Genomic DNA, 144,179 nt, shown 5'->3' with positions numbered 1-144,179 from the left:
GTTCTGAGATTGGGCTTGGTAAGAGAGGGTGGGTGACTGGAGATGTGACCTGGACAGAGGTATCTTGTCCCAGCCTCCTTCCTCCTTTCTGTCTCCTGGCTGCTGTAATGTGAACAGCTTTCTCCCAGCACGCCCCTTCATTCCATAGTTTCTCCTTTGGAACTAGCCAATGATGGGCTAAATCCACCAAAACGATGAGCCAAGATAAACCTCTCCTCTTTTAAACTGTAGGATTGCAAACTGCTGTGTAGTAGTCTTATAGGTCTTTTGTCTTTTTCTCCCATATTTTATCTTTTACCCTGAAGTTGAAAGTCATTGGAATATTTTAAGCAAAAAGAGTGTCATGAGCATGCCTGTAATCCCAGCACTTGGAAAGTTCAAGGCAGAAAGATCACAACTTCAATCACATCCTGGGCAATTTAGTGACTTAACAAGACTTTGTATGACAAAGTCTTATTACTTACTGTATGCAGTAGGAAAAGAGCAGGGATGTAGCTCATTGCAAAGGTCCTGGGTTCAATCACTGATACTGCCAGCCAAAAGGTAGCGCCACAACCTGTTAGTTTGAGAAAACTTCCTCTCACTGATGGAGCTCAGATTGCAGGAACCTAACATAAGGGGTAGAGGGTGTGTCAGAACTCCTTCCCCTGAACTGCTTGGAGACCTGGCTCCCTATGCTTTAATCCCTTTATTCCACCAAGGTCGTCAGAGTTTGCTTAGACTCTCAGCTACCCCATACGAAGGAGAAGAAGCCCTGAAGGCCCCATCCTCCAGATCTGAGTTCTGTAATTCTTCACAGCACATGAGCTCTCTAATGCCTTAAGTAGACTTAGGAATATATATATATATATATATATATATATATATATCCTATTCTAGTTGCTTCAGAGGGAAAGTTTGTCCAGATTACATATTTGACCAATTACCAATTCCACCATAATGAAAACTAGAAGTTTCCTATATTTTTTTCTAATTAAAAAAGAGCTGGAAAAAATAGGCCAAAATGATAACATAGTACTCTGAGTAGTGGAATTCAGCTGATTTTTATTTTCTGTGTTTTCCAAATTGAGACAGAGACAGCACTGAGTGTGGCAGCACATGTCTGCAGTCCCAGCACTCTGGGAGGCTGAGGAAGGAGGACTTAGAGTTCAAGCCCAGTCTGGGTGATGCAGCAACTCGGTAAGACTCTGTGTCTAAATTTAAGTAAAGGGCTGGGGATGCAGCTCAGTGTGAAGGCTCTGGGTTCAACCCCCCAGTACCACATACAAACACACCTACATAAAAGGGACAGAGCTCTTGTGTGTTAGAGCTAAGTTCAAGGTGTTAGAAAATTTCATGCACTGTAAGCACATTTAACTACAAAATTTTTCAGTAATTTAAGCCATTAAATTGAAGTAATTTAACTTCAATTCTGTCTTAAATACTCCCATAAATAATATTATGACTTACTATTCCTTAAAATATTCTCCATACTTGATTACTCAGTAAGTAAAACATATATTTACCACTTACACAAAATTAAAACTGATTTAGGGCAAGCTTGTTAAGAATACTTTCATTTATTTTAAGATGAGAAAATTCTTTAGTTCATCTATGGCCTAAAGATCATAGCATTTAGATAATTATTAGAAAGTCATTATGTATAAAAGAAATTACATATAATTAAACTCATGCCTTTTTGTTTTTGTTTTTTTTTTTGAGACAGGGTCTTGTCATGTGGTTCAGGCTGGTTTGTACCTCACTATGTAGCCCAGGCTGGCCACAAACTTGCAGTAATCCTCCTGCCTCAGCCTACCAAATGCTAAGACTACAGATGTGCACCACCACACTTGGTCACAAATCCATTTTGAAACAGAAAATTTAAGTATTTACCTAAAACTGTATAAGTTTTAAGAATAGGTGAAAAATATACAAGGCAAAGTAATTAATGCAAAATCATTCACTGGTTTTATCATACCTGGAATAGTCATCTTGGTCACTTTCGTGTTACTAAGACACAATGCTTGACATTCACAATTTAAAAGAGGAAAGGTTACTTTGGCACACAGTTTGTAGAGGTTTCAGTGCATAGTCAGCAAGCTCCAAGGCAGGGTCAAGGTGGAGGAGAGCTGCTCAGAACATGCCCGGCAGAGAAGCAGACAGAGTGGAGAACTGGAGGGGAGGGGGAGAGGCCTTTTCCGGCCACACACTCAGTGACCACCTCCTCCGACATCACATTTAACTATCAGCTCCTCAGTGGACTAACCCACCAATGCTCATCACACCTCCATGATCCAGGCATCTACTATATTCCCAGCTCTGAGCTCAGGAGGCTTTGGAGAGACATCTGGGTATAAACCACAACAGTAGTCCAAGAAGCATTGATAATGAAAATGTCTTCAGGAAAAAAGAATCCTCCACTAGAAAGATGATAATGCACAAACTGCATTTCTGTGAGATAGAGGTGGCTGGGATCCTGCTTCTCTGTCACCCTACTCAGCTTCTCTTTGCTTTTGTTCCCAATGTACTGTGGCCTTGACTCTCCCTACAGGACAATCCCAGAGCACTCTCTCAAGTGGGCTTCACCAGAACTGACTGCACAATGATGTGGAAACCCGATCATCACCACCTCACCCCCGCACCCTGGCCTTGGGCTTACTTTGTAGCCCAGTCTGGCCTCAAACTCATAAGGATCCTCCTGCTTCAGTCTCCCGAGTGTGGGATTACAGGTGTGTGCCATCACACCCAATTTGGAAACCCAATCTTTAGATTCGAAGACATTTCTTAAATTGCAGTTTCCCAGTGGGATTGGCAGAAATGTCTCGTACAGAACATGGACTCAGTTTTCACTAACGTGGCTTCTCTTTCCGGGTCCTGATTTCCCCTCTCTTCTCAGTTTCCCCCAAGTACCTTGTGTGATGAACTGCTAGCACAGGGATCTCTGATTGGGAGTGTCTCAAAATATCTCTTTTCTAGGGGAAAATATTTGTATAAACATTTTCATTTTGTATAAATCATTTTCTAGGTCAAATTCAAATTATCTGGCTTTATTTTTCTATACAAATCAAATATGACATGCATCAAAATTAAATATATGTTTACATATTTTAAAACTTTGTTAGGTGTAGTGGTGCACACCTGGAATCCTAATGCTTAGGAGGCTGAGGCAGGAGGATTGGCACAAGTTTGAGGTTAGCCTGGGCTACATAGTGAGTTTGCAACCAGCTTGAACTATGTGTTGATACCCTGTCCCCTCTACCCCCCCTCAAAAAAAACTAAATTGTATCAGCTCACTAATCAGGATTTTGGGGGTTAATGGACACTAATGATAGTCAGAAGAGACCATTTTATTATTATGATACACAAACTGGTAGTCCTATGATCTGCAGAAAAATAGTTCTTCCAGACCCAGTTGGAAGGTCAAACGATTTAAGTAGTTACTTGGAGAAACCCAGAATTTGAGAGAAAGCGATAATTTCTTAAGTGAAATTCCATTCAAACTATCACAACCTTACAGATCCCATTTCTTCCATTAGAGAAGTAGTTTCTTCCTAAGAAGTCTGATTGAGACAATCAGGTGTTTAGAGCACTTTCTCTACTCAGGTAGGACTGGGAAAGTACTGATAATGCCTTGGTTCGTTGCATCTTGAAGCCATTTGTCTGGGACAATTCCTGCCAGAAAATGGCAGTATAAGAGTTTGAATTTAGGCCATCTGATGCCAGGATCCTTGGCTCTACTGCCTCACTGGGGTACAGCACCATCAACTCTTCTGTGTGAGTGCGGAGGCAGGCATGACAGAGTAAGACCTCCACAGTCAATAGAGTGAGGGCTCCAGGATTTCTTTTCTCATAAAACAAGATTATCTTGCTTCATGTGTGTTTAATTCTTTCTTTCTTATTACCCTCTATGTTCTACTAGAATTCTAGCAGTGCTCTTCAAGTGATCTCTCCTGTTCTAAACTACACTACAGGGTGTAAAAGGAGATCAGTGGGTAGAGTGGTGTTGCAGTCAGGGGTTGTGAGAACAATTAGAATCAGGACACAGAATTTATACTATTATTTTATAATGGTCACCCAGAGTTAACACAAGAAAGTGCAGGAAATCTATCCACAACACTAACAACACAGAATATTCAGCCACGGGCCTCAATCCCACAGCAATGTCCTGCATGAGTCCAGATGAAGACCCAGAGCTCATCACAAGGCCTCCCATGAGTCCAGCTGGAGGTCTAGAGCCCACAAGGATCTCTTTTACAGATCTGGGCTGGGAAGGCCAAAGGTCAACAGGGGAATCTAGGAAGTCTATGCCAGCAGGGTGAAGGAGCTGTGCTGTCAGGTTGAGGGTTCTTGCAAGGCAGGCACCTATGCCATTGAGCTAAATCCCCAGCCCCTGGATGGTTTTTTGAATTCTCCTTTCTGATAAGTGAAATTTCTAGCTTAGTTAATAATCAACCTCTGGTACCTAAATAGTATGTTTACACTGTCATAGAAAGTTTAGTGATTAAAGGATTGATAATTATGTTGCCCATTCATTATTGTTTCTAAACTAACTAGGACTGCCAAATAATGAACCTCTCTCTAAATGACAATGAGGTTTTCCAGCAAATGAGTTTGGATATTCATAGCATGCCAATTAAATTAAACGATTTAATCAATTTTGGAAGGGCAGGTTATCTTTTACCAGAATTCAAGATTGTGCTACAAAGTATGCGTGTCAGTTGCTTCATTCAAAAGCATTCTTCACTCAGAAGCTTCACTTAATAGACTTTTAAATGCTTTATGAGGTTAAAGGCACAAACCCACTATATCTTTGCAGCAGAGGGGTAGTTTTGTTTTCTTTAATTTTTTTTTTTTTTTTTGAGTAATCGGGAGTTAACCTGCAGCCTCACAGTGAGCTAAATCACCAGACTTTCTTTTCTTTCTTTCTTTTTTTTTAATTTTGAGACAGGGTCATACTAAGTCTTATGTCACTGGCCTTAACCTCCTAGGAGTGCTGGGACTACAAGTATGCACTGTCATGCTTGGCTAGAGCAGTTTTTTAAAAAATTATTTATTTATTTTTTGAGACAGGGTCTTGCTCTATAATTGAGGCTGATCTTGAACTAACAATGTAGCCCAAACTGGCCTTGAACTCTCTCGGCCTTGAATGTACCATCATCCGGCCTGAGCTTCTTGTGTGCTAGGATTATAAGAATGTACCACCACACCTCCTCCAAACATTCTTTATGGTAAAATCAGACTTTAAGATGCCTCACCTTTTTTAAACTAGTAAATGGTAAAGAAAAGGAGAGAAGAATTTGAAGGGTCTAATTTAGCACCATAGGGTAGAACTGTCTGTGGTGATCCAAATGTTTTCTATGCTGATATGGCAGCAAATGTGATCACTGAGTGCTTAAATATAGTATGACATAAGACTGACTTTTTAACTATTTAAATTTAAATAGTTACTAGTAGCTAGTGGCTATTGTATTGCACAGGTGAATCTAAAGTATTTTTCAATAAACATTTGTATGGAAGCAGCCATGTCATTTAGTAAAGTGGCAGTTGAACTAGTTGCATGGTTGTGTGTAGTTAACCATCGTTTGAGAAACAGACCAACTCAGTCTGGGGTTGAGTCATCTGTAGGGAATTTAAGGACAATAAAAACTGAGTAAAGGTACATTCGTTTTTATTAACATCCTACACTGGCGATTTTAAGCAACACTAGCATTAAAATGCTGCTTCTGCCAGTGTGGACACATTGATTTCTGTTCCTACTTTAGTAAACACATTACCTGTGTACGAAGAACCAAATGGATGAGTGTATGTCACAGTCATTAGAGCTGTTCACACACATTCCAGGCACTTGGTAAGACTTCTCTTCCCTAAGCTTTAAAGTAGATGTAGCTATGGGACTTGCTTTTTTTTTTTTTTTTTTTTTTTTTAATAGACAGGGTCTTGTGGTTCAGACTGGCCTAAAAGTCACAGTGATTCTCCTGTCTCAGCCTCTTGAGTGCTGGGTTACAGGTATGCGCCAGCAGTGACAAATTTCTGAGTGGAAGCTCTAAAAACCAGAGTATGTCACACCATCCTCTTCGTCCCTTGGCATGGACACATGACAAGATGGCAGTCAGTGTATCTAGATGTGGTGGTGCACACCTGTAATCCCAGCACCCAGGAGGCTGAAGTAAGAGGGTCAACCCAAATTGATCAACAAGGCTAGCCTGGGCTACACAGTGAGTTCAAGGGCAGCCTGGGCTATATGGCAAGACCCTGTCTCAAAAAACAAAAACAGAAAGACAGTTGCAGTCAGTAGAATTCCAAAAGCCTTGTGTCAGGACTGTGGGCCATAACCAGTACTCAATAAAAATGTAGTATGAAGCCGAGCTTGTTAGTGCATGCCTGTAATCCAAATTACTCTGGAGGCTGAAACAGGAGGAGTGCAAGTTTGAGGGTTTGAGGGCAGTCTGAACAATGTAGCAAGACCCTGAGGAGGTAGTTCAGTGGTACTGGTGTTATTAGGTGGCCTGCTTCTGAAAGTGGCTTGCCAACTAAATGTTACCAGTTTTTGGATTGCTCACCTTTTCTTCTGGAGTAAGATTCCAGGTTCTTCTTCTTTTTTCTTCTCCTTCTCCTTCTCCTTCCCCTTCTCCTCCTTCTTCTTTCTCTTCTTCTTCTCCTCTTCCTCCTCCTCCTGCTCTTCTTCCTCCTCCTACACCCTCCTCCTCCTTCTCCTTCGTCTTCTTTTTTTTAGGGGGGGAGGACAGGGTTTCACTGTGCAATTCAGGTTGGCCATGAACTTACTCTGTAGCCCAGGCTGGCCTCAAATTCACAGCAATCCTCTTGCCTCAGCCTCCTGACTACTGGGATTACAGGTGTACACTACCACACCACAAGGTTCCTCTTGTCTTAAACAAAAATTGGATGAAATGAGCAAAATACAGTGTCAAAGTTTGAGTAAGTAAAAGCGAAGAATGGGGAAGAAATTGGCTGTGCAGAGCAAGCTTGGACCACATAAAGAAATAAAGAGGGTAAATAAAAGCAAAAACAAACATACTCGCTGCATCTGGGAAACACAGCGGGGACTAGCATGGAAAAGTTGTGATAGCAACTTTGTGGTATCACTATGTCTTCTTACACTATCCAAATCTTTTTATTTTTTATTTTTTATTTCTTGGTACCAGCGATCAAACTCACGCCCTTCTCTTGCTAGTCAGGCAGTTATACCGTCAAGCTGAATTCCCAGCTGCTGTCCAAATCTTGAGGAAACTGCGAGAACTTCTATCCAGGGTCCTGAGAGGTGGTACTGGGACCCCACAGCTCAGGCTGACATCAGGTCCAGACAATCCTATTGAAAACATGCTCCAGTTCTTGTGAGAAGTACATGTGCAGGGTTTTGGAAACTGCCTGGACCTGTGTCCTAGACTTTGTGATTAGCCATGCAGGTCTACTAATTGAGATATTATTGGAGTCCCAGCCGGTCAATTCCAATCTACCACCACTAGTGCAATCCACAGCAAGAATAAAGACACCAAGACAAACCTAATCTCTTATCTCAGTGGGGGCTTGAGTTTGATTCCCCCATAGTGGGGTTAGTAGTGTGTGCAAGAAATAAACCTTTGTTTTAAACCACAGAGATATGTAAGTTGTAGTCTGATAGAACTTGTTTGACTGAAAGAATGTAAGTATTAACGTGGTTTTGGAATTTAGAGATGGAATCAGAGAATTAAAAGAATTAAACAAATTAGAACTAAAAGAATGAAATTAATGGTTGAAATTTGAAGAATTTATTCTATATAACATCACCCTTGAGCAGAAAAACAATAAAACAGGAGAAATGAACTATCAGCAACCCTTCAACAGATAATGCAATATGTTATCTATGGCAAAGAGGATTTTTTTGACAATAAAAAATGGACAAAGAACAATAATAAAAGGTTACTGTAAATGTTGAAGTTTTTGAGGCAGGGTCTCATTATGTAGTTCAGGCTAACTTTTAACTCACTATGTAGCCCAGGTTGGCCTCGGGCTCTGGACTGCTGGGATAACAGGTGTGTAGCACCGCATCTGGTTCTTCAAATTTTAAGTAGCCAGTTGAAGTCTCAGGAGATTGAGGTAGGAGAATCGGCACAAGTTGGAGGCTACTCTGGGCTACATATGAGTTCAAGCCCAGCCTGAACTATATACCAAAACCCTCTCTCAAAAAACTGATTAAAAAAAGAAAAGAAAAAGAAAAAAAAGTAGTTTAAAAAAATAGTAAATAATATAATTTATCATTTCTTTATAACAAGTTGCCAGAGATTCAAAAATCTGATAACCAAAATGTGTTCACAAGGTAGAAGCAAACAAGCCCTCTTACACATTGCATTGTGTGGGTGTAAACTGGTATAATCTCTTGCTATGACCCAATGTGGCTCTTGAGGTTCTTAAGGTTAAGGACCGGTGAGAGGATGAGAAAAACAAAGAAAAGACAAAGCTGGGGTCAGGTGGAGCCCTTATCCTCCTGATGGGAGGAAGGGAACTAGCACCTTTGTTTATATACTGGGAAAGATGATGTCGATTTCAGCCCTTCTGCCTAGCAACCATTGCTTGGCAGGCCTGGCCCTCACCTTCTTGTTGTGGGAACAACTTGTTTACATAGCTTGTTTTGGTCTCTCTGTTTTTTCTGGGCCAGCGCCATACATGTGATCAATCTCTAGCTTCAATGGCTCCTGATATTGTAAAGCCAAACATTGAGTTCAGTCACCCAAGTATTGTAATCTTGTTTCTAGTCTTCCTCACAATCCAAAAAAGTTATATTTGTAATCCCATTGAGACATTATTGGAGTCCCAGCCAGTCAATTCCAATCTACCACCACCAGTGCAATCCAGGCAAGAGTAAAGACACCAAGACATATTCCAAGTTAAGGGCAGCCAAGGGGACGCAAGTCCATTTCCTATGAGGACATGTGGACAAAGGCCTCCATCCTAGGCCTCTCCCAGCATTTATTATCTTGTGAAGAAAGGGAGGGGTCACTCAGGGATGAGTGATAGTCAGGATTTAGGGGATTACTGAGTAACTTGAGCTGCCTGGCCAGGTACAAGGATGGCATCTCTGTAATTTGCAGAGATAAAGATATGCAGAAGGGTCAATTTACGTAACTTGATGAAGGTAGCAATAGAACTGTTTTGGGGGGCTACTGCTTAGGTTTTGGATATGCAAACTCTTGTGCCCTGGGGAGTCATATCCTCTTATCTTGAGGCTCCTACCCAGTTGACATTCCCGGAGCAGCAAATTGCTCTGCGTATCGCCAGCTCAATCCTGTAATGTGGAGAGCACCACTCGAGGAAACAGGACTGTCTGATGGCCAGACTTTGCACACTAACACCTCAGCTAGCTTTATTTGCAATGCTTAGAGCCAATCGAAAACAGAAGGAAATATCCTAGCCAGACTTTCACATATCAGTATAAGGAAATGAGTCCCCGAGTAATTAAAATCACAGCAATTGTTTTGGATCCAAAGTGAGTCACTGGAGTTGTCTCTCACAACTGTGATGGCTGCTTATTAGCACCTGGGCTAGCCTTGTTTGTCATGCTCAGAATTAATTGGAGAGAAGGAAATACCCTAGCCACCTTTTTACATATCCGTATAAGGAAATGAGCCTCCAAATATTCAAAATCAGAGTAATTGTTTTGGATTCCAAGGGAGACACTGGAGTTGTCTTCCACACCCCACATATTGATATGGGTAGAAAAATGATGGACTCCAAAAAATTTTAAAAAGTGCTTTATTAGCTGAGCTCAGCAGCAACACTGTCCCCAGAGGCAGTCAGGAAAGTGTACAAGAGCCAGAGCCAGGGGCTGCAGGGAGTTATAAAGTAGCAAGCCACAAGGGGAGGGGTCAGGGTCTTAGGATCAGTTTATCTCCATAAAAGGAACCAGGGAAGTGGAACAAGCAGTTACAGGAACCAGGGAGGCAGGGAGGGGTTACATGGTGGGTATGCTACAAGGTTGCAACTCAACTGGCAATTACACAAGCTTTACAGGAAGAAAACAAGTTATAATAAGTACAGCACATTTTGGGTTTTTGAGCTTATAATACATAGCCCTCTTTTTTGTTTTGTTGTTGCACAGGAGGAGTGGTCAGTTGAAGCTGGAGGAGCTGTGTTGGAGAGCTCTGTAGATCTTTTTATTTTAAGTGCAGTCCAACGATTTTAAGTCCCTAAATTCTGCACTTGAAACCCTGTGTAGTCCATTAATCTGTGACAGTACTCAGCTACCAGTGTAGCTGGCAATTGCCAAAAGTTATTAATGATTTGAGTTTCTTTTGTAACACATTACTTTAGCATTGTGTTACATACTTTTAGTAGTTGTACATTTTCTGCAGGATGGTCAAGACCAAGTTAAGGTGAAACCTGTTTTAAACACAATCAATTTTTTTTTACCTATCAAGGTCATTTAAGTCTCCTCAGGAACCTTGGAACAAGCTATAGCACCTCTTAGTTCTTCTGTCAGTGTCAGCCATTCGGATGACTCACAGCCATTGCTTGACCAAGTTGTTTCTGTGAAAGCTTGGGAGATTTTTGTTCCTGATGACTCTCCTTAGGCACACCACACACCGATGATCACTATCCTCAGTGGTCTCATAGTCTTCTTGATCAGAAGATCGGGGACTCACTGAGTATAAGATTTTAACACACAGCAGAGGTTCTCTCATGTCCTGAGTCCTCACTGACTTTCAGGGCTAGGGTTAGAATTTCCTCTTTCATCTGTCTCTCTAATTGTTGGTCTCCAAACCTCAGTTGCTGAACATCCAGAAGAAAAGACTAATAACAGTACAATGTAGTTAGAGGCATTATTATCTTATCTAAATATCAAACATCTTCGAACATAAAATAGAACCATTATTTTTTAACAACCATGGATGTTTTAATATTTGAAAACCTGTAGATGTTAATAATTACATATTTTACATAGAAAATTAGAAATCAAAACCATACCTGATGTTATGAGAATCATGATGACTTTTTTTTTACAACACTTGAATTTGCATTTTTTTAAACAGAAGATACCCCTTTTCTGGTCAATCATCCCCATCTAATACATAAAAGCCTTTATCTAACTTGTTGACCTTTAGTATGATGTACATCTCAGAAGTATTTGTTAGAGACAGAGGTCTGAATCTGCCACAAAAGTTTGTCACCATAAACAGTGGTACATCTGGAGGCATGACTGTATGAATACACTACAAGGTGAACAACAATCATTTGTCACAACCATATGAAAACCTTTGTATGGGCACTTTTTAAAGTCAAAAACATTTTGTGTTATTTCTTTTAATGATGTTCACTGGGCCCCAGTGGACTAGTCTTCCCCGTTTGCGTGAGTCTCTAGCATTTTTCCGTCCCTAGGACAGCCCTGAGCAGATTTTTTTCTGGGCTAGCCTGTGTCCACACTAAAATTTCTCACGTTCTTTGGGTTTTGAAAGCCCAAAGCAGAAATTTTTGAACTGCCCACACTGAAAAAATACCTTGCTTTCATTAAAAGCCTTGCGCTTTCACTGGCAAAGCTGCTACTGACCTTCCACAAACTCCACTTGTACATTTCTCAGTGATGACTGGAATACGTGAGTTTTGAAACCTTAGCCTCACCACGTGGCGCCACAGGATCAGTGATGGCTTTTTCTTTGGGCCACCGGTTTTTTTGCTTGCCTTAATCAACAATGGGAAATTTACTTCCTACATCCAAAAAAACGCCATTACAATGCTTAATTTCCAATTTATGTACTTTAAAAATTAAAAGCACTATAAAAACTAAATTATTAACTTTTTACTGCCAGGAAGTTTGGCCTATGTACCCACTCCTTGGCAAGCGCTGGCCTCAAGAAGGAACGTTTGATGTTTCAATTCTAAAAACATTTCATGATTTCTGTCGGGCCAGTGACAGAGTCATAGAGCTCCCATACATCGAGAACATGACAGTCCCTCATTAAGTCTTGTGCTCCCGCTGAGATCCTTTTAGCTAACTCTACCTCGCCTCAAACTTTTCTGTCCTGCCCTCAGGATTCGCTTGAGGATGTTCCCCCGGTGTTTGCCGGGTTGCCGCCTGCCTACCCCCAAACTCATTGCCTGTCCTTACCTCCCACCAGATCGCTCTCCCCTCCCCCTATGCCTGATTCTCTCAGCAATCTTGGTCCCAATGCATCACAGGTACCTCCTGCTGTGCGATCGTCTCCCCCTCCGCCTTCCGCAGTACAGGCCTCTCCCGGGAGCTCTGCTCTGCCCTCTGATACCTTCTCACCGCCCACCTACCACACTAGGTCACATTCATTGTGCCCCTCCGGCACACAGCATGATTTTTCTAGCTTGCGCCGTAAACAGCCACCATGCTCCCCGTGTTCAGGCAGCTGTAGTGATAACGCAGCGCCGCCATACTCCGAAAGTTCAGACAGGTCACGTGGTGACAGAGCGCCACCATGTTCAGATAGTTGCCATAGCCACAGGGCGCTGCCATGCTCCGGAAGTTCAGATGGGCCACGTGGTGACGGAGCGCCACCATGTTCAGATAGTTGCTATGGCAATGGGCTGCCATCATGCTCAGAAGGGTCACGTAGTGCGCCGCCATGTTCGTTTGGTTACCATATTCGTTCTGATCTCACAGTCATTGGGCGCCCTCTTGTGGCTCCTCTTGGGAACAGCAACAGCCGCCTTGTCACAGTCCGTATGACTGCGGTGAAGGCCCACACCGATCCTCTCCTTTCAAGGCACACAGCACAATGCCATCTGCCTGTATTTCCTCCTCACAGGGTGAGCGGCAGCCACTCTGTAGCCACTCTTCAGATAATTACTCACACGCATCTACGGGGTGGATAGCTGCCCAATGACACTCTCCTCCACATTCTTCTCCTCAGGCTCTGCTGCCACTTCGGGGGCAAGCTGGCCCCGAAGGCCTTGTTAATACTCATGTGCCATTTTCTCTTTCTGATCTGTCTCAGATTACCCATAACCACCCAAATTAGGCAGCTTTTCTGTTGACCCACAGAATCATATCAGGCAATTTGAATTTATCACCAATTGTTATGATTTGCATTTTAAAGATGTTTATGTGATTTTAAATACCACTCTTAGCTCGCAAGAGCAAAATCAGCTGTGGCAAGCAGCTCGAGAGGAGGCTGACTGCAGGCACAAGGCAAATACTACTGACAATGACCCTGAGCCTGTAGCTGTGCCAGACCAAGACCCTAACTGGAACTATCAAAATGGTCAAGGTGCAACAAAATTACATAAGATGACTGAGTGTCTGATTGTGGGCCTTAATAAGATTGCTCACAAACACACTATTATAACAAGCTTTTAGAACAGGTCTAGGAGGCTAATGAAAACCCGGCTGTGTTTCTAAATGGGCTTCGGGAAACCTTAATTAAATATACCAATGTAAACCCAGACTCTCATGAAGGGATAATTGTTGTTAACTCCTATTTTATTTCACAGTCTGCTCCTGATATTCGTGCAAAATTACAAAAGGTTGAACATGGCCTTCAAACTTCACAAGGAGATCTACTTAAATTAGTCTTCCGTATCTTCAACAATAGAGAAAAGCTTCAGAAAGAGGAAAAGCAAGCTCAAAAGTTAAAGTTTGCTAAATATCAGTCTGACTTCTTAGCAGTGGCACTCGGGGCTCCCAAAACAAAAAATCCACAACAAGGTGTGACTGCCCGAGTCTCACCCAGACCATGCTTCAAATGCAACAAACAAGGACATTGGGCACAAGACTGCCCCAACCCTGGCATTCCTCCTGGGCCCTGCTCATACTGCAAAGATGAAGGGCATTGGAAGAGCGATTAAGCGCCAGCGAGCAACTAGGCCATCCTCTAATCCCCCGCCCTCACAGGAGACTTTGTCAATGCCAGATTCATCACTGACTGACCTGCTTGGACTTGCTGCAGAAGATTGATGGGGCTCGGGGCTCACAGCCCCCACTCCAGTCACCTTGACAGAGCCCCAAGTCTCACTGGAGGTCTCAGGCAAAATAATATCTCTACTTGTGGATATGGGGGCGACCTATAGTGTACTTCCTGAATTTTGAGGACCCTGTACTAAGTCTCTGATTTCTGTTGTGGGTGTTGATGGCCAGCCAAATCAACCTTTGCACACTGGGCCTATCCCATGTAGATTCCAGACTCTTTTCTTTACCCAGAGCTTCCTAGTAATTCCAACATGTCCCACACCCCTTTTAGGTAGAGACCTTCTTCAAAAGCTCAATTTTTCCTTTACTTTCTCTCTCCCCACAGCCCTAATCCTCCAAACTGCCTCACAATGCATTGCAAAGCCATCCCCCCCTCTTCCTCCTTCTCTGGTTGACCCCATGGTTTGGGACACATCCAATCCCACTCTGGCTACACATGCCATGCCTGTTTTAATCTGTCTCAAGGATCCTTCAATTTTTCCCTGCGTTCCCCAATATCCCACAGTCCCCCCAACATTTAAGGGGACTTAAACCCATCATTAAGTGGCTTTTAGACAATCGTTTTCTTAAACCTACCCACTCACCCCACAATACTCCCATTCTCCCGGTACTCAAGACTGATGGGTCCTATCGCCTGGTACAGGACCTTAGGGTAATTAACAGTGCTATTACCCCAACTTACCCAGTGGTACCAAATCCTTATACTATGCTCTCTCATATCCCTCCATCCACTACTCACTTTACAGTTATAGATCTTAAAGATGCCTTCTTCACTATCCCCCTACACCCTGATTGCCAGAACCTCTTTGCGTTTACATGGACTGACCCAGACACTCTCAGGTCTCAACAACTTACTTGGACAGTACTCCCCAAGGGTTCAGAGATAGTCCCCACTTCTTTAGTCAGGCTCTTGCTACTGACCTCACAGAACTCAATCTCAAACCTAGTGTTCTTCTTCAATACATAGACGACCTCCTATTATGTTCTCCATCCCATATGTTAGCCATACGCCACTCAGCCAGTCTTCTTAACTTCCTTGCTAGCCGTGGATACAGGGTGTCTCCCACCAAAGCCCAGATAGCCTCCCCAAAAGTCAAATATCTAGGTCTTGCTCTCACCCCTGCCACTCGTTCCATCACCTCAGATCATAAGGCAATTCTTCGTGATCTCCAGGTGCCCACAACTAAACGGCAGGTTACATCTTTCCTAGGTTTAGCTAATTTCTTTCATCTCTGGATTCCTAACTTTGCAGCCCTAGCTCAACCCCTCTACAAGGCTGCTAAGGGTCCCTTATCAGAATCCCTGGACCCTACTAGGCCCATACATGCCTCCTTTCATAAATTAAAAGAGGCTCTCCTAAAAGCTCCAGCTCTTACCCTTCCTGATCCCACCCAATCTTTCATCCTATACATTACTTTTTAGGGCCACAATGCTATAGGTGTACTAGGACACAAAAAGGGACCTTCTTTTCAAGCAGTAGCTTACCTATCAAAACAGTTAGACCACACAGTAAAAGGATGGGCTCCTTGTCTCCAAGCTCTTGCAGCTGCAGCCCTCCTGACACAGGAAGCTAAAAAGCTTACATTAGGACAATCTATTACAGTACACTCACCTCATCACCTATATGACCTTATCTCACATAAGGTGCTCCCTGCCCTAATGACCCCTTCTCGCCTTCAACAGGTACACTTAGCTCTCTCTCAAGACCCTTGCATCTCTATTGCAACTAGTGGTCCTTTTAATATAGCCACCTTACTTCCCACCTCAGAAGCCATCTTCACCATGACTGTATAGAGTTTTTACAGATGACTCCCACCCCTTCCCCTCACATCAGTAGCACACCTCTCTCCTTGGCCTTTGACACATGGTTCATAGATGGCAGTTCAACAAACACAGACAACCAAAAGAAGGCAGGATATGCAATAGTTAACCAGTCAAAAGTTATAGAGGCAAATCCACTGCCACCTGGCACCTCATCGCAGAGGGCAGAACTTATTGCCCTTACAAGGGCCCTTACACTAGCAAAAGACAAGATTATAAATATATACACTGACTCAAAGTATACACTTAGCATTTTCTACTCTCATGCCTCTATCTGGCAAGAACAGGGTTTTATTTCCACTCAGGGAACCCCCATTATTAATGCTCCCCTTATCCTTAAGCTTCTAGAGGCAGCCCAACTTTCAAAGCAAGCAGCAGTTATTCATTGTAGAGGACACCAAAACTCTACAGATCCTATTGCTCAAGGCAATGCCTTTGCAGATTCACAAGCCAAGTTAGCTGCACAAAGGCCCTGCCCTTCTCATCTTCTCCCGTTAGTCCCAAACAGTCTACCTCAGCCCAATTATTCACCAGAGCAGTTACAGTTACTTCATAAACCAGGTTACACATAAAACACTCAGGGATGGATTTTTCAGGGATCTAAACTTGTTCTCCCACATCAACAGGCCTCAGACATCATCACTGACTTACACAACTGTTTTCATATAGGATCACAGGCCCTATACAAACTCTTAGCCCCAATAGTCACACACCCTTCTCTAAAAGCTATCATTCTTAAGATTACTCACACCTGTGATCTCTGTGCCAGGATGTCTCCTCAGGTATGTATGGCACCCCCTTCCTTTCCTACCCATCAATTTCAGGGACACACCCCTGTTCAGGACTGGCAGACAGATTTTACACACATGCCCTGCCACAAGACTCTCAAATATCTTCTCACCTTTGTTTGTACCTTTTCAGGATGGATAGAAGCCTTTCCCACAACCAGGGAAACTGCTGATGTAGTTACCAAAACCATATTACAAGAAATCATTCCGAGGTTTGGTCTACCTCAGAGTATTCAGTCAGATAATGAGCCCGCCTTTATTTCTCAGATCACTCAACAGGTATCCTCAAGCTTACACATCACCTGGCACCTACACATCCCATACCATCCACAGTCGTCAGGAAAAGTAGAAAAGGCAAATGGCCTCACAAAGACACACCTTACAAAACTCACTTTAGAACTATACCAACCTTGGCCTCAACTTTTGCCCTTAGCCTTAGCCAAGCTCAGGGTACTTCCCCAGGCTCCTACTTTCTTAAGTCCTTTTAAACTTATGTATGGCAGGCCATTCTTACTCCACAATCTTCCTGCTTCCCAAAATCTCCCTCCCCTGGCTATGTCCCAGTCCTCTCCTTCCTCCGACACCTGTTTGGACAACATGCTGATCTCTGCCTTTCACAACCCTCTGGAGAGGCCAAACCAGATCCTCCCATATCCCCAGGAGATCTAATTTATCTCAAATGTTCTAAATCCACAGGACTACACCCAAGGTGGAGTGGCCCTTACCTGGTCTACTCGGTTACCCCTACAGTGGTCAAAGTTGCTGGACTCCCATCCTGGTTTCACATCACTCAGGCTAAGAGGTGCCCTCCCAGCCCCAAATCTGATCATTCTGAGAGGTCATCTCATCTTCTGTCACCCACCCGTCTCCGTTTCACGAAGGCCTCACAGCTGCAGTTAACAGACTGTCATGTTTTGTTATCCAATTTGGTTCCTAATCTCTTACACTCTATTAATGATCATTTTTACGGCAGGACTCTTGACAGTCTTTTCTAGAGACTCCCACATCATGAGTAAGATCATCTTTATAATGTTCTATGTGATAACTGTCATGGTTCCTTCTACCCTCAGCTGTCTGGTTAAACGTGACATCCCTGAAAGCCTAAACCCTTACCTTCTCTATACTGGTACAGCCACCGTCTCCCCTACTCCCCCTATTTTTTCCAGCTCAACTCCTAGACCGGAGACAAGTTTTACATACCTACCCTCCTAACTTTTATGCCTTCCGAAGGGGGAGTAATCACCTCTCATAATTTCATTCCTTCTAATCTCACACTTATTTTTCAGAATTCTACCTCACCGTGATAATGATCCTACCTCAATGTCATCCTGATAAAATACCATGTCTAAATCAAAGGCACCTTCCTCTCTACCTCACCTGGGTCCTTAAATATGACAGTGCCATTTCTCCTAATAACATCATGTCTCTTTGTTTTTCCAGTCTGACATATGTACATTCACCAGTAAAGTTGTCCTGGCTAAAACACCTGGCGTCAGCGTCTACCTAGGCATCAACCGTCATCCCGTTGACTCCCCTAGGCTCCAGTACAGCGCCCCTGCCAGCAGGAATTAGTTAAAGAGAGAAATCTTCGCCCCCTTTCCTAATAATCATAAGACGGGATATGAAAGGGTTGTTGACCCAGACTGGACACTGTAGCCAGAAAAAGCCTCAGCAGGAATTAGGGAGCTCCTGTCTCCCCCACCCCTAGAGATTTACCTGTAACCCTATACCCCCCCACACACACTTTGGAATCTGCCCTGGTGCCAAACGTATGCCAATGAAATACCTGTGCATCTCTAATGGCCTTAGGGCACTGCCCTAAGCTTAGGCTATTTATATTCCCCACGCCAGGTATCCGCGTGAGAGAGATCGCCAGATTCCAGCCACCAGAGCGCCAGTCCTCTCTCTCTCCGTGTTCTCAGAATAAAGGCCTCTTTCGTTTTATACTCCACATCTTCTGGGAATATTTTTCATCTTCTGGAAATAATCCTATCAATATTACAATAATATTTATATAAGTTTAATTGGGGACGTCTCCCATAAGGCTATGGAGATCACTGGGGCCTCCAATCAATGAGCAAGAGCTGGTAAATGTAACCAGGTGGCCATTTTCTTATTCATCAAACGAAGTCCTGTCCAACAATCCCAACTCCAAGGGATTGTTGTTTAATCATTTTTATAATAACTTTTCCTTAAGACAACTCCAATCATAACATTTAACATATTATTTTTGGACAACAAGAGACAACTTATGATAAGCAACAATGTAATCACATTTACACAACTGAGTTTAGCATCATTTTGACTAACTAGCAACCCAGGTGGAAGCATGTTTTGTAATTCTATAACCCAAATAAACCTTGATTAAATGATCTATAAATGCAAAAGAAAAAGGAAAATTGTTGAGCTCAAAATAAAAAGAATACCTGTTTACAGACAGACAAATGGACAAACATAGATAGACGATCTGTACAGATTCAAACAGACGTAGAAACAAACAGTTGTTGGTGTCCACAAGAACTCTCCAAGTTTCTGGGGGCTACTTCACGTCCCTTTGCTGAACTACCTCACTTCTTACATCCCATCGTGTCTTTGGGGCTGAAACACCTCCAGCACCCCATACCCTCAGGGTGTTTCTCCAGTGCTCCATGCCACTTGCGCACTCCTATATGGGTACTTGTGCTATTGGCTCCACATGGGTAAGTGATCACTAGCTCAATGACTTTGAACAACAGCTTAACAGACTGGACAGACAGATTCCCAGGCAGACTGACAAACATCTTACACAATCAGTGTGTACTCAAATATATTTTAGCCAAATTGAGTTACACAAATATTTTTTTACAATTGTAGAATTTGTAATTTTAAGTAGACTACTCAGATTTGTTGTAGCTCCATTAGCAGAGATCTCTTATCAGAGAATTTGAAAAAGATAAAATCTTATCTATAATTAGCATATTTTTGTCATAAGACTTAGCCATGCACTTCTATCATCTATTTGGACCTTTTTTATTTTTGGTTACCGTCTCATGGGCATCTTGGGTCAATAAAGGTTGATTCTAGCTTCATCCTTTTCTACGGGTTGTGGCATGTAGAAAGGCATCACTGTCATAAGACAGAGCATCAGCTTCTTGAGAGGTAGAAGCAACTCCTTTCCTGGGTTTGGGTCCATGGTATAGCTGGACAGCACACACTGGCACCCAGATAGGCCATTTACCTTTTCCTGGAAAAACACAAGCAAACCCTCGAGCCCACATTAGAGCTTGACTGGGTGCTTTTATTGTCCAGTATGAAGATCATCCCAACGGACTCTTTTTAGCCTTTATTTGATTGCAGTACCTGTCTGCTGCAGTAGTTATGTCTTTATTAGAATTTAAATATTTTAAATGGTATATATACAGTCAAGTGAAATCTATTATGAGGTGACTCCATTTTGTTTCTTTTTTAAATTTAAATTGTGAGCACATTTAGCTTACTTTTAGACCTGAAGACTATAAAGAATTTTTGTGGGGCTGGGGGTTTAGCTCAGTGGCGTAAGCACCTGCCTTGCAAGCAGGCAGTCGTGAGTTCGATCCCTGGTACCGATAAAAAGGAAAAAGACAAAAAAAAAAAAAAAAAAAGAATTTTTGTGGTAAGGTATAGAGAAAATGGAAACTGCGTTTTATTTTTAGGTACCTTGGGCTCTCCTATGCCATGCAGGTGGTGCTCCTGCTCTGGGCTGGAAGCCTCACTATTATTGGGGATCTGAGTGCCAGTGCAGTGTAAACTTTTGATTCATAAAGAATGTGCACAGGTGATAGGAAAAACCGGAGTGGCTCAGGCAGGCCAGAGCTGTGTCTCACCTCTCTAATAAATATCAGAAGATCCAAAATCCTTAGGTACCCTTTCTTTATTTATAGATTTTCCAATTTTTGTCAAGGGAAGAATAACCAATTGAGCAATACAATAATCTAGGGACATTTAGAGTAGATTGAATCATAACCCTGATTTTGCCTTGTAGCTGAAACAAGCAACATTGTCTCTTTACCTTCCTGGTCCGGCCAAACTGTAGGCTCAATGGAGGCTTTGGTGCCTCCCCTCCCCCCCCCCCGCCTGGGGGCCTGTGAGAAGTAGTGAGAGGAGCAGAAAGCAGCAGTTTCTATAAAATAACCTTTTAAAATCTGTAGAGGTCCAGATAGATTTGTCCTGGTTTTTGTTTCCCCTAATCTTGCTCTAAAGTGTTTTTCAGTTTCCTCCCAAGTATGTAAATTTACAATTTCTTCTTCTGGAGACAAACTCAGGAAATTTAGCAAGCTGTGTAGTGAAAGTCTGTTGACAACTAAAATTGATTTAAGAAAGCAGAAAGGACCTAATAAACGTAGAGTTACATTAAGTGCAAATTTGAAACAAGTACCTATGTAGTACACAATTTTGAAAAATAGAGTTTGAAAATTTACATTATCAGATATCAAGATCCACTACAAAGCCAGTGAGAATGATATGCTGGAGCCAGCCTGGTATCAGCTAGTGAAAGCCAAATGCTGAAAGTTTTTAAAAAAGGTTTTAAAGTTTAGCTGTTATCATATTGGTTATTTGAAATTGTCTTTTGTGAGAGCATTTTGTAAACAGAAATCAGCAAAACCCGAATAGGGACCATATTATCCCCCAAGCATTAGGAGCCTACTGCGCCCTTGCCGTCTTGAGGAGTTGTCACACCTCTACTTTTTGGCAGGGATGCCGCAGGTCCTGCTGAAAGTTTTTCTTTTGTAACAGTTTTGAATTAACATTGAGTGGCCCAATAACACCGTTGTCTACACTTTGGACAGAGAGTTGAAGGTTTTGTTGAATGGACAGTTAATGGCTCAGTTAAGGTTATCAGGGCGGTGGTCATGCTGCCATCTTTACCTTACTTGAGACTTGATTCTGAAACAGTGCCTGGAGCCAGTTCCATTATGGTTGTTTCAAGAAGCTTAAGGTTATTAAGACCCTGTCTAATCCAGATCCACAGAAGGAATGTAAATACTGGAATCAAGCATACAACAAATAGGTCCTTTGTGAATCTTTTGGTTAAGTTTGTCCTATAGTTAGACAGTTGATAAAATCAATATACCTTTTTATTTCTTTTCAGGGGAAGGGGTTTTTCTCAGGCCTGTTTACAACTGGCCCTAGAGAATAAGGGGATTTTAATGCCCCACTCTTTACACCTGATGAAGCCAGTATCAGTACACTCTAGTGATGACTATTGACCTATACCAATGCACTTTTCCCCCTAGTTGCACACCTGTACATGAGAAGTGTCCCCTTGCTGTCAATCTCTTACTCCATCCCTGTTTGGGCACCATATGCTGTGACCCAATGAGAAGTGTCCCCTTGCTGTCAATCTCTTACTCCATCCCTGTTTGGGCACCATATGCTGTGACCCAATGCAGCTTCTGAGGTTCTTGAGATTAAGGACCGGTGAGAGGATGAGAAAAACAAAGAAAAGACAAAGCTGGGGTCAGGTGGAGCCCTTATCCTCCTGATGGGAGGAAAGGAACTGCTCAACCACTGTAGCACCTTTATTTATATACTGGGAAAAATGATGTCAATTTCAGCCCCTTTTCCTAGCAACGCATTGCTTGGCAGGCCTGGACCCCTTGCCTTCTTGGTGTGGCAACAATTTGTTTGCATAGCTTGTTTTGGTCAGATTTTTCTGGGCTGGCCTTGTTTTAGCCCCACACACGTGATCAATCTCCAGCTTCAATGGCTCCCTACAATCTCTATGGAATATGGTAATGTCTATCAAAATTCAAATACTTGTACATCTAGTTTTTAACTGTGCCATTCTATTAGACATCTTATGTATAAGCACATTTTTTCCTTTTATCTGAGACAAGGTCTCACTATGTATTCCAGGCTGGCTGGTGTTGAACTCAAGGTGTTTCTCTTGCCTCAGCTGCCTGAGTGCTGGGATTACAGGCAGATACCATTATGCCTTGCACTTTATTTTTCCTTTATAATAACACTACCGTTTCATAAAACCTTAAAATTTTCCAGAGGGGCCATGTCAGACAATTGTTACTTACACCCATGCAAGAATGAAGAAATCGTATGAAAATAGGATAAACTTTGAGACACATACTTACTTGGAAAAATCAACAATATGTATATCCTACTACTTGGCTAAAAAAATACATTTATACTGCTCATATATTCATAAAAGTATCTACTAAAAACCCAAGAAATTGGTCACATCAATTGCCTCCAGGGAGGGGAAATGGGAGGCAAGAATATTTACTATACAACTTATGTCTCCTGAACATTACCAGAACTTAATGTTGATAGCATTTGACTTCATATTATTGTGCAACCCTGAACAAGTTGCTTGATCTGTTCCTCACTAATGAAAAAAAAAATTACTACTTGCGCATGTAGGGTTGTGAGAAACCAAATATCCCATCTCTAAAAATTTGGTTTTGTTAGAATTACACGCTAATACAAGAAACATTAAGGTAAATGGAAAGTTTGTGGGGTGGGTAGGGAGTGTCTTAGTGACACTTATTACTACCTTGGTTTTCTCTTTAGAAAGGGAAAGTGACACTAATCTACCTGGAACCCAAGGACACTTACCACTCAGCTATATCCCACTTTTTCTTTTTGACAGGTCTTGCTAATTTACCGAGGAACTCTAATTTGCAACCCCCCACATCCTGGGATTTAGACAAGTATAAACGCACCCAGCTTTTAATTTTTTTGGATACAAGGTTTTGGTCTGTAGTTCAGGCTGGCCTAACTTGCAGTGATCTGCTGGCTCAGCCGCCCAAGCAGTAGAATCAGTCGTGGGCCACTACACCTAGCAATGTTGGTACTTTTCAGGCTGGCCTTGGGCTCACTTTGTAAGTCCAGGCTGCTCTCAAACTCCCTCAATCTCCTAGAAGCCAGGATTACAGGTGTAGGCTACCATACCCAGCTAATGTTGGTACTCCTACCATTATTAAGTTTGCTTTGAAGCACACTATTAGGACTAAAAAATGACAAGATTAACAGAAGGCCCACTAGTTTTAGGTTAGTAAACATTTATTCCTTTACTTGAAGTTCTACACACAGTGGACATGTATGGGCCCTTTGTTCATTAAAGCTCAGGTCTCAAGGTTTTGTCTGTTAAAAACGTTTCCTGAAAAATCAACTGACCCTTTTGAAGCCCCCATAGAAAAAAAAAGTACAGGGAAAGCATCAATTGTATTTTGAAGGAAGACAACCCCCTCCCCCATATTTTTAAGTTAACAAAACCAGAATTTTAAAGTTAAAAGGGAAATTTCTTCTGTACTTCTTCCATACTCGAATTTTACCTGTGAAATAGTACACATCTACTGGAAAACAAAACAAAATTGAAAGGTGGTCTTCTGGGGCTGGGGATTTAGCTCGGCGGCATAAGCACCTGCCTTGCAAGCAGGCGGTCGTGAGTTCAATCCCCAGTACCGATAAAAATGAAAAAAAAAAAAGAAAAAAAAAAAGAAAGGTGGTCTTCTGTAAGAGTAAACTCTTGAAAAGTACAGGAGTTTGATTAGGGCTGCGAAAATTAAGAGATTAAAACACATGAACTTGCAGTGACACCCAACTGACTTAATGGCCAATATTTTCTCCCATGTGAATATATAGGATTCAAAATACTCTAAGGTATTTATTGAACGGCCAGTTGAATTTCCCAAGGTAGCATTTATCACAAGTTTGTAAGTCTTAGGTAAATTTATTTACCTAATAGTTCATAGCCATGAGCTTCAAGACATACCAGTGTAACCATTACTAATGACTACTATCCATCAAATCTGCAATTTCACAAAGTCAAATTATCAAAAGTTTTAACACTTCATGTGAACTTACTTGGTACTGTGGAGACTTTGGGAAATTTTGTTGAGGCTAAGATGAATTCATTTCCAAGAGAAACCTCTTACAACACAATTTTCTTTTGAGAATGTTGTTTCCAAATATTCTTTCAAAAGTATCAGTTGTACAAATGGGAACTGCAGATTCAACCTGAAAAGTTCTAGTTGAGCTCCCATTTTTTGTACATATAGTCAGGATACAGGGGTATCTGATTTTAAGTTTGTATTTGTCAAATTCCAAAAAAACCCAGCCACTTCAAACCAGCAGAGTACTGCATTATCCCAATATAGCTGTAGCTTTCATTACATGCACCTAACAGATTTACAGGGTTAGTTTTAGAACTTCTCTTTTAAAGAATTTATTTTATACCTATTATACCACAGCATGTTTCAAACACTGACATATAACTCCCTAATCTAATAAGATAAAGACAAAAAAAGCTTATCTTATTAGAAACGATACACCATTACTTAGTCTTCAAACATTATTGCACTTTAACTTCCATTTGACAAAACATTCATGAAATAATCAGTAGACTACTTAACAGACAACACCTTTAAGCACACAGGACTGACCTAAATTATTTATTAGGTTATGAGTTTTACAAACATCACTTATATTAGCGGTAACGGTGGAGCTGAAGAGTATTGCGCCTTCTCCAAGCCGCACGGCGAGAACCACCAATAGTGTGGTGGAACTTGTGGCCCTTTCCAAGGCCACGACTCTTGCGACCTGCAGATGTCAGCCCACGCATCTCCCTGTGCTTATGGACTGGTTTGGTGATCCACTGGGTATCAGGATTTCTTCTAATGGCTTTGTGGAACGGATCAATGAGGATAACCTCAAAGAATTTGTATGTGGAATCTTCACCAACCCAATAGGAATTGAGAACTCTTAAAGCCCCACAGTGGCGTCCAGCTCGCTCCTAGAACAAGAAGAAAGGCCCAAGATCAGCCTCAAATATTGTTTATAATAGTGAATTAGAATCCTAACTAACTCACACGAAGATAGAGGCTTTACACTTAACTCATGAAATTAAGTAAGGAACTTCCCCCTCAGGGAAGTCTCCTATATGCATTCTGTAAAGCACTCTTATCACTGTACCTACATCTGCAATCCTGTCTTCTAATAAAACAGACATCAGTACAACCTTCAAGTGCTAGTACACATTTTAAATTCTGGAGTGAGAAGCTGAAACAACATGTTTATGTGTACATATATTAAAAAAAATAGTTACTACTGATTTCTTTGAAGACAAAGATTTATGCCAGTATTGTTTGGACAAATGAATGCATATGTCTTATGCTCTGGAAGAATGACTTGGGGATGACAATGCATGATGTATGTACCATTGTTGCCACCTGATTGACATGTTTTAAAATTTTTATTTTTTCTATTTGACCTTGAAATAAAATAGATTAGAAAACAAAAATTCTGTAAGCACATCTGGTCTCTTCCAAGTAGTTTGCTAACTAACCTATCAGCAGATCACAGCTTATGAACCCAAGAGCTAACCTGCCAACTGACCACTGAGATTAGTAACACAAACGTAGAATCTAAGTGTGCTAAGATCGTGTTACTACCCTTCAAAGTGTGGATTCCACAAATTCACAAATCATAAAAACTCTCTACATAAATATGGATCAGTAACAAAGACTAACAGTTAATTGGGGCCAGGGTTTTGGTTCAGTCAGTGTCTGCCAAAAAAAAAAAAGGCTGACAGTCCTAACAGCAACCACTCTTTGGCCAAGATTACAGTTAAACCTGGTGTTATAAACTCTAAGCTTCCATAAATAAATTAGAAAAGTCGTTCAAATCCTACTCCTAACAAGTGATCAATACAGTTGCTACTCAAAACTATTTACCTCAGCAACAGACTGAAGGCTGCGTGCGAACTTTAGCTGGTTAACACCATGATGGACAGGCTTGCCATAAGTTGCTCCCTTAGGAACTGGACGTTTGCGACCACCCCGGCGCACACGAATCCTGTATATGACATAACCTACACACACAAAAACACCATTGAGACTTGCTTTTTAAAAATCGGAGGTTTACAAAGGAGGTAGACTATTTTGCACATTTGGAATCTACACACTTGCCCCCTCAGACGACAGTACATAACCTAAGTCGTCTCTGCGCATGCATTACTAGTAACACTGTCCTGTCAAAACATTATGCCAAGGAAGACGCTGGGACCAATGCAGCCCTAATCACCGGTTTCTAGCCTTTCTCGACATATACACAATCATTTAACCCCTAATTCCACGAAGTGAGATTCGCACCTTGTTTGGCCTTGTATCCCAGCCTGCGAGCTTTATCCGGCCGGGTGGGGCGGGGAGCCCTGTGGAGCGCAGAGAGCTGGCGGTACTGCCAGCAGCGGACCCTCAGAAGAAACCGCATCACATCGGACTGCTTCTTCCTCCAGAGCTCTTGGATGTACTTGTACGCACCCATCTTGGCTTACCTTCGAGACAAAGCCGCGTATGAAAAAACAGCCCTCGCCTTAAGTACACTGACACTATATCCATCTTAGCTCCTACTATCCGAAGAAAAACGCTGGGAATAAAAATGGCTTTGCATATGAAGTGCAGGGCGCAGGACCTCAACCCCCATCTCCGCGCCCAAGGACAGCCACCCAGCACGGAGCAGCCGTAAGCACTAGGCACGTTTCTGGTCGAACTGAACAGAACTAGAGCTGTGCACTAACAGGGAGAGTGGCCAAGGCCAGCGGCTCGTCACCAAAGGCCCAGCTCGCAAAGCGACGTCGCAGACACCACAGGAAAAGATAGCATTACTGTCACACACGAGGGTAACCTCTCTAGGAAAGCTGACTTACTCCTCCCCAGCGAGCCAGCCTCGCTTTTGGTCGCCCGAGGCCTAGCCTCCCATCCTTCCGCCCCATGCCTCCTTCAGGCTTTGCGGCCCAACTAGAATTCGAGCCGCCATCGCATCTTCCCAACCCGCCCCGGGGGACGCCTCTCCATGTTCTTGAGGCCCCGCATCTTGACTATACTCTGGCCGCACAGGAGGCAGGAGGAGTGCCCAAAACACAGTGTCTTCAAGTTCGGATGGCTAAGACAGAGAGCGATTACAAACGGATGGAAGAGCGACGATTCAGGACCAAGCTTACCAGATGGCTGCCGCCAGACGAAAAGGAAGAAACCTTTCTCCCACAATCCCTTTTGGGCTCCTCCCCCACTCTAGAGAGCCCTTTTCCGGTGGAACGCCGCAGCCGCCCAGGGCCTCATGGGATATGTAGTTTGGGCCTCAAATCCGGTGGGCGGAGTTTGACAGGGATTGGGCGAAATCCCTTGTTTCCCGCCCCTTGCTCTTCTGGATTCGCGCCTGAGAGGCGGGGCGGCCCGCGGGTGTGCGTAGCCAGGTCGACAGGGTGAGCTAGCGGTCTCCTCCAGCTACCCTGAGCCGGCAGGTTGGGGGCGGGGCTTTAAAGCCTGTGGCGGCGGATCGTGGGGGAGCCGCGCACCCTGCGCGCTGTTATCTGCGGGCTGGGCTGCAGCGTACAGGTTCGTTCACTCCGCACCAGGCAGGTCGTCGCAGGTTTCCCTGAGCGGCACTCGCTCCCTCCCTCCTCGGTCGGGAAGGTTCCCGAGCCCGGGGCTAGGCCTTCGTGGTGGAGCGTCGCGGGCGGGGCCGTCCCTGCGTCGCCTCGCGGGCGGGCTCCGAGGGAAAGGGTGGGTGCTGGCGGCTTTAGTGTCACTGCTTTTCTGTAAATGCGGTTCATCCCAGCTTTGCTAACGTCGGGCCAGCCTTTTTTTTCCTTTGAAAAGCAAAATTATTTATTTGCCAGAGCTGTTTTGGCAGGCGCGAATGCTTTGGGAAGAAGTGCCAAGAAAATGCTGGCATTTTGCGTTGCATTCTAGGCTGAAAAATAGTTCCCTGGCTTTTTTGTATTTTCAGAATATTTTTAATACAGTCGTGTGGTTTTAATTCCCTTCCTAATTCTACTGTCACGTGTGCCCGAGGCTTAAGAGAATCATATTTACCGTGTAAATCAGTTGGTGAATTTTGGGCTCCCCGCTTTCATGTTTTCCATAAAACAAACCAACGGCAGCTTTGCCATCGTAAGACTTCTCCCCTAGTTCATTTATTCTCCCAAGTATGCAGTACATTAACTGGCTGATACTGCCAGGCACTGTCCTAGTTGGGGATGTCGCACCAAATGCAGAAATCAAAGCTTTCTCGGAAACTATAAACTTAAGAATCCCAGGTGTTCTGTTTGTGGTACACGCTCAAGGCAGTTGTCGATGAGAGCAAAGGGTGGAGGGCGCTGGGAAGAGGGCTGCTGCATGGAGCGCTGGGACTGCCTCGGCTTTGGTCCGCACCGCGCACCGCCTGCCGCTGCACCTTGCCCACGTAGCTGGCTGCTGGGTCTGGGGGGTTTTTGCCTGGGACACGCAGGAGGGCAATTGACCGCCAGTTCGGGGCCTCACCTGTTTATCCTTGAGCAAGCCTGGTGGCAGTTGCAATTGTGACTGTTCAGTGTCAGTGGTGACATTTGGAGAAAACCTCAAGCCTGGAGTGTGGGGTAGAGTGCATTTTAACCTCTTCAGAGCTTGAGGCCAACCCTAGCACCAAATAGCAAATAACCCCCTCAAGAAGTGAGCAGGCCTGGATGAAAGGTGGTGAATGCATTCGGGCCAAGGGAAAAGTGACAACGCTGAAGTATGTTAGGACTTATAAAGAAACACAAGGAACCCTGTGGGAAAGCAGGATTGGATGTGAGAGAGGTAAAGGTTATATATGGACTTTAGATTTCAAACTGCCTAAGATCGGAAACCACTGGGAATTTATATTTATAAACCTATGGCTTAGATTTTAAAAGGGTAACCTGGGTTGCTGCTTGTAAGCTAAAAGGAAAAAGATGGAGCAGAGAGACTAGGTTAAAAGCAAGTTGCCTCTAGGCCTGTGTTCCTTCTGAATGTAGTAGGGACACAGCTTCCTGCCTCATTCCTCTACTTCCCATTCACTTCCTCCCTGTACTATCTGTCTGACCGTAGTGACTGTGTTGCCCCGTGCACTCCATAATGTAAGGATAGTCTCTTTATCGAAAGATTACTTAATTCAGTTACATATGTCAAATTTCTTTACCATGAGAAGAAACTACTAATAGATCTGGGGGGTTAGAATAAGGACATCTTTGGAAGACCAGACCAGATGAGAGAAGATAGGTGTCTCAGGCCATTTGAGTAGTGGTGAAGACAGGAATCCATGAGGCCTGGGTATATCTCAGAGATATACCCAGATTCACTGAGGGATCAAGATGTGGCGTTTAACACAAAATGAAGTTAGGGTGACTGCCTATTTGGGTGAATCGTGGAAAGATGATGTGGGCAATGTGAATAATTGCTGTTAATGTATTAGTTGGTTTTGCAGTTTTGTTTTTCAACTTGCAGTTTCTCAGCAGCTTAGCGGGATTTGTATTTGTATTTCCATGTGATTGTGAATTCTTGAAGGCAAGGACCATTTCTGGTTTCTCCCTTTCAGGAGTTTGGTAGGCCCTCGCTATGAAGTAAAAGAATGGTAAGCTGGAATTGTGTATTATGCTTTACTACTTGAAGTACTTGTACTTGCAAGACCCTTTAATATGTTTATCACTGTAAAGATATTTACATATGAACAAGTTGAAGTATTACCTGCCATAATGTTTATGTAAGTAAACGTACAATGTAGAAGTTTCATTCACCTGATGCTATCCTTTTCAGAAATTTGTAACATCTGTCCTGTGATATTTTTTCTTTTCTTTTTTTTTTGTCTTTTTGAGACAGCATCCACTATGCAGTTGACAGTGGCCTTGGGCACACTTTGTAGCCCAGATTGGTCTTTTTGTTTTTTAGTTTTCTGTTTTACTTTTTCTTCTCATTGTGACTAGCTGCTGCTTCCCTTTAGATACAGTATAATTCCACCCTTTTAAGATGCTTGAGTTTTTAATTAATTATTTATTTATTTAATTTATTTCTGGGAGAAAAAATAAAACAAAAACAAAATTTCAAAACACATCAATTGGGGCAACAATTGCCTCTTGCCTTAGCCTCTGGAGTGCTGGGATTATAGGAGTGCTGCCACCACGCCCAGCATCTGTGATGTGCTTCTCTTGTGTTTCAATATTATTATTTTTTGGGGCTGGGGATTTAGCTCAGCGGCATAAGCGCCTGCCTTGTAAGCAGGCAGTCGTGAGTTCAATCCCTGGTACCGATAAAAACGAAAAGGACCAAAAAAAAAAAAAAAAGAAAAAAAATTATTTTTTGTTTTTGCTTTTTTTGAGACAAGGTTTCACTATGCAGTTCAGGCTGGCCTTGAACTCACTTTGTAGCTGAGGCTGGCCTCAAAGTGGCTGCAATCCTCCTGCCTCAGCCTTTCTCATGCTGAGATTATAGGCGTGCACTACTGTGTTTAGCTCTGATGAACTGAGAAGAATATTGATAAGGTTCAGTATTTTTCATGAGACTGGACCAAGAAATGTGTTTATTTTCTAGCAGTATTGTTGATTATCCTATAAAGCAGATAGCTTCAGATCTTGCCTATTAAAGATGTTCTCTTAGTTGTTTATGTCAGATGAAGTTTAATGGGTCACAGGTGGAATTTTATTGTCCAGCAATCTCTTACTTAGGGGAAAGAACTATAATGAGAAACTGTGAGTACTGCATTTTGTTTTAGCCTCAGTGTTGGTACATGTTCTGGATAAGCAGTTTCCCCTTTCATGGTATGACAGATTCTTTTTATTGCTGTTGTTTGCTTTGATTTTGTTTTGCTTTTTGAGACAACTCACTAGGTAGTCCAGGCTAGCCTTGAACTCAGTGATTCTCCTGCCTCAGCCTGCTGAGCTGTGGGTTACAGTTGTGCACCACTACCTTCAGCTAGTATGGCAGTCATGAAAGGAACCTAAAGGTCAACTGTTGACTCTGTGCCTTTCCAAACTCTTGACACTGGATTTAAGAGGCTTGGGCATGTCCAGGAGCTCTTCATGTGATTCATTGCTTTTCCAGGGGGCTTTTCCTGCAGTCACAGGTGAACTTTTGTACATTTGTGGTATTTATATTATGTTATAATGCTTATGGTATTTATAATCACTTCAGTACTGTATTATGAAATGTAATGCTTGTAGAACTAAGCTTATACTGGGAATTAAAATCAGGGCCTTTGCACTGAGCTACATCCCTAACCCTTTCTGAATTTTTTTACTTTGAGACAAGGTCTCTCTACATTGTCCATGCTGAGTCTGAACTCGTCTTCCTACCTCAGCCTTCAGGAGCACTGGATTATAGCTATGTGCCACTATGCTCAGCTGGTAGTTTTTATTGGTAAATAATTGATGTTAGCTGGTAAGTAATCTGCTTTCCCTTTTGGAAAACAACTAGGAACCTAGAATATATGAACCATGCTTTGATTAATCACTTATGTTTTCATATTTGTTTTCCTTTTGATAGTGTGAAATATTTATTGAGGTCTATTCTATCCTTTTCCTTCTTAAATAAAAATCTTAAATTTCTTAATGAGTGTGATTTGTATTTGTGGACGTTGTTTGTTTTAAGATGGAGTTTCGCTGTGTTGTTCAGGCTGGTGTGAACTCAAGTGATCCTCCAGTCTCAGCCTCCCATCTAGCTGAGACTACAGGTGTGCACTGCCATGCCTGGTTCTTGGCTGGTGTTTTGAGCTACCTTTACTCAGTTGCCTTTAGTATTTGCCCTTGATGAGATCCTTTTCTGGTAGTCTCAAAGTGAACTCCCCTTTTATTTGTGTATATCTACACACAAATACAAAATAATAATACATTCTTGACTAACTTTTATCTGTCAGTCGTGGCATCAGTAAACCATCAAAGTACAACCAAAGGCTACCTTTTAAGCAGATATTTTAAGATGACTTCCAGCGTCTTTGGAGTACAACATTTGATTTCTTAGTTTCTCAGGATTCTTTTGGCATCCAATTTTCCTGGTTTGCTGCAGTCCCTTACACCAATGCTTGCTTCCTTTTACAGAGGGCTTACTGTTGTGAATCACTGGGTTTTGTTTTTTAGTTTTCTGTTTTACTTTTTCTTCTCATTGTGACTAGCTGCTGCTTCCCTTTAGATACAGTATAATTCCACCCTTTTAAGATGCTTGAGTTTTTAATTAATTAATTATTTATTTAATTTATTTCTGGGAGAAAAAATAAAACAAAAACAAAATTTCAAAACACATCAATTGGGGCAACAATGGTAAATAATTGTGCATTATAATCCTCAAATTATTCACCCAGAGCACAAGACATCTGTATTCAATTGTCCCAACAATACCAGCACAGATCTTTCTCTTTAGTGAACTCAGAGAAATAGGAATATAACTATCTTAGTTTTTTGTATATATACACATATGTTGTTTCATTCAGCTTCTCACACTAGTGAGACAGTACCATGTTTACACATGAGAGTAAGATTTATTTCATTTATGAGTATGGTTTCTAGTTGTATCCATTTACCTATAAAAGTCTTCAGTTTATCCTTTGTGGCTGAGCGGTACTCCATTGTATAAAAATATCACATTGTTTTTATCCATTCCTCAGTGGATGGGCATTTAGATTGTTTCTTAAGATCTGGTTATGAAAACTGTGCTGCTAAAAACATGGACGCATATATATCACTGTGGTATTATGTTTTTAATTCTTTTCTGAAGATATCCAAAAAGGATATAGCTAGGTCCAATGGGACTTCTAATCCTAGTTTTTTGAGGAATTTCCACCCTGATATCCACCTTGTCTTTATTCCCACCAACAGTGGAAAAGGGTTTCTTTTTCTCCACAGGCCTTCCACCATTTGTTATTGGTTGATTTCTTGATAATAGCTCTTCTTTTAAGGCTAAAGTGTAATCTTTTGTTTTGTTTTGTTTTTGTTCCAAGGATCGAACTCACAACCTCATGCTTGACAGCCAAGTGCTTGTGCCGCTGAGCTATGCACCCAGAGCAAGCAGACACTTAGTGTTGTTTTAATTTGCATTTCTCCAGTGACCAGTGACATTGAACATTTTTTCACATATTTATTTGCTGTTTGTATTTCTTCATTTGAGAAGTGTATATTCATCTCAGATGCCCATTTTTGGATTGGATCTTTAAATCTGGGAGGACTGATTTTTTTCAGTTCTTTCTATATTTTCGATAGTAATCCTTTGTCTGAGGAGTAGCTGGCAAACATTTTCTCCCACATTGTGGGTTGTCTCTTCCCTCTGTTGGTAATTTCTCTTGAATTTTCAGTAGGGCGAGATCCTAGTACTTCATTCTTTGTGTAGTTCCTGTGCAAAATTGGGGTTTAAAGTCTGCACCAGTGTTTTCAAGAGTTTTACCTACTCTATCTTCCAATAGATTTAATGTGTCTGCTTTAATATTAAGATCTTTGATTCATTCTGATTTTAGCTTAGTGCATGGTGAGAAATATGGGTCCAGCTTTAAACCTCAACATGTGTAGAGCCAGTTTGTCCAGCACCATTTTTTTTTTTTTTTTTTTTTGTACTGGGACTTGAACTCACGGCCTTCCAAGCGCAGGCTTGCCAGGCAGGTGCTTAAGCCACTGAGCTAAATCTCTGGCCTCTTCCACCATCATTTGTTAAAGAAGCTGTCCTTCTTCCAGTGATAAGATGGCTTTCTGTGTCTGCAGTTGCTTCTGTATCTTCTAATCTGTTACGTTGATTTTCAGGTCTGTTTTTTGCCAGTATCATACCATTTTTATCACAGTAGTTTTATAATATAATTCCAGGTCAGGAATTGTGATGCCGCCTGTCTTGTCTTTGTTTCCCAGATTGGTCTCTTCTGGTTCCAGATGAATTTTAGGATTGTTTTCTCTAATTCTGTGAGATATGCTATTGGAATTCTGATTGGGAGTATATTGAATGTGTATAACAGTTTTGGAAGTATGGCCAGTTTCGCTATATTGGTTCTTCCTACCCAAGAACATGAGATATTTCTTCATTTTCTCATATCTTCTTCATTCTTCCTTTTTCAGAGTCCTGTAGTTTTCAATGTAGAGGTCTGGTACATCCTTTGTTAAATTGATTCCTAGGTACTTCATATTTTTGAATGCTATTGTGAAAGGTTGTTTCCCTGATTTCCCTCTCAGTGAGTTTGTTATTTATGTACAGGAAGGCTATTGATTTTTGAGTGTAAACCATTTTGGATTTCTGCAGGGTGATTTTACCCTGTCATTTCTATTTGCCTGGACTTGAGTCTTTCCTTTACTTTTTTTGATAAGATTGGCTAAGAGTTTGTCAATTTTTGTTTTTTTTAATCAGTACTGGGGATTGAACTCACAACTGCCTGCTTGCAAGGCAGGTGCTTATGCCGCTGAGCTAAATCCCCAGCCCCTTGTCAATTTTATTTAATCTTTCAAAGAACCAACTCTTAGCTTCATTGATTCTTTGTATTGTTTTTTTTTTGTTTTTTTTTTTTTAGTCTCCAGTGTGTTAATTTCTGCTCTGGTCTTCATGATTTCCTCCCTTGTAGCTTTTGACTGACCCTGCTCTTCTTTCTAGAAATTTGAGATTCAACATTAAGTTGTTTATATGCACTTGGTCTGTTTTCCTGATATAGGTATTTACTGCTATGAATTTCCCTCTTAAGACTGCTTTCATTGTGCCTCTCAATTCCAAAGTGTTGTACTATCGTTATCATTTAACTGTCTAATTTCGTCTTTTAATTTCATCTGTGACCCATTGGTTGTTCAGTAGGGTGCTATCTAATTTCCATGTGTTGGTGAAGTTCTTGTGGTTTCCTTTGGCATGGATTTCCAGTTTCATTGCACTATGGTATGGTAGTGTACATGAAATAATTTCTGTTCCTATTTACTTAAGCATTTTCTATGAGTCAGTATATGGTCTATAGTGAATAACATCCCGTGTGCTGCTGAGAAGAATGTGTATTCTGATGTTGTAGGGGGGTGGAACAGTATAGATATCTGCTAAGTCCATTTGGGCAAAAATTTTATTTAGTTCTAATATTTCATTATTTATTTTTTTGCCTAGTTGAACTGTCTTTTTGTGACAATAGGGTATTGAGGTCTTCCAATACAATTGTATTAGGGCTTGATTTTTCGTGTGTGTTAGTAATTCTTTATATAGTTGAGTGCATTGGTATTTGTTACTTATATATTTAAGATTGTTATCTCTTCCTCTTGGATTATTCCCTTTATGAGGATGTAGTGACCTTCTTTATCTCTCTTAATCAGTCTTGGCTCGAAATTCACTTTGTCTGCAAATAGAATAGCCACCCCTGCTTTTTTCTGGGTTCCTGTTGCATGGAGTATTGTTTTCCATCCTTTGATTTTCAGTCTGTGAATTTCTTTTTGAATTAAATGTGTTTCTTATGTGCAGCATATTGTTGGGTCTTGGTTCTTGATCCATTCAGCCAGTCTGTGTCTTCTCTTGAGTGGTGAATAGAGACCATTAACATTGATGGTTATAATTATATGTATTGACTTATCTTTGTCATGTTACTTTGCTGTTGTTGGCTCCCCCAACCCATGCTTTTTTTTTTTTTTTTTTTTTTTTCCTTCTCTCTAATTGTTTGTCTTCCCTGGTGGATTCCTTCTGTTGGGGTTTTTATGGAGCTATAGTCATTATTTCTTTCTAGAATGTCCTTCAGAACATTTTGGAGTTCTGGTTTTGTGGTCAAAAATTTCCTCAGATGTTCTTCGTCATGGAAATATCTTACTGCTCCATCGATTTTGAAAGATAGTTTTGTAGGATACATCAATGTGGAATGAAAGTTGTTTTCCTTTAGAATTTGGAGTATTTCACTCCAAGCTGTCCTTGACATGAGAGTTTGTGCTGAGAAGTCAGCTGTGATTCTATTCTGATGGGCTTTCCTTATGGGTGATTTGTTTCTTTTCCTTAACAGCTTTTAAGATTCTATTCTTTTCTGGGTTGAATTTCTGGAATCTTGACTATGATATCCTGGTTTTAGCTTTTTTTTTTTTTTTTTTTGATTATTGCTGATTAGAGTTCTATATGCCTTGTTTTTTTTTGAATGTCAAATTCTTTTTTCTACCAGGAAAATTTTCTGTCATGATGTCTGTGAACATATTTTAATATCATTTGTGGTATCTCTTGCTTGTTTGACTCCAGTTAATCTCAAGTTATTCTTCATTGTCTCATCTAGCAGCTGCTGGATTGATTTCTCATGGTCCCTTGCTAGTTTTGAGAAATCTTTGTTTTCCTGGTCATTGACTGTAAGCCTGTCTTCAGTATCTGAGATCCTGTCCTCCTGCTGATCTAATCTACTTGGAATGCTTTCAGTGGAGTTTTTATTCTGCTTGAGTCTGCTTTATGAATTCCATTTGTTTCCTGTGCTGAGCTTCCATAATTCACTTGAGCTAGTCTATTTCTTATTTGTTTTTTGTCTGTGTGTGCTCTAAGGTTGCTAAGAATGGTGTATATTTTGGTAATCTCTGTAGTTATTTGAGAGATTATTTCTGATTTCATTTTTTCCAAAGTCTCATTCAATTGCTTTGTTGTTTCTACTTCAGAAGACCTGGTGGGGGGCTTGTGGACTGTATCCTCATTACCCCTAGGATTTGCCTTTGGTGAACTGAATGTTGCATTGCATTTTGCTTAACTGTCTTCTCATTTTCTTGTCTCTTTTTTTTTTTAGTTTAATTCCCGGGGTGATGCTTGTAAATTGCCTTAGGTGGGTTGCTTTATTGGTACTATTTATGACCCTTAGGTAATGCCTACTTCTCTGAGGTGTGTTCCAGGTGTAGTTGATTTTTGGGTTTTATGTCTTTTGGAAGATTTTACCTCTTCAGTTTGTTGGAGGTGAGAAGTTGTTGCTCATTTGGCCTAGTGTTTGTTTCTTAGGCTCTGTGCCACAGTATTTTCTGTGACCCTAGGTTAATCTCAGTCATGGAACACCAGGACCAACAGCTGTTTAGAACAGTTGTGTCAATTGTGGCTCTAGTGGTACCAGTAACATCAAACACAGCCTGTAAAAACGGAGCTAACCCTTAATTTGCAACTTTTAACTATATGAACTAGATTTGTGATTATATAACAAAATACAAAACAAACCAGATAATTATATGAGGTATATAAGTCCTCATATATAAGTGTATGTAAGTGTCAGTTTTTCCCTCTAGGGCTAAAATTTAAAATGGATTAAGGAGAAAATAGAGAAGTGGAAGAAGAGAAAGATGAGAAGGCTGGACGACAAAGGGAGATCACACCAGTTTTGGGAAACTGGTGCAGAAGACTGAAGGAAGAGGGGTGGAAGAGATAAAAAGAAGATCACTTTTTCTGTCAGCTGACAAGTTGTGGGTGATTTGGGTCTTGAAAAATTACAGGCTTTGAGAAAATGAAGGAAACTTAAGGAAACTTCATTTGTTCATTTGTTGCAGAGTTAGTAAAATTAATAGTGCTGGAGAACACACATCTACAAAGATAGCTAATGTTCTGGTACCAGTAAAATATATTCTGGATTGGATTTTTACTTGTTGCAGTTGAGTGACCACAAAGATACTCAGTATTTACTTTATTGTAGTTGTTTCTAGATAGAAATACATTGTGTCATCTTTTTTAGTCAGATTTATGGTATGGCCATCTGTAGGAGAGAGAATTGGAAAGAAGCTTAGTGGGAGACTGCAAAAAGTAATGTAAAAGTTTGGATTTATTTCATTAAATTATTCTGTTGTGTTTAATGAGTCTTTTTCTTCTGTCTGACTTAACTTCTTGTACTTTGCTTCTAGAAAACAAATGCCTTGAGAGAATTAAAAAAAAAAAGTTACCTGAACTTTTGTTTCTTGGATATAAATTGGAAAGTTTAGAAAAACGAAGTTTCTTTTTTCTAGTTAAAAGTGATTGGGTAATTTTTCTACCATTGTCCATGCTTCCTTAAAAAGAAGTATGACCAAAAGAGACTGTGTGACTCCCAAAATTCAATTTTTCACACTCCTGAGAATAGATTGACAGTAGTATTAATATTACTAATATTCCTTTTTTAAAACCTAGGTCAAAAATTTATCTCCAGAGGCTGGGGATTTAGCTCAGTGGTATAAGCTCCTGCCTGGCAAGTGTAAGGTCATGAGTTCAATTCTGGTACAAAAAAAAAAATTTTATCTCCTTGCTTTTTAAAAGTTTTACTTAAATTAAGTTTATTTTCCCAGGTAAATAGTGGTGAACAGGCAGTCTCTTTTGAGGATTAAAGATTTTATTGGATTCTTACAGATTTATCAAAACTGAAATAATTCTTCATGTAAAATGCTTTTTTTAAAAAAAAGCAATTATGTGCATGTATATTGCCATCTTATAGTAAGTCTAGATTCTCTCTGAAGATAAGAATTGGTATCCGTGATTACCCCTAAGGGAGCGAGTGAGAGACTGGGGAATAGAGTTTGGAAAGATTCTTATTCTTTGTGACTATTTTTATATTTGAAATTTATCCTATGTATATATTACTGATTAAATTTAAAATTCAAAAGAAAGGAAAGAAATATGTTTCAATAGTAAAAACCTTCTATTAAAAACCTTCTATTCTCTTCACAGTGATATCCTGAGAGAAGATGGGAAAGGGATGCAAGGTTGTGGTTTGTGGATTATTATCTGTGGGGAAAACTGCAATTCTGGAGCAGCTTCTCTATGGAAATCACACTATTGGTAAGATTGTTTTGCATTAATTTCTTCCAGGATGCTGGAAACTGGTGAATAGCTTTCATTGGTCATCTGAACTAAGGAGAGTTGATGGTATAAAACAGTGAAGTGTAAAAGGAGAAAAGATAGTGGAGAGGAAAAATCTTGCCTTTATTGAAATTCACTTGCTGTAGATTATGGCAGATAAGAAAAGGCTGGTATATAGAAATTAATATACCTGGGTGCATGTGTGGCCTCCTGTGTATTTACATGCAGATAAATTGGCATAGTCATCGCTGACTTCAGAATAAACTGAGTGAGCTCTCATTCACAAATGTAACTTTCCAATACAGCACTGCTTTGTAGGTTTTAAAAATGAAAGAAATAGCTGTTTGCTGCATTTGTGACCTAATTTTGTGAAGTGAATTAACTCATTTATTCATTGAGTCAAATAATTATTAAGCAATTGCTGTGTGATACAAGGTGTGATGATTTCTCATAGAGTTACAGAGGTAAAGGAAGACAGCATTAAAAAATATTTCTGTCTTTAAGGTGGTCCTTGTTTAGTAAGACATTGTAGGCTAGGATGAAATGGGGTTTATGTGAGAGATAGATAAATATAGATCTTTAAAGCATTTCTTTTTTAACAAGTGGCTTAGAGCATATTTTTATCTTTTACTACCCATTTTATTAGAAATCTTATTTATTTAAGCTTTGCAAAGTAATATTTGCAATTTTTGTTAAATTTTTACTTAGTGGTTATTACATCTAAATTTTATTTGGCAGTTCTCAAACATTTTGATTTTAGAATCCATTTATCCCCTTAAAATTGACCTGGGGGTATATATAATAGGTGTCTTGGTTTCTTTCCTGTTTGCTGAGACAAAATACCCAATGCCAATAGGTAACGGAGGAAAAATTTATTTTACTCACAGTTTTTGGAGGTTTCAGTCCATTATTGATGAGCTCCAAGGCAGGCTGGCATGATAAACTATTGTAGGGGAGAAACTGAACATAGCAGGGAGAAGATATCAAATTAGGCAAGGGACCATAGCAGCTTTTTTCTGCCTATTTTATACTCCAAGCAGTGAACTGGTTTAATAATCACACATTCTTTTTTTTTTTTTTATCGGTACCAGGGATTACACTCACGACTGCTTGCTTGCAAGGCAGGCACTTATGCTGCTGAGCTAAATCCCCAGCCCCAGTTCACAAATACTTAATCTCCACATTGCACCATGAGATAGTCACACAGTAGATTCAGGCACCTCTAAAAAAACCCAACCTGTGACACCATGAGGCTTTGGGGTGACACATCTAAACACAGGCCATAACATTGCAGCTCTGACTGCCCCAAAGACTCTTGCACTTTGCTGTATGCAAAGGCATTTAGTCCATCTCCAAGAGTTGTCAAGGTCCTATCACTTTCAGCCCAAGTACAAAATTTCCTCTGAGATTTAAGGCAAACTCATAGCTTTGAGCCCCTGTACAAATGAAGAGGTTAAACACTTCCAACATTAAATGGGGCAATACAGACATTTCCATTCCAAAAGTTACAAATGGGGATACAAAGGAATGGCACCAAAGCAGGTGAAAAATCCATCAGGGCAAACATTAACTCCTGTAGTTCTATGTGCAGCTTCTGAAGCAATCTGGGGCAAGATGTGAACTCCAGAGGGCTGGAGTGGCTCCTCCCCTAAGGCACTGCCTGCATTTGTAGCTCTCATGCTTCTCTTGGGCCTGCTCTGCTCCCCCTATAGCTTTTATTGAGTGACCCACGTACTTGCTTCTCCAAACTTCTGGGGTCTCCCCTGTACCTTCAGCTTCACACTCACAGCTTCCCACACTGCCCTCAGGAACACACTACCTGGCCTCTCAGGAACTTCTTCTGAAATCTGGCTGGAAGCCTTCTTGACCCCACAACTCTTCATTCTGCATGCACCTAAAACTGGCAGCATATGGATGATGCCAGGGTCTGCCACCAGCTGGAGCTAAGCTTCCTTCTTGGTTATAGGGAGTGAGTGCCACTCTGAATCCAGTTACAAGGAACAGACTCTCTAGGCCATTCTGGAATGCGGTGCTCTAGGGGCTTTCTTCTCAAAGCAAAATCTCTCACTGTTGCAATTTTGAGGCTGTAAAGGGTGGAGTCCTGCTGCTTCTTGTGGTGTCCTCAGGCCACTGTCTAGTCGCCTGTTCCTTCTCAACAATCAAGGTCTCCTCTGCTCTATATTTGCAGCCCAGTTTTACTAGAGCTTCCTTTCTGGCCAAACTCACAATGTTTCAAATCATTCTGCTGCGCTGTTAGCTCCATTCTCTACATAGGCGTGGCTAAAATCCCCCAACAGCAGCCAGTCTACCACCTCAACACTGAACTGCCTTGAAATTTCTTCTGCCAGATGAGTCTGCCACCCTTTATCTCAGAGTGAGGCAAAGTTTCTGAACATGAGCAAAATGCGGACAGACTTTCTACCAAGGCATTGAACACACATCATCAGGAGTCTGCAGCTAATGTAGTCCTTCTATCCAGCAGAAACCTTTCCAAGCCTGGTCTTTCTATGAGCCTTCTGGTCTTCTGAGCTCTGAGCAGAATCTCCCAGACAGTACAGTCAAAGGCATTTCAGCACTACTTTTTCAGCTGAGATCTCTGAACCTTTCCAGACTCTTCTCAAAGGCACTGCCAAAGGCTCCTGAACCACATGGTCAGTTATAGTCACAACACTTCTTTGGTACCAAATTCGTCTTAGTTTTTTCTCTTGTTGCTTTTGCTGTCTTCTACCACTATGAATTGTTCTGTGCCATGGGCCACCCAGCCTTGGGGCCAACTAATCACCGACTGACACCTCTAGAAATTGCAAGCTAAATAAACCTTTCTTTCCTTAAGTTTGAGTCTCAGATATTTTGTCTCAGCAATGAGAAATGTAACTAAAGACAGTCACCTACAATGGAGATGTGTGCATCTTTTCTTTCTGTCCCACTGTGGACTACAGGAGGAATCAGGCAGAGTTGTGGAGTAATTATTTGCAAGAAACACATGCTGAAAGCTACCACTTTTATGACTGCTCAGAGCCAGAACTTGAAGATACAGCAAGGCAGTGGTGTGGCATGCAATGATGACTGCCACAGTGACCACCATGATGACTTCTAAACCCTGCAGTATTTTCATCCCAAGTTCTAAGACACCTCTCAAACCCCTTCCTCAACCAGAATGCCAGCTACCTGGAGAAACCCACCACATCTCTGAAGACTCACCATGAAGCTGTTGCACCAGAATATCTAGGCTGGCAAAGCCCAGACATTACTCCACAGAAGATCCCTAAGCCACCATGGCTGAAGTTGAGAAGGAATAGCACCTGGCCCAGAATCCCCCCAAAACTAGGAGCTTTTGTGGGGAAGAGGCAGTGCCTAAGAGAAATGGCAATGGGCCAACACATGGTTTGAGCATACCTGCGGAGGCTAAAATTATTAGAGCAAGGCTCAACCCCAAGTTAACAGTCACTGTAATTTCAGCTCAGCCATTATATTCCATCTCCAGAATACACCAGTAGCTGTTCCATGGAAGAGGAAGCCTTCCTGTCAGAAACCAACCCTAGACTGTTTACCTGGTAAATGGTGCTTAGCATGAGAACTAGGGTACACTGTACAGCCCAGGGGCAAGACATACTGAAAAATGTAGTTTTCTACACTGCCCTATCAATAGAGTGGCCATATCTTCTGGGGGCAGAAGGAGCTACACTACCCAGTCTATGCTCAAGCAATCCTCCTTCCTGAGCCTCCACAGCAGCTGGAAATACAGATGCACACTACCATGCCCATTATGTTTTATCTTATGCCTTTAGTTCTCAAATAATTAACATCTTTTCACTTCCAAAAATGTTTCAGAGGGACGGGGATGCAGGTCAGAGTTGAGCACCTGCCTAGCATGCATTAGACCTTGGGTTTAATTTTCAGAGAAATACGGACACAGACACACAGACACACACAGATACACACACAGACACACACACCCACACACCCTCACCCTCTCTATGGAAGATCCCCAGGCCACCATGGTTGAAGTTGAGAGGGAATAGCACCTGGCTCAGAATTTCCCAAGAACTGTTAACTCTTAGAAAAATTTCTGTGTTTAGCACTTCCTTTTAGTGACTCTTTGGGAGGGAATCCTATAGAATCTAAGATTCCAAAGTTAGACTTAAGACAGTGAATAGTGGGACCACAGTTGGGAAGGTTACTCATGAATGAAAGGAGGGTGAGGGACTCATTGTCTACCAAGTACCACTGCCCATATGTGGGTTGCAGGAAACCCTACAGCAGATGTGACCCTGGACACTGTACCAGAGGCCTCCTGGGTGAGCCCCACTAGAAACAGAAGCATCTGGAAGCAGATGCAGGAATCAGGGCCTCCAGACAGTAGCCTCCATGGAGCCTCCAGACAGTAGGCGTGCAGGATGGCTCATACTAGGACTGGAGCATGCAGCCACGGCATATAAATTGGATGTATCTTTAATGAGTTATGACAAGCCAGACTAATAATCTCAGTGCAAGTAAAAAAGTTTGACACCATTTTTTTCCCTTATTGATGTGATACGGATAGCATTTCTTTTGCTACCTATGGGTATATGTCACTGATGTAGTTCATTTTTGTCTGTTACTGACTATATGAATGGAATCATATAATATAAATTCTTCAGTGTTTGGCTTCTTTCCTTCTTGGCTCAGCATTGTAAGATCTATCCATTTCATTGTACAAGTGATTTGTTAATTTTCCTTGCTGTATAGTATTCTGTAATATGAAGATACCTATATTTATTTATTGCTTCTATGTTAATAAATATTTGGTTTTCTAGTTTGGTCTTACTAGAAATAATCTGACTGTGAACAAACTTGTATCTATACGTATTCTGGCAATTCTGACTCTGGAGCATCTATTTAGAATTGAACTCACTGGTTTGAGAGTATATTTTAAGCTTTGTCAGATTCTGTGATCTTCCTGCTTCCTGTGCTGCTTTTGAGAATCTTGGAGGCGTGATACTTGATGCTTTGTATGCCTGTTGAAGGCTCTCTTCTTTGTTCTTAGTTGCTATTCTTTGAATGACGGTGTTCACTTCAAAATTCATGTTGAAGCTTAGTCTGTATTGCAGCAGTGTTAACAAGTGTAGCTTTCAAGAAGTGATCAAGTCACAAGTGCTCTGCCTTCATGAATGGAATTAGCATTATCATACAAGACTTGAAGAAAGTGCTCTGTTCTCTATTCCTTCTACCATGTAAGGACCTAGCATTTGATGCCTTAGCAAGACAGTGGCATGAAATCATATTAGAAGTGGGGAATATGCCATTCCTAGGCACTAGATGCCTTGATCTTGGATGTTCCAGCCTCCCTTGTGAAATCTGTTTATAAATTACTCAGTTTGTGTGGTATCTTGTTATAATGCAAACACAAATGAACCAAGACACTGCTGTTGTGAAATTTTACAATGATCTGTTATAGATCTTGTTTTATACAGTGTCCTAAGCGCTCAGTTTTTTTTGTTTTTGTTTTTGTTTTGTTTTTTTGAGACAAGCTAGTCTTGAACCATGTAGTTCAGGGTGGCCTTGAACTCACTAGGTATCCCTGGGCTGGCCTTGAACTTACAATGTTCCTCCTGTATCAACATTCCAAGTGCTGGAATTACAAGTGTATGCTACTATGCCTGGCTTTCAGTGGGTCTTTTCAACATTGAAATGTCTGTTCTTCAGTTCCCAATTACTTTGTTGATGCTGTCCCTCCTCTGTATTCTGTGTTCTCCCTTTCTGTAATTTGTACATTGATCCTCTAATTTTCTAAGTTTCTCTTAATGTTTTTTCTCTACTTTTTGGAAGATTTCTTCATACATTCTCCTTCCATTGAGTTTTTGTTAGTATGCTATTCTTTCATGGATGCACTGTCTTGTCTCTTTGACATAGTATTAGGTAGTTTGTTTTTCTTTCCATAGTTTGTTTCCTCTGAGATACTCTTTTCTGATTTTGGTCTCTATTTCTTCAGCGTAGTTATTGGCTTGTGATAGAGTGGAGACCTACAAAGCTAATTGGGAACTCTGAGCATATGGATAGCTTTCATGACTTTGATCCTCAATAAGGATGGGGCATTTGTTGGGAGCTTTTGGATGTCAGCGTATTTAGAACTTTTTTCCCATTGGTTATATTCCTCAAATTCCTTCATGTAGGATTTTTTGCTGTTTTTTGTTTGTTTGTTTGTTTTTGTTTTTGTGAGGTAGGATCTTGCTATGAAGTTGAGGCTGGCCTTGAACTCACTATGTAGCCTAGGCTGGCCTCAAACTTTTGGTGATTCTTTTGCTTTAGCCTCCCAAGTGATGGGATTACAAGTGTGCACCAACACGCCTGGTAAAGGCTCACCTGACAAGTTTTGGGAGTAGGGTAAGGGAAGAGAGCTTAAAGGGTGGAAGTTCAACATTCAGTGAGTGTGCGTGTGTGTGCAGGTGTGTCACTTAGTAGTAGATGCCGGTCTTCACTGTGGAACTCTCCATACCCTTCATCCCTTGGTTCATAGACCGTCTGGCTCTCTAGGAGTGTACCTAGAGTGTCCTAGGAGTGTGCCTTCAGTCTTCTGGTGGGAGAAGCCTGGTTGCTTAGCAGTACAAAGTGGCAAGGAAAGCTGGAGAGCCATGGGTATTACCATGACTTTATTAGTCTGTAGAGAAGCAAACATCGGAAAGTCTGAGGGAATACGGTAACTAGATTAGCTTTGGTAGTGTTTTTGCTTTTTAATTTCTTTGTAATCAAAGCTCAATACATTTATGTTTTAATAGAACATTTAATTGCCCTTAGGCTTAATTTATGATACGATGACACAGATATACATACACAAGCAAATTTATGGATAATTTTTCCTTACTGAACACTGAACACATTCCTTAGTGTAAAGACTTACACTGATAAAAGTACACTTTTTGGCTCTTTGTGATCCATTCTATGTATCAGTACTTGGTTATCTCTATAAAACCAGTATTTATGAAGATTTCATTTAGCATTCATGACCCTTTCATGTAAGCACTTGCCTTGTAAGGCAAATGCTTCTGTAGTATTTAGGTAACTTAGGAAAACTAACCAGTTTTCAAAAAAGTAACTGCATTTTTAAAATGTGGGCTGTTAATCTTATGATTTCACTTCTGGATGTAGCACATATTTAAACAAGAAAGTGTTTAGTGGGACCCTACAGTACCTGTTTTGTCACATACCTCTGCCCTGCTCATTAAAATTCAAAGTGTTAATTTTCTCTCCTTAATTCCTTTATCAACAAACAGGTATTAAATATTTGGTGTATATGTAAAATACTTCTTTTCATTCAAGGAACTTAAGACTGTTGAAGAGACAAACCCTGCACAAGTGGGGACAAAGTACAAAATACATTTGAAAGATTGCAAGTATATAGGGTTCACAAGAGAAACAGAATGAATATAAAAATACATGTGACATTAAAGAATTTGCAAGACAGGCTCACAGTGGCAGCCTACAGGGCCGGGGTGGGAAATGCAGAAGGGCTGCCTGCGTGCTGGACAACCCACAGGCTCCAGGCCAGTGTCCAAGGCTGGAGCTCCCTGCAGAGTCCAGGGTGGGTCCACATAGGAAAGGTGGAGGGCATGTGCTGGGAGCAGAATAGTCTCCACTCAGAAGCCTGGAGACGGAGGTCCAAAGGTGACGGTGAAGATGGAAGGAAGTACAAGCAAGACTCCTTCCTTTTCCTTTCTATTCCACCTGGGCGACACAGGCAGCGTGGGTCTTCAATCTTCAGTAGTTAAGTCATCCAGACACACCCAGGGCTATGCTAACCTAATCTGCTAGGCACTTCTTACCCAAGCTGACACCACAGTTAACAGTTAAACAGGCAAGAAAGGGACTGAAATTGGAATATCAGTTACAGGGTCATTTATTTATTCAGTAAACATTGACAGCAAGTCCCTGACTTACAGACAAGCTCCATTTGGGAAAATGTTCTTAAGTCGGATTCATTTGTAAGTCTGACAAAGTGAGTCTTACACACCTTTGACATAAATACATAACGTAAAGAATAAAACAGATTCATGTTTCATGATGTTGCCCTTGTTCTTTAGAATTGTGCCAATGGTTGAATGATTCATGATACAAGGACGAGCAATGTCCATCACCTTTTCATCTAGACCACCAGTTACTCAATTTTCATCTTTCCAGAGTTACTGCTTTGCACTTCCTAGCAGTCTCCTTCATACCACTGCTTTTCCTCTTGCTTCTAGACACCCTGGGCTCTGATTGAGCACTGTACCACTTTACAGAATCAACCATGACAGTGTCTGGCAGACACATGGGCTGTGTCCACAGTTTTTTCACATCTACGAATGTTTGTAATGTGGCATGCATTTTTCTGAAAGCTCCCAACCTGAATGTAAGTTCGGGACTTACTGTATTTGTTTTGTTTTGTAGCACCAGGGATCAAGTCTGGGTGCTGTGCCACTAAGCTACATCTCCACCCTTTACATTTTTTATTTTGAGACAGGCCCTTGCTAAGTTGCTCAGGCTGATTTTGAACCCATAGGAACTCTTTTGCCACTGCCTTAGTGTTAGGATTGCAGGCATGTGCCACCATGTCTGGCAAAGCAAACATTTATTAAGGACCTTCTGTATATGTTAGTTTGTACATACAGCTACAAAGAGAGATACACCTGTCTAGGAGTTCAGGAAGTTTCTGTTCCCTTAAAGAGATGCTGGAGTTCTACAGAGAGCAGTAAATTTCCCCCAAGTCCTGCCTTGTCCTTGGCTCTGGTAGAGAAAAAAGAACTAGTGTGGAAGCTACTTTTTAAATTAGCCTTTAACTCCAATTTAGATATTAATTTCTTGTATTCTTGTAATAGGTACATCTTAAACATATGTAATAGTAAATCTCACTGTCAAATTTTATTACTACTTTTATTTCTAAACAGAAATTCTTTTAAAAAGCACTTAATTTACTATGAGCTTTAAAGTTTTTTCACCCTCGTGCAGGGGATTGAACTTAGGCCCTTGTGCATGCTGGGTGAGCTCTCTGCCACTGAGCCTATCCTCAGCTCTGTTCACTGACTAAACTACTTTTCACTTTCAAGAAGTTAGTAAAGCACAACTATGGTTATTACATGTGGTAAACAGGAAGGCCAGAACTGCTACAGGACAAGGAAATTCCGAACAATTGATACTGGTATATCCAAAAAAAAGTAATAATTTTTTTTTATCCCAGGAATGGAAGAGTGTGAAACAATGGAAGATGTGTACATGGCCTGTGTGGAAACTGATCGGGGAGTAAAGGAACAGTTACATCTTTATGACACCAGAGGCCTACAAGAAGGCGTTGAGTTGCCAAAGCATTATTTTTCATTTGCTGATGGCTTTGTTCTTGTGTACAGTGTGAATAATCTTGAGTCCTTTCAAAGGGTGGAGCTTCTGAAGAAAGAAATTGATAAATTCAAAGACAAAAAAGAGGTAGGCATGTTAAAAATGCCAAATGTGAGCCAGGTGTGATGGTGCATGCTTGTAATCTGTGTACTCAGGAGGCTGAGGCAGAAAGATCACTGTGAGTTTGAGATCAGCCTGGGTGACACAGGGAGCTCAAGGCCAGCCTGAGTTACATAGTGAGACCCTGTCTCAACCCCTCCTGTCCAGAAAATAGCCACATGTGAACTATAATACTATTTACAAAGTGGTTTGGGGGCACTTTGAACAGATGGTAAAACCAGCAAACTGTACTTTTACTGTCTGTAACTGCAGTATGTTTCTTAGCCCAGGAAGTATGGGACTGACAGCTCTTTCGGGATTAGCATTTGACTTTGTGCGTTTTGGTTGTTGTACCATGTACAGGTTAAATTTTAATTACTCTCTATCTCAAGCATTATAAAGTTGTTTAGCATCAGTTTTCTCAAGCTTCTTTTTGTCTCAATGGCTGAACAGAGTTCTTTCATCCTTGGGGGGGATGAATAATTAGTGGAGCCTACCTACTGACCACCTGAAATAAGACCCACTGGCCTCACTGTAGTATAGGACTGTGACCCCCAGTGCTCACCCTTTTCATCTTAATTAACGCTCCGATTCTATCACTGTACTGCAGCGACACTGGTCTACATCAGTAATCCTGTTGTCCAGTTAAGTGCTTCTCACCTGCTGGTTCCCTTGCCTGGAACTCTTCTCATAGCTCTCCCATAGGTGATACCTCCTTGTGTAGGGTGCCATGCAGTGTACCAATTAGTAGCACTAGCAGATCTTCTTACCTGAGATTTTGTGTTTTACTTTTGTTAACTTTTTGAGATTACAGTTTAACTTTTTTTTAAAAATCCAGTTATGGTTTATGTTTTTAATGATGGGAGTCTTCCTACATTGCCCAGGATGGGCTTGAACTTCTGGGTTCACGTGATTCTCCTGCTTTACCCTTTCAAGTAACTGGGACCACACGTGTGTGCCACTGCTCCCTCATAGCAGTTTTAAGAACTAATAGAGAGATCTCTTATCCTGTTACCCCACTGCTGCCATTTTGCAAAGCTGTGGTATAGCTGGGTGTGGTGGTACATATCTCTAAGCTTGGCTACTTGGGGAACCTGTGGTAGGAGGATTGCAAGTTTGAGGGATTTAACAAGACCATCAAGTGAAAAGGCTAAGATAGCCAGACATAGTGTGCATAATTGTAATACCAGCACTCGAGGAGGCTGAGGCATGGGGATCACCATGAGTTTGAGGCCAGCCTGGACTGCATAAGCCAGTTTAAAGCCATCCTGCGCTGTATAGGGAGACCCTGTCTCAAAAACAAAAACACCAAAAAAAAAAAAAAAAACCAAAAAGGGATAGGATACAGCTTATTGGGGGAGCACATGCCTAGCACATGTGAGGGCTTGGCATCAATCCCTAGTACCACAAAAACAGATGAACCTTATAATCAGGACATTGACCTGCTAGTCAAAGTAGAGAATATTTATTTCCATTAGCACACAGAGCCAGCATATTGCCTTTCTGTAGCCACACATCTCTCCCTGCCCTTTTCTTTATCCCTCAGTAACCACTAATATAGTTTTGTCACTAAAATAGTATTACTATATAAATGGGATCATACAGTATGCAAACTTTTAGGATTCTTTTTTATATACAGCCAATTCTTTAGAAAATTGTCCAAATTGTTGCATATACAGTAGTTCACTATTGCTGAGTGGTACTCCATACACAGCATGATCACAATATACAGTCAATCTTTAGAAATTTATTACACTAAAAATACCAATAACATTAATTTTTAAAAAGAATAAAAATTTATGGAATAAAGCAAGTTAACAGAACTGAAAAAAAAAGTTTATTACTGTCAGACACTATTGCCATTAAGCCCTAGGTTCAATTTCTAATTTGAGTGGGATTAATGGGATTGTAGCTTTTACTGTAATAAAAACTCTCCCTACAATTCATCATAGTGCATATGTTTACACCAAAATTTCTTCACTTGTCTGCTGAGGAACAAGTTATTTATTTTTATTCTTTTGAGCTCTTAGTTTGTGAATATGACATTCACAAGGTTCTGCCTTCAAAGATACAAAAGGGCAAGTAACAACATCTCAGATAAATGCTATACTTTCTTCAGTATCCTCCACTCCCCTCTGCCCCTTGAAGGTTGAATATTTCAGTGAAGTCACATGCTTAAATCTTGCCTCTTTTTCAGCTTTTCTGCCACCATTCTTTATCTGTATAATGAGGATAATGGTGTTTTCCTCAAGTCGTTATTATGGAGCTTTAGGAAGTATGTTAACTTTAAAAGTGTTTATTGAGCAACTGGTGTACAGCCATAGTTCTAGGTGCAGAAAATGCAGTAAGAAACAAAGTTCTTGTTCCCATCACAAAGCTGCTATTTTGAGGTGGAAGAGGGGCGGGCAGTGTACAAGTGCATGTGCAGAATAATGCTGAGTAGAGAAGTCAAGCACAGAGAAGAAGGCCCTGCAGCCTCCATGGGATGACCTGGGAAGGCCTTTCTGATGAAGGGACTTTTCACAGGCACTTGAAGGGAGGAGGGAGGGAGCATGCTACAGGTTTAGTGCTGGGGTCCAAGGCCTGAGTTTATACACTCCAGAACCAGCAGTGAGGCCAGAGTCTGGGCTCAGAAGTGAGTTATAGGATGAGTAGAACACCTTGGCTTTCACTTTTTGTTGTTGTTGTTGTTAGATGAGAAGCCATTGGTTCTAGGTAAAGGAATGATGTGGCTTAAGTGGCATTTATATTTTCTTTTTTTGAGACAGGATTTCATGTAGGTTAGGCTGGCCTTGAGCTATACAGTCCAGGTGACCTCAAAATCATAGCAATCTTCCTGCCTGAGTCTCCCGAGTTTGAGATTACAAGTGTATGGCACCACATCCAGAAATTTTCATATTTTCTTTAAAAACAGAGTAAGAAGTACTTGCGCATAGTTCAGAAATGAAAATGACAAGTGAACTCTTATGAAGCCTGGTACCCACTGTTGTTAACCATCAGGACCCTGTACATAGGAGATAGGGCAAAGCTGTCGTGAACCTGTGCTTGGTACCTAGAAAGCCCTAGATTCATTTCCCAATAAACTCCCTACCCCTTGCCAAAAGGAAACAGTCTGCATGCCTTTCAAGTATTTTATCCCTTTACTAGGGTAAAACTAATGAGCTTAAGTGGGGCTTACTGCCAAATTATCTTACACAGGATTAGTATGAAAATGCCTATTTTTCTAGTCTGGACAACAGCATGTGGTTAAACTTTTTGATTTTATGAAAATGGAGGGTTTTTTTTTTTCTGAAAGTGAATAAAGTTGAACATCTTTACCTTATATGAAACTGACCACTCTGGCTGATGTGTTGGTAGCAGAAATGAGAAGCAAGTAGAGTAATGTAAGTTGGAGGCTGTTTAGTTACTTTATTGTTCCTGGGACAGAATACCTATCATCCAGAATTTAAAGGAGAGGCTTATTTCAGCACAGTTTGTAGAGGTTTCAATTTGCTGGATGGTATGGCAGGGGAGATAAACCCTTGCAGCCTTTCCCCTATGTGCAACCAGCCTATCCAGCCTAGATTCCACCTCCTAACAGCAAGTCTTAATCTAGTCACCTTCCAAATGCTCTGCCTGTGAGTACACGAGGCTTGGGGGGGCCATCTATGGTCAGGAGAAACCAGCCAAGGAGTCTTAGGAGAAGTGGCCAGTGAGGTAGAAGGAAAAACTTGAGATGAGGGTAACCGAGAAAGAAAGTAAAGCTAGCACCTTAAAATCCAGGGAGTAATCAAGCCATCAAATGCTGCAGTTAGGTCAGCTAATACATGGAGGTCTGGACTAGAGTAGTTTACTGAATGAGTTGAAGTTTTAGTGAATGAGAGAATTAAACACAGAACATACAGTCACCTCTTTGAAAGAACTTTGCTACAGAGAGTAGAAGGATGTGGTGCAAAAAGATTTCACTAGATGAGATAATGTGTTTGTATATTAGTAGGAGTGATTAAATACAGAGGAAAAAACTTAATGGAAACATTTGCTGATGTGACATTCCTGTCCAGGTATGAGGATGGATGGGGGGTCTAGAACAGCGAGATGTGTTGGAAGTTAGCAGTTCGTTAGTGTAGAAGAAACAACTGCTTGTTTTTAGTTTGTTTTACCGAAATAGTCTTATCAACTGAAAAGAAGATGTGTGAGCATAGGGTAACAGAGGGCCAACGTCTGAGATGTTGTCTACAGAATAAAAAGAAGAAAATGTAATACATTTTCAGGAGAGCACTAGTTGGAGGTCAGTGGTAATCGATGAAATTAGCTAAAAGGGTTGTGTGTTCTTCTCCAGCCACAAGCAGCTAAAGATTTAAGAGGTCTGGTTTACAACAGGAGAGGGGATTTTGCCAGATGAGCATGGTGGGATAACGGGGGAAGGGAAGAAAGGAATCTTAGCTGAGGAGGAATTAAGGGCATGAGCAGGGTGGAAGGACAGTGATAAAGGTAGTACAGCTAGTAGAGTGGTCTTTGGAACTGCTGCTGTAAGGGTATTTGGGCTTGGCTGGGAAGGTAGCAGTCAGTAGGATGCTGGGAATTGAGATAAGATACAAGAGCAGATGCATCGTCAGGGCCTAGGATGTGACCATAGGCTAAGGTCAAAGTAAGATCACTGGAAAGTCAAAGCACCGAGAAACTAGGTGACTGGAAGCATGGCATGGCTAGTGAAGTGAGTAGGTTATGAGCATAGTGTAGTGAGGGACACGTTCCTGAGGCAGGTTTGTGGTGAGCAGAAACAAGGGGCAAGGGGGAGAGGGAGGTATATTGGAGCATTCTAGGGAAAAATTCTGTTGGGGCAGTGTGATGACAAATTGGCTGGTTTGCCCCTTTTCCGCCCTCAGTGGTAATGGTTAGAAGGAGAAAGAGTAAAGTTCCATTTCAGTACGGCCAGAAGGTGAAGGCAGTATTCAGTGGTGGTGGTGGTCTGCAGGTGCAGAGAGAGAAATGGTGATACTGGGGAATGCACACGAAGAACAGGAACAGCCAGTGTGGTGGTAAACAGTGTAACTCCCATTCTTGAGGCTGAGGCAAAAGGAGCCTAAGTTCAAGACCAACTGGAGCAACTAGAGAGGCTCTAGTCTTAAAAAGGTCTGGAGATGTAAACAATGACAGGCCTGAAGATGGCAGTTTTTGCTGAGGTGGGTAATAGATTTCCTGAGGAAGCCAGCACTCTGGGCTCACTCCTCCATCCTGTCAGGAAGTCTAGCCTCACTGGGAGCACATCCACATAATCCTGGCTCAGAGGTCTGCTGGTTAGGTAGTTTTGACACTATTGTGACTGTGTTCTGGTCACCTCAAGCAGGGCCTGATGAGCAGTAAGCATCAGGTGTTAAGTGGATAACTTCTATTTAGTGTAAAATGCTTCTGTTGGACCATAATTCATTAAACAGCAGGTACTTTTTGAGATTTGAAAAGAACAACAAAATCTTACTTCCATGGAATTTTAGATTCTTTGAGGTACAGAATTCTTGTAGCTCTAATTGAATCCCAATGTCTTAACACCCAACATCCACAATTTAAAGGAGGAAAGGTTTACTTTGGCTCACAATTTATAGAAGTTTTAGTCCCTAATGTGGCTCCAAGGTGGAGGAGAAGCAACTCATGGCATGGTGGCAGTGGGAAGCAGAGAGGGAGCTCCAAGGCGGTGCCAGGGTTAGAGACAGATGTTTCTGGACCCTGCTCCCACTGACTCTCCTCTTCTGACCTCACTTCCCAATATAGTTTCATGCTCCAATAGTCCTGTAATCTCCCCTAAGCCCTACCTATGAGCAAGCATATGAGGCAGGGGGAGGGTGTTTAGATATAAACCATAATACCCAAGCATAGCCAAATAGAAACATACTTTGAAACCATCATTTTAAACCACTATCCAGGAGGTTAATTTGCAAGGCTATCTTCCATTTATACCCAAATTAAAGTAACTTCACCTGTTCTTTTTCTAAAAAGTTAGCATCCTGTAGAACATCTTTGTGTGTGTTTATTTTTTTTTTTTAAATAAAAAGGTACTCAGGAAGATGGTGATGCCTCACTCTTTAATGGGGCAGTTTATTAAATGGGACACTGTTCCTTATTCATTTTGTCTAAAATCTGACGTTGGCAAAGTATAATTTTTTTAATGCTTTTTCTTTCAGGTTGCAATTGTTGTATTAGGAAACAAAATTGACCTTTCTGAGCAGAGACAAGTGGATGCTGAAGTGGCACAGCAATGGGCAAAAAGTGAGAAAGTGAGACTGTGGGAGGTAACTGTTACGGATAGGAAAACTCTAATTGAACCTTTCACTTTGTTAGCCAGTAAACTTTCCCAGCCCCAGAGCAAATCAAGCTTTCCTCTCCCTGGGAGGAAAAACAAAGGAAACTCTAGCTCTGAAAACTAAGTATCAGTAATTACACAACTATTTGTTGAATAGTGATTGCCTATAATCACGAATACTGAATAAGCTAAATATTTAAAGTAGGCCATTTGTATCTACTTTTGGCTTTTAAGGCCCCATAATTTAACGCACTTGAGGTTATTCTGACATTAGCAAACTACAGACGAGTAACTTTATTCCTGCTTGCTATGAAACTATTCTCTTTAAGTCTGTCCCTGAAATCAACACCTGTCATTTAGTTGTCAAAACAGCAAAATAAATTTGAATATTATGTGAATGTACCCCCCACAATGTTTCAGAAAGTATAATATTCTATAACTTCCTGAAAATTTTTCAGTTCAAATGTCTTTTAAAGTTTATTAATCAAGGCCAGGGGATTTAGCTCAGTAGCATAAGGGCCTGCCTGGCAAGCACAAGGTCATGAGTTCAATCCCAAGTGTACCCCCTCCCAAAGGAACATCTATTATAATCATTTAATGTTCAGGATTATGAAATCTGACACTTTATGCAACCAAACTGGACCAATATCAATAATAAACTTTTTATCTCATGGTGATCTCACTGAATAACATTAAAAAACCATGAATTGCTTTTGCTCCAATCCCATTTAACATGAGACAGTGGAAATAGGTTCATCATACTTTGTAGCATCCTTTTGTTCTTCAGCTCCAGCCTTTGTTGATAAACCAAAAACATAGAGGCTCGTTTTAAAAATGACTAAGCAATTAATGACAGGAATACTATGTCTTTCTAGATGCCTAGTCATGTGCAGTAAAATACATCATAAAATACTGGACTATGCTATGATTCTCTGAAGATCTGAACAATGTGGTTAATTTTATTTAGCAAGTAGACAGCATTGTAACTTTTAGAGGAAGTAAGCCTGTTGATTCAATGTGAATCAAGCAGATGACCAAATATTTGACTTATAAATAAATAAGATGTTAAAACATCAAGTAAGCTAATATTTTAAATGGAAGACTTTTAAGATTAAGTTGCTTTAGTGAGTTCACGTCAATACTACATATATAAAAGGTAATTCTTACAAAAATAAGCTTGTTGCTATGTATAATTTTTAAAAATTCTTACAATTTTTAATTTAACAGACCTTGCAGTTTGCTTCTTTCTACTGAATGCAATGTAGCAATGTAAATCTATATGAGTATCTGTACTTACCACAAAAAGCTATAGTGAATGTATGTGTAGTAGGGGTTATTTGGAAGGGTCACACAGGGTTATGGAAATTGTACTCTCAGTGGACAGAATCAAGGTCTTACCTGCTTCTTATCACATCATCTGCAAGTTAGAAAATGCTTTTTAAAGATGCCTGGTAGTGTACGCGTATAATCCCAGCATTTGGATTGGGTCCAAGACCAGCCTGAGCTACATAGTAACACCCTTTTTTCCAGAAAGGTAAATAAATAAAGATGCAGCAGAGTTTGTATGAGATTTAACCTTTCAAGACATCTCCTGATCTACTGCTGTATGAAGTACCAGTCTTAAGTCATATTTCATTAAGTTATTTAGAAAAGAAAAATTTAGAAACTGCAATCAAAAGGCAAAGGATAGTAAATGAACAGGGGAGTGTTAGCTGATTGTTTTTAATATGGTTTATTAACACAATAACAAATGCAGACGTAAGAAGTCTACAACATATAACTAATCCACTCAGTGACTCCTATTCCACGCCTTACACTTAACAGCTTAAGGTATTTCACTACAGGTTCTCAGAAGTCCTGATTCAAACCTTTAAAGTAAATTTCATATAAAATAAAATACATTAACTACTCATATCCTACATGGTGTCTTATAGCCACATCTATTTTATATATATATTTATATTTATTTATATATATATATGAGATGACAGTCTTAAAAACTCTGTTAAATATCAATGTTCCCTTCCAAGAAGAGCCAAATTCCAATTTAAAACAAAGAAGTAGGAAGAAGTAGGCCATCTTACAATGACTTTACATAAATGGCCATGTGTGAACCTGTACAAAATTAAGCTGTTTAAAAATTACATACAAGCAGTTGAATCCAATATAACCCAAATATCTAGTATACATTCTTTTCTGTATTACATTTCAGCCAATATTGTAGAACTAATGAGTTTTAAAAGTTGCTATTACCAATTTTGTTTACTGTAGCAAGATACCTTAAGTTACAACAAAATCTTAGGAAATAAGACTGAATAATATCTGTTATAGAAATACCCTACTCTTTACCAACTCCCACCCTCCCCTGCCCCTTTAAATCATAAGCAGCTCTCTTCTGTGACAGACAAATAATGTAAGAATTGTGAAAACGCAGTTCAATTTATGTAGCGTATCTCTTGGTCCACTGTCTGGCCATTCTGTCATGTTCTGCTCTGTTGGTCATATACTGAGTGGCAATACTTCCCACCAAAGGGTCAGCTGGGGGGAAAGAAAAACTAGATTACTTTGCAGAGAGGAAAATAACATTTTATAGCCAATTATAACAGAATATTTGTGATCTAATCTGTTAGAAATACCACTTCCCACTCTTGTGTTTTTCCTTCTATTTTAACAAGAAGATGAGGTGGGAAACAGAATGCTCTAGCTTTATTTCCTTATTCTGTTTCAGTCTTAACAAATACCACTCAATGGAGTTTCTCTGCTGTTTTGTTCCCTGAAACTCAATAGAATCAGCAATGTGTGGCACCAGCCTACTATGAACGCACAGCTGTGTTCACATGATCTCTGTTCAGTGGCCCTCTTCATGGCCCAGTGAACGCTATATGAAACCTTAAAGTGTGCCTAGTGAGAAGTAAAAACTTGATATAACCAAAAGAAAAAGCATTTTCTAAATAAAAGAAAATGAAGGTTCAACAAAAATCACAACTCAGTAAATCATTAAGCATGATTAAGCCCCCCCCCCAAAAGGGGGAGCATTTTCAAAGATTGAGGGCCAACCTCAGCTTTGAGTTCTGGATCAGGCCACAAGAAACCCAGCATTTATAGAGTAGGTGGTTTGTTTTTTAAGAGAATTACATGGAAAAAATAAGGCAATGATTCAAAATGTGAAAACCCCAGAAAAACATTGTAAGTCTTAAAACATCTCCTTTCTAGAATGTGACAATTAGTGATAAAATGGCTACATTTTTCAACTAGTGAATTCAACTTCTCTTGATTAAAAATTTCCTTTAAAGCTCTTACAAAAATAAAATATTTAGAATAATCTTAGTTTAAGTAGAAAACAAGAATTTTTCAGGTGAGGAATAAAATGTAAAAAATATTATCAATAACCTTACCAGGATTACAGTCTGTAAGAAGTGAGCAGATAGAAAGGAGGACTTTAGAAATAGTTAGTGCTGGACTCCAATTATCTTTCAATATATCCAAGCAAATAACTCCTTGACTGTTAATGTTACAGTGATAGATTCTTGTCCGAAATGTAACCTAAAAAAATAAGGTCGTGTGAAACAATGTTCAAAGAGCAAAAATGTTTTAACTGAATGATCCTAAACAAACTCCCTGCTGTTGTGTTTGTTAAAAGGTAGATAACATATTACAGTAATTTAAAGCAGACAAGACAGATTAACACAGTTTTGTAAATCTGAGGTGAGATGGTAACATCTCTGATATTGTCAATTTCATTTAAAAGTAATGTTCAGTGACAAAAGCAAAGTTCAATACTTCCTTCTCACCTTAATACTACATTTCAACAGCTAATCGTTTGCTGACCTCTTGTGTTATCTGACAGTACTACACTTCTACAAAGTGTCAGAATCAAACACTGAGAACCATAAATCATCCATGATATGAAAAATTAGCCAAAGAATGTCTACACACCAAAAACAAACAAACAAGAAAAAACTTTTACAAATGTGAAGATCTATTTTTGCTTTATATGACCCATATACCAAATCCAGACATTCCAGCAAAATCCCCCAGCCTGGACATTAAGATGAGTCACATGAGAATATCAGTTATTTTGTTTGGTTTCCTAACTTTTGAGATACCAATGTAAAATTACTGTAATTACTGTTTTTTAAAAAATGACTTTCAATTCTTGTTGCTACTTTTGACTGGACTTGCAAATCATAAATTGTTGGGTATTCAAGAAATGAGTGATTTGGGCGATCCCCACCTATCATAGTCAGAGAACTAAGGAACAATTTGAACAAAACTGAAAGATGAGAAGAAAGAGACTTCAAAGCTTTATCAGGAGATTCTGATTCTTTAGTTTCAGTGTATGGATATAAAAACTACTTTTAACTTTGTGTGTCTTTTCTGTAGGGCAGAAAATAGGTGATTAATTCTGGGTTACTAACATTACTATCAATAGCACACTTCATCTGGTGTGGTGGCATACACCTTAATCCCAGCACTCAAGATCACTCTGAGATATTGAGCCCCTATTTCATAAAAACAAAAATAATGTAATTTAAACCACTCACTCACAGATATGGTCTCTGCCAAATGAGGCACAGGTAGAAGTATTTTGGTACATTCACATATATAGATTCCTTAAGACATAAAAGAAATCCAGTTTTGTAGTGGAAAATTAAATCGGGGGGATTTCTTACCTTTGGAGGTTTGAAGGGGTATTCTGGAGTAAAAGTGATATCTAGGAAGAATACACCACCTTCATACACAGATCCTGGAGGTCCTAGAATGGTAGATCTCCACTCATAGATGTTGTCACCTTTGGGACCCGCACTGTGAAATAATGTATCAACAGGTAAATAGATAGTGGCACCATCCCAATTTTTATATGGTCTTAAAAGAGAAAATGATCACTTCTCTTTTCCCTCTTTGTTTAATATGTGGATTCTCCTAGGAAAAAAATTACCTTTTTAAGCAGAACTGAGGGCATACCCATCAAATAAGCTGTAGACAAAATGTTGTATCTCTTCTAAAGGACTTCTTAAATCTTACCTTGGCTCGTAAAGTGTAAACAATACAGAGAAACACACATTACCACACAAAAGCTGACAGTGACACATGACAAATTTTTCCTTGACACTTGTAATTTGTGGACATTTTAAGCACAAAAGTTGTTTTTCTGACTTGATGGTTTTTCTTCCTTGATCTTTATCCCCCTGATCTTATAACTTTACTCGGTGGGGGGAGACGGACAAGTATCCAATTTCAAGTTACTCAGTTTCATTTCCACGTATATCAAATACTATCTGTGTACTCTCTAAACATTGTAATTTGAACATTAATCCAATTTTTATACCTATTAAATACCCTGGGAACCTAATTTGGCCATAATACCTTTCCAAAGCATCATTTTTGTTTCCAGAGTGGTTTGTATTTAATGTAGTAACATAATTTCAAAATTTTTTTACCCTCTAAAGCCTAAAATCCATGAAGAATATACCTGATGCACAAATCAGTAACTGGAATATTATGGTATTGAAAAAAGACAAAACGGTGGGGAAATGGTTCTGCCACTAATGTAAAAAAGCCCTTCCTCCAGCAAGGCTGTGGCATGAGGTAAACGTACAGACTGACTAGTTTACAGAATTTCATCGGAGTTGACTTACATCTTTTAGGAATGGTGTGTCTGTGAAACAACAAGAAGTCCTTGAAGAGTCAGTACTAATTTCTACAGGGCATGAAAAGATGCACTTTTAAGTATATGATGTGAACTGGATCTCTTTAAACATTTAATATTCATTAAACTAGGCAGTGCACTATCAAGGGTTCTGATACTAAATAGGACAATTACTGTTGTCAAGAGGTGGTTAAAAATCAGGTTCAGTTCCTTTTAAGATGAGAAGAAAGAGGAATAAAAAGCCTAGTAGGGCGTCTACTTTCCTAGAACCTAATACGGTGTACAGATTTTTTTCTTTCTTTATAAATATTAAGAGTGGGAGATGCATCGGAACATGGATTTGAGGAATGAGCTTACAGAAAAAACATGCTAGGGAAGATGACATGGTACTGTAATTTTTATAGAAGGACCTGGCCAAGAAGAGAAAGTTACTATATGACCATAGCAACTTACTCAACCCAAGCTGGTATCACCTGTGTCACACGGAAATAAGGTGGGTGGCACATGCCTGTAACCTCAGCACTGTGGGAAGCTGAAGCAAGAGGATCACCCTCTAGAGACACACTGAGACCGTAAAGCAGTATACCCAGTCACCTCATTAAATGGTACTGCTCACCATTTAACTTTTTGTCAGTTATTCCCACTAGCTCAAAAACAGTGTGACCCTTCAATATTTTCTTGTGGTGGGCATTCCTAAGAACTATTGAAAACTTGTTCCAGATAACAAATGGAGAGACCTTTTTCCACTATAAAGTCATTTATATTTGTGTTTACAAGAGTTCTACTTTTATATGATAATCACAACTTTCTGTCAGCTCTGACAGAAACAAGCTGTACCTCTCCAGTGGAAGGATTTTACCCCCATTACTTTATCTCTTGAAATTGGAACAGGTTCTTTATCAGAGGTCTGCATTCCCGGCCCTTATGGTAACCCCAGTGGGGGAAGGTGTTAGGACATGTGGCTGTTAGAAGTTAAGTAGGTGATGCAGTAGAAGCCTTCGTGAATGGGGAGTTAATGTCCTTCTAAAATACCCTGGAATAACCTCTGAGCTCTGCAGGGAATGGGCTAAGACAACTGTCTGGAAACTTAAGAGGTGCCCTAACTAGTCAGTAGCTGAAACTGCCAGCACCTTGACTTTGCCTTCTAGGCAATTTATTCTTTAAGATATAAATAAAAAGACCTACTATGAATTATTTATAGGTAAAGAATCAAGGTTGAAACAAGAAGCTAAGCCCTGTAAGTCCAGTGCTGACAATATTCCAAGCTGTTTCTTAAAAAGACTACCAGTTAGAAGCTATACTGTTTTGTTTACTTTGTGGTACTAAGGATTGAACCTAGGGCTCACTATAAAGTATTTTTCAAAGTTCCCCAGGCTAATCTTGAATTTGTGGTTGTCCTGCCTCAGCCTCCCTCAGTGCTGGGACTTTATAAGCATGAGCCACCTTGCCCAGCCCAGCTATATTGTTTTCTTCACATCCAAAGTGATGCTAAGAAACCAACCTTTAAAAAAAAAAAATCTAACCCTGGAAATAACACAGTAGTTGGGCTCAGTTCTATTAAAAGTTAAAGAATATACAGATAATTGTTTGATCTCAATTTTCATTGAGCAGTAGTATATGCAACTTTAAAAATTAAGGATTCCAGTCTGGGGATTTAGCTCAGTGACAAAAGCACTTGCCTGCCAAATGTGAGGTCGTGAGTTCAAACTCAACAAAAAAAACTCCTTGGAGGCCTAAGGCCTAGTACTAGTTTGTAAACAAACATGTCCCTCCTTTTTATTTTTATATTTATATTTTTATGTATTTATTTTTGGTGCCAGGGATCAAACTCAGGACCTTGCATTTGCCAAACAGGCATTTGTACCCCTGAGCTAAGCCCCCAGCCCTGTCCCTCCTTTTTTGCCTGTGGAACCACTGGTATAGATTACTGGAAGTAGAGCACCCGGTTAGGAATATTGTCTTTTTTGTTTCGAGACAGGGTCTCTTGCTGTGCAGTTTAGGCTGGCCTCAAACTCAAGGGAACCTATCTGCCTCAGCCTCCTGAGTGCTGGGATTTCAGGAACATTAAATCTTAAAATTTTCAGTTTGTTATGTGTAAGTATAAAGCCAAGTAAAGATTGTTACTTTATAATTTAATGTGCTTTTGAGTATAACTTCAGAAAAGAGTGTGGGGAAAGAATAACAGAAAAATGTATCATTTCTGTTAAAACTTCAAAAATGGAGGCTAAAGATGGCACAGAAACAAGTCACTGTTATGTGAAACAATGTGCTGTAGCTGAAATCATCAATTACGCAACAGGAGTCCTAATCTGTGAGCCACAGGTACTATTACTATTGTAAAAGGTCTGAGAATCTACTGAAATGACCAAGTCTTGCTGGAATTAAAACAACACAAAACTTTAGACATTGTTGTTACTAGATAATGCATATACTTATGCATTGTTTCTTCTTAATTAGAAAAAAAATAAGCAAAAAATATGCTACAGGAGTCTGCTCTAGGTAGGAGCTCTTTTTGCTTTCTCAGTTTTGAGAAAGTTAGGATCTACTGGTCTAGAAACTGAGCAGACCTGTTCTCACAAGGCTAGTATCAAAACAGGCAACAGGAAAATCTACATGGGTCTGTTCTAGTGTCCTGCCATTTTTCAGTAAATTGACTCACTAGATTTACACTCAGATCAGCTAAGGCCTTCTGTCCCCCTCTCTTCAATTGCAAGCACTGGTTACAATATACTTCAGAAAAACATGTAATTTAAAGTCAATCTGAATAATCACAAATAGGAAAGTTGTGCGTATAGGGGAAAAGGAGTAACAACAACTAATGTACTTCACAATTTTGCCTAACGTCTACCTGTCTTCACCTGGGCACTTAATTTGATTAAGTCATCTCAGCTCTGCATGCATTTTTAAAAAGCCAGTTACTTCAAAAGTATCCCAGAGATGGTTTTATCATGTTTATCTTATTGATTTTATTATGTGTGATAGTATAAACAAAAATTTTTATGGACAAGGAGATAATATAGTAAACATTGTTCGTTTTCTGTTGTTTCTGAGTACCCTGTAATACTTTCATTCTCTTGAATGGTTTTATTATACTATTTTGTTATGTTTGATACTGTAGTGTATGAAAGTACACTCAAATATTTCAAGGAAAGAGAAACTGTGGTACCTGCTACTGTTATGTCGGGTTGTCCTGTTGGTGAAACACTATGTTGCTTAAATTGTTCTGTTCTGATCTGTTTTGTTATGTCCTCTTTCATCTTAATCTTTTTTTTTTAAAGTATAAGACAACACTCTTGCGTTTATAGCCCAATTATCCCTGTTTGAAGATGATGAAATTTGTCATTAGTCTGTGTGACAATCTGAGGATACAGAAAGAGACTATGGATATGCCACTTACATTTATTTCACTTTTTACTTCCACTAAAGCAACATACCCCAATGCAAGATTAACTCTATAAATTGAGTCCCGATACAAATTTGATTGTTAAAGAGAATAGATTACACCACTCCAATAAGAAAATCGTTTCCTTAGAATCCTTGTTTCATTTTATTTATTTTGATACTGAGAATGGAACTCGACCTGATGTTTGCCAGGTGTTATGCTGCTGGGCTATATTCTGGGCCCTTGGCTTCTTTTAAAAGCACTACGGGCAGTTTTATTTTTCTCCCCACCCTGGGCTATTTCAAAGGTTAATTTGTTCTCCTGTCACAAGCTAGGCTCGAAACTTCCAAATATCCTTCAAGCTGACATTAGTTGTGCCAAATTTGTTTGCTATTTTTATCACTTCTTTCTCAATGTCTTGATTGGTGCCCTTCACAGTGATGTGGCAACTGGCACTGGCATAATGGCAGAAAATTACTTTCCTAAAACCTTGAGTTCTGTTCCAGCCAGATCCATGGACAACCAAAGGATGAAAGAAAACAGTGTCTCCCTTGTCCATTATGAGATGTATATAGGTATTGTCCTGTTCATAGTCCTGGATCCTGTGGAACATTAGATTCACTCCACCCTCCCACTGGGGTAACCATGTGGCTTCACAGAACTTTTGTGGGTGCCTGGAGGCACGAACAAACAACTTTTTATCTGGGCAGTGTGCTCCACTGTGGTCCAAATACCAACAATGTGATCAATGGGTCGAAAAGGTAAATAGTGCAGATCCTGGTGCACAGGATGACCTGCTGTCTTACTGCCAGCAGGAAGTGAGTTTGAGACCAGCCTAAGTTACAAAGTGAGGTCAAGGTCAGCCTGAACTATACAGTGAGACCCTGTCTCAAAAAGACCTGCTGTCTTACTGCCAGGTCCGTTTATCAGCATTGTGTGCACAGCCATAATAGGTCCAGTAAAGCACTCCACATATTTCAGAATCTGGGGAGAGTGCAGTATCTAAGGAGCTCTTCATATTCTTTGAAACCATGGATCTTTCAAATCTCTTCTCACTTGCAGTATATTCTGACTTCAAAATGTTCACATCTCATTACCTGTATTCATTCCTGGTGCTTTCACATTTCTGCAGATTTTTTTGAAAATCATCCCAAAATATCAGCATCAGACACCAAGTTTTTAATGTCAAGAAAACTGTTATCACAAAATTTTCTCTGTTCCAGTGTTAGCACATCATTATCCAAAGTATACTGGAATTGTTGATGCTCTATACTGGATGGGAAAACAGTCCCCTGTCCACCAGCCACCTAGATGTTCCAGCGATCACAGGCAACGGTTGCCAATGTGCATCCAAAAACATGGCTGTGGCAGAGGAGCAGGGCAGCTCCACCTCCAGCCTGGGCCCTAGCCAGCCCATTTAGATTTTCTTTAAAAAGATGTTTAAGATTTGTTTGTAACCAAAACACTTCAAAATAAACTAAAACTTCTGCACAAGGCAAAAGAAATACAAGTCAGTTTTTCCTTCTAAGTCAAAACCAATACATTCATTTTAAAAGATACTCATTTTGACATGGTGTTTTATTTCTATAATGCTTTCTGACTTCATATATACATAAACCTTAAAGAGCAAGGATTATTCACAAAGCACAAGACAATTTTGGCACAGAAAAGTCTGACTGACAGGCAACATCTCCACTGGATAAATCTGACAGACACTGACACTAAACTGATGATTATACAAAGTCTAAAGCTATTAAAGTTGGTAACACAAAATAAAAGTTATATAGAAGATAAACCCTTGAGAAATTAATAAAACCAATTCTAAAAGACTGTCATTAGAGCAGTCGTACGTACAGCATGTGTAACTTGGCAAGATCTTGACTCAAATTTTTTTAAGGGCTGGGAATATAGCTTGGTGGCTCCCTGAATTGTCTTAAAATTTTCAAGTCTAACATTTCTCACAAAATAATGTTTAACACAGGATCAAAATTGATATGTCTCACTGCCAGGTGACTTGAACCATCGGTGATACGCGCATTTACTGTTCCACTGGTATGAACAGAAGTACAAACTGCCCAGTAGGACAGTCACACATGTGCCACCCACTGGTGGTTCAAAGTGGCAGGAACATATTCAGCTTCACTCTGTTTTTGTTTTATAATGGTGTTTTTGTGTCATCCTCTTCTTCCATACTCAGTACTTAGTACAGATTGCTCTGCTTTTCCATTTCAACAGTCAAAAGCCAAAGCTGATTTCAAGTTTCAGACAATACTACAGATTTCTTAGCAAGATCATGCTGAAGCAAAGTTAGAATCCAACTTTAGATTTTTCATTGGAAGAAAAAAACCTTGGCTTACAGACACATAAGCCTCTAAGTTACATGTTATTTTAGGTATAATTTTAAAGGCTTAGTTAGAAACAGCAGCAATGCATGAGTTAAGAAACAGGTAAAGCAGCTGAAGTGTAACAGCATATTTCAAAAACAGGCGGACTCAGGACCAACAACATTGTAAATTAACATTCTACCCGTGTAATCCCAGCACTCAGGAGGGTGAAGCAGGAAGTGAGTTTGAGATCAGCCTAAGTTACAAAGTGAGCTCAAGGCCAGCCTGAACTATACAGTGAGACCCTGTCTCAAAAAGATTAAAAAAAAAAAAAAATTGCATTTACCTACCTAAAATTTCAAGTAATTCCTGATACCCCACAGTACAATTACTGCATAAAATGAAAATACTATTTGAGGATAGTAAGATGCTGCTATTTGAGGATAGTAAGATGAAGTAAAGACTGCCTATGAACTGTATCTGCGTCATGTAGAATCTTCATGATAAGGCATACTACTCATTAAATACATCATTCCCACCCCCACCATTTCAGTGATCAACAGTAGCCTTTACAACAGTGATTCTCAATCAGGGAGTAACTTAAAACAATTTCATCTATAGTCATTTCTGGATTATCACAACGGGGAGGGAAGGTACTTTGGATTCTAGTAGGTAGAGGCTAGGGATGCTGCCTCTGCATCCCTACAATGCATCTGACAGACCCCATGACAAAGACTCATCTCAACCTAATTTATCAATGGTGCCAAGCTTGGGAGATTTCTCTACCTTAGAGAAAAATCTGTGCACAGTTAAGCTAGGAAAGCAAAGAACTTCAGTTAAAATCCGTTATCAGATTCCAGTGCTCATCCTTTCATTTTACTGTTCTGTGCCTGGCACAGGAAAAGCTTCAGTATGTACGGTTATTAAATATGCATATACCCCGAATGTCCCACAGACCCACTGTTCAAAGTGTGATCCCTCAACAAGCAACAACAAACTGGTAGAATGCAGATGTGTTCCTTGAAGTGAACCAGGCTTGTAACCTTGGCTATTTTGAGAGGCTGAGGCAGGAGGATTACAGCGCATGCTCAAAAATTTAAAAATGGCTGGAATCGTAAGCTCAGTGGTCGAATAAGCATAATGCCTTAGTTCAGTCCCTAACGCTGCCCCCCTCAAAGCAGACTTGAGACTGTACCCCAACCTAAACAATCTGCATTTTTTAAAAATCGGTACCAAGGATCGAACTCACGACCGCCTGCTTGCAAGGCAGGTGCTTATGCCGCTGAGCTAAATCCCCAGCCCCAACAATCTGCATTTTAAGATCCCCAAATAATTCCTATATACATTTCAAGTTCTAGAAGTCACCTATTAAGAACATTAGGTGGTGATGTATACCACCTCTACTTTCTGATTTTCTACACTTAAATTACCATTTGTGTCTTATGTAGTGCACCCTCCTTCCCTGTCTATATCCTTTGCACAAAGAAAACCCTGGTTATGTTTTGTTCTGTTTATATTGAAAAAAAAAAAAAAACAAACAAAATTTAGAAAATTCTTACAGAAAGAAATCTGCAATCCAATCTATATTCCCTATGACAAACATTACTCAAAATTTCATTTTTAAATTTTCTTTTGCTAAGAAGTTCACAGAAAATATGATAAGCTAAGAAGGTAGCAATTTGTATCAAAACTGTATCTTTTCCCCAATAATGATCTCCAAATGTAGAGGAGAAAGTTGCCTTCTGCACATGATGTGCTTGGCACAACCCACTTATTCCTTCATAAAACAGTAACCACTTGTAACCTAGAAGTCAATGGCAGAAAGAACTTGAAAACTTCTTGAAGTTGAAGAACTTTTAACAATTCTGCCTCAGCTTCCTAAATGCTGAGATTACAAGCATACATCACCACCCAGCAGTAAGTTCTTTTCAATAGCAGGGCAAACACTCTCATAGTCCTATCAACTAAGTCATCAGCCTTCTCATCCTAGGTGGGGGAAGAGGAAAAGAACACTGGTACTGCTAGGATTTACCAATCAGGTTACTCTTCCTCGCAAAGACCTTGTAGGCCGCAAGCCTACCTAAAGTATTCTCCAGTAAAGCTCATGCCCACACAAGATTTCATAATGGGAAGATACTCAAGCACTTAGTCTGAAACAATGTAATCCACTGAATGCCTCCAGGCCAAGAGTCCCTACCAAAGCTAAGAAATGCAGCCTACTACATTTCTCGAAAAGATGAACTGACATCCAAAGGAATTTTCTTTTCCTTTTTTTTCTTTGTAGTGCTGGGGATTAAACCTAGGCTTCATGCATGCTAGATAAGTATTCTGCCATTTAGCCATACCCCAGGTCCTCCAAAGAGATTTTTGATATATATTTTTTTCTTTTTGAGACAGTCTCACTAGGCAGCTTGGGCTGACCTTGAACTCACTTTGTAGCCCAGGCTGATCTCAAACTTGCAGTGATCCTCCTGCCTCAGCCTCCCAAGTGCTGGGATTACAGGTGTGCACCATGCCTGGTATAATATAAATGTCTGTAAAAACACAAATGCTACCTTGTGGTCTATAGAAGTGCTGAAAATCACTTTTAAAATTTGTTCCAAACCAGAAAGAAAACAAATATGGAGATATTTACATAGAATGCTGTATTCATTTGGATGCATGCTTTTCTATGAATCAGACTTTAAATCTTCACATATATACCACAGGACCTGATTTAGTATAAGTTAACAATATTTAATCAAATGGTCAAATATGTACCAATGCTTTAGATTACAGTGTTTTAAAACTAGGTGAAATAATTAACTATACCACAAAGGCTCAATCTTGCCCTGCTAGTCATTCAAGTATAGTTTTACTATATATGCTACTGCTTTAGAAAGTAGCAAACAGTCCCAATTTGTCTAGAAATTGACATCCCAATAATTATACGCATATAGAATAAGGACACAGTTTTTAAAAGAAACCTGCTTCCAAGATAAATTGTCAGCAAAAGGTTAAGATACTTGTGTAAGCAAGGATGGCAAAGAGCAGGCATCGTAGGGTCAGTACCATGAATTAGGAATAGCTGGATTCGGAAAGCTGAGCTGAAGAATCATGCCTTGACTCACCTATCAGTATGTGGTGTGGGTCCACAAGCAAGCAAATAAAAAGACAAACTAGTTCCACAACAAGGGTCTTAATTAGAATTAAAATTATCAGCATTCCTTGTGTTTCAAAAGCCCTTTTCTATGAATGGTTAAACTAGGTAGATACATGTAGGATAAAGGTGGATCCAACAATAGCTCTTTTCTGCAGGAACTACTCAGGCCTGACTTACCATCTTTTTAATTTGTTAGAAAAACAGCATCAATGCAGAATCAAATTCTAATAAATTATTCTGTATTCCTACTAAATATTCTAAAACCAATGTCTCTGCCTTTTAAGATGCATGCAATGTTTCTGTCTGCATGTATAAAACTGCTATAAGAATGACTAAACAGATTATGAATTTCTCAGAGCTTTTCAAATAAGGAGGGAAAGGTTGGGTGGGAGGTGAGGGGAGGAGATTGGGAAAAAATATGTATCATGTACAAGTACAGATTTCCTATGGTAAGTGTTATAATTATGTGTATCTACAAAGTACCAATAAAATTTTGAAATGCAAAAAAAACCAAAAACTCTCCAGAAAAAAAAAAAAAAAAATGGAGGGGAATCATGAGAGATTCTTCGTTGATGCTGCAAGGGGTATATGGAAATTCAATTGCCTCTGGATTTTTGGGTATGTTACCATTTTTCCATAATAAAACATTAAAAAAAAAAAAAGCATCACCTCATAGCAGACAGGAAGCTGAAGGAAGTGTGAAAGGACCAAGCAAACAGGGAGACAAGCACCCTCCACAGGAATGGGCCAGTGACACACCTTTCCCAAGTAGGCCCCACCTTCTAATATCACAATTAGCTACAAACTAATCCATCACTGATGAGAAGAAATACCCTCTACAAAACCCCAACTCTGAACACGAGACTTAGGAGGCCATTCTAGATCTAAACCTCAGCACAAATGCACAAGTTTATTTCTTCTTGGTTCTTTTCTCCTACAAACTACACCCCCACAAGATGGCCACCTTGGAATGTAAGGCTGTGGCCACACTGACACCTGGTCAAGCAACACAGAAAAATCTGGGTCTCTGACATTGTAGAGGCCCATTCCCATGTGCTCAGGCCTTTTCAGAACGAGAAGTAAGCTATTTTGATTTTCTATACAATCCATCATTGTTATTAAGAGACCACTCAAGCATATATCCTGGAGTTGTACAGAATGAAAGAAATGACCCCCCACCAAAAAAAGATGACTGGTCTTAAAGACGTCTCAGGTCACAGGACATGACCAATTCTACTGCAATGATAACTACATTAAAAGGCAGGGGAAACTACATAAATGAAAGGCAGGGGAAAAGTAGATCCTGTGTACCCTCTACACATTTCATGCTGAACCGTAAAAGCAACACTGTCACAAGGAAAACTCTCATTAAGAAGGAAAATTCTCATTAAGGAATTTGGCAGGTTTTACTCATTTCTAAGGAAAGATTCTGCAGGGTACCTTTAATTATGAAATTAATTTTACTTAAAGATTTCTCATGCTTTTATCTCCCGTGCAGCTTCCACATTACAACTGCCTGCCAATCTCAAACTGGGAGGAGGGGTGTCTAGTCAGGTGACTGGAAGGTGACCAGTGGGGAAAATAGGACTTGATACAGGTGTTAATATGCAAGAAACAGACTTTTCAGCATTTTGCTAGTGTTGTCTCATCTTACACAGTGATTTTTGGGCCGCTTATCACTGTGTAATATGAATCTGTAATTTTATTGTTTAATAAATGTGCTCTAAAAAGTGTTCTCATGTGCCAGGCATGGTGGCATACATCTGTGATCCCAGAACTTGGGAGGCTGAGATATGAGAATTGCCACCAGTTAAGAGGCCAGCCTGGGCAACATAGTGAGATTAAGGCTGACCTGGACTACCTAGTGAGACCCTGTCACAAAAAAACCAAAACAACACTATAGCTATCCTATTTTACAAGGGGATCGAAGAATATTTTTCCACATAGCCCAATAATGGTGGTAGCTTCCTTCTCTTGCTTTTTCCTAACCCCGTCTCCAGCTTGCTCTCTCTGTTCTCCTCACTTGAATTAAACCCTAGGTCTTTGCACTGAGGTACCTCCCAGGTGCCCTCTCTTTACATTTCATGTCTTGGAGTACGGGATGGGGTACCAAGAATTGAACTCAGCTTGCCAGGGAGGCGCTTTGGCATTCAGCTAAATCCTCAACCCTACATTTTATTTTGGACAAAATCTAAGTTGCAAATTTGCAATCCTCCTGCCTCAGCCTCCCAAGAGTATGTGTATACCACCTTACTCAGCTGTCTTCTTGCTGGTTCTTCATCCTTAACGTGAACTCTTCTTCCACCACCTCTGTATTTACACTCTGCCACTTCCCTCGGGACAGAATTCTAGGATGCCTTGACTAAAACTTGACATTTCCATCAGGGAAAGGGTAGGTGGTTGTCCCAAGACCCTTTCCAGGAATCTACAAGGTCAAGACTGTTCACATATCAAAAATTATCTGCCATTTTTCCCAAGTGTACTGTGTCATTTTACTGGGGCTGCGGCAGATGTGATGCCACGACAGCATGAAGCAGACTTGAAAATCCAGCTGTCTTCTATTAAGTCAGACAGTGAAGCAATTTGCAAATATGTGAAACATTACTAGCCTTCTAAGTCTTTTAATTTTGGAAAACAGTTATTTTCATCAAAATGCTATTTAATTTTTATTGTTTTAAATTTAATGTGTGCTTTAGTTTTGAATACAGTAAAAATTCTAGTTATTAACCATATAGTCAAAAGCTCCTGAGGTCTCTATTATTAATTTTTTTCCTTCTGTGCTGGGGATCCAGCCTCAAGGACTGGGGCATGGTATGTAGGCCCTCTACTGACGCTACCTACACCCCAGCTCTATCATGCAAACTTGAAGTAGAACAGTTTGATATTAGTCCAACTGGCTAACTAACCACTAAGATAACTGTTGAGCTCTTACTCCCAATAGATATTAAAAGACAGAATAAAAACTTTAAGAACTAGAAAAAACTGTAAGTGAACAGTTACATAGTTTTGAGAAAGGGAAGCCCTGTGTATCTTGACAATTTGTAGCAGAGACTGTCAAGTGTCTAAACCACATCTGTCTATATGGCAATAAGCAAAAGTGCAGGCAAGAGCAAGAAACTACGGTTACTGTGGGGTGAAAAAGGCACTGCTTTAAGGCTTTGGGAGAGTAAGGGCTCAGTCTGGGCTACTAGCCATTTAATGCTTGCTTTATTTATTTTCAACTTTTTAGAACACAGCAGTTTTGGATCCCAGAAAGACCTTTTGATACATTCAATCTTGTTTCTTAGTTCCTAAATTTGTTTTCAACATTGACCCATTGATATCTGGTGCTTGGGAAAACAAAAGTGTTTCGGACTTTAGATTTTTGGGATATGGTGTATGGTCATACCATCCTGAATGTGCTCAATGTCATCTGATCTGCTTAAACTGTCCCATTCCCAGCTAAATGCTCTGAAAATCACTAGTGACTAAAGGGTTCCTTCCAGTTTTCAGAGTCTCTGTGGTCATGCTGAAGAAGAAACATGGGCCCCAAGATAAAAGCTTCAACTGACATTTAATTCGAAAACCTGGAAATATGCTAGACTGACTGAACATCATCTCACGTCTTCAATTCAAGTGCTCTTGCCTAGCCTCTTTCCAGAAACTGCTAGAGACAGGACGCTGAGAAACTAAATCTCAGGACAGATTGCAAACAGCAAAGGGCTCAAATTTATCCCCAACAGTGGGTAGCAGCTTAAATAGGAATCAGGGGAACTGATAGTGTTTCTACTCATAGAGTTGAAACAACTACACACGAATAAAGCTGAAGATAACTTAAGCAAAAGCAAGTTTGAGTTTTTCTCCAAAATTTATCACAGATTTGTTCTCATTAAGTAACAGTACTTTAAAAAAATATTCCAAGAACATAAAACAAAGGTAGACAAATCCTAACATAAAACACTTGACTCTTACCTAAATTCTTTAAATTATAAAATGTATCATACCTATCTTAAAAGACTAGGAAAGAGATTCAAAAGGTTAAATGATGTGTTTGTATAATGTCATAAAGCTTGGAGATCAGTCCTGCTCCTGGTTTTCCTAATAGGATATTCTTTCCACACCCACAGAGCTTAATACTGTTACCTGTCTTTGAAGTCACTGGAAGAGTTGTTTAATCAGGTCTGCCTTTCTGCTGTATTTCCACTTCCCTTTCATATTTAAATGGAATTTGGAATTACACAGAAACAAGAAAATTTGTGATCTGCCAAAAGATGTTACTAAAATTTCTGAAGTATTCACTTTATTGGCAGAAATGAACTAGTTGCAAATAAGCATTTGCCAAACAAAGCACTCCGTGTAGAGGAAAGATTTCAATGATAATGTCACTATTCCAAGTGCTGAGAATCCCCACCTTAGTGAAGACAGCTTAGTGGAAAACAAGCATCAGTTCAACTGACTGTCCCAAATTGGGGGCTTGCTTGTTTTTTCCTTGCCTCCTAAAGCTAAAAGGCAGGTATAGAACCTGACACCTACTTTCTCCAGCACAGAATTTAGGCCCAGGAACTCTGACTCACTCTGTTTTCCACTATATTCCACTCTAGCTCACAAAGGTACTGGCAAGTGCAGCGGTCGCTGGAATGACCTTACATTGAAATGTGAACCAGCTCCTGCCTGGGGATACTGTATCACCCACTGGTCAGTGCTCTTGTGAAGCCTCTGCAGTTTTGTTCTTTCCCTCTCCACTGCAGAGACCTCTAACTCCAAACTAGCAGGAAGTAACAGGGTCAAGGGTGAGAAGAGCTTTTTAATGCACTTGAAGAGTCTCTACTGTCTTTCTTGGCCCCAAATGGCCTGGACAGAAAGAAAGACAAAAAGGAAAACAGAAAAGGAGGAGGCTGTTTATATTTCCAAGAGGCTGAGAGACTGAGTGAGTAAACCTTAAATGTCAGACCCGGGGCTGGGCTTAGAGGGGAGGTCTGCCTGCTTTCTCATTGCCAGCTTTCTCAATCCTGCTGTACATCCCTCAACAGCAGACAGGTGTTGCAGCAGTCACTCAAGAGGCCCACAGGTTGAGCACTGATATGTGACATTTTGTAGTTGTCCAAGTAACAAGTCTAGTACAGGGTCTGGTAAGTAGATACACAGGACTTTCTCCAAAGGTCACTGGTCAGCCCGCTATCTGGCTTGTAAATTAACATATGGCCATACACATGCAGCCTCCTGTTAGTATCAAGTGATGCCAACATGAGGTGGCATACACCAAGTCATTTAATCTAAAAGCACTTATAAAGCAGTATCTCCAAATAGAGAAAGGTTATTTCTAACAAAAATGTTATATTCTAAGAAAACAAACTCTCAAAATTAATTGCTAAGGTATGCACCTATTTAGAATAGGCTGTATGCAAAAGGCCAAAAGCAAGATAAGCTGCAGTTAAAAGAATGGAGGTCATTGCTTCATAAATCTAAGGTGAAGAGTTTGGTTTTGAGGCCCCGAATGGGGTTAAGAGCCTAAATTAAAAGATATGAAAAAAAAAGGGGGGGTTAAGATTTTTTTTTCCTTAAAAGAAAAAGGTAACCCTAATTTAAGTATTGGACAGGGGAGGAGACCATATCTCAGAACATATACCTAAGTATCATAGGTTGAATACATCCATCAACTTTTACTCTTCCAAAATCCCACAACATTATAGTAGAAAGAAAATAGCAACAAAAGTTTGGAAGCTAAGGCAAACAGACAAGTGGTAAAGCGTTTGACATATTCAGAAAGTGTTAACACATTCCTGACAGTTTGACTCATCTGTGGTACATACATGACTGTCCCACCAGTGGGGGTAAAAAAAGCTACTTAACTTTAGATGATAGACTTCAAATCAGAGTTGCTGACAGTGAGGCACATGAATTATCCCCTAATCGTAAACATGTTACTCCTAAACTGGCTGTGAAAGAAGCCAAGAATGAGCCTGTATATTCCACATACAGTACGTGAAAGATGGGAGTTTATGGTGCCTCTGGAACTTGGGAGTGAGACAGAAAGTTTATTAATTCAAGGATATGTACTGGTTAAAACTATGTTTAAAAAGGCAAATTCCAAGACCATTTGTGATAGAATTTTAAGATGGGCTTCTTGATCTCTTCACGAGTGTGGGCGGAAGCTGTCCTTTTTTTATAGCCAAAGGAACATGGCAGAGTTGATGGGTTGATACTTCCAGATCAGGTTATGTTTCATTTATGTTAAGACTCAGTGTCTCTGGTCTGGAGAAAGTCTTCTGCTAACTCTGAAGTAACAAACTGCCTATGGAGATGGAATAGTGAATGGCAGATGGTTGCTAGGAGCCGTGAATTGCAGTCCTACAGATACAAGGAACTGAATGAATTCTGCTACCTACTACGTGAGCTTAGAAGGGTTTCGGACGAGGACATAAACCCACCAACTCCTTGACTGCAGGCCAGAAAGACCCTAAACAGATAAGTAGTCCCTAACGCATGTTAACTGTGAAATAAATACTGAGTAGGTGTATTGTTTTGAACTGCTCAATTTATAGTAAACTGTTAAGCAGCAATGGGAATCTTGTTTTCTATGGAGGGACAAGGTTTACACACCAGAAGTCATTAAATGGATTAGGCCATTGGTGCTGTGCTACATGTTAAGTTTGTGCCTGCTGGACAATGAAACCCCCAGTTCCTTCTGCCATTCACCTCCCAGAAGCCTGATCTCCTTCAGGCCATCTTCCAAGCAATACAGAACTGCCCAGAAGAAAGATCTAAATAAACTGACATTAAAGGCTCAAGTACACGATGGTCAAGGAAGATGATTCCTTTGTGACACAGAAAACAGAAAACCAAAGTTACAGAGAAAAGGAAATTTCAAAACAGGCTAGGGTTATTAATATTCAGAGGCAGGAAATATCACAATAATAAAACAAGAATAAGGCCAAACAAGATTAAGAGAAGAAAACTCTATAAAATAAATATCTTTATTTTATCCCTATTTATTTTTATTCTTTTTATTTATTCTGAAAAAAAAAAAAGCTCAAGAAAGATAAACTGGTGTTTCTGAAATGTCTTTTGGGAAGGTTTAGACAACTACGAAAAGGTAATAGGTCATGCCACCAGTTTGCCTCCAAATAACGGATTCACCTGTAAACTCATCAGTGATTAACTCATGATCCAGTCATTCCTGAAAGTCCTATTTCAGAACATGAGACTTTGGGTGGATATTTTAGATCTAATCCCATACAACTGTAACCCAAAATAAACTTTGTCTCCTTTATGTTGTGGGTATCAGGAATTTTGTTTCTGTGACAGGAAAGCAACTAATGCAAAAACCCTAAAGAGATGTTTGAGCCCTTAAATTATGCTAGTATGCAACTGTAATAAAAATGAAAAAGAATGCCAAAGATAATGCCTTTGGATCATGTTATACAGTTTTAGCGATTCAAACTCCTCTTTACTATTTCCTTGAAGTGATCAAAAACTAGTCTCTTAAGAAACAAAAAATCCCCGAACATGGAAATCGTCCCCTTGTTCTGAAATAAACATTCAAATATCAGTGAATAACGCAGACTAATGATATTCAATAACCTGGACTACTACAATAGCAGTAACAAAAGTGAAACGATCCAAAGTACTTCATGGTAAAAATACTGAAGTATCAGTAAACCATAGATCTCGTGCATACATTAACACATATACAAATAAGATGTTTACATTTAGACCTCAAAGAGCAGAATGAAACACAAACTGTCTCTTTTTTGGCCTGCCCAGTCTCTCAAAAGTACTGTTAACACACATCTGAAGCATCATTCCAAGCACTACTTGCCAAGACATTATTTGCTACATAAATACAAAATACTTCCATGTATATAAACCTTGACTATTTAATACATTAACATTTTTAAAAGCCAGCAAACAATGTACCCTGATTTTAGCTCAGAAAATAGTCAATATAAAATTATATACTTATTTATTTGTTGTTGTATGCAATTATTTCAAAGTACAATGTACATATAATTTTAGGTCTTACCTGATTTTATTTCAAGCAGCTACAAATTCAGGTTTAAAAAATACTCTCTTAGGGCTGGGGATTTAGCTCAGTGGCAGAGTGCCTGCCTGGTAAGTATAAGGTCCTGAGTTCAATCCCCAGTATAGACAGATAGATAGATAGATAGATAGATAGATAGATATAAATAAATAAATATGCTTTTAAGAACACTATTTTGGCCAGGGATAGAGCTCAGCTGCACAGCACCTGCCTTTGCAAGTGCAAGGAGCTGAGTTCAATTCCTGCCACCTAAACAAATAAAAACACTGTTTTGTCATGAACAGATGAATGGATAAACAATGTGTCATGTTATCTATACATAGTATGTACATATACTGTGTTATATGTATGGGAAATATTATTCTTTCTTAAAACAGAATGAAATCCTGTCATTTGCAATAGGATTAGGTGAACCTAGGAGAACACTGTGATGAATGATAAAAGCCAGACACAGAAAGACTGCATGACTTCCACCTATATGTGGAATTTAAAACAGTGGAACTCACAGAAACACAGAGAAGGTGGGCAGGTGTCAAGAATCTTGTTCAAAGGGTACAAAATTTCAGGCACGGAGGATGAATAAATTCTAGAGAAAAATAATCACACACTATTTAACTCATGGTAAAACGACTAAAATATAGTGCACTTCTGACCACTAATATATATCCCAGAATTTTATTAACTAAAGGGCTTTTCAATAGTTGGCTATTTTTGGCCAGGCATGGTGGTGCAGGAACCATACTGAGACCTCCCTCTCCAAAATAAATACATAAACAAACAAACAAACAGTTTTACTGTTTTGTTAGTGGGTGCTTGCACTGACAGTGCCATCAAACAGACACACAAAGGGGCATATCAGCTAAGTAAGTGCTAAAAAAAAAATTGGTATACTCAAGATGTTCAGCAAAATCAAGTTAATGAGATGAAATCACCAGTGTTTTAGTTGTTTTCGTGTTGCAGAGATAAAATATCCAACACCTCCAAGTTAAGGGAGAAAAGTATTTAGCTCAGTAGTCACAGAAGTTTCAGTTCATAGTTGGATGACTCCAGGGCAGGGTGGCACGTGGCAGGGGGGCAGTGCAGACGAGAAAACAGTTCATTGCAGGCAAAAACAGCAAAGGATCTTGTAGGATCTTTCTGCCCCTTTTATGTTATCCAAACTGTTTACAGTAGGCAGCACTCACAGCCTTAATCCTAGTGCCCCACAGCACATGAATCAATTCCAGCATCACATGCTCTAGATCCAACCACTTCTGGAAAGAGTCCTATGTTTGACTGCATGAGGCTTTGAGGGGACATCTAAACACAGCCGTAACAGCCAGCATTGGAAAAAGAGTAGCTGTAGCACTAGATTCAAAGCCTACAAAAGCCTGATCAGGAGATAGAACGTGCATCTTCAGTTAGCCCAGGGGAAAGCACTCAGAAGCCAGAAGCAAGATATTGTGTGTGCACAGAGGCTGGGAAATGAATTTTGTGTTTCGGTTCGGTAGGGTAAATCAGTTTTATCCTGCTGCAGTGCTACCAGATCTCCCTCACATAGGAACACTCTTACATATCTGCTGTGTGTAAAACTCACATTCAGAACAAAGTTCCTTTACCAAAGAATGTAAAGGAAAATGGGAGTGGCTCTCACCTTTGGGACTGCAGTGAACAGAACAGGGAGCATATAAAATAACAGTATAACACATCATGTTTTTAATGATCACACAATAAACTTGTAAATTATCTATTTAGACCTCTCTATTTGTTCAACATTATACTAAGCACAAAAGAAATTTGCCAGCTGGGCGGGCAGACTGAAGCCAAATCATTAAAAGCGCTAAAAAACCCCAGGTAGAGTAGACTGAACTTAATACTCTGGATAAACAAAACCACGGCAAAGTCTATTTCAAATATCATGTGGAGACTTCTGGGAAGATGGTGGAGCAGTAAGCAGCAGAAAAAACAGCCTCTCTAAAGAGTCACCATCCACACTTCCGGGAGAACATGGCGGACAGATAGCAGCAGCTATGGAGACTCTCTGAAAGACCCAGCTTAGGATCCAGGAATGGTGTGGAATAAGGAATCCTAAGACAGAGACGAGATAGGCCCTGCTGACCCAAGAACGAACTGGGCTGAGAGAAACCAACTGCGAATGCAATCCTGGTGCAAGAACAGAAACAGATAAAGCCTCAGCGTGGAAGCTGGAGCCCGCGTCATTGGAAACCGCGATTTGGGTTTCCTGTCACCGCCGCTGCATCTGAATCAGCTCCGCAGGGGGAGAGACGGCGCGGAAGCTCTGAGAACGGGAATCGGTGAACGGAGTTGACAGCAGGACGGGCGGGGAGCCGTGCATCGACCTCCGGTGAGTGAGGGAAAACTGGGACTCTTCCACGGTCTAGGAGGCGCCAACAGAGGACATTCTGGGACCGGGAAGACTTGGCGGAACAGGATGCTGCAGTGACTTCAGCCACGTATACCCCTCTCAAGCGGGATTGGTGAGCAGTGCCTAGCTTAGGTGATGCTGCTGGCTGAGACCCAGTAGGCTAGCACAACCCAGATCCCAGCACCTCAAGGTGACCTGGAGGGGTGGGCCCCACATAGGCTGCCCTGTCTGTAACTCCCTGGTGTGCTGCGGTGGGCGGGAACACCTAGCTGGCGCAATTCAATCAGAATGGCCGACAGGGAAGGAAACTGGGCCTCCTATATATGCTTGCATATATAAGGAACAAAGAATATGGGAAGAGGGAGCAACAAGAAAGGCCCCTCAGCCCCCAATCCTGAGAAAGAGACAACAGCAGACACAGCACCAATAGACATAAAGTGCTATCTCCAGAGACTCATAGACGAATTCAGGAATGAAGTTATTAATGACCTGAAGCTAGACATAAGCAGAATAGTTAGAGAAATACTAAGCACCACCCAAGAAAAAACAGATGGTGGAATGGAAGAACAGAAAAAGAGGGGAGAATTGTTTGATGGAGAAAATAGAGAAAGCATAGAATACATGAAGCAGGTTCAAAGAGATTACCAGGAAACTAAAAACTCTATCAAAAGCTGGCATAACAGTTTGAAAGAAACTAAGGATAGATTATCTGAACTGGAGGGCAGATTTGTAATATGGGAGCATGAAATGAAAAACTTCTTAAAAATAACAAAGAAACAAACAGCAATAATACAAAGACTAGAAGATGATAAGAGGATCTATAACTTAAGAATTAAGAACATAAAAGAAGAGGTAGGGACACAAACACATGAACTACAAAAGCTACTCGCAGAAATACTCCAGGAGAATTTTCCTAATTTGGCAAAAGGTAAAGATACTCAGATGTATGAAGCATTCAGAACCCCAGCCACCTACAACCCAAACAGAGCTACACCCAGGCATATAATAAGCAAAATACTAGAAATCCAATATAAGAACAGAATATTAAAAGCCGTCAGAGACAAGAAACAGATCACTTACAAGGGAACACCCATCAGAATTACAGCAGACTTCTCGGCACAAACCATCAAATCACGAAGAGCATGGGGGGAAATAATTCAAGCTTTGAAAGATAACAACCTCCAGCCAAGATTGATATATCCTGCACAACTATCCCTGGAAATTGATGGAAAAACAAGGTGCTTCCAGGATAAAGAGGAACTAGGGGAATATGCAACCACCAATTCAACTCTACAGAGAATACTCCAGGATATTCTAAAAAAGAAAAATATGAAGAATCCAGAAATAGTGGCAGAGAGGCCACAATGAATGGAGCAGAAAGCAAAATGAAGAAGACAAACTGACAACTAATGACAGAAAAAGAGCTCAACAGAAATGAGGCAGAGAAGACTGGATGATAGGAACAGCTATTTTGGAGAAAACGACGTCATAATAGGTAACGCTGATTTAGTATCATCTTGTTTTGAACTCTCATCAAGCTTTGGTTCTTCTGTCTCCATTGGTCTAAACAGGTTGTATCTTATTGGATTTTACTATATATGATAGTATAAGCAAAAACTTTTATAGACAAGGAGATTATACAGAAACCATTGTTCATTTTGTTCGTTGATTCTAAATACCCTATAATACTGTCATTCTCTTAAATGGTTTTACATTGTTTTGATATATTTGATGCTACAGTATACGAAGTTATACTCAAAAGATTTCAAGGAAAGAGACAATATGGTAACTACTTTTATGTCGGGATTATCTTGTGGTGAACCACTATTTTGCTTAAATGGTTATGTTCTGATCTGCACTGTTTTGTTGTTATGCCCTCTTTTATCTCAATCTCCATTTTATTACTTTTTTATTTTTATCCTTTTAATTAAGGGAAAAATAAATAAAAAATAGGATATATTATAGTAACCCACTTTGATTTACATTAAGTTGATTTGAAGCCCTGTATTGCTCTCACCATCTTGTTTTGACTGATGTTCCTCTATTCTGTTTTGCTTGATAGCACCAGGTTTGAAAGTATAGGCAACAGCTGTGAAGATAGTGGGATTCATTATGACACCCATTCTGGTTGATTATTATCTACTTTTGAAGACCTGTAATGTCTCCAATGTTTTGGTTTTGTTTCTTTCATTCTTTACTGTTTTGTTCAATTTTATTATAACTGATGATATAGGCAATTCTATTTGAGATAGCAAGAGGCATTATGGTAACTATTGTTGATCATCTTGTATTATGTTTTTACATTATCTATTATGTCCACCGTTTTGATTTAACCGACTCTGTTCTGTTATGTCACATTTGGTTTTACTCTCTTCCAAAGAAAGTAATAAGAACTGTGGGAGCAATAAAACTCAAAGTGTATAATAGTCATTTTACAAAAGAGAGAAAAAGAAAGTGCTCTAAACGATGTAACTGCATGTATATTTAAGTGTATAAGATAGACAATGATATTACTGAGTTTTCTTGGATCACTGAACAGAACTGTTTGGTCTCACTGTTTGAATGTCCACTATATAAGCTTTAATTTTGTAACTTGAACAAATATTTCTAAGACGACAATATGCAATCCATTAACTAGTAATTTCCTTTTTATTTTTTTCTGAAATTCTGTATAACTTGTACCCTTTTTCTGCTTTTTTTTCTTTTTCTCCTTAAATTAAAAAAAAAAAAAAAAAAAGAGTCACCATCCAGAAACTGGAATTCATCACCATGAGGAAGACAAGAAGGAAGGAAGTGGGTCCCCTGGACCCAGGAAGAACTGTGTGAACGGAAGCCCAGAGAGAGTACAAATGAAAACTTCAACAAAGAAGAAAGCACCTTCACTAGGCACTGGACTCACTATGTGAGAGGAGCAATTGGAACCTGGAGCGCATGGTCATGGTGACAGTGATGGCTGACAACCACAGAGGCCTCTGCAGGGAGACTCAGCAGTAGAGGGGAGCAGTGGATGCAGAGGACTGCACTTGCTGGCAGTGGTGCAGAGGACTCAGTCCTCCCACAGGAGAGAACCATTGGTCGGCAGCCATTTTGGAACCAAGTCGGGTAAGTCCAAAACCCAGAACTGCTGGAAAGTGCTTGGACCAAGGGCAAACACAGAGGACAATTATGTGGGACAATCCAAAAGCCCCTCACCAGGTCTCTCCAAAGTGCTAACAACAAAGCAACTGAGTGAGGCTCTGGAAAAAAATGAAATCAGAAATAACCTCTTAAATAACAACAGAGATTATCAAAATACACACCATTCTTGGCAATCTCAGAGCTGACACAGACAAAAGAATAGATGAGCTTAGGCAAATTATGGAAGCTCAGCATAGGAAACAAATGGAATTCGTAAGGCAAATTCAAGCAGATATCCAGGCAAATAAAAACTCCACTGAAAATATTCCAAGCAGATTAGGCCAATGTGAGGGCAGAATCTCAGATACTTAAGACTCGCTTGAAGTTAGTGGCCAGGAAAAAGAAAGATTTCTCAGAACTAGCAAAGGTCCATGAGAAATCAATCCAGCAGCTGCTAGGTGAGACAAAAAAGAATAATTTAAGATTAATTAGAGTCAATAAACAAGCAGGGGGGCCAAGGATTTAGCTCAGTGGCATAAGCGCCTGCTTGGTAAGCACAAGGTCATTGAGTTCGATCCCCAGTACCAAAGAAACAAACAAACAGGAGATACCACAAAGGACATTAAAAACATGTTCACAGACATCGTGACAGAAAACTTTCCTGGCATATCATAGTCAAGATTCCAGAAATTCAACACAGCAAAGAACAGAATCTTAAAAGCTGTTAGGGAAAAGAAACAAATCACCTATAAGGAAAGCCCATCAGAATAGAGAATCACAGCTGACTTCTCAGCACAAACTCTTATGTCAAGGACAGCTTCGAGTGAAGTACTTTTTTTGAAGTTGAACAACTTTCAACCCACACTGATGTATCCCGCAAAACTATTTTTCAAAATTCATGGAGAAATAAGGTACTTCCATGACAAAGAATATCTGAGGAAATTTACGACTACAAAACCAGAACTCCAAAATGTTCTGAAGGACATTCTAGAACACGTTAATGGATCAAGCACCAAGATCCAACAATATGCTGCATACAGGAAACACATTTAATTCAAAAAGAAATTCATGAACTGAAAGTCAAAGGATGGAAAACAGTACTCCATGAAACAGGAACCCAGAAAAAAGCAGGGGTAGCTATTCTATTTGCAGACAAAGTGAATTTCAAGCCAAGATTGATAAAGAAAGATAAAAAGGTCACTACATCCTCATAAAGGGAATAATCCAAGAGGAAGAGATAGCAACCATAAATACATATGCAACAAATGCCAGTGCACCTAACTATATAAAACAATTACTAATGGACATGAAAACTCAAACAAGTCCTAATACAATTGTATTGGGAGACCTCAATACCCCAGTGTCTCAAAAAGATAGATCAACTAAGACAAAAAATCAATAATGAAATATTGATTCATCCCTGGAAACAAGCATTACTCTGATATCAAAACCAGAGAAGGACCCAATTTAAGAGAATTATAGACAATCTCCCTTATGAACACTGATGCAAAAACCCTCCATAAGATACTGCCATACAGGGGCTGGGGATTTAGCTCAGTGGCATTAGCACCTGCCTTGCAAGCGCACAGTCATGAGTTCGATCCCCAGTACCAAGCAGAAAACAAACAAAAAAAAAGATACTGCCATACAGACTGCAGCAAATTACACACCATGATCAAGTGGGATTTATCCCAGGGGTGCAAGGATGGTTCAACATACGTAAATCCACAAATGTGACATACCATATTAACACAGCCAAAGACAAAAAAAATCATATGATTATCACAATAGATGCAGAAAAATCATCTATTATGACAAAGTCTAATTCTTGATTAAAAAAAAAAACCTGCAGAAAATTGGAATAGATGGTCTTTATCTCAATCTGATAAAGGTCATCTATTACAAACCAACAGCCAACATCATACTAAATGGACAAAAATTGAAATCTTTCACTCTAAAATTAGGAACAAGACAAGGATGTCCACTGTCTCCATTCTTACTCAACATAGTCCTGGAAACTTTAGCTGGAGCAATAAGACAAGAGAAAGAAATAAAAGATAGGAAAGGAAGAAGTTACATTATTATTATTTGCAGATGAAATGATACTCAGAAGACCCCAAGAACTGAACTGAAAGACTTAATAAGCAAATTCAGTACCACTGCTGGTTAAAAGGTCAACACTCAAAAATCATAGCCTTCTTGTACATGAATAACAAACTCACTGAGACAGCAGAGAAACAATACTGTTTAGAATAGCATCCAAAAAAATGAAATACCTAGGAATCAATCTAACGAAGGATGTAAAAGATGCCTACATTGAAAACTACAGTACTCTAAAACAAGAGATTGAAGAGGATATTAGAAAATGGCAGAGACAGGGCTAGGGGTTTACATCAGTAGCACAAGTGCCTGCTTGTTGGCAAGCTCCAGGTTCTGAGTTCTGATCCCCACTACAAAAACAAAACAAACAAACAACAACAACAACAAAAAAAAAAAAACAGAAAAAGAAAATGGAGAGCTATCCCGTGTTCTTGGGTGGGTAGAACCAACATAGTGAAAATGGCTATACTTCCAAAACTGTTATACAGATTCAGTACAATCCAAATCAAAATTCCAATAGCACAACTCACAGAATTAGAGAAAACAATCCTAAAATTCATCTGGAACCAGAAGAGGCCTAGAACAGCAAAGGCAATCGAGACCAAACAGGGGGCATCACAATTCCTGACTTGGAACTGTACTATACAGCTACTGTGATAAAACCAGTGTAATATTGGCAAAAAAAAAAAAAAAAAAAAAGACTGAAGATCAACGGAATAGATTAGACGATACAGAAACAACTGCAGACACACTAAGCCACCTTATCTTTGACAAAGGTGCCAAGCACATTCACTGGAAGAAAGCCTTTTTAATAAATGATGCTGGAAAAACTGGCTGTACACATGCCGTAGATTAAAACTGGACCCATATCTTTCACCACATACTAAGCTAAAAATCAGAATGGGTTAAAGATCTTAATAATAAAACTGAAAACATTAAATCTGCTGAAAGATAAAGAGTAGGTAAAACTCTTGAAGACCCTGGTGCAGACAAAAACTTTATGAACAAAACCCAGATTGCATGGAACTAGCACAAAGAATCAACAAATGGACTCTCATCCTCCAGAAAAGCTTTTGCACAGCAAGAGAAATCACCAACAGAGGGAAGAGACAACCCACAACATGGGAGAAAATGTTTGCCAGCTGTACCTCAGAGAAAGAATATGATCGGGGCTGGGGATTTAGCTCAGCGGCATAAGCGCCTGCCTTGCAATCAGGCGGTCGTGAGTTCGATCCCCGATACTGATAAAAAATGAAAAAGACAAAAAAAAAAAAAAAAAAGAATATGATCAAGAACATACAAAAAAAATTAGTTCCCCCAGATTTAGAGAACCATGGGCATCTGAGATAAATACAAACAGCAAATAAAAACATGAAAAAATGTTCAACATCACTGCTTGTTCAAGAGATACAAATTAAAATAACACTGGGATTTCACCTCACCCTGAATAAGAATGGCTAGTATCAAGAAATCAACCAGTAACAAATACTGGAGGGACTGTGGGGAAAAAGGAAAGCTTTCCCACTGCTGGTGGGAATGCAGATTGGTGCAACAACTATGGCAATCAGTGTGGAGCATCCTCGAAAAACTAAGACTGGAGAGTCCATTCAACCATTATTCTGCTTTCTGGGTATTTTCCCAAAAGAATTAAAAACATCATACCACAGTGCTATATGTGCACCCATGGTTATAGCAGCAGTTTATAATAGCCAGATCTTGGAAACAACCTAAATGCCCATTGACTGAAGGATTAATAAAACAGATGTGGTATTTTATACAATGGAGTACTACTCAGGCATAAAGAATGATAAACTGGACACATAGGTAAACAGATGTACCTTAAGAACATATTCATTAGTAAAATAAGACACACATGTGTAAACATTGTATTGTTTCATTAGTGTAACAAGCTGAAAGGATAAACATATGTATATGCTTATGTATATAAAAAGTTAAGAGTTATATTACCGATTTTTCTGAGTTTGCAGAAGAAAAAGATTTGTACTGATAGTGTTCAGACAATTGTCCTGTGGTCAGGTGATGGAGGCCTTCTTTGAACTAGTGTTTCTAGGCAAACAACCTAGAATTCTGGCAGTTATGGGCCACGGATATGGATATTAAAGTCAGGAGGATGACATCAGATCATATGAACAGAAAAGGGCATGTATCCAGCTGAAGAGAAGCATGGTAAAGAAGAGAGAGGGATATTTTTCTGCTTACTTCCCACTCTTCAGGAGTGGAAAGCAAGAATTTAACCAGACAGCCCAAGGACAGCTGCACGCACCTTACCATCTGGGAAAAGATAAAAAAAAGTAGGGCATGAATTTCCTCTCAACCAACTAGGGTTCCCTGGCAGAGCAGAAGGCTAGGGCCTCAAGCAATGCCAGAATTGGCATAAAGTATTGTTTGGTTAAGAGTATTTAGTGAGGTAATTGGTATTAATCAGTCTTACCTCTCTGACACTTAATGCAAAATTGTTAACAAGATACACAAAAATAGTAAAAAAAAAAAAAAAAATAGTGTTTATTCTCATCAAACTGCAAGCTAAGAGGAGGTAAAATAACAAATCACCAAAATACAAGTCAAGTGAGTGTGGTGCACACCTGTAATTCTGTAATTGTAGCACTCTAGAAGCCCGAGACAAGAGGATCACAAAGTTTGAGCCCAATCTGCACAACTTGGTAAAAGCCTTTCTCAAAAAATAAAAAATGGGGTAGTAATGTAGCTTATTGTGAAGGCCTTCAGTTCAACCAACACTATCAAAACAAATAACTCACAGTCAAGTGTTAGAGGATGGGTTGTGAGCTCAAATAAGGGAGGTTTAGAGATGTAAACCCACTCCATCCCATTCCACCCATGGAAGCAAGTGGCTCACGAGCTTTCAACCAGCATTCAATCACAACTTCCCTTCCCTTTCCACTATGAGAAACTGAAGGGGTATCGGGTGAGGGAATACAACACATTTCCCAAAGTGAGCAGCCTCAGAGGGTAGGTAAAAGAATGGTAAGAACAAGGAGAAAAGAACAAAACATTGCTATCCTTTCATAAATTTTAATTGGTACAATATAAAGATAGTTTTCCTTTGTTCTGATATCAAGTTCTTCATATTTTGTGATACAAATTATAAAATTTTTTAAAAATGCTGATAATGGTAAATAGTATTTTTTTAAAACATCCTTGGCAAAAAAAAAGCTAGTAGTCTTCCATCAGCTGCTGTATGACAAAAATCCAGATTACACTGAGGCAACAGTTCCTGTACCAAGTGGTATCTGTCTAATAGATGATCAGACCACCAGTCCTAGACCTGCAAAGTCAGTGAATACCAAACACCACAAACATCCAATTGCATTTCATTTCAATACTCATCATCATAGCCTGTTTCTCTCCAGATGAGCTGGTTGCTTACAGGGGCTGGTGTTAGAGGGATGAGCTCATTTCCCTGCCTGTGCGCCAGAAGGCGCTGGGGTCTAGTCCCCCCTCCCCCCCCCGCCGGCAGCCCACACATGGTGCAGATACACAGATATGGCTTGCTTCTTGGTGACTTCTTGTTAATCCCACAGTCCATGATTGACCCGTTTCCCAATTTTAAATGAGCATTTTGTCAAGTATTGGGTAGCCCTGCCTTCTTGAAACTTTCTTGACATTATGTGGCTTTCCTCTTACCTCTAAAACTCCTCTCATATTCTGAAAGCCCTTTCCTTGCTAATAAATTAAGAGTCAAATCCAAGAGCTGCTTCTATTAGAAGTTTCAGTATGCAATGGCCAGAACAACTTCACTGGGCATTAATGGAAGCAGTAAGAAAGAAGTAAAAGTCAGGATCTGATACAAACTTAGTAAGAAATCTTTGCTTGGTGGCTTAATAGTTGTTGGCTCTTGCCAACGCACTACAAAAACAAGGCCTTAAAAGTTTCAGACTACATTCCAGATGAGGAAAGAAGATTTTAACATCCCTGAAATCTCTTTTAAGAAAGGGTTAACATGGTTTTCACAGCTTTGAAGTACGCTTACTAGATTACCCACACAGGAACTCGAGTCAGAACAGCCTTCAGTTTCCTCACCTGAAGACAAGGCTAAGGATACAGCCTTTACAACTTGAATTCTGGGGGAACTACAGGAATACATAAAGTGTCTTCAAACCCTTAAGCACTATTTCTATGCATAAAATTATTATTATTTTCTTTGAAATAAAGTTAATTTGCAAAAAAACCATTATTTTTAAAGCAATAATTGCACATTATTTCCACAGAAATAATGACTTTAATTGTGTATCAGTAACAGTTGTCACAAAAATGTAAAGCAACATTTTCATTTTCCATTAACAGTCAAAAATACAAGCTTAAAGGTCAAAATTAATAAAGTTAGTGAGAGTATTATAATGAAACATAACAATACCAAAAATACCTTCTACCATCTCAAAAAAATACTTCAATAAAACTTCAAGTGAACTAGTAAGAATGGTGTATTTCATGTAAGACATAGCCTTTAGCTAATCAAATATGAAAGCAAAAGTTATTTTCAAGATCTACCTATTCATGCCCAAACATTACATCAAGTATTTAATTTCACTGCACAAAAAAATCTGTATTTTTGTGTTACATACTACTGTCAAAACTTAATTTGAAAACTGTTTAATTTCAAATATAGACAAAATAATTGAACTCTAAAATAATAAAAATTGCACTTGAAAATCGTAATTTGTCAGAAAATAATCTGCCGTCATAAAATGAAGCCTCTATATGCGTTTAAGTCTCTCATAAAACATTAAGTTGATCAAATGAATTAATCCATGTATTCATTAAAAGCAAAATTTAATCCAGTTAATTCTCATTAACCTTAGAATAGTATCGTGATCTCAGGTAGAGAATACATTTCCTAGCCTTTGTAAAAGCCACAGGAAATCCTTACAACACATGCAAGTTCTTACTGTTCTTTTATTATCCAGCTAACAAAACAGGTCCTAACATAGCTATGTCAGACCTTTATGTGAGAAATTTAGTAGTGTATTAGTGGGAACATTTTCAGTTGTAAGTAGACACCTAAAAGTAGGGCTGAGTATGTAGCTCAGTGTACTACATTTGCCTGGCATGTGCAAAGCCCTGGCATTCTATTCCAACACACTGCAAGAAAAGAGAGAGAGAGAGAGAGAGAGAGAGAGAGAGAGAGAGAGAGAGAGAGAGAGAGAGAGAGAGAAAGAGACAAGAGTGTGTGTGTGTGGTGGTGACGTGTGTATGAACCAGGAGAGGTATTCACCATTCATGATAGCATTCAAAAATGAAATATTTAGGAATCAATCAAACAAAGGAAAAAAAAAGACCTATATATTGAAAATTACAGTACTCTCAAAAAAGAGACTAGAGGATTTCACAAAATGGAAAGACATTCCTTGTTCATGGATAGGAAGAACAAACATAATGAAAATGACCATTCTCCCAACACTGTTATACAGATTTAATGCAATTCCAATCAAAATATCATTAGCATACCTCACAGATTTAGAGAAAACATTCCTAAAATTAATTTGGAACCAGAAAAAGACCTAAAATAGCAAAGGTAATTCTGGGTAGACCTGGCAACAATGGCAAATCAAGAGGTATCACAATTACTGACTACAAAGCTACTGTGATAAAATCAGCATGGTACTGGCAAAAAAACAAAACAAAACGAAACCAAAAAACAAACCTGAGAATAAGTGGAGCAGATTAGAAGGTACAGACACAACTGTACACTCAGCCCTCTTATCTTTGACAAGGGGCCAAACATGTTCACTGGAAGAAAGCCTCTTTTATAAATGGTGCTGAAAAAACTTTTTCTCTACATGCCTAAGACTATGACTATCACCATAAACTAAAGTAAAAATGGATAAAAGATCTAAATATTAAAATAGAAACACTAAATCTATCTAAAAAGAAGGTAGGTAGAAATCTTGAGTACAGAGGAGTAGGCAGAGTTCATGAACAAAACCTAAACTGCATGAAAATACTTCAAAGAATCAACAACTGGGATCTCAAAGGATTAAAGTTTTTGCACATCAAAGGAAATCATGAATGCCATGAAAAGACAATCCACAGAATGGGAAAAAATAGCCCCTCCACAATACTTTTGCCATGGCTCTAATCAATTCTAATAGGTCAAATACTCTTTTTGAAACAATTACTATATGTAGAAGGATGAGGTGACCTGCTAAGGTCACCTCATCCTTCTACATATAGTAATGGGCTTGGTTTGGTTGGGTAGGGCAAACTTGAACCATACAAAATGGAAAGTATTGTTGTAAAACTAGTTTTGGTACCCAAGAAAATATTAGGTGCATTAAGTAACAGGAGACTGTATGGCCAGAGAGTAGAGTACCTCAAAAATCATCATGAAAGCAGGACATGGTGGTTCGCACACATCTGTAATCCCAGCACTTGGGAGGCTGAGGCAGGAGGACTAAGTTCAAGGCCAATCTGAACTACTTAGCAAGACCCTTGTCCCAAAAAACAAAACAAGAGCTGTACAAAGCAAGGCTGCAGGCTGCAGATTTATACGCAGTTATTTTTTTACCAATACATTCACCACCAAGAAACTATTCAGTGACAAGTGCCTCTCTCCCTCCCCAACTCTTCTGGTAAATGCATTCAAACTTAAAAACTGAACTGCGGCCAAAAGTCAGATATCTGTTATGTGGGTATTTTGGGACTTTATATTGGTACTTTGGTAGTTTGTCTATCTTAGTAGCAATGCTGTTTTGTCATGATTGGTGAATTTTGTGTTAAGTCACGGGGTTAGGGAGGGTTGGAGTTCTAATTTTGTTTCTTTATCAAACTTGTTTAGATTATTCTGAATCTTTTTTGTACACAAATGTAAGAATCAAAATGTTAATCTACACAAAAAATGATGCTGACAGTTTGATAAGGGGTTGTGTTTTCTAATCTATTATTTTCTTCTATTTATTTTTGGTTTCATTCTTTTATTTTTAATAAAAAAAACTGAGCTGTGAACAGAAATGAACAATAGATTTAACTTTAAGAGCTAGAACTATAAAACTTACTGAAGAAAACTCAGGGAGAAAAATCTTTGTGATCACTGGATAGGCATAGACTCTTAAACAAGCATGAAGTATGTAACAAAAACTGATAAACTAGGCTTTGAAATTACAAGGTAAACCAGTGCGATAACACATTTCTGCCCAGCACTGAGGAAGGCTGAGGCAGGAGGGTCATAAGTTCAAGTTTCATGTGAGCAACTTAATGAGATCCTGTCTCAAAATTTTAAAAAACAAACTGGGAATGTAGCTCAGAGGTTAGGGCACTCCTGGGTTCAATCTTCAGTAGCACAAAACAAACCAAAAGCAGCTAAGATCTTTAAAAACACTACTGAAAAACTCACTGTCAATCTAGTAATAGTAAAAGACTGAATGCTTTTCCAGTAGCATTATGCAACAACATCCACCGTTACTACTTTGTTTTGTTTTAACAGTAACTTTATTTATTTACTTATTTAGTGAGAGGGGGTCTTTTTGAGACAGTATTTCTCTATGCAGTTCTGGCTGGCCTGAGTTCACTTTTACAACCCCGGCTGGTCTTGAACTCCCAACAATCTTCCTGCCTCAGCCTCCTGAGTGCTGGGATTACAGATGTGTGCCACCATGCCCTGCCTTTATCTTTTAAGTTTTTTTTCACATTTTATTGGTACATTTTAGATACACATAGTGATCACAGTCATTATAGAGAATTTGTACCTGTGCATAATATAATGGTTTCTTTTTTTCCCCACCCCCCATTCTCCCCCTTCAACTCTTCTTCCCCTCTGAACCACTGTTACTGCTTCCACTCAATAGTGAGTGTCCTGAAGCCTGAGCCAAGACAATTAGGCAAGAAAAACAAAAGCATCCAAACTGGAAGAGGTAAAACCATCTGAATTTCTAGGTGACATAATCTTGTACAAAGAAAATCTGTACAAGCTCTAGGACACAAGAGCAATACATTTTTAAAAAAATCTATGTCTATTATACTATCAATGAATAATTTGAAAATAAAAATTTTAAAATTCCACTTATTACCAAAAAGAATAAAATACATATGTAGTAAGCAAAATGTGTATACTGGAAACTACAAAACACCATCAAAAGAAGACAAATGAACAGATTTTTCACATTCATTTATCATACAGTTACAGTTACCATTTTATGACAGTAGCATTTCCAAAGCTGGTCTACAGAGATGACACAATCCCCATAAAAATCTAAGCTGGGTTTTTAAAATAAATTAAAAGATGATTTAAAATTCTTATGGAAATGCAAAGGACCCAAAAAAGCCAGAATAATCTTGAAAAAGAAAAGTTAGAGAGAGCCATACTTCTCACTTTCAAAATGCATTATAAACAAAAATTATAAAACCTATAGAAATTAAGACAGTGTAGCACTGACATATGGTATATATACAGATCAGTGGGATACAAGTGATGGTCCAGAAACGACTACTTACATTTATTTTCAATTTTTTTTCTTTTAGTACTGAAGGCTCAATCCAGGGCCTTTGCATTGAGCTACATCTCCAGGGCTTTTTAAAAATATTACTCTTTTCAGTCAGGGTCTGTGAGTCACCAGGCTGGGCTCGAATCTGTAAACCTTCTGCCTTAAAATTCTAAGAGTGGGGCTGGGGATTTAGCTCAGCGGCATAAGCACCTGCCTTACAAGCAGGCGCTCGTGAGTTCGATCCCCGGTACCAATTAAAAAAAAAAAAAAAAAAAAAAAAGATTAAAAAACTCTAAGAGTGCTGGGATTATAGGTAGGCACCACCACAGACTGTTGACAAGAGTGACAAGCCACTCAGTGAGGAAAAAGTCTTTACACTACCTGGTGCTGGAACAAGGAGACAGTCACGTGTAAAAGAATGAAGCTGGACACCTTCTTCAGGCCACACACAAAAATTAACTCTAAATCAATCACTGATCTAAATGTACGAAGTAACTACAAAACTATAAAATTTACAGAAATACACACAAGTCTTGTAAATTTGGGTTACAAAATGGTTTCTTTAAAAAAGTTTCCTTAAAAAGACAACCAATGCACAAACTGTAAATGGAAAACATACACATGGGTACCTTATGCTTCATGAAAATTAACAATTTTTGCACTTTAAAAAATACATTGAACTGGGCCTGGTGGAACCTGTAATCCCAGCACTTCAGAGACTGAAGCAAGAGGACCCACAAGTTCAAGGCCAGTCTGGACTACAAATTTTAATGCCAGTCTGAAATGCACAGTGAAACCCTGTCTCAGAAAGACAAACTAAGAGCCAGCCAAAGAGAGAGCTCAGTAGCACAGCACCTGCTGGGCAAGTGAGAGGCTGTGAGTTCCATCTCTGATACCAAAATAAATAACTAAATAACAAAAAAATTACCCTTCTAGCTACAACTCGAAAACACAAAGAAAAAAAATTATCAAGACCACAAAGTTTGCTGCTACAAATCATCAAAAAATTGAAAAGATAACCCAAAGAATGGGAAAAAATATTTGCAAATCATGTATCTAATGAGGAAATTTTATGTGGCCTAGGACTCTTAAAACATTTACACAGATTATCCTGTTGTTTTTTTGTTTTTTTTTTTCTCTTTTCCGGTACCGGGGATCGAACTCACGATCGCCTGCTTGCAAGGCTGAGCTAAATCCCCAGCCCCTGAATATCCCAAGCTTTAATATGGACACAACAGGCACAGTAGACACAATGTCCACTGGAATGACCAATAAGTGCACAAAAAGATGCTCTCGACCCATTAGAAAATGTTGAGTCAAGACTCCCAGGAAGATTGTATAGTAGCAAGCAGCAGAGAAGTCTAGGATTTGATGTCCAGACACAGGAAGGTAAGAAGAGAAGGAGAAGGAGGGAAGCAAGCATCTGAAGTGAGAATTGAAGCCCATGCAGAGAGAGAAGAGACTTCAACAGAGAAGGCTGGGGCAGCAGGCGGCACTTTCTGAGCCCAGACTCACTGAGTGGGAGGAGGAGTATCAACCTGCAAGCACACTGTGACTACTGGCAACCTCGGAGACCTCAGGGTGGGGTGAGGGGGAGATGCACCAGTGGAACAGAGCAGACTACAGTGTCTGGTGAGTCATGCGGGCTCAGGCACCCTCACTCCCGCCTCACCACAGAGAGGGTGGTAAGCTGATAGCCACTTTGGAGAGGGAGCAACTAACTCACAACAGCTTCAAGACAACTCCATCTAATGGCACCTGGTTATTAGGGTGAGACTACCGTGTTCAAGTTGGCAAAAGGCCAGGGAGCTGAGTTCAAGCCTGAGGAAGCCAGTTCAAGCTGACAGGATGCACATGGAGTGCTACAGACTGATCAAATTGTGTTCCAGCCTCACAGGCAGAAACTGGCCTGAACTAAAGTGGAGTTGAGGGTGTAGCTCGATGGGATTTTTTCTACTCTGACCCAAAGCTATGGCCGGCTTGCTGGAATTAATCAACTTCGATCTGGACTCTGTCTAACATGTTGTCTACAGTAATAGCAGACATATGCCTTGGAATGGACATTTTCCCCCCTTATTTTATGTTTTCTCCTTTTTGTTTTGCTTTTCTTGATTGTTTGTTCTTGTTCTTCTATGAGTGTGGAAAGTTTTGTGGGGTTCTTGATGGTTTGTTTGTCTTTTGGAGATAGGGTCTCCGCTATTTGGTTCAAGCTGGCTTTGGGCTCTCTTTGCAGCCCAGGCTGGTCTTTAATTTGCAAACAATTCTCCTACCTCAGCTCCCAAATGTAGAGTTTTGGTTGTTGTTGTTTTTTCTTCCTTCTGCTTCACTTCTGTCTTCTTCACTGGTTTCCCAAAGTGAAATCTTCCTTTGTCCTTCAGCCCTGCTTCTAAATCTAAAACTAGATCTGTATCTTTCATCATGCCTTAAACTATAATTGAAATGGATCCAGTATCTAAATATTAAAACAGAAACACTAAATGTGCTGGAAAATAGAATGAGTAAAATTCTTGAAGACATAGGGGCCTGGGGATAGCTCAGTGGCATAGCACCTGCCTGGCAAACACGAGGTCTTGAGGTTCAATCTCTAGCACAAAAAAAAAAAAAAAAAGAGAGAGAGAGAGAGAGAAAGAGACAGTCAGACAGACTGACAGACAGATACAAGTGTAGGCAAAGACTTTATGAACAAAATCCCGATCCCACAGGAATTATCACAAAGAATCAACAATTGAGAACTCATCTTATTAAAATACTTTTGCACAGCAAAAGAAATCACTAACAGAGTGGAGAGATAAGCCACAGTGTGGGCAAAATTTTTTGCTAGTTTTCTCCAAAGTATCTAGAATATATAAAGAATTCAAAACAGACAAAAATCAGCCCCCTACATTTAAAGACCCAATCTAAAAATAGGCATCTAAATGAACAGACACATCAGATGAAGTAAAAAATGGCAAATAAATATATGAAAAAATGTTCAACATTACCAGCCATTCAAGAGATGCAAATTAAAACAATGCTGAGATTTCACGTGATTCCAGAAAGAGTGGCTATCATCAAGAAAAGAGCTAGGCGTGGTGGTATACTCCTGTAATCTCAGCACTAGGGAGGCTGAGGGAGGTGGACTGTTACAAGTTTGAGACCAGCAGGGATACAAAGTGAGCCTGCCCAAGGCCAACCAGAATCAAATAGTGAGACCCTGCCTCAAAAAAAAAAAAAAAAAAAAAAAAAATCAACAGTAAATAGTGCCAGAGCTGTGGGGGAAAAACCCTTTTCTGTAAACTGGCACAACACTTTAGAAATCAGTGTAGAAATTCCTCAAAAAACTTAGAGTAGAGGTCCCAATGGACCCAGCCATTTCCCTTGTTGGTACCTTCCCAAAAGAATTAAAAGCATCATATCACAGTGATATGCAACCCATGTTTACAGTGGCACAATTTATAATAGCTAAATCTCAGACATAGCGCAATACCAACTGACAAATGGGTTTTTTTTTATACGATGGAGTACTTACTCTGCCATAAAGGATAACCTTGAGACATTTCTAGCTAAATAGATGTACCTTGAGACCACACGTGTGAAATAAATCGGACACACATGTATAAATATTGCAAGGTTTCTCTGGTGTGAGAAACGAAGTGTAAATAAGGACCAAAATGTAAGCAGATATTGGGAAATGGGAAGAAAATGTTCAAATGAGAAGAGGAACATGCGTTGGGGAGGACAGAAGCGAAAAATGAAAACAAAGGAGAGAATGAAGGGCTGGAGGGAGGGAGGGAGGGAGGGAGGGAGAGAAAGAAAGAAAATATAGGCCAGAAAGCCAGAAAGGTAACACACTTCATCCCCACTGGATTAGTTATAACAACAAAATCCCAAGTTTTGACTAACACTAGAATATAAAGTAATGCAACCACTTGGAATCACTTTGGAAGAGTTTTACAGACCCTCAAAAATGTTCAACATAGTCATTACTATTTAACCCACAATCCCACTAGTAAGTGTACACCCAAGAGAAATAAAGTATGGATATACAAAAATACACATGAACATTCATACCAATGGTACTCATGATGCCAAAGGTACAAACAAGTCATACCCATCAAATGATAGTGTAATATATGCCTGTGATGAAACAGTCATTTAGAAAGTACTGATCCATCACACAATGCTGAAGAAGTGCTACCCAGAACCCTAAGTGTAAGAGGCCAGTCACAAAAACACCACATAAACATTATCATGGCACTTAGCTTACCAACACCTCTCAGGCTCCAAATGGCACTTTTTATGATAATACTACTGCCTCTTTCCATCTTAGATGTCCTAGATTTCTAATCTCTACATTTTTGTTTTGAGACAGGGTCTGGCCATGCACTTCAGGCTTGCCTTGAACTCACTATGTAACCCACATTAGCCTCAAAATCCTCCTGCCTCAGCCTCTTGAATGCTAGGATTGCAGACAAGTGCCACCACACCCAGCTTCTCTCTACAGTCTTTTGTTAAACTTTCTCTGACTACACTGAACCTCTTGAACTTCTCCCCATGTCTCATCTGCCAGGGCCCTTATTAACTGAATCACATTATATGGACATGTAATTACATTGTCTTACAATTTTTTTTCTTTTTTTGGTAATGGGGATCGAACTCTTGTCCTTGTGTCTGCCAGGCAGGCGCTTATGCCACAGAGCTAAATCGCCAGCCACATCTTACTAACTTTTTTTATAAGGTTGTGATCATCTTCTTCCAAGTTCCTTAAGGACAAGAATAAATTTGAGCAAGAGAACACAATGAAAGCTAACATTTATTATGTCTTGTTTAGCTAAGTTTTTAAATGTACACACACACACACACACAGAGGCACCTTAAAGGTAATTAAAGCTAGCATTTCTTCACTTGTAAATCTGAATACAGACTCTCACTCAAAATACTTTGGACCAAGAATTTGAATTGGGGCTATTTGCATATATAAGAGTTTTGTGGGAACGGGACCCAAGCCTAAGCGTGAATTTATGTTTCATATGCATCTTATACACATAGCTTGAAGGCGTAATCTGATACAATAGTGCCTTGTCATTTTTACTATGACCAATTACATGAGCTCAAGTATGGAACTTTTCACTTGCTGAGTCATGCCTTCAGGCTTGCCTTAAACTCAAAAAGTTTTAAGATTTTGGAGTACTCTGATTTTCAGATTAGGAGAGATGGTCACCCTATGTATACACTACTACACAGGTCTGATATGAAGCATCGGGGAAGTCCAAGATTTCTTAAACTAAAAAAAATATATGGTGCTGGGTATGGTGGCACATGCCTGTAATCCCAGTACTCCGGAGGTTGACACAGGAGGATCACTGAGAGTTCAAGGCTGGCCTGGGCTACATAATCAAGTTTAATGCCAGCCTGCATATAGTGAGACCCTGTCTCAGAGAGGGGAAAAAAAAAAAAGTAAAGAGTGCAACATGATGGCACATTCCTGTAATTGCAGCACTCTGGGAAGCTGAGGCAGGAGCATTTCAAGTTCTGGCCAGCTTGGGCAACTTACTAAGGCCCTGACTCTAAAAACAATAACAGATGGCTGAGCTATAGTTCAGTACAAAGGCCCCTAGGTTCAATCCCGAGGAACTCCCCTGCAAAGCAAAGCAAAGCATGGCATCTATAAATTATATTATTTGTGTTTCTAAAAAATGGAGGTTCACGATTTTGCTCAGTAGTAAACCTAGCATGTTCAAGGTCCTAGATACCATCTCAGCACTGGAAAAAACAAAACCTAAAAATGGAAACAAGTGGGGAAAGTGAGATATGTACATACATGTTCATGAGTATCAGGAATATGTTCTCATCAACTATACCTAAAATAACTCACAGGGATACACAGGAAATTAGAAACAATTGTCTGAAGCTGGAAATAGAAATTTTATTTTTTTCAATATATATTTTCTACTGATTGAACTGTCATGTTCATTACCTCCAAAAAAATTATATAAATTATGTGTGTACAGATACATAATTTAGAAATGATACCACATGGAGTATGGTATTTCCTCTGGTATGGAAGTAAAAATGAACCTCATTTCAGTTACAGTTACCTTACTAATACTTATCGCCAGATTTTTTTCCTTGGAAATGCTAATGGAAAATACCATTAAGTTTATAAAGATGTGACATTAATGAAATGTCTTATTTTCATCTAGGAAGCTGAAAGACTCATCCATTCTTTATTTAAAAAGTACTCTATACGCCCAGTGAACAAGGCCAATATGTCTTGGTTTGCCCAAGAAATCTTGGTTTTATTTATGTCTGCTGCCCTCGTGTTTTAGTAATTATATGATCACTCCACCAAAGAATCAAAAGGAAAATTTAGTTGGTATTTTCATAATATCAACCAAAAGACTACCCATAAACTTAAGGGAAAGTATATGGTTTCAAGAATTGCCTAAAGTGCCTAAAAACAAGATTAACACTTCAACCTCACATAGCATGCTTATTTGGCCCCTACCTGGAGAATAATTCAAAGGCAGTTATTTAGTCACTGCAGTGCGTCCATTTAGAAAGCAAGCCAGCCAGCAAGCAAACATCTAGCTACTATTGTTACTTTACCTAGCAAGAAAGACTGTCTCATGTCTAACGATTCCATCCCAAATGATACACTCTGTAAGACATATTAAATAGAGCTTAAACATTCCAGGTCTCATATCCATTAGGAATGAAAAAAAAAATCAAATGTTATATTAGATTTTTATTAGATTAGATTTATACCAGACATTTATTTAATAATACCTTCCTGACCACTGAGAACTACTTTCCCTTGTATTAGAGATTCTTGTCATTATGACAAGAATTTTCCCAAAAGAACACAGGGAAAGACAGTTCATTCATTTATATCAAATAAGCTGGTTTCCCAACTTCAATTGCCCAAGGAAGGATCACTCTGAGCAGGAACTGACAGGCTATGACTCACATGGGGCAAATCCAGCCCACCACTTGTTTCTGTTTGTCTGTTAGCTATGAATGGCTTTTGCATCTTTTCAATGATTGGGGGAAAGGCCTAATGAAAATGCTTTGTGACACAAAAAATCATATGAATAAATATTACATTGAGTTATAACACTCAAATACCAACATTCATAAGCAGTTTCAATGTAACATCACTGTGTCCTTCGTTTTTGCATTAGATGTGACAGCTTTTGCACGACTGGTAGAACTGAACAGTATTCACAGAGCATATGGCCTGCATAGCCTAAAACACATATTTACTATTTGTATCTATACTGAATAAATTTGCCATTCTCTACTCCAGAGAATTAAAAAAAAAAATGTAGATTCCTTCCCACCCTATGTATCAAAGGAACTAGAGGGAGAGGACAGAAAAATACACAAAGACAAATTTCTGGTTTTAACCACCCCATGAAATTGTGTGGACAATATATTCAGAAAACACTGATTGAGCCGGGGATTTAGCTCAGTGGCACAAGTGCCTGCCTGGCAGACTTGAGGTGTTGAGTTCGATGACCGGTACCAAAAAAAAAAAACAGAAAACACTGATCCAAAGCTGGGCATAGTAACATACATCTGTAGTCCCAGCAATCAGGAGGCTGAGGCAATAGGATTGTTGGCCGTTCAAGTCCAGCCTTGGCTACACAGTGAGTTTAAGGCCAGTATGAACTAAATAGAGAAATCCTACCTCAAAATGACAAAAAACCAAAACAAAATAAACAACAGTTTAATTTCATGTAACAATTACTTCTTTTAAAATTGCTTTTAATTTACCTTAAGATTTATGCTTTTGAGAGTACACTTAAGAACTTTTCTATCTCTAACATTTTCTAACTTTCTAATTTTACTTTGCATATGTAAGGCTTTAGCTAGTCTACCTTCACACATGGTATTAGGATTTGTCTCTGGATGCTGAGTCAGTTTTCCTTGTACCAGTGGTAGCAACCCTTTTCTAACTCCCAATGATAATGAATAGCTAGCTGTAGCACACTTGCCGCAAGTTCACCACCACTGCCTATATCATCTATTAAAAATAAACAACACGGGCCTTCTTGTCCACACTGCTATTCTGTTGCCACCAATATTAAACGTCTATGCACACACGTGACTATCTGAAGTCTCCAAGTCAGCTTCATAGATTTGTTTATCCAAGTTCAGGATAATAAAAAGTGGGGCACACATTCATATGAAGTAGAGCAAAAACTGCCCCCTCCTCTTTCAGACCAACTTAGTATAAGTTCAACTTCTTTATGGATATATTCTCCATATATAGAGGATTACTAGTAAATATTACATAATCAGAACGTGCCAAGAGGACCCAGGGATTCTCATGCCCTTCTACCGTGGTCATGCATATAAGAACAGTCATTCTGGGGAACTACCTTGCACACTAAAATGTAAGCAAGCCCTACAACTTACTGCAATTCAGCTCAATTTTTACACAGGTCCCATAAAAAGATACATACTAAAATGCTCATGGTAGCTGTGTCAGTAGTAATTGACAGCTAAAAGCAACCTGAGTTCTGCAGACAGAATGGGTACATTCCTTGTAATACTCAATGGATTACATCTTTTCATAGCAACAGTGTAAAAGATTAAAATGTGCTTATGAAAATGTAGGAAACAGAATGAATATATAATTTAAAAACAGACACATTACATTTTGTAAGAACACAAATAGTACATTGAAACAGAATAGGTACCTTCGAGGTTAGCTTAAGGGGAAAAAGAGGATCAGATAGAATAAAATAAGTAAGCAACTAGGAAATCAGAGAAAACTTTATTGGAGAGGATAGGGAAAACTTACCACACACTGGACTAGCTACCTGGTTATACTCTACACTGTGGACAGACCATCCCAACATTAAACATACAATACACATGGACAGGGTTCTACCCTATTTTTATATACCCCAATTTATATACAATAGACCTTATTACAAGAGCCCAAATCGTATCAAAAATTACAAATGGTGAAAAAAGTACCAAGAATATGTATCTTCAACTGGTACAGCTGTTGTAAAGAAAAACAGCAATCTGTATGACTTGGTGGCGGGGGGGGGGGTCCTTATAAAGAAAAGAAACACAGGGAAAGCATCCAGGTAAAGGAAGAGTTTTAAACACACTGTAGTTCATTTTTAACTTTCATTGCTTAATGGAAAATATCAAGCCCAGAGGGCTGTCAAGAACGGGCAGAGGTAGATTTGAAAGCCCTTTGGATTGTCAATTGTTCTGCCATATCGTAACTAAAGATATTCATGTTATGGAAGATGCCTGCACAGCTGAATGATGTCAGGTGCTCTACAGAGTTAGAAAGGTGTTAGTTTAAAACAAAATAATCAAGCCAGGAATGGAGACAAACATCTGTAATTCTTACAAAGTCAAAGTGTTACGGTAACCTGACAGCCTACCCTTCTGTTTCCCTTTCTGCCTCCAACTTTTAAACCTAGTCTGAGAGGACAGGCAGCTTTCCATAGAAAGCCAAATGGATTTAGAATATCTGGGAGACTTGGAAAACGTCCTTAAAAGCTACATTCCTGTCAGCTTTATTTCAAATAATCATATTACCACTAAAATACGTATTTTAGTCTATGGCCATACCACCCTGAATGTGCCCGATCTCGTCTGATCTCAGAAGCTAAGCAGGGTCAGGCCTGGTTAGTACTTGGATGGGAGACCACCTGGGAATATCGGGTGCTGTAGGCTTTAAAAAAAATAAAAAATACATATTTTAATATGTAAACAATCTGCCCAGAATATCGGGTGCTGTAGGCTTTAAAAAAAAATAAAAAATACGTATTTTAATATGTAAACAATCTGCCCAAAACCTGTACACAGCACTAAACTAATGCAGGAGGATGACAAGTTTGAGCCTGGCCGAGGCAATTTAGCAATGTAGGACCCTGTCTCAAAAGCACTGGGAGCAGGGGTGTGGGTGGGGGGTTACTTTTCACTGCAAAGGTTCTTAGTTCAATCCCAGTGCCGCAAAATAGATAAACTATTATAGCTCTTTTATTGAAAGCTGACTACCTGTAAGAGAAGCCAAATACAATTTTGTGTTTAAATACTGTTTTCTACTCTGATGGCAGTAAGCACCAGAGATTTAAGGCAAATTTATGCAGCACACAAATCTGGAACCGAGAAAATTTATGGTGTCATTATGCAAATGGAAGGCCAGATGTGCAGCTCAAATGGTCTTGACTCATTTTCATTTATAGCAAAATACTATACAGAGTTCAGAATGTTAACTAATAAATATTTAATACTTATTATGTACCAGACATTTGTTAGGAATTGTATATCCTGTAGTAAACAAGACAGACCCTAACCTCATAATTTACACAAAGTCAAAGTATTACAGTAACCTGACAGCCTACCCTTATTTCCCTTTCTGCTTCCAACAAAACCCAGTCTGGGAGGTCAGGCGGCTTTCCATAGAAAGCCAAATGGATTTAGAAAATCTGGAAGTTAGAAAACATTGTCCTTAAAAAGCTACATTCCTGTTAGCTTTATTTCAAATAATTGTATCATCACTAAAACATGTATTTTAATATGTAAACAGTCTGCCCCAAAACTGTACTTGTGTTAAGTATTTTAGCATTAAATTTATTGAGACATCATGAGGCTAATATAATTTACCTTTGGTCTCTACAATTACCAGAGGCACTCCAAGTGGTGGCCATTAGTGGTCAGACATTTATTAGTACAATGAGCTGCCAAAGTATGTATAATTTTTTTGGTGGATTTTGTGTAAATAATAAATAGCACGCTAAGGTATGGTATATAGGCTGCTTTATGGTATAAGGTTATATCATAACTTCCATAATCATACTACTCTAGGATTCAAGTAAAGAAGCCACTGCCTTTGTCAGAGATGTAGCTAGATATGCCATAAAGAAATATTGAAGCTGAAAGTGTCTTTTCCAATTTAATGGTCTATTATAGTAAGGAATTTTTATTCTTTCAAAAAGTATAAAACTTTACGTATACATTCAAGCATCAAAATTTAAAAATCTACAACATACTTGTAATGAGACTTCATCTCACAAAACAAGTTTTTTGACAAAGAAGTGTATACTGTATAAAAAATTTGTATAAGATTTCCTTAAACTCTAAATTTAGTTTACATAATAAAAGTGGGTCTTAAACAACTTGTTTTACACTGTAGTTCACTAAAGATGAGACAGTTTAATGATATTTAAAGCATGTAAAAGATATTTAAAGAAGTATTCTTTAAAAACAAAAACATACAGTAAGTCATAAATAGTTCAAATCTACATACACTCTTATGTGACCGTAGAGCCTGTTAAACTTCAGATTTACTACCCATTAGAGTGAAACCAAAAATCGTACCATATTTACTCTTACCTAGTTTAACGAGTGTTTTAGGATATATGCGTTTCATTCTGTAATGAGCGCTACAATAACCAAAGTACTAAATCACTCTCAAAACATCCCCTCTTTAGCCCTCTTTTAATGAACTTCAAAACCATTCATCTACCAAATACACTTCTACAAAGCAAAAGGATATAGGAAATTCATGAAAACACCCTCAGCTTCGTGTGGCTTTTTCATTTACGACCTATGGGATTTCAAATGTATGCATATGAACAGAACATTACTAGTGTGGATTGGTTTTTATTTTTATTCTTATTTTTTGATTAACTGGCTACAAAATGTGGCTCTAGAATCTCAGAAGTGTCAGTGGCATTTACACATGAACACATAATGCATGTTTTCTCCATATTAACTCCAAAACTTCTCATTCAAAATCCAATAGGGCTTATGCACAAAAGAAACAAAATCTCCAAAATTTCACTACAGCTGGGTATGATAGTACACATCTGTAATGCCAGCACTCAGTTGAGAGTGAGTTCAATGCCAGCCTGAACTACATACTGAGACTTGGACTCTAGATAAATAAATAAATACGTAAATAAAATTCTTACTGTAATTGACACACTATTCTTGTGATGTGGCCTGACTGCTAACTGCATTTGAATTACTATGTACTCAAACACGCCTAACCTTAAACAAATTAAATTAGAAGGGTAAAAAAACCAAACTATTTTAAGGAAACAATACAAAACAATTAAAATTTGTTAACTGTAAAATAGAGCTGGATAGCCAGAAATAGCTTTCAGTCTCCAAATGTCAAGATGAATTTTAAATAAAATCTAACTTATTTGTAGCAGATAAGATGTGAAATGTAAGCCATTAAAATTTTCTCACTCATTATGTACAGCAGTAACTCTTTGCTATTTTTTTTTTTTGGTCTTTTTCCTTTTTATTGGTACCGGGGATCGAACTCATGACTACCTGCTTGCAAGTCAGGCGCTTATGCCACTGAGCTAAATCCCCAGCCCCCTCTTTGCTATTTTTCAAACAGTTCACTTATATTTATAAAAGTAAATAGTATTATTATAAATGTATAAAAACTGGAATAACCTGAAAGCAATGTTTCTAATGACTATTCTTTGTTTACAAAGTAATGTTATGAGCTGTAATGTCAGTTTGGCTTCCAGCCAAGATTGAGTAACAGGGACCAAACAATCGCTGCACCATCTAAATACTAAAAGTACAAAATATTCAATAGTTTCTAAGCACTGGTCATCAGGCAGCAATTTACAAAAAAAGGAAAAACAAAGAACTAAGGAGAAGAAGGTAGGCTGGAAGAAAAACTGCAAAAATAACAGATCTGTAGAGGTCTCCCTCAAGCCTTTGGCTGAATCCTGAGAAACACATGAATAAGAAGATAACACTCAACACTAGGGAAACAATAATCCCAGTAACACAGGGCTCAATAGTTAAGTATTTTCACTAGTAAGAAAGAAAAACTCATAACCCACAGAGCAAGAAGTAGAATATTCAGAATGGCCTTAACAGTAGAAATAGGGAATTTACCCCTAAAAGGTGCTTTTTGAGACAGGGTCTCACTATGCAGTTCAGGCTGGCCTTAAACTCTCTAAGATGGCCTCAAACTCAGGGTGTTCCTCCTGTCTCAGCCTCCCCAATGCTAGGATTACAGGGATTCAGGCGTGTACCACCACATCCAGACTTTGTTCTGGTCACTCTTTAAGAAGGCTTAAAGACCAGCTCCAAAAGAATAAAAAAGACTAAATTCCAATTTAACTGAACAAAGATCAAGAATATATATATATATATATATATATATATATATATATTCTTTTTTTTTTTTTTGGTCTTTTTCATTTTTTTTATTGGTACCGGGGATTGAACTCACGACTACCTGCTTACAAGGCAGGCGCTTATGCCGCTGAGCTAAATCCCCAGCCCAGAATATTTTTTAAAGTATAAAAATATCCAGCATTCAAAAATGTAAATCTGTAATATTTGTTATACAACAAAAAATCAACAGGAAAGGAGAGGAACTTGAAAATAAAATAAAGAAAAAACTGACTAACAGAAATATCAGAAATGCCACAGGTAACAGAATTAGTGGACAAGGGTATTGATTTATAACAGAGTGGTTAAAAATATATCCATAAGTTCAAAGTATAGCCATGAATTCATACAAATGCCTAAACAAAGTATAAAAACTGTAAAAAAAAAAAAAAAAAGTCCAAATATATCTTGTAGATACGAAAAATACAACATCTGACATGAAAAATATACTGAATGAGACTACCAGGATATTAGACAATACAAAAAAACCTTGAAAACAATACAAATTATCCAAAATGAAACAGAAAAGAGACTTAAAAATGGACTGAACATCACTGAGCTGTCAGGCACCTTCAGTCTAATCATTTAAAAGGCACAGGCTTGGTAATATGCATCTATATCTTTTATAATATACGCAGAAATAAAACTTACGATAACAATAGTCCCAAGGCTAAGAGGGGAAGTGAAGGGAAATGCTTATACTCCAAGAGAAGGGACACAGTACCAATTGAAAGCACACTGTGATAAGCTAAGTGTATTCCATAATTCTAAAGCAACCACTCAGAAAGTTATGGCTAATAATCCAAAAAACACATCATTAAAAACACATTTCTCAACCCAAAGCACCGAAAAAGGAAATAAAAGAATGAAGATCAGATGCAATAAAGAGAAATCCAATTTAAAGCTGACCATAGTAACAGTAATAATAAATGGTCTACAAGCTGCAATTTGAAAGTAAATATTGTCAGATTAGGAAAAACAAGTTCCAATTATATGCTGCTTAAAAGAAATCCATATTAAATATTTTAAAAGTAGTTACAGCATCAGCTATCACTTACTAGATACCTACTAATTACTATGAAGAGCTCCTTTTAGGGACTAAAAAGTTTCACCTCAAATAATAACACATAAGTGAGCAGGCAGAAAGAGAAATCTTCAACAGTATGATAAAATTCTAAAACTTTCAATTCTCACATCTGAAGATATGTACTATCTTTTCTTTGGAAGTGGGGTCTTTTTGAGGCATAGTTTTGCTATGCAGTTCAGGCTAGCCTTGAACTCACAGCAATCTTCCTGCTTCATCCTCCTGTGAGTCGCTGGGATTACAGCTGTGCACCACTACACTTGGACGATTTGCATAACTAGGAATGTACTTCATGCCCAAGGTGCTGGATTGTATCAACCAGCACTATAAAAAAAATTAAAATTAAAAACTTCAATTATCCAAACTGAATTATCCCACTATTGAAAACTTACAGTATACACCAATCCTTTTCATGTCAAAAGTTCCTCAAAACATTAAGGTGGTAAAAATGCTATTTAACCATTGCTATTCAAATACAGTCAGTTACACCTCTTATTTAACAAAAACAAAAAAAAAAAAAAAAAAAAGAACCAGGGATTTAGCTCAGTAGTGTCTACCTGCAAGTTTGAGGTTGTAAGTTCGATCCTCAGTACCAAAAAAAAAAAAAAAAAAAAAAAAAGCCCAGAAGCTAAAACAGCTAATATCAAAGGAACATTATATCCAATGCTTTAAGAATCTTTTGTTTTGTTTTGTTTTGTTTTGACAGAGTCTTGCTAAGTAGTGGAGGCTGCCTTGAATTCGCTCACTTATGTAGCCTAGGCTGGCCTCACATTCATGGTGATACTCCTGCCTACGCCTTGTGAGTACTGGGATTACAGGCATGTGCCCCAACACCCAGTCAAGAAGCTAGTAATTTTTAACAGGCCATATAATATACCATAAACCCAAGTAATAATTACTATTATTGTTATTATTGTGACAATCTCGCTATGTACGCAGTTCAGGCAGGCCTTGAACTCACTGTGTAGCTCAGAATGGCCTGCGACGTGCAGTGATCCTCCTGCCTCAGCCTCCTGAGTGCTGGGAGTACAGGCATGTACCACCAAAACAGCCTAATCCTTTAAATTTCAAACTGAGATCAGCCAATGGATAAAAATAAGTATACATAGCAAGCTAGACTTGGATGAACAGGCAACAAAAATTTAGTCTCTCCTCTTTCCAGAAGAAAAAAGCTTTTCTAGTAGTGACAGTAGGCTTAGCACACTCTGGCCCTGCCTCTAATTCTAAATGCAACCTAGGTTAAACACTGTTTAATCCTGGTTCCAAACTCTCTCTTATGTGATCTGGGTAAGGTAAATTACTGTTATGCTGCTTCAACTTCCTCATCTGTAAACATCAGGAAAAAGAATTGATGTATCTTTTAAAAAAAAAAAATCCTTAGAGTCATAAAGCAATTATGTACAGAGTGCTCACTATGAGCCAGGAACACCCAGCAGACCTGCTGTATGAACAGACTGTGGGCCTACGCCTGTGGTCCTGTGAGGCTCACCTTTACATACTGCTGGGGACAGGGTACAGCATGGGTGGCTAAGCACCGGACACTAGTGCTCCATCCAAAACATCCCAGGCCCTGGGCTGTGCCTTCTCAACAAAGCTGCATCATTCATTTACCCAGATGCACTGTTCTCATTTGTAAAATGAGGAATTGATCTAAATTCCTGCAGCTCTCAAATTTCTAAGAAAAGCCTCATCTTTCCCTTGGAGAAAGGACAAAACAGTTACCTCTTACATTCAGAGCTCTCATTTTTTATTTAAGATCTCCCTGTCCCCTAAACTAAGAGCATTAACAGGGCCTGAACTTAGTCTTACACATTCCTCACCATGGTTTGTGGTATGTGGAAAACATCCAAGTTCAATGAGTTAATGGACTGACTATAGGTGAAAACTTGTGACCAATAAGTAAAATGGGCTTTTTGGTTTTTTTGTCATCCTTTTAAGAAAAGGTCTTACTATGCAGTTCAGGCTGGCTTTGAACTCACTCTGTAGCCCAGGCTGGCACTGAACTTGCAGGGACCCTGTAGCCTTGGCCTCCAAAGTTCTGAGATTACAGACATGCACCATGTCCAGTTGAGTAATTTTTATATGGCACTCTAGGTCAGTTATTCTGTTTTTCATGAATGGACGGCTAATTTTAATTAGTTAGATATTCATTTTAGATAGTCCTATTTACCTAAGTTACAAAAAACTCAGATTTAAAGATTTGTAAGCCTCAGCTAGGTGTAATTGCGCACCCCTGTAACCCCAGCACTTAGAAGGCTGAGGCAGAAGGATCGTTGTGAGTTTGAGACCAGCCTGGGCTACAACGTGAGCTCAAGGCCAGCTTAAAATGCGTAACATGATTCTGTCTCAGAAAGACAAAAAGGACTTTTTCCTCTTCCGGGGGCCATGTCAACTGTTTAGGCATTCACCATGGTCCAGCACTTGACTTACCACCAGCAGGCTCTCCTACAACACAGCCAACAAAACTAGGCTGTCCCGAACCCCAGGGAACAGAATTGTTTATCTCTACACCAAGAAGATGAGGAAGGGCCCCAAGTCAGTATGTGGTATGTGTCTGGGCAGACTTTGAGGGGTTCATGCAGTGCGACCTCAAGTTCTCATGAGACTAAGATGAAGAAGCATGTCAGCAGGGCCTACGGGGGCTCTATGTGTGCCAAATGTGTCTGCAACAGGATCAAGCCTGCTTTCCTTATTGAGGAGCAGAAAATTGTGGTGAAGGTGTTGACGGTAAGGGTGCAGAGTCAGAAGGCCAAGTAGAGGACAGTGCTCTTTGTGGAATAAAAATGGAAAAGGCCCCCTCCCCCAAAAAGACAAAGAGGTTTCCACTTGGCCAGGCGTGATGGTGCACACCTACTGCTCACACACTCAAGTGGATAAGCATCACTTCAAATTTAAGGTCAGCCTGGGCTCCAGAATGAGTTCAAGGTCAGCCTAAAATGCACAGCAAGCCCATCTCAAAAAAAAAAAAAAAAAGAGGTTCCACTTCTTGCTGTGTCACTGTATTCCATTTATAGCCTTAAAAAAACTATTCTCCTGGCAAGTGCGAGGTTGTAAATTTGATCCCCCGTACAAAAAAAAAAAAAAAAAAAAAAAAAACAGTTATCTTGGGTTTGGGGCTATATATCTTGATGGTGGAATGCATGATTAGCATGTGCAAAGCCCTAAATTCAATCTCCAACACACACACACACACACACACACACACACACACACAAACTTTTTTCCTAAAATATATACACATATTTTTTCGTCTTTTTGAAACAGGGTCTCACTGTGCAGTTCAGGTGGCCTTGGGCTCACTTTGTAGCCCTGGCTGGTCTTAAGCCTAGTTTTGTTGGCTGTGTTGTAGGAGAGCCCTGGCTTCAGCCTCCTGAGTGCTAGGATTACAAGAGTGCACAACCATGCACCTAAAATATGTATCATGTTTTTGCTACTCGATTGTAAAAGCAGCAACTAAATAAAGGTTATTAGAAGTAGCTTAAAACTCAAAGGAAACACATGCTACCTTCTTCCTTCTTTTTTCTAAGGCTTTAAAATACAAAGCTAGGGATGTTTTGAAATGGATGTTTTATTTCTAGGATTATTTATGTAGATTAGTCACAGAACACATTGAACTTTAACAGTCTCAATTCACCAGAGTTCTTCCAAGTAATAATCTACATATTCATGTAGCTACAATAATCTTTACCCTGGTTTTCTAATCTGAAGTCTAAACAAAGGGGGAGGATGAATAACTTTTTATGTTATATAATTTGTCATGTTTAAAAGCAGAGAGATTAAGGCTGAAAGTGTAACTATATGTAAAATACGTGTTAGTTCCTGCCACTGGCTTCTGACTTTGGTTTCAATGCAGATGGATAAATGTCCCCCCTAGATGAGTCCAGCCGGGCAAGGCATCTATGTTCTTTGTTTTTGGGGTTTTTTGTTTGTTTTTTGGCATCTATGTTTTTTAAAAACACTGTATGTAACTGAGATAGCAGCCAGGATTAAGAACCACCACACTAAATGTGTAACCCTTAACGCTAGACTGGTTCAACTAAATGATAAGGTTAATCCAATACTCAATCAAAGTGTTATCCAGTTGGCATAGTGTTTTTCTGTTCTTTTTCTCATTTTGAACATTATCAAACTGTAGCAGTGATTCCTTATACTGAGCTGTTTTTTTGTTTTTATTTTTGTCCCTCTTGGAAAAACCACTAAGCCACAAAATAGAAATAAGAATTCAGTATTAAGTTCACTTTAAACTCCACAACATAAAGAAAAGGGGCAGTACCCCATTTTTTTAAGCTTTCAAGAGAACCAGAAATCAAACACCTGCCTACCTCCGCCCATAGTTATAAGGCCCGTAACTAAGGCTTTGAAATGTGTTCTCTTGGTACAATACAAAATTTGAAAAGAAAAAGTGAACACAGAGGGACTGCAGAATAAAACATGCTACAGAAGTGTGAAGTAGATAGGATTTTTAGTGAGAAAATGAGATTAGATATGTTTTAGAAAAAGTCATCTTCAGTGGGAACATACAAGGTATGACTGAAAAATACAATGTGGCTAAATTTTTAAAATGTAGTGTAGTTTGGCTGGGTGTGGTAACACACACTTGTGATCCCAGCACTTGGGAGGCTGAGACAGAAAGATCACCATCAGTTTGAGGTCAGGTGGGCTACATAGGGAGTTCAAGCCCACCTTGGACTACATGGCTAGACTCTGTCTCAAAAAAATTTTTATGACAGTGAAACACACCTTACTATACATTAAGCCCCTGAAAACGCTCCCCTGCTTTAACATTACGTAAGTAATGTTACAATTGGGGGAGTGGCGGCAATGTGTTGATCACCATAATGACTTTTTGAAAATGTATATACACTCACCATATAATTTGATCACCCCGTGTATATTTATGCTCTGAAGGAGAATCTGATATGATCTAATTTACAGATAAGAAAATAACTTTAAGTTGGCTGTGGTGGCATACACTTATAACCCCAGCAGGAGGATCCTTGCAAGTATGAGACCAGTCTGCGAGCTAAGTCCTGAACTGCATAGCCAGATCCTGTCTCAAAAAGACCAAAAAAAAGTTTTTTAGAAGATAAGTGACTGACCCAAGATTACAACAGTTACATAGCAAGAGGCAGAGTTAAGATTTGAACTCATGGGCTGGGAATTTAGCTCAGTGGCATAAGCACCTGCCAGGCACAAGTGCAAGGTCATGAGTTGAATCCCTTGGTGCCACAAAAAAAAAAAAAAAAAAAAGTTTTGAACTTACCCTTATGAGATCCAAAACCAAACCTTTATTATGGAAAAGAAAGTTGTATAACCATACAATAATGATGCCATGTATGAATCATAAATGTAAAAGGCATCAAGTGTGGTGAACACCTGTAAGCCCAGTGCTTGGGAGGTTGAGGTTGAGGTAGGAAGATCACTGCTAGTTTGAGGTCAGCCTGAATTACACAGGGAGTTCAAGGCCAACCTGAACTATGTGGTGAGACCCTATCTAAAATAAATGTATACATACACGTAAAAGGCCTTGTCCTATCCCCCAAATAAATAAAAATGAAAGGCCTTTACCAAAGACATTTCAAAATATGCCAGACATGGAGGCGCACGCCTATTATCCCAGCACTCAGGAGGCTTAGGTAGGACTGCTGTGAGTTCGAGTCCAACCTGGGCTACAAAGTGAGATCAAGGCCATTCTGATCTGCAAAGTGAAACTGTCTCAAAAAGACCAAAAAAAAAAAAAAAAAAGACATTTCAAAATATGTTCTATCAATGGAACAAGAATTAACCTTATGAAAAGCTGATGTTTTCAAATATAAAATCTTAATCTCATTTCTTCAATCATGCCTATAATTTTCTCCACACAGACAACAAAATCTGCTGAAACTACACTTCTTATTGCTTTGCTAGCACTGCCATGGCTTCCCAACTTTCTCTGGTCTGCGTACTGGATGTATACAAGTACTTTGTTTACTGTACGTGATGGCTTTCAGACTTCCCAAGGTTTTCTGAATCAGCATTTATTTATTTGTATCTTCCAACCTGGCTCTATAATATTCGAAAAATGGAAGAGACACAATTTATCTAAAACATTTTTTTTTTTTTTTTTTGGTCTGAGACAGAGTCTCGCTATGCAGTTCAGGCTGGCCTTGCGCTCACTTTGTAGCCCAGGCTGGTCCTGAACTCCAACGATCCTCCTGCCTCAGCCTCCCAAGAATGCTGGGATTACAGGCATGAGTCACCACACCCGGCCAACAAATGTATTAATATAGCTGCCTCTGAAATAAATGCTTCCCTAGTAGGAGACTCCATTAATTTTTTTTTTAAACGTTTGACTATCACTATCAAAGAGTTCACTCTTAAGAAAGGAACATACTATATATCACTCTTTTTTTTTTTTTTTTAAAAGGATGGCCCTTTACTGGAGGAGCCTTGTATTTCATGCTGGAATTCTAGGCAACCACCTCCATGGTCTGCCTCACACCACTGAGTCTTTAAGTTAGGAACAAGCAACAGAACTAGTACTTTAAAAAAAAACACAACTTGTACTTAGAAAATATACATTTTTTAAAATATCCATCTTACTTTTTATTAAGACATAAAGGAAAATATAGGGACATGTTAAGAGAGAAATATGGACAAAGAAGAAACAAACAGTACAGTAAAAAAGACAAAAGATGTGGTGTTGTAGCTAAAATAACGAATATTCTGTATCTTTTTCAGAGAAATTATTCATTTATTCCTCTGCTTGCTCGCAGGGAACATCTGAGCAGTTACGATTTACCAAGTGCTATGCTAAGTAACTGACATGTTCCCTTTTGTCACAGAGCTTAGAATACTAATCAAACTCAAACAGCTAGTTAATAAAGCTAAATGAATGCATGAATGAATGTTTCTTCCCTTAGAAACAAATTTTCAAGCCAAGCATGGTGGTGCATGCCTGTAATTCCAGCACTTGGAAGACTAAGGAATTCAAGCCCAACTGGGGCTACCTAGTGTATTCAAGGACAGCCTGAACTACCCTAAGAGACTACATTTCCAAAATAATAATAATAGTAATAATAATAAGAATAGAGCTAAGTCTTCATTTTGCTAAATTTATGACAAATGAGCCTTTTCAATACTAAGTGACACAGAGCCTTTTCACTTCATTGTAATGAAGTAGCTCTTATAAGAGCTAACTGTTCAGAAGCCAACAGGAATAAGGACTAACTAGGAGTTTTATAATTGGCAAAACATTTCTCTCTGCTGTCTGTGGTCATGATCCTCTGGGTAGGCTGTGGGGCAGCCAGCAGCAGCTCAAAATATGAGAATAAACAAAGCACACCTGCAGAGAACCAAGGAGAGCTGCAAAGAATCTTTGACTTCTGTTGAATTATCACATATCCCCAGGCCTTGATTTTATTACCTGTAAAATGGGGATAATGCTGACTTCCACCAGAGGCAGTTTAAATTGTAAATGAGTTTTCTACATTTAAAGCAAGCAAAACTACCTACCAATAAATGCTGAGCACGAGTTAGCCAAGGAGGAACTAATGTATGACACACTTCACATGCTCATGCTTCAACTATAACTACTTATCTGGCAAGAGGACAGGTTTGCTAGTGCGAGACACAGGGAGAGCAAGGCTACTCTCCCAGGGAAAAGAGCAATGCCAGTTTTTCTAGAGTTCAAGCAACACCCTCTACTCAGTAAAAGGAGCTTGGACAAAACAAAACCCCCACCTGCCCCCATCCTAGTGTGAAGGCACACATTCTGGGCTCCTGGCTTTCTAACTTACAGAGCACTATGTGTTTTAAACTCACTAAATGCTGTAAGCATGCATATACACATGGAATGCTGCCAGAACCTAACAATTCATTATTATTTGTGATATTTACAGTGTACAAGGCAAAGGAGCACAAGAGGTGAAGGCTACAGACACTTGTGAACCCTAAATCTATAATAGTTTAAAAACTGAGACTCCCTTCTACTCACCCTATGGTCTTCATGAAACAGACTTAGGATAAACTAAAGGCTACTAAACTAGAAATAAGCATGACTTATATATCAAGAACCTGCATTTAACAAACCGAAAATCTTAAAGGGCTAGGAATTTTTTTTTAAAGTCATATACATGTAATTTTTCCTGAAGATATTTTGTTGTCAAAAAAGATTTTTCAGACCAGGCATGGTGATACATGTATGTTAAGCCCACCAGTCTTGGAGGCTGACACAGGAGGGTGCCAAGATTGAGCCTAAACCAAGCGACTGAAATAAGACTCATTAAATTCTGTCTCAAAATAAAATATAAATGCCAAGTGTGGCGGCACATGCTCTTAATTCTAGCATTTAGGAGGCTGAGGCAGGAGGACTGAGGCCAGTATTGGGCTACCTAGAGAGTTCAAGGACACTCTGAACTACACAGCAAGATAACTAGCTAAATCAATTTAAATAATTTAAAAATACTTTTATTTCTATTCTTTTTCTGTCTTTTTCATTTTTATCAGTACCGGGGATCGAACTCACCATCGCCTGCTTGCAAGGCAGGTGCTTATGCCGCTGAGCTAAATCCTCAGCCCCTACTTCTATTCTTTTAAAATCAGAAATGCCAATGCAAAGTTTGATACTTTTTATTTTTGGTACTGGGAATCAAACTCAGGACCTCATGCTTGCCAGACAGGTACTGTGCAACTGAGCTAAATCCCAAGATAACAAATACTTTCAAAATTATTGTAGAGTCAAGATTTCAGGTATACAGCTAAGAAATAAAAAGAGGGAGGGAGGGCAGAGGGAAGGAAATATGTAGCGTATGTGAAACCTGACACCACCAGGGCATCTCTGCAGAAATTCTGACCTAATAGCAAACCAGAGATCATCTTCCTAGAATCTAACCCCCAAAACAATTCATCTACACCTTTAGTTCCCAAGTTGCCGAAGGCTTTTCCTATTTTTTTTTTTTTTTTTTTTTTTCTGCTTCTTTTTCAGAGCTCTCATGGCAGGGGATGGGGACTTTTAACTATCTTCTAGACCCCTGTCCAATCCCAGCTCTTTTTCTTTCACCTTCTCTCATTAAGGTCCCCTTCCTTTTCCTCTGCCACCCTAAGTCTATAAATGCTTACACTTCTTTCCTTCGTTTTCCCTCATGGAGCAAAAAAGGGTGGAACTGCCCCTCCAGCTACTAACACAACCTATAGCTCGTCAGAGTTGCTGCAGAGCTACTATGCCCCTCCACATGTACTAATTTCTCCTCTCCTCTGCCCATCACTAAAGGTAAACCTTTATCACTTATTGACAGGCATTCCTTCTCTTCATAAGATGTACTAGAACAGTAGTAGAAATCACTGCACTAGAGAATGGGTAAGATATCTGAAGAAAGCACTGAAACTACTTAACATGATGTTTATGGGAAAGTGATGCATGATAAAATCTCAGGCTGGGCTGGGGATTTAGCTCAGCGGGGTTAAGCACCTGCCTGACAAGCGTGAAGTCGTGAGTTCAATCCCCAGCACCAATAAATAAATAAATTTTAAAAAAAAACTCAGGTCACTAATAAGCCTATTTCATCTATCATATTTTTATATTTCTGTACACACACAGACTGGGAGGAGACACAGGGTCTTATGTGTTTGGGCTGGTCTTGAACTCACTGTGTAGCCCAGGCCTCGAACTCACAGTGATCCTACTGCCTCAGTCCCCTGACTGCTGTGATTATAGGTGTGTACCACAACTGTGAGCTCTCAGCTTGTAATTTTAATCAAATAAAAACATTCAAGTTGGGCTGGGGGGTTTGGCTCAGTGGCACAAATGCCTGCCAGGCAAACGCGAGATCAGGAGTTCAATCCCCAGTACCAAAAAAGAAAAAAAAGAAAAAAAGAAAAAGAAGAAGAAAAAAGAAACACCAAGGGTTTAGCTCAGTGGCATAAGCACCTGCTGGACAAGTGTAAGGTCCTGAGCTTGATTCTTGGTACCAAAAAAACAAAGGAAACAATTTCCACGTTTAACATATTTTGAAATTTCATGGAGTTTTTTGCCCACTTTCCCCTCTTTGAAATAAAATGAATTTGAAAAACAAAATTTACATTTGTCTGTGATGCCTTAACTACCATGCCCTTACCAGCTAGCTACTGCTTCAATATGGGCATATAGCCAAATAATCCATGTTCTTATACATGTAAACCAATAAGGAAAATTTTATTACTGCATGTACTGTATATTTTCTTAAAAATTAAACCAGTATTTAAAATGTTAAGGAAAGTATTATGTTTACATAAGAGCCTAATTTTTTTAGATAATGAAAGATTAAAGTTGACTGTATTCATGGTTTCAGCACTTCGACTTGACATTTCTGATTAATGCTAACATCTTAATAAATGTATAACTCATAACTCTTATACAGCTACTATTAATCAAATACTGTATAGTCATCCTAACTTAGGCATCTTCTACTCCCAGGCACGAGAAATAAAATAGAGCAATAAAATTTTAAGTAACTTAGTCTGTTGGAGTAACAAACACAAATGACTGTAACTGAACATGAAACACATTGTGAAAAGGTCAATCAGTCTGTGTATGTTGCCTTGGGACACAGATCACAGAGATGTGTGGAATCTTTTGAATTGAACCCAAGGCCTGCTATACCTCTAGCTCCTGAAATATTACTTCTATAAGAGTTTGGAAGAATAATAAAAAGTTGAGACAGGGACATTCTAAAGGAGGCAGACTGAATATAGTAAGTTATAGGGGAGAGGGATAAGAAGACCAAACCTATACTAGAAAACATGATGAGCCAGACAAGCAGTCTGATAAAACTTAAAGGCTCAACTTTAAAAAAAAAAAAGCCTGGCTTTTAAAACTGAAAGTTTTGCATATATGAGGAAAACGTAACAGACAGTAACAAAAAGTAAGGTCTACACTTCACTGAACCACTCCCAAGAGGCAGAAAGTCACACAGGCTTTGAAGGGGGTAGGGACTAATACTAACTTTACCACTTTGGAGTTAAGTGCCTGTGGATAAGCTACTTAGCCATTTTAAGGTCATCTTTGGTAAAATGAGAATTAACGATCATACTGATCATACTGACATACTTCAAAAAGTTAGCAGCTGGCCAGGATACAGCTCAGCGGTATAGAACTTGCCTGGCAAACACAAGGTTCTGAGTTCAATTCCTGGTGCACGCACACACATACAAGTTAACTGTTATCACTACTAGATTTTATTTTATTTATAGATAAAAATCTTCATAGAGTAGGCTATGAAGCAAAAGAGAACCTAAACTAAAATTCCTATGTCTAAAGAGTTGTCCAGAACTTTCAGGCTTTCTGTAGGAAAAGTAATTCCTTCATTAAGAAAAATGACCCTTCTGTAAGAAATGGTGCAATTTCTTATCAGTGTAACCCAAAAGCCTCTTGGCAACAGTTTATTAAAATACACTGAAATTACATTTCAGGTTTCAAGTGATTTTCTATAGCATATGAAGTGTATCAAATTTTAATACAATACTAAGTCTGAAATATACATCTAAGAATCAAAGTATCACTACTGCAATCTGTTTGGTAGCCTTATTACCTGTGCTTAGACCTCACCTTTAGAACAAATAGGCTATAAAACTAAACACTATAGAAACATCATTACTCCACAAAGGCATCTGCCAAAATCCAAGAAACTGAAAAGCAGTTCCTCTCCAGTTCTACCATATAGATCTGCAGCCTCACACTGCATCTTTCAAATGTCATGGATAACCTAGTCGGGAGTTCTGGCAAGCTACCTCCTGCCCTGAGAAGGTCCCCTACTTCCGCGTTGCCTGACTCTCTTACTTTCCCCAGGGCTTCATTTGCTGTTCCTGCTCTGAAGCGTAAAGGCCAAGCTACTGATGCCTCACTGCCACTCCTGCTGTCTTCTCAGGTGGGCAACCTGGAATTCAGGGTAGGACGCTATAAAAACAACCAAGAAATTGTTTCCGCTGGCCCTGAATGCTACACATACATTACAAAGCATTCACTTTTTTTTTTTTTTTTGGTCTTTTTCGTTTTTATCGGTACCAGGGATCGAACTCACGACTGCCTGCTTGCAAGGCAGGTGCTTATGCCGCTGAGCTAAACCCCCAGCCCCAAAGCATTCACTTTTATCCAACCATTATGTTAAGACATACAGAGCAGTGCTCTACTTCATGGGTTGAGACACAAACATGTCTTTAAGTTCTGTAAATTAAAGTGGTACCTCGGTTCACAAATGCTTTTGCTTCCCAACAGTTTGGTTTGCAAATACAAGCATTTGGTAAAATTTTATTTCTGTTTCCAACTATGTATCAGGTGACAAACATGACTGCAGCCATCTTTTCCACAGAAACACACACACTTTTTTGGCTCTTTTCCAAAATCATAGAACAAATTAAGTCATGAACCAAGGTACCACTGTAAAGTGCCAATAAAACTGTTAATTTTTAAAAAATATTTACAAAGAGCATCTCCTCTACTTTTATGGCTTAGAAATTTCATGAGGCAGTCTTCAAATATAGGCTAACTGTGGTATACAGCACTATCTTATTTAAAGTGCTTTCACAGCTCCTACTAAAATAACAAAATCTGTTCCTTACCTACCTCATCTCCTACCATTTTCCCATCACTCACTCAAGCCACAATGGCCTTCATCACTCAGTACATTTGTTTTCCTTTGGTTGAAAATAACCTCAGCCAGGCATGACATGCATGCCTATAACCCCACACTTGGGAGGGAGGCAGAGATAGAAGGATCACTGCCAGTTCAAGGCCAGCCCATAGTGAGTTCAGGACTAGCATGAACTAAGTAGTAAGACCCTCTCTCAAAAAAACTAAAAAAGAAAAAAAAAATCTATCTCATCTGTCTGTCTCCTTCTCAGGCCAGGTCCTTGTCATTATTTGGGGACATGTCTGCCAAAGTGGACACATCAATGCCCAACCTGTCCAGTCTATGCATCACTCCATTTTAATTGCTAAGCACTGTTATCTAAAACTACTTTACACACTGATTTATTGCCCACCTTCTATATGAATGCAAACTCCACAAGGACATTTTTTTCCCTATAGTATCTTTAGCACCCCTGGCATAACAGTACATACCCAATGTACGTTAGAATGAATGAATGACTCAATACAGTGAGGAGCTGCTGATTTTACCTGTACAGTATCTGAAATCAATGAGCCACACAGTGGAGTAAACAAGGTAACACAGAGCAAAGTACTGTAATTAACAATTCATGTTGCTCAGCCTGGGCGGACATGCAACAGGCAGAGAAAAACAGGTGGGGCAGGGAGAACACTGCCCTGCCTACCCCAACTGAATCACTGATAGATAGGCCAGTTCTCAATATGCTTGCAAAACTAGTAGTAAGACTTAACAAAATCAAAACTTTTGCTTAAACAATTCTTATGATGCAAATGATGTGCTTGGTATGTCATGTATTTTTAAAATGCATTCAAGGAAAACAATTACTACTCCTGCTGAGCCTGGTACATATTTCCTGGGGAATGAGTAACACTCCAGAGTTTGGGCCCTTAACATGTTCCTGCTGATGATACATGTATGACTATTCAATCAGGCAGCTTGTGATTTCTTTTTTTTCTTTGTCTTTTTCCTTTTTACTGGTACCGGAGATCGAACTCACGACTGCCTGCTTTCAAGGCAGGCGCTTATGCCACTGAGCTAAACCCCCAGCCCACAGCTTGTGATTTCTAACGGGACTGTTGTATGCTATCTGATGTAACAGTTACTCATGGACCACTAGTGGTTCAGAGCTGCCCAGGGGTGATACATAGAAACTGCAACACCAGGGGCTGGGGATTTAGCTCAGCGGCATAAGCGCCTGCCTTGCAAGCAGGCAGTTGTGAGTTTGATCCCTGGTACCGATAAAAAACGAAAAATACCAAAAAAAAGAAAAAAAAAGAAACTGCAACACCATCCTAAATGTATTTAAAATTTCTGCATACACTCTGGGTTTACAAAGTTGTATCTGCTTCTCAAAATCGCAATTATCATTGCCAACTGTTTTCTGCCTCAAGGGAACACATCCACAACAAATTTCTGAAAAAAAAAAACTTAATTGGCTAGCAATTTTTTTCCCTTTAAGTAACAAGAAAGGGAGGGAGCACACCAGGTTAGCAGAAAGCCAGCAATATAAAAGTGAATTAAAGATTTCAACAGAAAAGAAAATGCAGATGAAGCCTGTAGATTTTTAGCTCACCAAATAACAAAACAGCATTTAATTTTAAAATGTATCTTCAGGTCAAATGACAATGAGTAAATGTTGTTATCCTCAACCCTAGTGCTCCAATAGGGATCTAAATAAAAGGTATCAGAGATGCTTCAGAATTGAAAGATGACTGTTCTTGAAAGGACTTGTTATCAGGCTGGGAAAGTTCAAATCTTCAAAAAGCAGTAAAAGTTGCTCTAAACAAACCACTAAATATATAAAGGTTTTAAGAGAGACTGAAAAATGAGTAAGTAAAACAGCACAGAATGGATAAAATTACTCCTTTTTTTTATGCTGTGGGATAGTTACTGTGGTGAATTTAAAACTGATGGTCAACCTAAATACCAGCTGAGCTGAACTGAATCAGCTGGCCTACATGAGGATTGTTGCCAGCATAAAAAGGAGACCTGGAGATGAAGAGTGTTAGTGCAGTTTAGTGCCATAGGTTCTCCTGGAGGAGCTTGTCAAGCTTCTTTCATGATAGGAACTTGGCTGTTCTGATCATCAGAGGAGCTCAGGGTCTTGTCACTGAGAATGGCTGTGGTTCACTTTGGGGAAGATCTGGTCCTTACCTCCAGAGGCAAAAATAGTATGCTGTTCAATCTCCAGGAGAAGCTTGTCACGCTGGCTTCCAGATATGAACTCGGCTGTTTTTAATCACTGGAGGAGCTCAGGACCTCACTGTCACTGAGGATGGCTGTGCTACTTATGGGGGTGGTGAGGGGGAACTCTGGTTCTTAACTTTAAGCATTGCTTCCTGGCTCCAGGAACACTCAGCCTGCTAGCACAGATCTTTCATGCTGCTGGCACAGACTTTCTAGCTTTCACTGACCTTGGGGCGTTCCCAGCACAGATCCCATGAAACAGACATGGATAAGTCATTGTCATGGGCTCTAGGTCTGTGTGAGCAGAACTCACGCAGGGTATTTCTGTGGGATCTAGGCTCTTGGCTATCTCTAAGTCTTTAGGGTATGGACAGATTACCTGCATTTTCTTTGTATTTGACACCTTGGATTGTAAAATAATACTATAAATTATGTGTCTTGTATGTAACCGTTTTCTTTGCAAATCCTGACTACAACAGTTACCATTTTTTTGTTCTGAAAAGTGAGAAAGATCTCACTTTCTACAGCAGGCTGGCCTTAAACTTACTACGCAGGCCAGAATAGCCCTGAACTTACAGCGATTCTCCTGCTAGCCTCTAGAGTGCTGAGATTATAAATGTGCCCATATGCCGGCTTAAATTATCACTTCAAGAATACGGTTCTTAGGTGTGATGGCACATGTGTGTAACCCAATCCTGCTGTCATGGATTAAAAACTGGTAGTCAACTTAACATCAGCTGAATTAAATCAGTATGGTGCTGAGCACACGCAGATGTTCCACCTGAGCAAAGTTGCCAGCATAAATACAGGCGGTGGAGAAGAACAGTGAGGTGTTGTGGGTTTCTCTAAGTGTTGCTGTTGAGCCATTGGTTCTCCTGGAAGAGCTTGTCATGACTAGCTTCCCCAATATGATTTCAACCATTATCAGAAGAGCTCAGGTCATTATTGGTGAGAGTGGCTGTGGTTCACTTTGGGGGAAGCTCTGGTCCTTACATCAAGCATCGCTTCCTGGCTCCACAGGAGAAGATGTTTACTATATAATCTCCAGGAGAAACTTGTCACACTAGCGTTGTGGCATGTACACAACTGTTCTTATCACTGGAGGAGCTTGGGACCTCCCTGTTGCTGAGGATGGCTGTGACACTTTTCAGGGCAGCCCTGGTCCTTATTTTGAGCATGACTTCTTAGCTCCAGTGCAGAACCCTCAATCTACCAGCACAATTCCTTCACCCTGTTGGCATAGACTTGCTAGCTTCCATCATTGACATTTGGGCTTTCCCAGTGCAAGTCCTTAAAACAGACTGGCGTGAGTCCTTTTTGTGGGCTCTAAATCTCCAGTTGCACTCATGGGAGACATTGTTATGGGTTCTGGGTCTTCATCTGGATTCATGCAGGACATTGCTATGGGATCCAGGACTGATTCTGAATATTCTGGGTCTTTAGATTCTCTGCACTTCTTGTGTTTAACTCTGGGTAACCACCATAAAATAATATTACAAATTCTGTGTCCTGATTTTAATTGTTCTCCTCACAGCCCCTAACTACAACACCTGCCTAAGTTAGCAAGAACCTGCCTCAAAATTTTAAAACAAAAACTTTTTTGGTAAGGAGAGAGGAAAGAAAAGTCAGAAAAAATAACCTTTGAGAATCTATAGTACTGAAAATGGTTCCAGAAAAAAATAATATACACAATGGTAAGAAGTTCTGTCTAGTTTGAAGATAAAAAAATTTTAAAAAAATAAAAAAGAAGTTCTGTCCTAATGAGTAAAAATGAGAATACTCAAATCATTTTCCTGGATAAATATAATGAAATCTTCTAAATAGGAGGAGTAATACATCTTTTTTATCCCCCAAATCATCCCCTTTTTGTCATCTCCTCTCAAATGGGCTTGTCCTATGAAAGACTGATCCCAGGGCCATGTACACGCTAAGCAAATACACCACCACTAACCACAGCCCCAGTCCTTTTCATTGTGAGGCAGGGTCTCACTAAATGGCCCAGGCTGGTCTCCAACTTGCCTTCCTCTTGCCTCAGCCTCCAAAGTAACTGAGATCACAGGTTTATGCCACTCACTGCTTTCTCATGCCATATCCTTGAATTCGCCAGTTTCTTCCTTTGCAGACTTCTCTTACTATAAACCTCTAAATGCTGGATGCCTAAGTCTACCCTAGTAGGCCCTCTTCTTACAATACTTTTACTTTCTAGGTCAGCTAGACACATCCAGACAGTCACAGAATCCCCTATAGGATGACAATACCAAATCTGTATGTATCTCAAGTTCAAAATATCCCTGAACTGTAACTAACTTCTATCTCTTCTATTCTGCACCTTCAGGGGAATCAAACCTAACCCATCTGAAAAAGAGCTATTTCCACTTTGCCCTCCTCCAAACAGAAACACACAGACATACAAGTCTCCACTGCAAACTTCTACCAGTAAAACATCACCATCATCTAGCCAAGAGCACCAAAAACCAAACATACAAACAAAAACCACCTAAAGTCATTAGGGCTCCTTTCCCATAACTCCAACGTCCACTGCATCAACAGATCCAGGTGTTCTAACTCCATCTCCACTGCCACTACAAAATCCTAGCTACCATCACCTTAACCTGTACTAGAGCAATACCCTACCCTTTCTGGTCTCCTTCCACCCACTAATCCCACCTTTCTAGCTTCCATAAAACAGAAAAGGTAGGAAAAAAAGTCTTCTAAAGCACTGCTGAGAGAATGTCACTTCCTAGCTTCAATGCCTAGAATGCCTTTTTACTGTTGTTGGAATGAAATCCCAACCCTTTACCATGGTTTACATGTTTCATATCACCTATCTCCCCTACCTCAGCGCCTGTGTTTATGCTTCCCTCTGGAATGTTCTTCCCAAAGTTTTTACAAGGGTATCCTTTTTCTCCTCTGTCAAGTCTTTGCCTAAATACCTTAAGCTTCCTGTAGGTAACCTCTGCCCACTCTCTGTTCTCTGTCACTGCACTCAATTTGTTTATCAGTCATCAGGACTTGTACGAATCCCTTTAATTTGGTTGCAGCTGGCATTGCCTACCAAAATTCAAACTTTACAAGCTGGAGTCTAGCTTTGCTGCAAGCACCTACAGAGCAATGCTGAGCACAGCCTGGCACACTCTCACTTTTGAAATGACTAGTGTCTTATTTACTCATGCTGTTGTCAATCTCGAGCAACACTGCTTCCTGATCTAATTCAGATTTTTTGAGCTATATCACATCTACAACTTTCCTCTAAGTAAGATCCTCCCAAGCCACTCTATTGCTGTTTGAAAACATACGTCAGTGTCTTTTGCTGTAGAATTTGCTAGGTCCATCCCACATCAATTTCCCATCCACCAATTAAAACAGATACAGTCAAGATTCTGATAATACACATAATGCTTATTTCCATGCTAGCAGACCCACAGAAACCTCTCTATTGATTATACTACTTAAAATGTGATACTGACATGTTAATCTGTGGCAAATTTGTTTTTAATTAATAAAGTTTATTGGTACATTTAAGATATATATAATGATCTCAAACTTATACTTATACATGATACATGTTTTTCCCCATAAAAATATGGAACACTTCAGGAATTTGTGTGTCATCCTCACCCAAGGGCCACAGTAATCTTCTCTATACTGTTCCAACTTTAGTGTATGTGCTCCACAGCAAAAACAGCAGGTTTGCTTTGGAATGCTATGGAACAGCTAGACAATACCAGTTTCCTTGACTCTAGCCTGGCATTCCACTTGATCGGTCACATTCAGGTCAACATGTTATTTGAAAAGCAGACAGAATTCATTTTTTAACAGCTTTGTTAAACTGTTAGGGAACAACATGCTGCCACAGGCAGCAAATTCTTGTTATCAATTTTAAATTACTTCCGCATTTGAAAATCTCTGCACTGCAGGACTCTCCCAGTGGGGTAAGACATCACTTTGGCCTCCCAAAGATTCACCATCTATGCTATGACATTCTAGAAAGCAATCCATAGTCATTTGTATACATGGGGTGAACAAAAATATATGGTGAATGTTTAAATTTTAAATTTTTATTACAACAGAAACATTAAATGTGCTGAAAGATAAAGAGGTAAAACTCTTCAAGACATTGGTGTAGGCAAAGACTTTATAAACAAAACCCTGATTGCACAGGAACTATCACAAAGAATCAACAACTGGGATCTCTACTGAAAAGCTATTGCACAGCCAGAGAAACCACATATAGAATGAAGAGACAACCCACACCGTGGGATAAAGTGTTTGCTAGCTGTACCTCACTCAGATAAAGGATTACTGTTTAAAGAACATGTAAAGCTGTAACTCAGACAAAGGAGTACTATGTAAAGAACTCAAAAAAAAAAAAAAAAAAAAAAAAAATCAGTCATCCCAGATTCAAAGACCCAATCCAAAAAATGGGCATCTGAGGTGAATATACACTACTCAGATGAAGAAATACAAATGGCAAATAAATATGTAAAAAAAAAAGTTCGACATCACTGATCATTTGAGAGATACAAAGTAAAACAAAACTGAGATTACAATTATCAAGAAATCAAGCAACAACAAATGCTGGGGGGGCTATGGGGAAAAAGGAACTCTTCTCCACTGTTGATGGGTATGCAGAATGCTGCAACCACAATGGAAATCAGTGTGGAGAGTCCTCAAAAAACTAGGACTACAAGTTACATTCAACCTAGCTATGCCCCTCCTGGTTATCTTTCCAAAAGAATTAAAACGTCACACCACAGTGACACATGTACACCCCTGTTTACAGCAGCGCAATCTGTAATAGACAGACCTTGGAAACAACCTAAATGCCCATCCACTAAGGAATGGATAAAAACGATGTGGTATTTTTATACAGGAGTACTACTCAGCCATAAAGGAGGATAAAATGGAGACTTTTATAGGTAAATGGATACAATTAGGGACCATACTCCTTAGTGAAGACAAGTATAAACAACACACTGTCTCATTAATGTAGGAAGCTGAAAGAAACAACATGTGTATATGTATATGTATATAAAAAGTTAAGGTAGTTATACTCCTGATTTGAGTTCACTGAAGAGAAAGGTTTGTGCTGGTATTGTCTGGACAAATGAATGCGGATGTCTTGTGCTCTGGGTCACTGATTTGGAGATGACAATGCACAATATATGTACATGTATCATTGCTGCCTTCTCAATCTTTGAAATTTTGTTTTAGATTTTTTTGTTGGGGTTGTTTTGTTTTGTTTTGTTTTGTTTCGTTTGAGACAGGGTCTCCTTATGCAGTTCAGGCTGGCCTTGAGCTCACTTTGTAGCCCAGGCTGGTCTTAAACTCCTGACAATCTTCCTGCCTCAGCCTTCCCAGTGCTAGGATTACAGGTGAATGTCATCATGCCTGGCTAAAATTGGGCTAGATATGTTTTTTTGTTTTGTTTTTGGTACCAAGGATCAAACTCACAACCTCGTGCTTGCAAGGCAGACATTTATGCTGCTGAGCTATATCTCCAGCTTTAGTTCTTTCTTCTTTTTCTCCTTGAAATAAAATGGACTTGGAAAAAAAATTTTTTAAATTACAGTAAAAAGATACAATGGCATTAATCCACCTCAAAATACTCCCCATAACTCTGAACACACTTGGCCTATCGGTCTTGCCACTTCCTAAAGTGGCTCTACAACTCATCTATGTGAATGCCTTCACTAGTTGTGATTAAAAAATACAGTGAATGGTGCTGCCAAACGCCACCCAACAGAAAAAGTGGCTCATAAAAACATTAACAGTATGCCTGTATCCACCTTACACACTGGATCTGGTAAAGTACAACTTCTGGCTCTTCCGCACAGTCAAAATGACCATGGAAGGTATGTGTTTTGAACAAGTGAGGATATCCAGGCAGTCACAATAGCACATCTAAAGACACTCATGAAACAAGATTTTCCTAACTGCTCAGAAAGTGGCAAGAATGATGGGATCAAGTCTGTTCAAAATAAACGGTAGTATTTTCAGGGGCTATTAATATGCCTTTTACTGTATGCCTCTTACTATAATAATTTAAACCATATATTTTTTTTCTTTTTTTTTTTTTTAAATCACAGTGTGTAGATGCTTCCAGAAACAGCCAGTAGCACACAGCAGTTCCTGGATCTGGTTCTTAAGCAGGGGCTTTGATAAGCTTTTAGCCCACAGAGTAGGTTTCTAAATGGATTACAAGCATATTCTGACACCAGTTACTAGGTCTTTTGTTTCACTTTAGGGCATGGCTGCATAAGAGGCTGATTAAGAATGGGCTTATTATGAAACCCTGTTTCACTTCACTGGTGACAGGGAATGTGTCAGTATCTCTAACATACCAATTATCTGGGACAGCTTTAAGATCTAGAAGAACACTTCTGGAAACACAATATATTTAGTACCCCTGGACCCATGCTCACTTTCTGACAAACGGTAGCTTTATAAAGCCAAAACATAAAAATAAAACTTACTGTATTTTAATGTGATCTGTGCTGGTATCTACATTGAGACGTTACATCTTTTGTATCAAGATGTCTGACTCCTCTATGATTCTGAAAGGGTCCAGACTGCATAAACTGCTCAGATGCAAACTTAAAAAGAATGCCAGCGACAGATAGTGTAAAATGTGACGACAATTTCCCTGCTCTATTATTTTCTGAAGAGGGTAATGAAAATATTCTATTAAACCATCAGATTTAAATTAGGTTTTTGTGTTTTTAATTTAACCAATACATACTATTTAGCTACTCCTCCTTGGGTGCTGTAGAGCTACAAAGATATAATAGTATCGAAGTCTACTGGGAAGTAGCAGACTAGAGAAAAATGCTGTTTCCTTTAAATTTTATAAATGAGCTGGAGTACTTTTCGTAAAAGTGCTTCTGATCTTCTAGAAAACTCACTGCCATCAAATCCCAAGCTACCAGCCTTTCTAAATATATGCTGTCCACATATAACCCTCAAGTCCATATTCTGCCACCTTCTCTACATTTATGTATGAAAACATTACTTCTCTCTCTTGCATTTTCATTCCTTTCCACTGTCTGCTTCTCCCCCTCAGCCTGCAGAGCAGACTCATAAATTTCTGTATTTTAGAGCCCTAACTTCTCTAGGGCTTTTGGAACTTTGTGCTCACTCTCCTCGCATGCCTTTGCTGCTACTTTCTCCAAGTCCTCTTAATTTACCCATCTTTCACTTGTGGACATTCCTGGGAACATCCTTCGCCTCTTTCCTTGGCCATCCTATGCACTTTACCATCTCTAGAACACTGAAGTCTAACGTGGGCTCACAAGGCCAGCTCTAGTGTCAGCACCGCAGCTAGCTCACTTTAGAATCAATGCATACAAAACAAAATAAACATCTTATCCTGTAGCTTACTCTCACACAGTTCCACAAAATAAATACATAGTAAACAATGCAAACACAGAGAAATTTTAACAGCTGAATCAGTATGAAGGGTGAGTGCGTTTTTCCTTCAAATTCTTCTGTAGTTTTGAAATTTTTCAAACTAAAAAGCTAGGAAATATATACATATAGGTTCAGAATCATCACCCTTTTTTTTTTTTTTTTTTTTTTTTTGTCTTTTTCATCTTTATCGGTACCGGGGATCGAATTCACGACCGGCTGCTTGCAAGGCAGGTGCTTATGCCACTGAGCTAAATCCCCAGCCCCCCCCCCCTTAAGGGATATATAATCTTAATCTGTCTGATCTTATCTAAAAGCAGATCTGAGAGTTCAATGACAGATTAATAATAAATTTAAATAGATAATCAAATTGCAAAATTTACTGAGGGCCTACTGGATGGTGACAACATGTTAAACATTAGGTATGATCACCAAAGCAAACAAACTGTTTATAAAATTGTTAAGAGATCTCCGATTCATTTTCCTGCCTTATCTGCTTCTATTAATGGTACCATCTTCTTACCCAATACCCAAAAGAACTTCTCATCTCTTAATATATTAAGTTCTCTATACCTAAACCAAGAGCCAAGTTTCCTTGATTATACTGCCTTGAGTCTCTCCACTCCACTTGGACAGCCATCATCTGTACTCAAGTCTCTGCTTTTAGGGAGCTGTGCTAATCCTTGCTTGGTTCTATCCACATACTTGGCTCTACATGAATTATAGCACCTGCTCAAGAGTTTCAGTGATTCTCTAGTATCAACAAAATGAAATTCAAAGCCTCAGCCTGATAATGAGGCACATCACAAGTTTTATCACTTATGTAATTAAATCTTTCTACTTGTTTCTTACTTGTCAGCCAAAGTTTTATCTACTACTGTCTGATAGTGCTGTCTCTACTATTCCAAGATGGTATCTATCCTTTCTCTTTTCCACCCCATTTCTCACTTCCTGTCACTGTTCCTATGTTACTAGGTGTTCCAGCTACCATCCTTCATACCCGGGTCAAACTAATCTCTCACTCATCTGAACCTTTATAACATAATCTACATATATTACTTTTTAGGTAATATTTGTATTTTCAAGACTATTACTCAAAAGTCTGTGTATGCATTTATCACTTGTACTCATTTATAAACGAACTCCTTGAAGGCATTCATGTGTAACAGGCACTCGTTTGTGAAAGGAATTTATTATCAGCATTCTTTATAAGTACTCCCAGGCAAGCGTGGTGGTGCACCCCTGTAATTTCAGCTCTCTGAAGGCTGAGGCAAGAGGATCACTGAGTTCAAGGCCAGCCTGAACTGCACAGTGAAAACCTGTCTCAAAAGACAAAAAAAAAAAATTCCTAGAAACTGTAAACAAAGCCTTCTAAAGTATATGCACTTTTCCCAAATTACTGATATTAACAGTGATAGTTTATTGTGATGAGATATATATGTATACAATAAGATTTAATCACTTTTAAGTGTCCATTCAGTGGCATTCGATTACATTCACATACAACTGTCACCACTATGTATTTATAAGAATTTCACCACTCTTCACAGAAACTGTACTCATTTAATAAATAAATAACTTCCCATTTTCCCCTCCCCATAGTCCCTCAAACCACTAATCTACGTTCTATCACTATTAATCTGACCATTGTAGAGACTGCATTTAAATAGAATTGTATGATATTTGACCTTTTGTATCTAGTTATTTTACTGGTATAACATTTTCAATCTCATGTTATTGCCATGTATCAGAACTTCATTGTTTTTCACAGCTGAATGTTCCATTTTGTCTGTCTATACTTTCTTCAGCCACTCATCAAACGATAGTTGTGTTTCCACTTTCTACCCATTGGGGTAGCGGCGCTGTGAACAGTGACATATACATATTTGTTTAACTCTGTCTTCAAGTTTATCCGTATGCCTAGGAGTAGAATTGCTGGGTCACACAGTGATTCTTTTGAGCTTTCTGAAGAAGAACCAGAGTTTCACAATTCAGATACAGTCTTTTACTAAACACAATAGCCACAGAGTTCATACTCATTTGGAAAAGCGCTTCTGGATAGTTCTTTCCTTCCAACTCGTTCAGGCAGTAGGCGATGATCCATAAGCATGACCACCACTTGGGTATTATTTTGATTGCACTAATCTTCTATACCCTCATTCTATTTTTCAACACTGCCTTTCACATGTAAAAATACATACTACACAATGCTAACAATTTAAATGCAAACTGCAAAACTATCCATGATTCACATTTGTCATTTCTATTAATGCATTTAGTAGTAGATAAATGAAAAACAAGAAAAAGATGTACATTTTTAAAGCATATTTTTGGTGGGGATGGCTTCTATTGACCCAACGATCATTTAAAACATGTTGAATGTGGACGATGTACTACTATACCATTATAAAGACTGGATCTCTTTTCATTGTAAACCAAGGATAACAGCCTGGGACTTCTAAATTGGTATCTCACTACCATTACCACTATTACAAGGTACTTTTAATAAGGCAAATACAACTAAGTAAATTCAGAGAAACTACCTGAAAGGATACATACATAAAAGTATGAGCTTGCAGCATCTCCCTACAAGGAACAGAAGATTTCACAAGAGAGATATTTTTAATTCCACAAATGTTTGCATTTGAATGTTTAAAAAACATGTTTTCTTAAACCAGGCATGTTAGCACACCTATAACCCTGGCAACCAGCAGGCTGGGGCAGGATGACTGCTGCAAATTCAAGGCCAGCTTCGGCTACACAGTGCGTTTAAGGATGGTCTAGACTACATAGCAAGACCCTACACAGCAAAAAACAAAACAATAACAAAAAGTCTTCTTTTGGGGCTGGAAATTTAGTTCAGTAGCTCAAGCACTTGCCTGGTAAGCAAGAGGTCCTGTGTTTGGTCTTTTTGAAACTCTCTCACTATGCAGGTCAGGCTAGCCTTCAGCTCACTTTGTAGCCCAGGCTGGTCTCTTAACTCCCAACAATCCTGCCTCAGCTTCCCGAGTGTTGGTATTACAGGCGTGCACCACCACCCCAGGCAACATAAAGCATTCTTAATGTGTAATACCTTTAAAATGTAACAAAAAGATATCAAAAAGGAGGTAAGGGGGCCAGGGATCACCTCATGGCGTTAAGTGCCTGCCTGGCAAATACAGTCATGGTACCGGAAAAAAAGAAAAAGTAAAAAAAAAAGAAAAGGTAATGGCTAGGGATTTAGCTCAGCAGCACAAGCACTTGCTTGCCTGGCAAGTGCAAGCTCATGACTCTCCTGGTACCAAAAAAGAAAAAAGAAAAAGAAAAAACAGTAAACAGGCAAGTCTAATGATATCACCAGATAGCACATACAGAAAACTTTAACCTCAACTTTGTGACACTATAAGTAGGCAGGCCAGAGATTAAGACCTTTTACGAGTAAATGAGGTAAATAAAGAAGGCTGAGAAAATTTCACTTTTTAGTTAAGTACACTAAATTTTTTATCTTTAAGTCATCTTTTAAATAGACTTTAAAACACATTTTATCTGATTACATAATCCAGGTTCTCCCAGAAACATAAATTTAAAGTACTGCCATAGGTTTATTCAAGAAATAGACAAAAAGTCAAAAAGTAATGTAGCATACAAAAGGAAATTTCTGTTAGTCTCTGTGCTTGAAATGTTTAATTACTTCTTGGAGACATTTTATCTCCAAATAGCACCCACCCAAAACTTGAACTTCTAGATTTCAAATCATTACTTAATATGTTTATTCATAATATAAATGTGTTCATTAAATAAAATCTGAAGTTTAAAGGATTTGGGCAATGTATGCTCATTAGGATAAGCAGACATACCAATAACAGACTTAGGTCTACAGACTAGCTACACGGCTATAACTAGTCAATTTGGCAAGTTCAGGCTGTGGACTATAAAATAACAGCAGCAAAACTGACTCAAATGGCCCAGAGTTCACCAGCTATCTAAAAGGCATAATTTTACAACCCAAGATAGGGGGAGCTTTAGGAAATCATTATAGTAGTTAAGGTAATATTTACTTCTCAAAAGAACTGAGCCAATGGCTGGTCCGATGGCAGTGGGTTATCAGAACTTATTAACATTAGTGTCACTAAAGTTGGTATACCACCCCCCCACTGCTAAATTTGACTGGCTTAAAAAAAAAAATCAAATGCACAGTGAGTAGGGAGACAATTTTTTCATACGTGCAAGTTATATGTACATATACATAAAACTAGCTGAAATAATAAAAATAAGCAATGTAATCATATGCAATAGAAAGCAACTTTAAGATAGTCATTTATAATACTTTTGATTTACATACTGAGTATACGCTGCATCGTATTGTTCTAAAAAGTCTAATCAGTAATATAAAACATTAAAGATTTAACTTTGTTTTCAGACATTAAACACATTTAGCAACTGCATTTCACTCAACTTTTGAAGTTCAGTAACTTCAAATGTTTTTGTCAAGTAGTAGTATTAGTGAAAACAGGTAATGCATCTTCTTTCACAAGAATTAATTTTACCAGTGATTGGCAATAATCAACTGTTTATTGACAGGTTGTGCCAAGTACTATGTTTTATGAAAATAATGTGCTTAAATTTAAAACTATAAATACTAATTGAAGCAAGATGAAAAAGGTAAAAATATGGCCAAGATACATTAATTGAAAACCAATTATTTAGCTGATTCAAAATATAATTTATAGGTGATGAAATTACAATTTCAATGCTATCCAAACTACTAAGCTGTCATGTTCCAGATAACTTTGGAGAAATTATTTTTAAAAGTACATGCCTTTATTGTATCGTCTAACTCACATTTTAATTGAAAACATACTTCAAAGATTCCCAAACTGAATTGTGTATTTCCATCTCCAACGAAGTTTTCAAAATATCAAATAATTAAATCCTACAAGCTACCAGCACAAAAAACATAAAACTGAACTTACATAAGAGTGCTGAATTTTGAGATAACTATATGTTGGGATGGTAACATTAAAGGGCAACCAAAACCAAATTTTAAATGTACATTACTTAAGTGATCTAAACTGTTTTTCTGTTTTCAGAAAATAAAACAGTCTTCATCTGTTAAGGACAACAAAATGTGCATTCACTTGCAAAATAAAGATAGCTGGTATTTTTTCTGAAATCATTTTTCTCAAAAAGTATTAAATGTACTGAAGAGATTTGTCCATCTTGCAATAGCCACTCTGTTTTGAGTTTCTCCTGACCACAAATAATACTCCAAAGGGTCACAAAGAGGTAGGAGGATGCTTCAAAGACAGAAAGTTCCTGTCTATTGCGTGGATATCTATTCTGGGACTTTATATTGGTACTTTGGTGGGTTTGTCTATCTTGATATCAATGTTGTTTTGTCATGATTGGTGTTGACTTTTTGATAAATCATGGGAGTGGGGAGGGCTGGAGCTCTAATTTTGTTCCTTTATCAATATTGTTTAGACTATTCTGAGTCTTTTGTATTTTTACAGAAATGTAAGAACCAAAAGTTAATCTTTATGAAAAATGGTGTCGACAGTTTGATAAGGGACTGTTTTCTGATCTTTATTATTTTTTTCTGTTCGTTTATTGCTTTTTATTAAAAAATTTCTCAAGATATGAAATATTTCCTAACTTTCTTTTCTAATCAATGTACTTGGTATTAAAAAAAATAAAGTTCCATATCCCTCAAAAACAGGAAATCTCTCACACACGAAACTCAGTTGAAATGTAAAATTAAAGTGTATTTAATCCCATTTTTACTTTTTTTCTTTGAGATAGGGTTTCAAGTACCCCACGCTGACCTCGAACTTGGGATAATCATCTTGCCTCGGCCTCCTAAGTGCTGGAATCACAGGCATGCACCACCTCGCCTGGCCCTATTTAAAATGACTAATCCCCCAAAAAATTTCAAACTGTTTATAATTTTAAATTTGACTGCATGGGCTGGTCCAAAGGTAGTGAGTTATCTCAATTGACTGTTCACAGTCAGTACAGATTGAACTCCTTGTTCTACTCTTTCCCCCCTTCTAACTACTGCACTTGACTAGTCTAAAATATATATATATATAAAATAAATAAAATTTAAAAAATTTGACTGCATGCACAAAAAGCCACTCTATGCTTTAATAGATAGCAGTTTTAAAACCATGCCTCAACTTCATAATTTGATCAGTGAAACACACAGGACACACAATGCCAAAGACGAGCAATAGCCACGCTGCACAGATCTGGAGGGAGAGATTACTATGGAGTCACACAAACTGAGACTACTGCTTCCATGTGAACAACTGCTACCGTTTCTTCAGTTTCTCAACCTGTAAAGACTGTTAGCCATGACAATAATCCTCCAGAGTGACTCAGTGGTTCCATTTCAAACTAATGTATACTTTTCAAACTCAAAATGACTTTCCTCACAAAACAGAACAAAATTTCAACAGCAAACATCTCCCACAACTGATTAAAATTAAGAACAAATGTGTCCAAACGACCGGTTAGCTTTTAACTTGAACATTTCCACGTATTCACCTTATATTCTGCATCTGGCCACTGAATATTTTCTGAGTAACACTAACACAATTGCAATCCATTCCAATGCCAATCCTGAGAACTGAGAAGTTAAATGCTGTAATTTATTTTTTAAACTAGGAGTTATAGAAATGAACAATGACTCTCCCTCAAATAAATGGTTTACTATAACACATCACTGTTGATTTAGGAAAGTCATCAAATTTTCCACCATAGCTCGATGGTAGCAAAACAGCTATTCTAAACCAACAGATCCAGTGGAAACTCGTTTTAAATTGTTTTGAAATTGAAATATACACCCATATATACAGTCTTAATAAAGAAATACCATGGAAAAACAGTACCTTGTAAATTTAAATTTCTAATGAAACAACAAAAATTATTTCCCGAATTGCCCTGCTAAAAGTCCAATACAAAACTATATGCAATGAACTAACTCTGAGGATGATTCTATCTATGAACTAACTCAGTGTATGATTCTATTATCTATGAGCTTAACAGAGCCTGAGACATTCCTATAGCAAAGCAGTCGCCTAAATCTATGTACCTTAGTACCTAAAAGGTTTTACATCCTTATATAACATATCTAAGACCCACTAGGCAAAGGAACACCTTTAAATAAACCCATTACTTCTCCTGGACAGAGCACTGAGGCAGTCAAAAACTCATCAAAATGTTACACTGAGTAAGTTCCAGCCCTTAATATTAGCACCGAAAGCATCAACCTAAGAAAAAAGGCACGGATCAGTGGTAATGCAAAGAAAAGGCTAAGGCAAGGTTAGGAGTATAGAGAAAAATCTTGAAGGCAGCTCACCTGCAGTTAGGCGGAGGGTCTAGAGTGATGTCTGCCAGCTCCTTCTGAATCCTGAGCCGGGAAAACAAAACACAAGAAGCGTTAAGGCGTTAAGGCCTTGGAAGCTTCCCACCTGTGGCAAACCTAACCGGGCCCGCGGGGCTCCACTGGGACCGAGGACACTGCATATCAAACGCACAGGTCGGTGCTTCAGGAAACTTTTCTGGAGGCGGAGGCGGCAGTTCGAGTTCTCTTGTCCCGAAGTCTGGGTTCCAATTCTGCTCGCAAACTGCGGCCGCTCCAGTTTTGGCGTTTCCAATCGGGGAGGAAATCATCTCAAAGTTTCTCCCTCAACACTCCTCTCCCGCGGCCTTCCCCTGCACCTCCGGCCGGCCCGCCCCGCCTGCTAGCCCGGACCCGCGGCTCACGCCCCGGGCCAGTGGCCGGAAGGGCGCCCCCCGTAGGCCGCGGATGCCAGGCCTGCCCAGCCCCGCGCCGCCGTCAACATGGCCGCTGCCTGCGAGGCCCCCCAACCGGGCTGACCTGCGCCGTCGCGGGTGGGCGGCCCGGCCACACGGCGCGCGCTCGGGGCGGCCCCGCGCTGCCTAAGTTGCGGGCGGGCGGGCGCAGGCGGCGGGGAGAAGGGTCCTGCGCGGCGCCGCCGTCCTCCCGGCGCCCGGAACCCTGCCCGCGCCCGCACAGGTGCACCCGCCCCCGCCCCGCATGCCGCGCAGACTTGCGGCCCAGCTTTGCGGCCCTGCTTTCCCCGAAGTCCTCGCACTTCCCTCGGACACTTCCTTCTCTCTCGGTCGCCCCTTCTGTGGCTCACAATGGACCTTTCCTTACCAGTGACCCCCAATTTTCGGCCTGGACCTCAACTCTATATACTTCACAGAGTCCCATCCCCCAGCCCCAAGCCAAAGGCACCAGGCGGTTCACACCAAGCCCTGGCCTTTGTCTTGTGCTTACCTAGGCCCTGGAACATCAGTTCGTACGGCCAACTTTAGGGCCTTTAAACTGCTTCCACCTTCTAAAAGGTGCCTATTTTCATAACCTCTCTTCCTATCACATAAAGTCCTACTGTTCTAGGTTACAACTTGAAAATTTCACTGACCCAGCTCGGGATGAAAAACGACACACACGCGGCAATTTGAATGACAATACATAATTTTCTCTTTCCAAAAGTTTCTGAAGATAGGAAGAGACCAGCTATCAAAGCGATGTTTTACAAGGCATTGTTTCCTCTACGTGAAAAGAAGACAAGGATGATCACTTACATTCTTTACTTCCCTACTGAAGAGAATTTCCTGTCCACCACAAAGTGATCAACTTTAGAAAAGGGTTTAAGTTTCTAGTAGCACTGAATTATTAGTTTCCTGCTAAACTCAGCTACCAATGAGCATTGCAGTACTGATACTTGCATCCCTGCTGCTTTGACTCAGACATTATTCCATATAGACTAAAAGTTTGGAACCCTGGTTTCTTTGCACCTTTTAGAATTGACTTAAGAGTTATGTCTCATAGGCAAAAACTTCCTCCCCAAAAACTCAAAAAAGGTAATTATTTCTTTAGTACTGAGAAAGTAATCTCCTGGTAAATGTGCCCCTTCCAATTTTGTGGACAACACCTACTTTCCAAACCAATATATTTCACAGAACACCCTCCACAGACCCCAGGAGCATGAATTTTCTCTTCTCTTTCCTACATACACTCTCTTCACTTTTTTGCCTTTTAATATTAACCTTAACACAAATTAATACCCACTCTCTCAGCAAGACACCTAGGTCTATAAATTCACTGCAGGAGAGGAGAAACAAGAGAGGGGAGGGAAGGAAATCCTGATGTTTATAGGTAAAATTACTCTTTATAGCTCCCCACCTTTAATTTTCTACATCTACCATCTCTTTCCTAGTCTGAACTTCTTTAGCATAATGAACATATTATGTCTAAGAGTAAATTCCCCTTTGTAAATTGGTGACAAAATGCAGACTTTATTTACAAGGTGTGCCTTTGCCCTCAAATATATTCGTATACAACACAGATACCCAGAAAAATATAAAATACTGATGACCTAAAGCAAATTCTTGCATTGGGGCAGTTCAAGCCAAAAGGCTAGTGGAGAATGGGGATGTAAGAGGGGAAGTTCTAAGGAGGGTTCTATCAGAGTATGTACGGTAGATGCTAGGTATCAGGAGAACCCATATAGGGCTAATCAGAGAGCTGGTTAGGCCCACAGGGAAGCCAAGATGCAATGAAACCAAACCATCTATAAAAGAGCAGTCTTGCCAAGACACCTTGCCACTTGCTTTACTCCCTGCACTATTCAAAGTAAGCTAAAATCATTAAGACAGCCCATAGTTAGTTAAGGCACTGAATCAGTTCACCAAATTCTCAAACTTCAAGCCAGGGAGAATGACAGAACCACTCTCAAACTCCAAGTTCTAGGGCTCACTACAACAGAGATTTAAAGCCTCATGTTCCATTTATAAACACTTTAAGGAATCCCTAACTAGGGATTCCTTCCCATCTTCCCAACTTGGTGATTTAAAGTTTAGCAACTATTTAGCTGACATGGAGGGGATTTATGAGAGGGTGCCTGGGGGTTCCCAGGAATCTACTGACCATAGGTTATTTTAAGAATCATGGGGTCAGTAGGACGCTTCTGAGGGATGATGAAGGTGCAAAGAAACTGCCTCAAGAAACGTGTGTGAGGAAAAGAATAAAGAAAAAGGCACCGGTTTAATTCAACTGGAGGAAAAAGAAAAGGTGAATTTTTACAGTGTAAGAAAAGAGCAAACAGCACACGGGTCCGGGGATATAGCTCAGTGGGACAACACCTGCCAGGCAAGCAGAAAGTTTTAAGTTCTATCCCCGTACCAAAAAAAAAGGAAAAAGAAAAAGAAAGAGGGGCTGGATTAGCTCAGCTTCCTAAGTGCCTGCCTTGCAAGCGTGACATCGTGAGGTCTTGAGCTCGATCCCCAAACCGTACCGACAAAAAAAAAAAAAAAAAATAGCATGAAAAAATGTCTCCTGGAAATTTGACAAAGCAAAGAAAATAAAAGAGAATCACCAAAATAACCCAGGTAACCATTTTACAATCATTTATTGTACTCATTCATTCATTTCCTCTCTCCAAATCAGAAAAATATCTTTAAATTCCACTAGGAAACATCACCTACCAAGCTTTTTCCCACTAATGTGAGTATCCCTGAAGCAATTTGTGGGAAAAGCTCTATTCAGAAAAGATAATCCCTAGGGCAGGGAATATAGCTCAGCAGCACAATGCCTGCCTGGCAAGCACAAAGTCCTGAGTTCAATTCATGGTACCACACAAAAAAAAAAAAAAAAAAAAAAAAAAAAAAAATCATCCCTGCAACAAGTGAAGAGGAAAAGAGATGGTCGTGCAATTCGTTTTGATATGAGTTGTCTAGGAAGGTATTACTACAGTAATTAAGAAACGGAGTGACAGCCCTGGGGAAGGTCACTGACTAGTGATTAGTAAGACAACTAACCTGAAATATCTGGGGGTCACTAGTAAACCTAAATGAAGATTCTCACAAACACCAAGAACTGGAAGAAGCAAGCCACAACAGCTACCAGTGGACAATGATCGGAACAGAAGAAGAGGCAAAAGAGAAAATAATCAGGGCTTCTATGGCCCATTTTCATTTCTGAGAACACATAAACCATAAGAAGCATTTAAGCTACCCTTCCTGGAAGGTGGCCCAAATGCAGTAAGAGGCAGTTTAAAAGCTACCTAGAAGCCTGAGGAGTGGGGGACACAGGGGTGTCGTACCTCTTGGCGCTGGTGGAGAGGAGCTTGGAGTTTTTGCTCATGCTGACTTTACTCTCCTTCTTCTTGGGGGTGTTTGTTTCTTTCTCGGTTTGCTGGTTGGAGGACGAAGATGAGGAGGAGCTGGTGCTTGCCCTCGAATCGTCATCCGACATAGCGAACCCCCCACCCCACCCCTCAAACTGCCCCTGCAGGGGGAGGGAAACAAAACAGAAACACAAGGCCCTGCAGGGAATGTAAATACGGAACTCGAGTTCCGTCTGGAGGGCCCCACTGCACCCACCGCCCTCCACCCTCTTGCCAAAGTCTCCAGGCCCATTAAGGCTCTGGCAGAGTGGAGCGGACAATCTGTTTCTTTCGGGCCCCAAGTAGGGGGCACGGCGAGCAACCCCTCCCTCGCCCCGTGGGGTCCCCACCGGGCCTCGAGGGAGAAACCGTGGAGGAGGGGGGAGAGCAGGGGCGCCGCGGCAGGCCCGGGGAGGGAAGGTCCTGCGGCCCGCCGGCCTCGGGGCTGTTTTTGTCCACTCTTGGGGTCTTGGGGCGCCGGGGGCCCGGGCGAGACTGCGGGGCCACGAGCGGAGTTTGGCGAGGTCGGGAAGAGGGGAGGGGCGGGAAAGGAGTAAGAGAGGAAGCCGAATCGGGGGGACGGAGGCGGGGAGCGGTGCCCGGTGGGGGAAGGGCAGCCGCCGGGACAGGGGCGGCGAGGCCAAGGCCCCCGCGCTTGCTCGCCGCCCCCACCCCGGGCGCCGGGCTAGGGACTGCGCGGCCGGGCGGGGGTCCCGAGCGGGCGCGCGCCGTGCCGCGCCGCGCCGAGGGCTGGGGTGCGGAGGCCGCCCCCGCCGCCGCGCAGGAATAACAATGAGCTCGCCGGCCCGGGAGGGGGCCATGCCCACGGGCCCCCGCCCCGGCGCAACACGGGGCTCCCCTACTCCCCTCCCCCGCTCCCGGCCCCGCGGCGGCCAGCGGGGGGTTCCCGGGCAGCGCTGACAGTTCGAGCCGCGACTCCCCCCACCCCAGCCCGACGCCGGCGACCCCCGTGCCCCACGCGGCCCGGGGTGCCGGCCCATCCCCCGCGAACGGGCCCCGGACCCCTGCGGCTCCCCGGCTCCTCGCCGCCACCCCCAGCCCCATGCCCCGCGGCCCGGGCGGCACTGGCGGGCGGGCGGCCAGGGGTGTCCCTGGGGCCAGGCGGCGCGGCCAGGGGGCGGCGGGCCACAGAGGGGATCCCCGTACCTCTCTTTGTGTCTGGCTCCTCCGTGCCGCCGCGGCGGCTGTGCTGCGGCTGCGGCTGGGCCTGGCCACTCGTGTCTCTCTCTCGCTGGGAGAGAAGCGGAAGTGCAGCAACAGCAACTATTAAACAGGCAATGGCTTCCCCCAGCCACACACGCTCGCACACACACCCCTCCTCCTCCTTCTGCCCCCTCCCCCTCCCCTCCTCCTCGCCCCACCCCTCCCCCACCGCCTTCCACCCACCCGCTCCCCTCCCCCTGCAGCACCTGGGAAGGGGGATTGCGAGGAGGGGCACCTGGGAAAGCCCTGTCCCCCTCACACCCACACCCCAACGCTGTCTTCAGACGCTGGGAATGGGGCGAGGGGTGTCTGGGGACCTGGATTGTGGGAGCGAGAGGGGAAGCCGGTGAGAGATGAGGGCGATTGCAAGTACTGTAGAGAGAACTGGGAATTCCATAAGAGGAAGTTCTTTCCAATCAAGGCTTTTGGAAAAGCAGGTAGAGGTGGCAAATTGATGGAATAGATGATAATCTGGTGGCAAGGATTTTGGACTAGAAAATACAGTGGGAACTCGTCCTAAAAAGTGATCGGTTTAAAAAGCAAAAAGAAATCCCACAACAGGGTTTCCATTGGGCTGACACATGCTTCTCCCTCTGGCAGTCTACCTTCGAGAAGCAGAGGTCACGCCTATGAGAAAATCCCAAAGTAGTTTTCTGTTGGGGCACTGGGCACGTGCAATTTTACATTGGATTGTTCCATTCCCTTTTTATAGAAAATGATGTGACTTTATAAAATAATAGAATTTCGTGACAGGTAAAACATGTAGCAAGGCTTGCAAGTGTGCAAAATCGCTGGAAATAAACCATGTACTTTGACGGGATTGAGAATTTTTTGTACTAGTTTATATTAGATATAGTTTGATTTTGTTTTTGTAGAAATGGGATGGAAAGTCCAAGGACTGCTATATCTTGTTTAGCTACAATAAAAGTACTATTCAAATCATATTTTAGTGTATTTAATAATTCTGAACTGTTCCTTATTTAGCATTTTGCCCAAACTGATTTTCAAATATGAAACCATAAAATTATAACTTAATTTCTGACTATTGGTCATTTAATTTGAAGAGAACTGAATATGTACCACCCAAATATAACTGCGCCACCATATAAGATCTTGTACTTTGAGGTGACAAAGTAGATTTCCATGAGCCACTTTACATTGTCTCACTCAAATTGCCATCATTTTCCATGGCAACAGTGGCTTCAGTTACCGAAGGACAACACAAGATATAAGCCCTGTGGCATATCTAGTAGCCAAGAAAATAGGCATTCTCACTACTCATCTAAATAACTTCTAGCCGTCTCCCTAAAAACACAATTTCATTAAGATCCATAAGTGACTTGTGTACACTTCTTGCTTGATTTGTACCAAGAAACCTGTATCTATCAGGAGTAGTCACAAAATCAGGGAGTGTAAAAACTGGGAAAATCCTTTCAAGTCATTGTTTTCAGCCTCCTGCATCCTGAAAAAGCTGTCTTTCCACTACCCAAAAACATATGGATTTTTAAAAGATCCCCAGATGTAATCTTTCTTTTTTTTTAAATTTTTTTTTGATGTAATCTTTCTTAATGTTTGTTTTTTAGGAGCCCTTGATAGAGGATATAAAAATGATGACATTCCACACCATACAATATTTGAAAGCAGATTTTTATCCATATTTTACTTCTGATGAAAAAGATGTAAAAACTAGAGAACACAGTAAGTGAATAGATGAAATAAACACTGGGTGAGGAAAATAATACAAAAAGGTCATTAAAATTGTTTTCCTCTTGCAAAATTTTGATTCATTTTTATTTTTACTTTTTTGGTGATGAAGACCAAACACAGGCCCTTGTGCTGGCTAAGCAGGCCCTATATCACCAAGCTAAATCCCCAGTCCCTGAATTTTGGGTATTTAAAAACACATGCCTCCCCTATGCATACAAATAGCAAAAAAAAAAAATAAAATAAAAATAAAAAAAAATAAATAAAAATCATATATGGAGCCAGGCATAGTGACACACACTTACAATCCTAGCTGTTCAGGTG

The 144,179-nt window shown here is 39.7% G+C and overlaps 3 protein-coding genes, 2 non-coding genes and 1 pseudogene across 11 annotated transcripts; 2 read left to right on the top strand and 4 right to left on the bottom strand.

Moving 5' to 3' along the window:
* Window positions 1-24,925: 24,925 nt before the first annotated feature.
* On the bottom strand, window positions 24,926-27,640 carry Rpl15 (ribosomal protein L15). Its single transcript, XM_003480165.5, has 4 exons — window positions 27,485-27,640; window positions 26,637-26,818; window positions 26,220-26,356; window positions 24,926-25,279 (listed from the first exon to the last, which is right to left on the bottom strand). Exons 2-4 carry the CDS (start codon window positions 26,806-26,808, stop codon window positions 24,974-24,976), a joined length of 615 nt encoding a protein of 204 aa, XP_003480213.1. The 5' UTR covers window positions 26,809-26,818; window positions 27,485-27,640; the 3' UTR covers window positions 24,926-24,973.
* A 63-nt stretch (window positions 27,641-27,703) lies between these two features.
* On the top strand, window positions 27,704-55,132 carry Nkiras1 (NFKB inhibitor interacting Ras like 1). Its single transcript, XM_003480166.5, has 4 exons — window positions 27,704-27,878; window positions 38,871-38,981; window positions 48,193-48,434; window positions 54,602-55,132. Exons 2-4 carry the CDS (start codon window positions 38,888-38,890, stop codon window positions 54,842-54,844), a joined length of 579 nt encoding a protein of 192 aa, XP_003480214.1. The 5' UTR covers window positions 27,704-27,878; window positions 38,871-38,887; the 3' UTR covers window positions 54,845-55,132.
* A 1,294-nt stretch (window positions 55,133-56,426) lies between these two features.
* Window positions 56,427-142,503, bottom strand: Ube2e1 (ubiquitin conjugating enzyme E2 E1). 7 transcript variants are annotated; one of them, XM_005008299.4, is made up of 7 exons: window positions 142,358-142,503; window positions 142,095-142,179; window positions 140,865-141,049; window positions 137,090-137,140; window positions 59,394-59,526; window positions 58,116-58,263; window positions 56,427-57,258 (listed from the first exon to the last, which is right to left on the bottom strand). In XM_005008299.4, the coding sequence occupies exons 3-7, from the start codon at window positions 141,014-141,016 to the stop codon at window positions 57,161-57,163; spliced, it is 582 nt and encodes a 193-aa protein (XP_005008356.1). In that variant the 5' UTR covers window positions 141,017-141,049; window positions 142,095-142,179; window positions 142,358-142,503; the 3' UTR covers window positions 56,427-57,160. The 7 variants fall into 7 exon arrangements, with proteins under 7 accessions (XP_005008356.1, XP_005008357.1, XP_063113079.1 ...); XM_005008300.4 differs by having other exon boundaries at window positions 140,865-140,956; window positions 142,358-142,500; XM_063257009.1 differs by lacking the exon at window positions 137,090-137,140.
* LOC106025770 (phytanoyl-CoA dioxygenase, peroxisomal-like) lies at window positions 63,167-64,785 on the bottom strand (annotated as a pseudogene).
* On the top strand, window positions 102,848-102,966 carry LOC111754709 (5S ribosomal RNA). Its single transcript, XR_002789378.1, has one exon. It is a non-coding gene; the product is annotated as a 5S ribosomal RNA (ribosomal RNA).
* Window positions 125,918-126,023, bottom strand: LOC111754722 (U6 spliceosomal RNA). Its single transcript, XR_002789392.1, has one exon. It is a non-coding gene; the product is annotated as a U6 spliceosomal RNA (small nuclear RNA).
* Window positions 142,504-144,179: the final 1,676 nt, after the last annotated feature.

This window comes from Cavia porcellus, unplaced genomic scaffold, assembly GCF_034190915.1.
Source record: "Cavia porcellus strain 051 isolate PalLab524CR breed Dunkin Hartley unplaced genomic scaffold, mCavPor4.1 scaffold_10, whole genome shotgun sequence".
Lineage (NCBI taxonomy): Eukaryota > Metazoa > Chordata > Mammalia > Rodentia > Caviidae > Cavia > Cavia porcellus.
The sequence above is the reverse complement of the archived record's forward strand: the minus strand, read 5'-3'. Positions and strand labels throughout refer to the sequence as shown.

Excerpts from the sequence above, each read along its gene's own strand:
- Ube2e1 (XM_013143830.3), bottom strand. The coding sequence starts at position 141,928 with ATGGGCCGGCACCCCGGGCCGCGTGGGGCACGGGGGTCGCCGGCGTCG. Across the intron at positions 140,957-141,277 it reads GGTTTCTCCCTCGAGGCCCG|CAAACCGAGAAAGAAACAAA; the intron begins GTGGGGACCCCA and ends TCCTCCAACCAG. Across the intron at positions 58,264-59,393 it reads ACCCCTTCAAACCTCCAAAG|GTTACATTTCGGACAAGAAT; the intron begins GTAAGAAATCCC and ends TTATTTTTTTAG.
- Rpl15 (XM_003480165.5), bottom strand. The coding sequence starts at position 26,808 with ATGGGTGCGTACAAGTACATCCAAGAGCTCTGGAGGAAGAAGCAGTCC. Across the intron at positions 26,357-26,636 it reads GGGATACAAGGCCAAACAAG|GTTATGTCATATACAGGATT; the intron begins GTGCGAATCTCA and ends TTGTGTGTGTAG. Across the intron at positions 25,280-26,219 it reads GCCTTCAGTCTGTTGCTGAG|GAGCGAGCTGGACGCCACTG; the intron begins GTAAATAGTTTT and ends TTCTTGTTCTAG.
- Nkiras1 (XM_003480166.5), top strand. The coding sequence starts at position 38,888 with ATGGGAAAGGGATGCAAGGTTGTGGTTTGTGGATTATTATCTGTGGGG. Across the intron at positions 38,982-48,192 it reads CTATGGAAATCACACTATTG|GAATGGAAGAGTGTGAAACA; the intron begins GTAAGATTGTTT and ends TTTTTATCCCAG. Across the intron at positions 48,435-54,601 it reads AATTCAAAGACAAAAAAGAG|GTTGCAATTGTTGTATTAGG; the intron begins GTAGGCATGTTA and ends TTTTTCTTTCAG.